At 45.7% G+C, this 144,179-nt stretch overlaps 1 protein-coding gene across 1 annotated transcript; it reads right to left on the bottom strand.

Annotated features, from left to right (window-relative positions):
• Nucleotides 1-46,704: 46,704 nt before the first annotated feature.
• Ccdc3 (coiled-coil domain containing 3) lies at nt 46,705-143,969 on the bottom strand. Its single transcript, XM_032884667.1, has 3 exons — nt 143,596-143,969; nt 140,633-140,807; nt 46,705-48,756 (listed from the first exon to the last, which is right to left on the bottom strand). The coding sequence occupies exons 1-3, from the start codon at nt 143,967-143,969 to the stop codon at nt 48,484-48,486; spliced, it is 822 nt and encodes a 273-aa protein (XP_032740558.1). The 3' UTR covers nt 46,705-48,483.
• Between the last annotated feature and the right edge of the window lie 210 nt (nt 143,970-144,179).

Below are 144,179 nucleotides of genomic sequence, written 5' to 3'. Positions count from 1 at the left end.
TCTAGCTCAACTCCTTGGCTGCCCACAAGCCCAGCACTGGCAGATTAGAAATGCGTTCTTTATTCATCTCTCCCCTTCTCTCGGGCTGTTCTCATTCATGGCATTTTCTGATAGGGTGTTTGCCTGGAAATGCCAGAGTCCAAGTATACAAATGTGCTATGAATGTGATAGCCATTCATGACTTATACAGCAGGCAAGTCTCATTCATGACTTATACAGCAGGTGCTGCTCCAAGTACTAAAGATACATACAGGCAAGAACAATGTACATGTGCACTCAGACACACATATGCACACACATGCACACACATACACATGTGCACACACATGCACACCCAAGCACACATACAAATGCACACACAGAGACTCATGCTCATGCACATGTGCACACAGACATACACTCATGCTGCCATGCACAAATACACTCACTTGTCATGCATGAGTACACACACACACACACACACACACACACACACACACACACACTTCCTGTGAGTTTACGGCATGCCCTACCCGCTCTCATTTCAGATCTTTTAGTCCTTCAGTATCTGTCAGCATGTTTGGTGCCATTAAAAAAGCTAGATTTTCAAGCCTGCCACCCAGTACAAAGACCTCAGTCTGGGAAAGCATTAAGCAAGCCTCCCAGTCTCCAGAGGCACGGCCGTATGAAGCAATTTTCCAGCATCGGTGATCCCATAAATCTTTCACGCTGCATCCCATACAGAAGCCCAAGTCAGTGTGCACTGGAGACTTCTGTTTAAATACTGTCTGGGATCAGTGGGTGGCCAGACATTATCTAGTCCTGCCTCATCAGCAGCCAAAATCTCCAAATTTCTCATGCTGCCTCCCTGCACCTCAGCCACTGAAAGAGGGTCTTGGAGCCCAAAGGACTGCATAGTCCTGGTCCCTGGTGTGCCACAAGCAAACCCCATGGTCCTGGATGATTTTTTTCCAATCCTTGTCTTTCTGTTTCCCACTTACATGAAGATGTGCTTGACAAGGAGACCCCTAGGGCATCTTTCGGTTCGGTTCTTTAAAGCTCTTCAGGTCTCACACACAGCTCAAGTGCCAGTCAGAGGCCATTGGGTCCCAATCAAGGATGTTTGCCTTTGCCTGGAGGAAAAAAGGGGGCGGGGGAAGTGGCGTTCCCAAGTCAGGTGTAAGCTGTTCAAATCCTGAGTAATATGGAAAATTTTCAGTTGAACCTGCGAATTTCAGGGTTTGGATCCCAGCCCAGAGCCCAGGAGCACAGGAGGGTAGATTGTTGGAGTCGCCGTGAAGTGCACATTTCCTGCTATTTCTTTCCAAGTCTGTGTTAAAGTAACAAGCTCAAATGTGAACATTAACAAACGTGACTCAGGCTCAGGGAATTTGGGAGAGCTCAACACTGGCTTTAAATTATAGCAAAACCGGGGCTTTTCTTGTCCACTTGTTGACAAAAGGCAGCAAGGGATCATTCATCTAGTCCACTGGTCTCTAAACAGTATTTTTTTTTTTTACTGCGTATGAGTGTTTTGCCTGGAGGTGTGTGCATGTAACACATGTATGTCTACACCCACGGAGACCCGAAGGGGGCACTGGATCCTATAGAACTGGAGTTTCTGATGGTTGTAAGCCACAATGAAGGTGCTAGGACCCAGACCCAGGGCCTCTGAAAGAGGAACAAGTGTCCAAACAAGTTTGATAATGAATCCTGATGATAGATTTTGACCATTCTCCAAATATACAGATAATTGAATATTATAGAGGTGCACTGCTCTACTGATTAGCAATAAAACATACACAATGTAAATTAAAATGATAAGATTGAGGGGAGAAAGTGTTTCCCAGAGACAAAACTTTCATTTTTTTTACAAATTGAAGGGCTCTATTTTTTTTTTAAATCCTTTTAGTTTTGGTTGTAAATTTTGTCACAAAGCAACTTGAAAGCATGACCCCAAGTCTAATTATCTAAATCCTTTGTTTTAACTGAAAGGGCTATAGTGTGAAAATATGCAGACCTAAATGGAGCGTGTTGTTGAGTGCTAATGATTGGGGATGCAACCCAGTGCTATCTGAACATTTGAAAGGCTGGAAGCAGAACCCATCACTGGTGTTTCCGTCCCTCCTGTGATGGTTTGATTGAGGGCAAGCCACCTCTTCAGACATAGGCTCATAGGCTTGGTCCCCAGTCGGTAGACCTGTTTGGGAAGGATATCTGAGTAGGCTTTGAAATGTTAAAATTTCTTCTCTGGGTTTGGGATGCAACGTCTCAACTGTTTCTGCTGGTGGACTATAACCCTCAGGGATTACAAACCCAATTACATGCTTTCTTTTCTCCCATCATCCTTTTCTGCATTTCTTTTTTTTTTTTTTTTTTTGTTTTTTTTTTTCGGAGCTGGGGACCGAACCCAGGGCCTTGTGCTTCCTAGGCATGCGCTCTACCACTGAGCTAAATCCCCAACCCCTTTTCTGCATTTCTTACCGTGGATATCTCTAAGTTATGTTACATAAATGTGCTGGTTAGTCTCACAAGCTAGAGTTATCTGAAAGGAAGAAACTTGGAGAGGATGCCTCATAAAATCCAGCTGTAAGGCATTTTCTTAGTTATTAATGTGGGATGGCCCAGTCCATTGTGGGTGGTGGGTGGGTGGGTGGTCCTGTGTTTTCTAAGAGGGCAGGCTGAGCAAGCCAGGGGAAGGAAGCCAGTAGGCAGCACCCCTCCATGGCCTCTGCATCAGCTCCTGCCTCCAGGATCCTGCCCTGGGTGAATTCTTGTCTCAATGTCCTTTAACGATGAACAGCGCTGTGGAAGTAACAGCCAAACAAATCCTTTTCTCCACAACTTGCTTTTGGGTCACAGCCTTTTCTCACAGCCATAGAAACCTTAACTAAGGTAATAAACATATGAACAATATGAACAATAATAGTAAACATATGAACAGTTCCCTCAGAAAGAACCTAGTCTCTGAATAGGTAAATATTGAGCCTAATGTTTCTATTTAAACTTTGAATAGAAACTTAAATTTCCTAAAATTCTCAATGGAATAGAAACCAGCACATACAGACTAAGGGATTTTCTCTTGGCTAAATTACTCCAAAGAGCTTGGAATTTCCTCGTTTTTTTTTTTCTTCTGTTGGCGTTCTTTTAATATTTAAATACAAAAAGCTAGCGCTGACTTTGTTTTACACACACACACACACACACACACACACACACACACACACACACCACGCAGGTCCACGAGCCAAAGTGTACAGAGGAAAAAGTCCTGGTCACTGATGCTTTCTTCTTTCCCACACTGGGCATGTAAGAATTCATTAAAGGAAGAGATAGAAGGCTGTACTCCTGCATGCGCGTGAGAACAGGAAGTGAGTGAGGGCCTTCATTATGAGGGGCACAGGTGCAACTGGGGTCTCTCCATGAGAAACGGAGAAAAGTTCCTGCTGGGGTCGAATTGAACAAAATGCCAAGGTTAAAAAAAGAAGAAGAAAAAGTTCAAACAATCAGCACTTCAAACACAAATGAATTTCAGAGTTCTCCGGTCAGGACAAACAATGCGGTAACGAGCTAGATCTTTCCAGGAAGTGGAGGTGGAGGCTCTGCCATTCCTCCTGACAGCCCTGGGTCAGGCCCTAAAAATGTCTGCTGTTGTTGCAGTTGCTGGTGTTGCTCCATTTGCAACTTTTCTGTCACAAAAGACAGCAGGATGAACCAGGGTCAGGAAGGAAGGGGTCCTGATTCACAAAGCTGCCCTGGGAAATCTGTTCATCTTCTGAGACACGAAGAGCGAAGAGCGAGAGATCAAAGGTGGCTCCAGCGGCTCACTAGACCCTCTCAGGAAACACCTCCGTCAGACCCCAGAGTCTCTCCAACAGGGTCTCATCTAGCTCTCTGTCCTCTTCCGGCTCCTCCTCGGTCGGTCGTCTGCACCGCGGCTTTCAGGGGTACAGAGGCTCCCCAGTGCAGGCTGCAGCCAAGGTATTGGCCATGCCTGTACCTGGTACCTGTAGCACCGAGCTTTGAATTCCTTTTTTTTTTTTTTGTTCCCCGAGCACTGCTTTAATTTCAATACTCCAGAGGTAGAAGCTGATAAAGATGTTTTACATAGTGAGTTACAATCCATCCCATATCACATGACGATTATTTTGAGGCTAGAGAGAGATGCCTAAAGAGTTAGGAGCACAGACCGCTCTTTCAGAGCACCCGTGTCAGGTGGCTTAAAGCCATCTCTAAGTAACTATAGATCCCATAATGTCCCAAAGATTCTAATACTTTGTCCTAACTCGACCTTCTCTTTTGGTACTATGCTCTTAAACAGAAGTGTATTGTATTTGATCTCGGACTGACCCACAGCTTAAAGTGATTATGGTAGCGGCAGCGGATGAGAGTTCCCCTCAGGAAGCCGTAGTCAGCGTGCACAATTATTGGATGGGATCTTCCTCCTGTGGTTGGGACTGTGAAACGCAGAGATGGCCCCGTGTTGGATTCATTATTACCAGGAAGTCATGCTTGACGTTCAACAAATAGAACTCTTTCCGTTTATACCCCCTAGGCCAAACCTTCTGGCCACTCAGCCAATCGGCTCCATCCAACCCAGTCTGGAAGTTATCTGCACCGAAGTAGCGCTTTTGGGGGGGGGGGTGTCAATACAGAGGTTGGGGTAGAGCCAAGCTGTCACCATGCTCGTCACAGTCTTTGTGCGTCGACCTTGAACAGTGGTGGGAAAAACACTGAGGGTTGGAACTCCAGAGCAGAGACAGCCAAGTCTTCATTACTCGCCAGCACCTGGACTGCCGGATGCTGGAGTGTGGGAACAGCCAGGAAGCTCATCCGTAGGGATTCAGGTAGAGAGGTCCAGTCACAGACACGGGTGACGCATCCCCTATTCTAGCAGGGTGAGGAGGTGTCTCCACGATTCCCAATTGATCTTTGAATTTCTTACTGCTAGAGGTCTGAATCTCCTGGAGAATGTGGTGTGTTCCCAGAGAACCCAGCCAGCCTTCTAATGAATAGAATTGATCAAGAACGCCGGATGTAAAATCTTTTCAAACACGTTCGCATTGTATTAAAGTGGAACCTATACAGAGTGTGGTAGTGTGAATGGCAAGCAAATGTTCTGTTAACCAAAAGGGCTTTATGGTGAAGCAAGCATTATAAAATCGCACGCTGTGGTGGTTTGAGTAAAAATGGTCCTCATCTATCTGAGTGCTTGGTCACCAGGGAGTAGTACGACTTGGAAGGATTCTAAGCATTAGGAGTTGCAGCCTTGGAGGAGGAAGAGTGTCCCTGAGGATGGGCTTTGAGGCTTCAAAAGTCAATACCTAAGCTCGCTTCCTCTGCTTGGGGATCAGGATGTGGCTCTCGGCTGCTTCTCCAGCAAGAAGCTTCCCTGACGCTATGGTTTCTACAGAGATGATGATAACTGTAAGCCAGCCCCAGCTAAATGCTTTCTTTTATAAGAGTTGCTGTGGCAACGGTGTCTCCTCACAGCCATAGATCACTGACTGAAATGGAGGCCTTTGACTAATGGCAACTTGTGTGCTGGCCGATGCTCGTGACCTTCTAGGAAAAAAAAGAGTAAATGCAGAGAGATGTGGACAAACCACTTACTGTATCTCAAGGAAACAGGCACGAGGACCTCCCTTCCTGAATTGCTTCCCAAAGTCAACAGGTTCAATGTTCCATCAATGTAGATTGAGTCTGCCTTTCTAGAAAGCACCCGGGCGTCATAGACACTGCTCTTATACTGCCACCATAGACCCAGGGTGGCATGTATACATCTCCCACAGGAACGAGAGTGTTCTTGAGCCCACAGAGGTTTGCCGATTGCCGACACAGCCATCGGGTATAGAATCTAGGTAGAGGCAGGTGGCGATGAGCTACAAAAAAAAGCACAGGAACTACTAGTTGTAGCCAATTGTCTGGAGCTCAGCCATTGAACCAACAACATTTTAATGTTAGTTCCAGCCAAATAAGAGCGTGTATCAATTCGCTCTGCGGAAGGGAGTTAGAGAATCAGGGATTGTGGGTACCACAGTGCCCCCTGCAGGCAGGAGGAAACTCCAGCGGTAGCAGGCTCTCTACTGAAAGACCATCAGGCAATCTGGCTCAAGGGTTGGTTAAATGCAGGTGGTGTGGGGCGGAGCCTGTCGTCTGCTGTGAGCTGTTGGCACACAGTGATACTCTTGTAGCTCTTTCTAGAAGGCAAATTTCTTCTGTGGCCTGGCCTTCTGCAGCTAACAAGCTGATCAAGAGTGTTGGGAAGGATTTGTTCCAACTTCATCCTGCAGAGACAATGTTAAGACCCAAGAGCCACAGGGGACAGCCATTGCTTTCTCTCTGGACTAGCGCTCCTCCCACTCAACTTGGTTGAGGAAGTCATCCTTCCGGGATTCCATGGTGATCTTTGGCCCCTATCACAAATGTGAAGAAGCTGAAAGAAAGTTATACATTTTGATGTTTCAAACTCGTGTGCGAGTGTGTGTTCATGAACGTGCGTGCCCGTGTGCGTGACAGACAGAGGCAGGGAGAAGAGATCAGCCTGCTCTCTATAGGGGTCTCCCTTTACCGAAATCCTCTACACCAGTGGTTTTCAACCTTCCTAATGCTGTGACCCTTTAATACCGGTGCACATGATACAGTGACCTCTAACCATAAAATTATCTGGTTACTACTTCATAACTAAGTTTGCTGCTGTTATGAGTCATGATGTAAATATTCGGAGATGGAGGTTTGCCCAAGAGTTGTAACCCACGGGCTGAGAACCACTGCCCCACATAGTAGTGGGAAAAGCTCAGGGTCAGAGAAGCTGCAGAGGTTAAGTCCGGTTAAAGCTCGGGGGGTTGCCCCAACACTTTCCATATAAATATGTACATGCCCTTTTATTGCCAGGAGGGATGAGATGGTTTTGAAACTGTTCCTAAGGTAACTGTGGATTCACTCCTGGTATCCTCAAAAACTACCTCCCAAGGACTCCCACTGGCACTGACCTGCCGGGATTGTTTTAGGAGGTGTCTAGGGGAATGTCTCCATTTAGGATAAGCAACGACTTCCCTTTGCTTCCTCATGAACCAAGATCCTAAGTTATCAGTCCGACCTGCGGAGAGTAGCTAGGAAGAGCATGGAAGCTAAGACTCCCAGCCTTGCATCCTTCTGTACCTGGTCAGTATTATGTTTTATAAAAGAGAAAGAACCAGGATATGTTTGATGTTTGGTAGACGCACGGTATGGTGAGGTGGGATGCAGGCCCATGCTAAGGTATCCCTTCTCCCAGAGGGACCAGCCTATAGTAAAGAATAGAGTTTATTTAGGGCATGGGGATGAGTCGAGAGGATAGTAGGGTCGGCCAGGAACATGTGGAGAGAGCGGGGAGAGGAATGGGGAGAGAAGGGGCACAGAGGGTAAGAGAGTAAGAGAGGAGGAGCCAAACAGCCCCCTTTATAGTGAGTCAGGCAAACCTGGCTGTTGCCAGGCAACTGTGGGTGGAACCTAGAAGGAGTTTCTTGAAGATTTTAGTTAATTTATTTATCAGGAGCAGCCCATGTTCCAGCACAAGTATAAAGTTCAGAGAACAACTTCCATCCATTCTCCTGCCCCATGTGGGTTCTGAGGATCAAACTCAGGCCATCAAGCTTCCAGTGAGCACCTTTCCCTGCTGAGCCGTCTCCCTGGGCCTTTACACATAGTAGTGTAAATTCAGAGGAGGTTATCCCAGTCTAACATTGAAGAGCTTCTGGGAACTGGGAAGTGAACCCACTTGGCACCTCTGGGAATGAAACCCACCAGATTGTCTATGTATCAGTAAAGCCCACGCACCCCCAAAACAGCAAGCCCCTCAGCCTTCAACATCAGACCCACCTGGGCCCCTGGCTGTCTTAGGTTAGCTTCAAAGGCCACAGAGTTTAAATTGGGTGACTCCGGGTGCTCCAGTCCTTTGTATCTGCTAAATCCTGGGCTCCCGGGAAAGGTCAGAAGTGTTACAGACTTACTTCTCAAGAAGAGTGTTACAGACTTACTTCTCAAGAAGAGTGTTACAGACTTACTTCTCAAGAAGAGTGTTACAGACTTACTTCTCAAGAAGAGTGTTACAGACTTACTTACCAAGAAGAATGTTACAGACTTACTTATCAAGAAGAGGTAACTTCCCCTCAAAGTGGAGGATGAGCTACAACAGAGGTTGTGGGGATACTAAGGCTGGGTGGGGGAGAAACTGCTACCTTACTGAGGGCCCCCAGAACCTCTGTGGGAATTTTGAGGTTCCCGGGAGAATCTAAAGGAAATGAAGTTCAGAGTAGGAATCACAGAGTTTAGAACATGGAGCCAACAGGACTGTGTTCTGCCAGCATCCACAGAGGTGGGGGATTGACTGTCTATGGAGGGTGATACAGGCTGCGTGCTGTTATCCTGGAAATCTGTCTGGTGCAGACTCATTCCCACATCCTGCTAAGTTTCTTCATGGGGATTCATCAGTGCTCTGGGAGCATGAACTGAGCTGAGCTGCAGGAAACTTGCTCTCTCTGCCAGCCGCTGCGTTCATCATGGCTCCTATCACTAAGAGACTGAGTGGCCTCTGTGTCTTCCCTGTGGCTGAGATACCTGCTCATCACATGGTCGTGTGGAAGCATGCCCGAAATTGAAGTCCAGAGGGAGCCAGCATGGTGACCCAGCAGTCAGCCTGTTTCTTGGCTAATCCACTTCAGGGATGATTTGCTTGTTCCTGGGAATTGAGGTTCTTTTAAAAAAAAAAAATCTTAACTTCATTGGTTTGACTGAAGTGTCTTAAGGGAATAGTTGCACAGTGAAATCTCCTGATTGGGTTACATGGATAAGGGAGAGAGATTTGAGCAAACTTTAGCCTACAGAGAGGAGATACGTTCCCTGCCCATTTCAAAGACATGCCCATGCACTGCCTAAGGAAGGAAAAACTCTAAATTTAATATTGTCTTCCAGTTAATGTGTGTGTGTGTGTGTGTGAGTGTAAGTGTGTGAGTATATGAGTGTGTGTGAGTGTGTGTGAGTGCATGTGAGTGTGTGTGTTGTGTGTATGCGTGTGTGTATATGTGTGTGTGCATGTGTGTGAGTGTGTGTGTGTGTGTGTGTGTGTGTGTGTGTGTGTGTAAGATCTTTCAGAGGATCTGCATAGGCTCTCAGGAGATCTCGAACGAAAGCATGGACTTCTCGCCTAGGCCCCATAGAAGGGATGGTAATCTTTTAGTGTGGGATGTGGGGCCTGTCTGTACAGCACACGTACTTCTTCCAGCCCTGTGCACCTCTCTGTGAGGGGCAACTCTGTATCAGCTATGGGTTGAGTATATCCATTCCTGACATCAGAGTGACTGACCTATGCTGCGTGTAGTTTTAAATGTTACCACCTTTGCCTGTGTCCCTCACCGATTCCTTTGGTTCTTCCCACCTTTGTCTCTGGGAGGTGACTGTGCTACCAGTCCACTCTCTAGACCCTTGAATCCAAGGATAGAAGACACACATACACAGTTTGTTACTTTACAACTTGCCTCCTGAGCACAATTGCTGAGTGTTACTATCTCCTGCCTGAAAAATTTGTTATCTCCATCTCCTCACCTGCTCTAAACTTAGTGGCTAGTCCCACCTAGCCCCTGCCAAACATACTGGGCCACCCATCTGTAACAGAGGCCACAGGTCCTAGCTACCCCTCCACCTCAGGTCTTATATGGTTGCCGTGTTCTTCTCGTTCCCAAGTGTGGTAAAACTCTACTCTCCTTCCCTGCCTCTCCTTTTCCTTCTGGGACCCAGAAGTCCCGCCTGTACTGTCTCCCCAGCAATTAGCTCCCAGCCTTCTTTACTGACAAACCAAGAACCAATTGGGGAACAGGACCTTTGCATCAGAACCTCCCCATACACCTCACCTTTTCTATCCATAAAAACAAAACAAAACCTCTTCTCCAAGATATATATTGAACAAAGCCATAACTATCATGTAAATTACACAATATGACATACACACGACATCTAGTCCATCAAATTTGCCGATTAAATCATTCCTAACTAAAAGAGTTACGATTCTAGATTATGTTTAGATTTTAGCTACCTGAAAACCATGTCATCTACTCTATAAATTCTCTCAATGTTAAACAATTTGAGTTTGATTATGACACTAAAACTAGTCGTAGACCCCCTAGCAACATTCTAGAACCATTGCTGGGGCATTGGGGTGGGACAGGGGATGGAAAACTGTTGCTGAGGAAATCTAGAAACTGCTGTTAACCCATTGGTTTTGCCTCAGGCCAAGTGGTGGGGTCTGGGCTTGGCTGGACTTCCCCAGTTCTTGGAAACAGAGGTTTAGGCCTAGCTTCCTTAACTACCAATTCAAAGCCTGTCATGGAGCAAGGCTGTCTCAAGGTGGCACCTGAGAATTCTGCCCTGTGAAAGAGTGCCCAATTGTGTTCCCAAGGACCAGAGAGATCTGTAGAACATGCCCCGTGCACTGAGAACTTTCTATCCCAATGTTTTTCCTTTGAGTTCTCAATTATGTATGCCTAGAGCATACACTCCTATAAAGAAGGGATTGTGTCTTCTATTTTTTTTAAATATTTTATTTATTTATTTATTATATATTATGATTACACTGTCACTATCTTCAGACACACCAGAAGAGGGCATCAGATCTCATTTCAGATGGTTGTGAGCCACCATGTGGTTGCTGGGATTTGAACTCAGGACCTCGGGAAGAGCAGTCAGTGCTCTTAACCACTGAGCCATCTCTCCAGCCCTGTGTCTTCTATTGTACAGAGTCCACCAGAGAACTTTGCTGGATATTTTGTTACTAGAAGGATGATAGAAGTTTTACCCAGTTACTGTTTACCAGCAATCTGTTCAACATAGCTCTCAAACAGAGGTGGAGGGGGTCTATATATCAAACTCAACCTTTGAATAACAAAATAACATGCTCCATTCTTCAAAAAATTCCAATTAAGAGAGTTAAAGTGAAAGCCTGGATTTGGGTATATTCTTTGGGTTTTAAGGAGCTCTGTGAGTCTGGTAAATTTTTCTTTGCTTCCCACTGACCTCCCTCCAACTGAAAGAGCTTCTAAATGACCTCCTATTGTTAGAATATCAAATATAATTCTGCATCAATACCTGTGGTTTGTTTTTTTAGCATATCCTTACACCACAATGCACCACAAATGTGTTAAAATAATGTAATGGAAATGTCAACCAGCCACAAGCTGCAGCATTTAGAAATACTCTAGGAAAGAACAAAAAGGAGACTGCCAGAAAGGGAGAATCTAAAGGGTGTGGTTCTCACTCTTACTGGGTCCCAACATCTGGGGATGAAACTGAAGTTGAGTTTATAAGCCTTTATCTTTGAGCATCTGGGAGCTTGACAATAGTCATTTCCACGATATCCTAGGTGGTGCAGCCTCTGAAGGCATGACATGCTGTCTTGTGAAGGATACTTATCTCATAATAACCAATGTTAAAAAGAACTGGAAGCATAAGGCCAAGAACAATGAGTGAGGTGAATTGATACATGATTGCTGGACTCAGGAAACAGAGTGAGCGTGAGAACCAGGGGAGGACATATGTCCACGGTGTGTGGCTTTCAACCCCCTGGAATGCAGATTCTCACTCATTGACTCTGAATCTGTTCAGAGTTCTGATAATCATCTACCCCATACTTGATGTTTTCCTGTCTCACTGGGAACTCAAAACAAGTCATGATTCTAAACAACCAAGGAACAAAGAACCAAGACTCAGGTCTGCCTTGTGTAGACCCTTGGATGTCCCAGTTCTCAGTCCTTGAAACAAACGAGTCAAACCATTCAAGGAGAGACCTCCTCTGAGCCTGCTGCTTGCCCACTATCATATAAAATCAATATTTTCCAGTCAAAGTTTCCATGTGGCATGTTTATGTGATATTAGTCTCTTACTAACCCATTTTTTCAGATTTATACTTTAAACGATACTGATTCACAATTTAAAATTTTTTAATGATCAAGTTACCTTTCTGTCAAAAGCAGCCCTAAAGACACAATAAAGTGTACCCAACTATGATAGGTTATTTCTCTGCCACCGGTGAAATGAGCCAATTCCAGACAGATTAGATTAGATTAAAGGCAGGTTTATTGGGAAACTGCACTGACACCAAAGAGAAGTTGCCATGGGAAAGGGGGTGGGGTAGGGGAGGGGACTAAGAGGGAAAGGGGCTCATGCACAGAGAGAGGAGTAGAAGAGTGCAAGAGAGACCAAAATGTCTGAATTATATAGGGAGAAACTCTAGAAGAAAAGTCAAACCCAGCCCCCGGGATGGAAAATTCAGGGTTGGGGGAGGGTATGCCAGGTGGTAACTGAGGGATGCTGGGAGAACCTAGAAGCCAGGTCTGCTTTAATAATGTAAAATATTCATGTCAGTCGCTAGTCCCAGGTCCAAAACAAAACATCCCAGTCTTGTTGATTATAAATGAATAAGAGACACTGTAATCATCCTGGTTGAAACCAAGCAATCTCATGGGCATTTTGCAGTCCTTCTTAGAAGGGGGAACAAAATACAGGAGAAAATACAGAGACAAAGAGTGCAGCAGAGACTGAAGGAAAGGCCATTCTGAGACTGCCCCACCTGGGGATCCATCCCATATGCAGCCACCAAATCCAGTCACTATTGTGGATGCCAAGAAGTGCATGCTGACAGGAGCCTGATATAGCTGTCTCCTGAGAGGCTCTGCCAAATACAGAGGTGAAAGCTAGCAGCCAACCACTGGACTGAGAACTGGGTCCCCAATGGAGGATTGAGAGAAAAGACTGAGGTAACTAAGGGGGTTTGCAATCCCATAAGAAGAACAACATCATCAACCAACCAGATCTCTCCCAGAGCTCCCAGGGAGTAAACCACCATCCAAAGAGTACACGTGGAGGGACCCATGGCTCCAGTCGCATGTGTAGCAGAGGATGGCCTTGTTGGGCATCAACAGGAGGAGAAGCCCTTGGTCCTTGGCCGTTTTATCCCCAGTGTAGGGGAATGCCAGGGTGTTGAGGTATGGGTGTGGGTGAGGAAGCATCCTCATAGAGGAAGGGGAAGGAGGATGGGAGGGGGGAACCAGGAAAGTCGATAACATTTGAAATGTAAATACATAAAATATCCAATTAAAAAAGTCTTGAATGTTTTGTTAGCCTGGAGGTTGGAGCTCTGACTCAAAGGTTTCAATATATCAGGGTCAGTCACTCTGCCCAAAGAAAGCAAAAAACCCAGTGATGAAAACTCAGGAAGAACTTCATCTTTAGTCACCATTCTACCGCTGTGAAGAGACACCATAACTGCAGTCCTCTTATGAGAGAAAACACTTAACTGAGGGGCTGGCTCACAGTTTCAGAGGCTTAGTCTATTATCCTCATGGTGGGGAGCTTGGGGCACGCAGGCAGACATGGTGCTCGAGATATAGTTGAGACCCAAATCCTGATCCACGGGCAGAGAGAGCCTGGAACTGGCATGGGCTTTTGAAACCTCAAAGGCCACACACCCTCACTCAGCCCTCACCTCAACGACACCCTTGCTCCAACAAGGCCACGCCTCCTAGTCCTTCTAATCCATCAAACCGGTCCACACCCTGGTAAGCATTCAAATACCTGAGCCTATGGGGTGGGGGCAGGGTGGTTCTTATTCAAACCACCGCGGGCTTTAATCAAAATGGGTGTTTGGGGAGGATGGAAACTAGGCCTTTTCGTCCATATTCAGGGTACTGACATAAGCATTAGGTTTCCACAGAGGAAAATTGGAGTTCCGGAGTCTGATACGGTTAAGCAACTCTGACCCAACCTTGAGATGGCTTCAGGAAAGGGCATTAGGCCCCCAAGAGAGAGTTTCATGCTCCAGGGACCAGGATGATTTCCCAGAAACGGCTCTGAAAGAACACTTCTCAGCTAAACCATAAAATGTACTGCCGAAGGCCACCTGCGCCCTCTGGAGAACGAAGACACCCTCCCAGGATGATTGCTGTTATTGTAATCTGTATAAAAAAATGTATAAAAGGTGCTTGTAAGTTCGAACCCAGATCGCCTCAGGTCTCTTGCTTGAGATTCTGCTGGAGGTCGATCCCGGTGGCATGCCGGGGGAAAAAATAAACCTCTTGCTTTTGCATCATCGATCCGAGTCTCATTGCCTCACTCGGGGTCCCCCTGCAGGTAGAGACCCTCTGGGGCTTTACATTTGGGAGCTCGTCTGGGATCTGAAACTCCAGAGTAGGCACTCGAGACCACCCGGATCGGATCGGAGGACCAGGCTGGAGCTCAAGTCTGAGTGTCTGAAGTGTGGAGAGAGTACTTCTCTGTTCTTTTACTTTCTCTTTGGCTGGCAAACAAGGGAGATAGCGGAGAGGCCTACTGAACAGAACCGTCCGTCTTCACTGAAGACCTAACAGGTGATGATGCCCTCCCCCAACTCCTTCTGAGTAACCTCACCAGTCAGGGCTTTCATTGAGGCTGGTGATGGTGTGGCGAGACATGATTGGCTGAGGATTTAGGAGCATGGGATTGGCTCAAACACTGTTTATAAGCTTATGCGCTGTGCAATAAACTCAGACCTGCCCTCTGGTGCTGGTCTTTGGAGTCTAATTCCCAGGATTTGTCACCTCTCACCCCCATTCCCCTGTCCTATTCCCACAGAAATTGAGGTGACATAGTCAAGTTGAATAGCAGACAAAGCTTCTGATCCTCTCCACCATTGCCTCCCGCAAAGGGTTCATTCAGTACTGTAAACGTGAGTGGCTGGATAGAGTCCTTAATTTTAGCATCAGTTTGATGATTTTTATTACATACGAATGGAGAATGTCAAACACCTCACATTTCTTACAACCAGGTGTCTCTCACAGCTAACATCCCATGTCCTTTATAGGTAAAGGAATCTTTATGTTTAGCTGTTGGCATTTTGTTTTGTTTTATTTAGTTTTGCCTGGAAGATTTTGAGGACATTTATCCTTGGGGAAAAAAGTTATCTTCTTCAATATGCCAGAGCTGTGAATCATAAGGATATTCCAAGCGTGTTGTCAGTGGCGGGATGAATTCATTTGTTAGGAGTGGGGGGAAATCCTCTTTTGTGTGTGCTTCTCAATTTCTGTGCTGTAAATGTTCCACATCTGGCTGGTGTCAGGCATTTAAGAACATCACCGATGCAGAGCTGAGAATAGAAGCACACAGGTGTCTCTCGGGGTTTGGTGTTAGCCATTTTGACAGAGTGCGACACACCACTGCTTTAATACATGTGAAAAGAAACATTCAAGAATACATAACAGACACCACAGAGTATCGCCAAGGTCAAGAAATAGAACATTACCTGCAGTGAGCCCACCACGCACCCTTTGCCATTTTGGATCCCTCTCCTCATTAGAGTTAGCCACTGGCCTCATATTTAAGGTAAACTTATCCTATCTGTGCTTTACCTTTGCAACATATAAGTATGCACCGGAAACGTTCTGGTTTAATTTGGCCCGTTTAGAACTCCAGACTGATGAAATCTCGCTCTGCTATTTGTTTATTTTATTCCACATAACATCCAGAAGACTTATCCGTGCTGTTGCCCGTAGCAATGGTTCATTCGCTTTCATTGCTGGATAGTACTATAACCTGGGGATATTCCCAGGAGTGCATTGGAGCCAGCTCGCCCCGATTGAGAACTAATTATTAAATGCTCATGGGTTCTGTAAGCTAATTGATGGAATACTAGGAGCTTGAAATTGGCCCTGGCAGGACTATTTCCACCATGGAAATTGGCAGGTGCTAAGAATTAGCGCTTTCCTCTCTGGTGTTACGCACCTGTCAGCTTGCCAGTGACTATATGATAGCATGTTTGTCTATTCGGCAGTACATAAACATTTGGTTTACTTCCAGTTTATCTCAGTAAATATTCTCTCATTCTCTTCCATGTGTGCTGGTAGAATGGGTTCCCATTTCCTAGGGGTGTGAGTGAGTGTGAGTGTGTGTGTGTGTGTATCCCTAGAGTGAAAATACTTAGACTGTGTGGTATATACATATCCACTTTTAATTGATAGTCTCAAATCATTTTTCTGATTACATAGAGCCTTGAAGATTTTTTTTTTTTTTGAAAATTGCAATTTACTCCTTAGAATTGACAGACTTAAACTTTTGCTGGACTACTGGTTGTACAGTGATATGCTATTGTTTGGTTTCAGACCCAGGAACAAACAGCTTGAGGTACATGTTTTTTTTTTGTCCCAAAGCAGACTTGGCCTCTCTCCAGGTTCTCCCAGCATCCCTCAGTCCCTATCTAGTACACCCCACCCCCAATCCTAAACTTTCCAGCCCAGGGCTGGGCTGCCCTTCCCCCAGGGGCTCTTTGCTATGCAATCCAGACATTTTGGCTTCCTCTTTGTTTCAGGCCCTTGCCCTTTTCCTTCTCTCTGCAGGCTCGCTCTCTTTCTCTCTCTCTCTCTCTCTCTCTCTCTCTCTCTCTCTCTCTCTCTCTCTCTCTCTCTCTCTCCCTTCCATGATGTCTTCCCTGGCCTCCTTCCTTGGGACCAATGAACACTCCCACCTGATGGTTGCTTCCCAATAAACCTGTGTTAATATATATTTTAATCTGGCTTGAATTGGCTCATTTTACTGGTGGAGAAATAACCCCAGTTGTTATGTATCCTATATCAAAGTTGTATTTTCCCAATCCCTAACATTTTTATTTGGGTTCTTTGGTTCATTTGATTTTTTTTGTCTTATGTAAAAATATTCTCATCTGTGGTGGTTTAGATATGCTTGGCCCAGGAAGTGGCATTATTAGGAGGTGTGGCCTTGTTTGGAGTGGGTGTGGCCATGTTGGAGGAAGTGTGTCACTGTGGGGGTGGGCGATGAGCCCCTTCTCCTAGCCACATGGGAACCAGTCTTCTCCTAGGGGCCCTCAGATGAGGATATAGAACTCTCAACTCCTCATGGATCGTGTCTGCCTGGATGCTGCCATTTTCCCACCTTGATGATGATACTAGACTGAACCTCTGAACCTGTAAGTCAGCCCCAACGAAATGTGGTCCTTATAAGAGTTGCCTTGGTCATGGTGTCTGCTCACAGCAGTAAACCCTAAGACAACATCTTTTCCTGACGTTTCTGCTTTCTCTTTCTTGCTGACCTTCAGAATCCAGTATATATTCTGGATGTTGTAGTAGACACATCTGATGCTACAAACTTTCCTCTCTTCTTTAAATCTCTTCCTTGGAGAATGGTTTTAGGTGCTGTGGTACTTTATATGAGAATGTCTGCCCCTGAAAGTTCATGAATTCCCAGCAACCACATGATGGCTCACAATCACCTGTAATGGGGTCCTATACCCTTTTCTGAGGTGTCTGAAGACAGCTACAGTGTACTCTTATAAATATAATAAATCTTTTGGGCTGGAGAAATGGCTCAGAGGTTAAGAGCACTGACTGCTCTTCCAGAGGTCCTGCGTTCAATTCCCAGCAACTACATGGTGGCTCACAGCCATCTGTAATGAGGTCTGATGCCTTCTTCTGGTGTGTTTGAAGACAGTACTCACATCCATTAAATAAATGAATGAACGAATTGTAGAACTAGAGTTTTAAAAAGGTTACTCATTGTCAGAGTCCGGATGTGCAGGGCCGGACGTGCCTGAAGGAGAGCCAGAGATAGGACTTGCCAAACCAGCTATCAGCCCCAAGGACATTGATCATCTGTAGCCACCCCCTCCCCTTCCTTCACCCCCCTGAGTGAGATGAGCCACCCTACCTGCCTGCCCAGCTGCTACAGAGCACGTACTCCTTGCTGATGTAATTTCGTGCCGAAAGTAACTGTGCACCATTTGAATTGACCAATCATGTGTAACCGCGAGAATGCCCCTAACCTCCCCTATATAAACCCCCGAGTTTGGAGGCTCGGGGTCGATTCCTCTGTCTCCTGTGTGAGATATGTATCGACCCAGGATCCCGCTAATAGGGATCTCGTTAATAAAAGCTACCTCTTGCTGTTACATCAAGACCGGCTACTCGTGATTCCTGGGGGCACCCCACCCTGCGATCGGAGCAAGAGACGCGGCTCCCCGTTTAGGGGTTTGCTCTTTCAGAATGAATGAATAAATAAATAATACATTGAAGCAAACAGGTTGACATACACCTATAATCCCAGCACACAGGAGGCAGATGTAAGGAGATGCTGAGTTCAAAGCCTGCTTGGGCTACACAGTGAGACCTTGCCTTAAAATCATCATCATCATCATCATCATCAACATCATCATCATCATCATCATCATCTCTGAGTTATTTATCAGCCTTCTGGCTATGATCTAGTATCCATTTGTATCAGTTTGATATCTCATGTTCCTCTATCTGAGAACAGTGTATTTGATGTTTTTTTCTGCTGGGAGAGAGAATAAGAGCTTGACTCACTGATTCCAGAAGTTCTAATACTTCAGTATTTCTGGAAATGTGCACCCCTCAGAGTATGTGCAAAAGAAAAAAAGGTCATTTACAAACCTTTTTTCACATATTATATTGGACACTGACACACACACACACACACACACACACACACACACACACACACACACATCTACCTTTGGTCCCAGGCTCTCTTGACCTCCTTCTATTTCCAGGAGGATACAACTGTAATGGACAGAGATGTACAGAAGTCTGACAAGATCACAGGTATGTTTACCCTTGACCTTGCAGGGCTGTGTGACTGCAGAGCATTCTTAAGCAACAGGGCTCATCCCCAGCATGTACAAAGTGAGAAAGAAATGCTACACAGTAATACGATCATTATGTTATCATTTCTATAATACAGGGAGAGAAACACAAACAGCTGTAGACATATGGCACGAAATAATAAACCAAAAGATACACATGCAAATAATAGCTATAGCATTATTCCATGTGTGTATAAAAATCATACTAAAACAAAGATGACTTGTGAATTTTATAATTTTAATAAATATTTAATATCTAAAAAATATCACCTATATAGGAAATATCTAAAAAAAAATTACCTATATATACAGAAGGATACTAGAGTGGGGAGGAAGTCAGTAACAAAAGCTTACCTTCTGATCTTATTTTATTGATTTGATATCACAAAATAAGAGAACATGTAGGACTGTTAGGAACAGTGCTTGCCTGCAAACCCAGTACTCAGGAGGACAAGACGGGAGGACTGAAAGCTCAAGGCCAGGTTGAGCTACAAAATGAGACCCTGTCTCAACAAGTATTTTTAAAAATTCTAATAATTAAAAAAAGAAACGGTGGAGGCTGGAGAGATGATTCAGTGTTGATTTGGTTATGTTCCCATGGCTGTGAAGAGACACCATGACCAAAGAAACTCATAACCTGAAATAAAGCACTTAACTGGGGACTGGTTTACAGTTTCAGAGGGTGAGTCCAAGATCATTGTGGTAGAGACCGTGACTGACAGCACTGGAGCAGTAGCTGAGAGCTTACATCTGATCCACAAGCTGCATATGGGGCTGGGGAGTAGACTGACATGGTGAAGTCAGGCATGGGGTTTTGAAACCATCAAGCCCACCCCAATGACAAGGCCATACACCCCGACTCCTTCCTTAACATCCCTCCAACCTACTAGGAGCCAAACATTCAAATATGTAAGTCTATGGGGTGCCATTCTCTTTCAAACCACCTTAATAACCACATTGTTGGCTGCAGACCTCTCAGTTAAGCCCTAAGAACAGCATATCCTGTCAAAAAATGAAGACAAGATATTTCCCAACAGAGTGGGATTTTTAATATTTCCCGGTGTCATTTCCTTTAGGCGGCTTTTTTTTTCCTGATTTTATTAGATCCTGCCAGGATCCAGCCTTGCCTTGAGAAAGGGTCCCTGGGAAGGAGTGAATGCCAGTGGCAAAAGAATGACTCAGAGTCAGGGATGGATGCAAGCTGAGGGCTCTGTCCTCTGCTCTCTCTCGCAGAGCAAAGCCCAGTCGTTTATTTGTATAAGCTACCTCCTTAGGAATTGGATATCAGTTTAATCATTTACCAGGTTCCATTTTGATTACTGCATGAATTAGCATTTTATGACCTTAGCCCCTTGACTCTAAAGACAGAACCTCATGGTGGAAGCTACCTGAGTTTTGCTGTTTGCTGGAGCTGGAACATGACCCCCCATTGTACCAACTTTCTGTCTTCCAACTCCTTCACTGTCTAAGATTAACTGTCCTGGACTCTGTAGACAGACTTAAAACCCAGAGATCATAATGGCTCTGTCTCCTAGATACTGGGATTAAAGGCATGTACCACCACACCTGGACATGAGCTTTTCTTCACCTAGAACTTGCTCTGTCCCAGGCTGGCCTTGAACTCAGAAATCTGATTGCCTTTGTTTCCTGGGATTAAAGGTATGTTCTACCATGTGTGGGCCTAAGCTTTGCATGGCCACTATTCCTCGAGATGTGGATCAAAAGCCTGTATCTTACATTTCTGGATTATAATTCTTTCCAGATTAAAAGTCCAAACTATTTCTCTCTCTTTCATGATCCAGGTTTTTGTCTCTATTGACTAAATCATGGCTTCTTCCTTAGTATTTTTCTGACAAAGCTGGCTCATCAGTGCAGCTGCCTCTGTTCTTTCAGGTCTACGAAGCCCTTCATACAATTCATATTGCATCCTTATATTTTACATAGCTGAGAAACCCTGTAAAGAATAGTTCTTGTACTTTTTATATATATATTCTTGAACTCGTATTTTCAGAGTTCTTTCCCACAGCCCTAAGGACTGTCCTGAAGGTCACAGCATTACCATTTTGCTGAGGAACACCAGAGATACATTCTTGCTTCTCAGAATCATGCTGTTTCTGATTATCATGAAATCATTGATCTTGGCAGGAAGAATGTTATTTCCCAATAATGTTGGCAGAAAAAATATTCCCTGAAGGAGGAACATAAAGTAAAATATGTATGTTATTATGCAAACAAGCCTTATGCAGAGCAACCATCAGCACTGGAGAAGACCCATGTCCTGCTGGCCCTGCTCCATGGTCAGGAATCCTGTCACATCATCCTTTCAGTGGCCATACTGGACCCAGCATGATTCTTATGTGCTAATTTTTTCTTTACTAGATACAAAAACAAGAGCTGCCCCAGAGGCATAGGCCTATAATCCCAGCAAATTAGGAGACAGAAGCAAAAGGCTGCAAGTTGAAGGCCTGCCTGGGATACAAGGTGAGTTTAAGGCCAGCCTGAGCAACTTAATTAAACCCTGTCTCAAAATGAAACTTAAAAAGGAACCAGGGACAGTTAGTTCAGTCGTACAACACGTGCTCAGCCTATGGTGGGCCCTACGTTCAATTCCCAATAAACTACAGTAACTGTCTTAAATAACAGACCAGGAGGATGAGGCATCTCTAGCCCATGATGCTTTCTGTGAACCTAGATCTGGTCATTCTCTTGCTCTACTGTTCCACTACTGAATTTTTCCACCAGCATGGTCAGGATGCTCTCACCCCCATCAGCATTGCCGTGAGCCATTGAGAAGGGAAAAGAAGCATTGGGAAACCTTATTCTCCTTTATGTGTTTACCCAAAATTGCCTGCAGCTCTTGGACCATCCCACAGGACAGAAGTTGTACACGTGTCCACATCTAGTTTTTGAAGGTCAAGGACAGTAATTTTAGCACAAGGACTCTAGAACTTGAAAGATTTCAGCCATGATAGGAAGTGGAGTGAAGGGGAGAGGGGTCTGTAGGTACCTACAATTTCGATGACCCATGAGGTGGCAGCATGCAGAAATCTCCATGAAAATGGGTAGTGATTTCTTCTTGATCCCCTTCTGGTCTCATTCTCTGGTTTTACTTTCTCCCTACAAGTTTTCCTGTCTCCTTACTGAATTGTCTCTTTTATTTTTTACATTTTATTTTACATTTATTTGTTTTGCAGATGACTGTGTGCATGTTTATATGTATGAGAGTGTGTGCTTGTATTTATATGTGTGTGTGTCTATATATGTCTATGTATGTACACATGTGTGCACTGTAGGAGTATTAGAGGACACCTTGAAGAAGCTGACTCTTTCCACCATGTGGATCCTTAAGCATTAAAGTTGAGTTTTTGGGTTCAATGGTAAAGCCTTTACCCACTGAGCCATCTTACTGGCTCCCTGAATCTCCTCTTCTCTCATTTTGGGATACTAGGTATTCAAAAGTACCCATAGACTCTGTAAACACACCCAGTTCTTATCTCTGCCCTCCATCTTAGATTGAAAACTAAAAAGTAAGAGGAAGGCTAAGGGAAAAGCAATGGATAGGTCGAGTTTATGAGCAAGCCCTCCAGCCTGGCGTTGAGTTGATAGGGATCATTTGGGGAAATAGCAGTATGTGCCTTTAACAACTAGACTGGAGAAGGAGGATCAGGAAGTCAAAGTCCTCCTCGGCTGCATGCAGAGTTTGAGGGCAGCCTGGGCTACCTGAGAGCCTGTGTCCAAATGACCAAAACAAAAGTTACGTAATGTAGTAAAACAGAAACTATAACGAGCCTAAAGCTTTGCCTGGCAGAGATTCTTACTCGATATGGTTTTGTTTTGTTTTTTTGTTTTTTTTTTTTTTGTTTTTTGTTTTTTTTGTTTTGTTTTGAGCTGGGGATCGAACCCAGGGCCTTGCGCTTGCTGGGCAAGCGCTCTACCGCTGAGCTAAATCCCCAACCCCTTACTCGATACGTTTTATGTCATTGGTCTTAGGTTTCGTGTGATTCATTAGAACGCTCGATTTTGTTTTCTTGATATGAATTTGTTGACTTGATATTGGGGTTATCGAGTAAGAAAACAAAGCAGGTTGGAGGGAGACAACTCATCTGCCTTCTAGAGACCGAGTACCGCAGACCCTAGTTTTCAACATCAGACTCCCCAGAGAGCTTCGCATTGCCATGTAGCCCAAGGATCATCATCAGAACCTCAGCTCAGATATATAACTCCTAGCTGGTGAAGCTCTGTGTGTGTGTGTGTGTGTGTGTGTGTGTGTGTGTGTGTGTGTGTGTGTGTGTGTGTGTGTGTGTGTATAAGAGAATTTGGGATACAGAATGGAAACCAGAATCCTGTAAGATTGTTCAGTCACCTAGGGGTAAAATACACAACAGCAAGTGTGATTCCTAGTTTAGTTGCTGTGTCTGACAAAGCTCCTCTTCCAAGGCCCATCTCTCATGTCTTAGTATTGCTGCCAGCAGGGAGGGAGAAGACATCTTGGGAAAGAGAGAGGGATCTGGGACCATCCTGTCGTGGTGCCTGTTTCTATGTCTCTCCTGTGCCTGTCTTGTTGCTTCAGATGTCCCTCCACTTACAAACTCAGTGGGTAGAAGGGGGAGTTGCTACTTCAGGGACCTCTCCAGTTGGAGCATGGTACTTTGATGGGGGAGCTGGATCTCAGTAGAAAGAAGGAAGCCTGATCATGGCTTTCTCTTGGTTAGCAGGGTTTCTGTGACTGATAAATGGTCAAAGCAGCTTAGGGAAGAAACGGTTTATTTCACTCTTACTGCCATTGTCCATCATCCTGGAAGTCAGGGCAGGAGCCAGAGGCAGGAGCTGACACAGAGATCATGGAGGATGATGCTTACTGGCTTGCTCAGCCTGTTTTCTGATACAACCTAGGACCCCCTGTTCTGTGGTGGCACCTCCCACAATGGGCTGGGCCTTTCACATCAATCACTAATTAAGGAAATGTACTGCAAGCAAATTTGCCTGCACCCAGATCCTACGGAGGCGTTGTCACAAGCGTGAATCCAGTTAAGGATAAACCAGAGACAAAGGACTTTGTCATCATTCCTTCTGCATTACTTTCCAATATGCACAGGGTCTAATAGCATGTGCGTGGGTACTAAGTCTGGCTCTTGACTCCCCTTGTTACTGGATACAAGTCTGGGAACCCATATTTGGCTCCATCATAGAAGACCTGTAACTGGCCCTCAGTCAAAAACACCCCAACAACCACACCTCCTCTCTATATAGTGTGGTTCTCTCTGAGGCCTCACTGTACTGGAAGAGGATTTCATACACAGCAGAGAAGGAAGGATGAGGAGGAGGAGGATGAAAATGAGAAAATGAAAGAGACATTGGATACCATCTGCTTTATCTCTGATCTTGTATGATAGAGGAGATCTATCTTTTGGGATGATGTAAAACAGAGCTGACCCAACACATCCAAGTCGTAACAGAAGGTGAGGGTTGCAACATAGTTATTAGGGAAATGGGTGTCAGTTTGTGGATTTTCATAGAGTTCTCCGTTCTGCAAGATTCCTGAAAGAAAACCATGTATCATTTTATCTCTATGAATGAACATCTCTGGGAAATCTAGAGGTATCTAAATCATAGATCGCTTCCTCAGAATAAAACTGCATTTTAATTATTTATACATTAGATGACACAGATCTTTAGGGGACTTAATTTTTCCCTCCGCCGAGGATTGCGTCCACAGCCTCTTGTGTACTCGGCTGACACTAAGCGGTATCCTCATCTCTTTTACCGTTTTTGTTTGTAGACAGAGTCTCACTAAGTTGTCCAGGACAGCCTTGAGTTTACTCCGTAGTCCAAACAGCCCTTGATCTTGTGATCCTCTTGCCTCAGCCTCCTGGGTAGCTGAATACCGCAGGCCTGTGCCTACAGCCCCAATGAAGAGAATGATTTTGTATATTGAGGGAGGTGAGGGTGGTCAGCTTCCAGGTAACAAAGCACGATGACAAAAGGAAATCTCTACAGATCCCTATCTACTAGACGCTGTGCTCCCAGCATGCAACTCTCCTCTCCTTGACTTTGAACGCTGCTGATGTTACTTTCAAGCCACTGATGTATCTCACACCACTGGTGTGACCAGTGGTGTCTTTCTCTCTCTGTAGCAGCCTCAAAGCGCCCCCTCTCTTCACTTGCAGTTACTTCCCCCACTCCGCCCCCGCCCCTGCCCCCGCCCCCAGTGGCTCTTCTCTCTCTTGTACTCTCTCCTAAGGACAGAGCAAACTCAGTTCTTCCCACAGCAGGGACTGTTGTGTGGACACGGTTGGGAGTTTCTGCCACAACCGAAATAAAGAAATTGAATAGGTCAGTAGAACTTGGTGAGAGCCAAGTACCTGGGGGGCGGGGGGACGAAGGAGTGGCATCTCTCTGTCCTGAGATCACCGTATATAATAGAATGCCATGCCAGGCAGGGTCCTCCTACTTTTCACATGAAGTCCAGAGTTAAAAGGTTCAATGTGTCTGGCCCCATCTTCTCTGGACCATTGCCAAGGAAGGGCCTTGCTATAGCTTGTGCGTGAAACGTCCTCCATGGTTCACGTGTTGAAAGACTAGAATGTCCAACCCGAAAGGCTGGTTGAGGAACTTCTAAACCCTTCAGATATGAGGGCATCGTTGGTGGGATCTGAAGGTTGACTTTGAAAGTTATACTGGGTCTCCGATCCCTTGTTCATTCTGTTTCCTGTCTAGCTTGAGGTGAGCAATGAAGAAAAAGAGGTGCTTCTCCTTTGTGGGGGCCAAGAAAGAAAGATCAGGTCACAGTGGGAAGTGGGGGAGGACGCATTAGGACCTTCACTGGTTCAGCTAGTGTGACCAGTGGAAAGCAGGAGACTGAGCAGAGAAGACCGTGTTTAGCAAAAGTAACCGAGAGTCTGGTGGGCCGTGGGGAGTAGAGCTAGTTCACAGCCAGCTTGGAGCTGAGAACAGACAGAAGAACCTCAAGCTTTAGCATCTGCCAGGCTTGGCAGGATCTCGGTGCTGCTGGCAGCCCGTGCTGGAAATCTGTTTACCCGAGAACGAAGCATCAGATAAGCTTTGCAGTGGAAGACAGCCATGAGTTTCCGTTTTAAATGCTGCAGCTGCAATTAGAGGAAGATGGGAGACGGGAGACAGAGACGGGAGACGGGGAGATGGGAGATGGGAGACGAGGACGGGAGACGCAGAGCTGATATGGCGGAACTTGAGGCTAGTGAGGAGCTTGGGGAACTTGTTTGGGTCTGGGGGTAAAACCTGTTTGATTTATTCCTGAATTTATTCCAGGGAAACACTATCTGCACTTAGAATTTTAGAGAAATAGTCACTGGCTTAATATTAGGTCCCAAAACTAGAAATTTGATCTTTCTTTGCTTTTTTTTTTTTAAACCTAGCTTCCTCTTTATTTAAGTAGCATAGTTTATGTAAAGAAACTTTTGAAGAGGGAAGTTATTTTTGTCATTGTCTTTTGTTCAAGTGATTTAACCTTGGACTTTGCATGGTGTGTAAATACTCCACCACTAAGCTTAACTGTCTCAACGTTTCACTTTGAGTCGGGAACCGAGCCCAGTCTGACTTCGAGCTTGCTCTGTAGCCCAGGAGTGTCTTGAACTTGTAATCCTCCTGCCTCAGTCTCCCAAGCAGCTTTACAGGATTGTGCCACCAGGTCCAGTCAAACGCACAAACATTCTCAATGTCTTTTTTAGAAATTGGCTGTTTCCATGAGATGCGGGAGGCCTGAATAAATGCATACCACAGGCTTTATCATGTATTTGGAAGCAAAGCCAATAGACCACATGCGGCATAATGTCTGTAGTGTCTGTATTAGTTACCCTTCTCATCTCTGTGAACAAATATTGGACTACTCGGATAGGAAGGATACTAAGGAAAGACTTATGCTGAGGTGTGGACTGGAGAACACAGCCTATCACGGTGGGGATGCTGTCACGGTGGGGCTGCTGTCATGGCTGGACCCTGTGGCCTGCTTTCCTCACCTCACTTTGAAACAGGAAGCAGAGTTCCAAGCCAGAACCAGGGCTCGACAGTAACCCTCCAGCCCTGCTTCTACAACACTAAGTCTGATCGCTAGGCCTCCTCCCCCAAATGTATACAACCTTCCAAAGCAGCCTGTGGATATTCAAACACGTGAGCCTCCCTCAGAGAGGCAAAGGGGAGGGGGAGGGGGAGGGGATGCAGGGTTTGTGGAGGGGAAACCGGGATGGGGTATGATGAAATGTAGGTGATGATGATGATGATGATGATGATGATGATGGTGATAATATACCACCACACATGATCCTCTGGCGGGGGCATTTAACTCTCAAAACCTGGCAATATAAAAGCCCAAAGGTGTTGACTCAGGCAGTTAAGAAGGCTCCAGCTGAGGCTGCAGGGCCAGAGGAATCCATGATGTGAGATAAAATCCTGAGCATTGACCGTGAGCATTCCAGATCTAAAAGTCCAAGGACCGGGAGCCCGGATGTCAGAAAACTGACATCCCAACTGAAGGCAGAGAGACAGACAGACAGACATAGAGTAAATGCCACCTTCCTTCTGTTCTAGTCAGGCCCCGGATGACCTGAATGATTCCTGTTCACACTGAGAATCACATGCTTCCCACACCAAGTCAAATGCTACTCTTCTATAAACATTCCCAGACATTCCCAGAAACTACATCATGGGTACCCGATACCTACGTGGTCCGGTCCAGTTGACACGTAACGTTTTAACAGACTGTATGGAACCACAGTATGCTGGTAAACTAACAGTCCACGGGTGTTGGGGGCATGGGGATAAGCCATGGTTTGCCACATTTGCTGGCTTCTGTGGTGTAAGTGTCCTCACCATGACTACTTTCAAACTCTGAGGTCCCACAGGAAGTCCCAATGCAGTGTTAGGAGTAGAAGACCATGATTATATCTCGCATACCAATATGGTCCGAAATATAATGGGATAACATCAAACATCTGAGACCAAACAGAAAAAAGTGTGTGCATAGGGGAGGGGGACGTCCAAGTAATTCAGGCTAGTCTCAAACTTGCTATGAAGCTGAGGATGGTCTTGAACACTTAACCCTCCTGTCTTCACCTCCTAAGGGCTGAGAATCCACACATGTGTCATTACTTCCAGATCCCCAAGCAGGAAAAAATAATCAAAGTGTTATTTATTTGGGGATGGTTTGCACCTGCGGAAGCCAAGCGGCCTTGTGAGGGTGAGTTCTTTCCTTCTCCCACGTGGGTGATAGGGACTGAGCTCACGGCATCAAATTTGTTCCTGGTCTGCATCTCCACACGAAGCCAAGGGGTGCTATGGTCGATTTCAAATGTCTAATTGATCCTGAAGTGTTTTAGGACAGGGTCTCACTGGACAACCCTGAACCCAGGCTTGCCTCAAACTCACGACCTTCCTGCCTCATCCTCGGAGTGGTATCTTAGACATGTGCTACTCAAACCAGCTATGAGGCGAAGTGGTTGTAATTAGGAGTCTCCATATCGCCTCCCAACCCACCTTTGCTCCTCTTTATAGTAACTTTACATTTTAAATTCTATTTTATTATGTGTGCGTGCGTGCGCGGGCCCCCATCTGAAGGTCAGAGGACAACCTATAGAAATCAGTTCTCTCCTTCCATTTTGTTGGTTCAAGCATCAAGTTCAGATCCCCAAGCTTGGTGGCAGTCGCCTTGACCAGCTGACTCAAATAAGCCCGTGCTTTTGGTTTTGAAACCTCCAATAATGTTCTTATTTTTCGTTGAAGGCCTTTCCTGGGAAATCAACTCTTCCCTGCCCCCATATTCAGCTCAGCAGCTGTACTCAATCCTGAGGGCTTCACTTTGTGTTTGTGAGACCGTGTGTCCTTAGGACAGCGGCCCGTGGCCTGGCTTGTGCGGGCGCGCTGACTCCTACGGGAGCTGTAGTGGAGCAACCTTGCTTTGCTACCATAGAAAGCACTTTGGCTTAGACACTCAAGCTAAGAATACAAAGTCAGTAACACTAGCTCTCACGTCATATCTAAGACGAGGCTGGAGTCTCATTTTTTAAAACATAATTTTATTAGTTTTTCTGTCACTTGGAACCAAGGTATGATGATTGAAGTAGTTTCGTGTGTGTGCGCGCGCGTGTGCGCACGCGCGTGTATATATATATATATATATATATATATATATACACACGTACATATTCTATTGCTATTAACCTGGCAAATGTCTATTTGTCACCTATAAAATGCTCAGTATTCTTTCCCTGATGCCACCAGCAGCTCACCGGTATTCTTTACAAAAGGCTGGACTTGTAAGAGAAACAGCACAGCGGCCTCTGCATAAACACTGGGGCTGCGCAGCCGCAAAGGAATCTCCCTCAGGAGGACCTAATCGAGGACTGCCTGAGAGACCAAGGATTGCTGGCGCACACAATGCGAGCCAATCGGGAACTGCTGCTTAGAAGAGCCGCTTTCTTGGGACCAATGGGGCGCTGGTGGAGGGTATTAAAGGAACTTGTAGCACTGTTCAGAGGCGCTTGCTGCTAGCCTCTCAGCTGCTCGCGGAGTCTCTGCTGTTGATTCTGCACCACCACCCCTCCAACCCCCAAGAGCAGGTAGGGTCTAGACAGTCCAGGGCACAGGCGACATGGAGTAACTGAGTGAAATGTTTGTGTTTGGGCGGGAGGCACCTCATTGCTGTATGCTAAGTATGCCTGTCCTCAGAGACCAAGAAAAAGCAGCTGGGAGTGAACTTTGCCAGGAGGTCTTTTCAACCGCACACCTCAGTTCCTGCTCTTTTCTCCACATTTCTGCTACATCTCTACATTGTTGTGATGTGTGATGGGGGAGGGGGTTCTACCCACCTGGCTCGTGTATTACAGTGTCTAGTGAAGTCACCTAGTGAAAGCGCCCCACACAGCCACTGCTTTTAGTAATCTAATAAACTTGGTGGCTGAGACAATCCTTCTGAATCAGACTACTAGCTCAGTAATCTACTGGCTATGGGGTTGGGGTCAAGTTAGTCTTTCTGACCTCGATTTTCCTCTTCTGTAAAATGGGATTCTATTTTGTTTTTGTACAATAGGTGCTCCCGGCAAATTGGAAAAGTTCAAGACGATGACACTAGGAAAATAAGTCAGAGCCCAGGGCTTCATCTTGGTGGGACCTCCTCCAGATGGTCTCTGATGCTTCAGAGCCATTGGAAGTAACTTTATATTCCTGTGATATGTATCTTCCAACCGGAGCAGTACCCATCTTTAACGGTCCTGGGCATCTTTGAAATAACACTGGAATTATAGCCATGATTATTCTGCCTTATTCCTTTGCCACCCACAGTTCCCTTTTCAGGAAAGATCTCCTTGGGGACATCAACAAGGCCAGCTGCCCTAGATTCAGATTGTTAAACTTTTAATTTAGTTCTGCTGTGAGAAGGACCAAATGTCTCCCGAAGCTCTCTGATGTCTGAGCAAGTGTTAATCTTTGGAAAGGCATATTTTTTTCCTTCCTCTTAATGCCTTGATGCTAGCTCCTCATGAAATATTGCACTTTTAAATTAAGTAATTGCAGTCTGGCTTCTATTCCAGTGACCGAAAGGGCTTCTGAGAAAAGGACTGTCCTATACCTTCCCTTCACTACTGGGCTTCCCTGTATGATGTAAAGTCCAGTTCTGCTGAGGGCAATGGCTCCTGAAAGGAGAACTTGGATTTTAGGGGTCTGCTCCTCCAATCTGCTATGTCACCTTTCGAGAACAGCTAACCAAACAGAAGATCCGGCTTCCTGTTGTTAGCTGAGCTTTCCGGTGTGGGCTGGTTGAAATTGCCTTACAGAAGCAGGAGCGACCATAAAGACAGCCAACAAGAGGCTAAGCATGATTCCTGACGGATCTGACATCAGTACATTTGACACAAGCCATGTGAAGACCCTCCCTGGGATAGAGCCCATGTAAGAGCAATCCCACACCTTATCGGCCAAGCACCGACAGCAGGCATGCATCTGAGAGGCTCTTTGTATGTGTGGTCTCACAGCTCCTGATACAGTGCTGAGAAATGCTATGGTTATTTCCCCCTCACAGATTCCATTCTCGGGCTGGTATGACTTGGATAGATATCCCCCAGAGGTCCACATGTTCAAGGTTCCAGGATGGTGCCGTGGGGAGGTAAGAGCTGATGGGAGGTCCTTAGGTGAGCAGAGGTGTATTTCAGTTGGCATGGGAGATCGTAGTCTGTTTGACTTCGCTACTTTGCTGTGGTGGTGCTATGTCACCAGGACCGAGGCAACTTATAGAAGAAAGTGTTTATTGGGCTTACAATTTCAGAGGGTGAGCCTATGACTATCATGGTAGAAAGCATGGTGGCAGGCAGGCAGGCAGGCATGGCCCTGGAGCAGTAACAGAGCTAACACTTGATCCATAAACACAAGGTAAAGAGAAAACTAACTGGGAGTGGTTTAGGCTACTGGAATCTTGAGGCCTGCTCCCAGTGACACACCTCCTACATAACAAGACCACACCCCCTAATCCTTCCCAAACAGTTCTACCAGCTTGGGACCAAGCATTCAAATATGGGGGCCATCCTCACTCAAATGACCACCACTTTCTTCCTTGCTTTGATTGCCGCCTTATGCCGTGGACGACTTTCAAACTTTGTCACATGGCTTCTGTCATAATGGACTGCCTCAATGGAAGCCAGAGCTATTAGGGCCACAGGATCTTAGACCAGGAGCTCCAACACAGTAAGTGCAGTGGTTTAAATAAGAATGGCTCCAGGGGGGCTGGAGAGATGGCTCAGTGGTTAAGAGCACTCGACTACTCTTCCAGAGGTCCTGAGTTCAATTCCCAGCAACCACATGGTGGCTCACAACCATCTGTAATGGGATCTGATGCCCGCTTCTGGTGTGTCTGAAGACAGCTACAGTGTACTCATATATAATAAATGAATAAATCTTAAAAAAAAAAAAAGAATGGCTCCAGAGACTCATAAATTTAGAGAATATAGAGGAAATTAGAAGGTTGAGGAGGTGTGGCCTTGTGGGAGGAAGTGTATCACTGCGGGTGGGCTTTGAGGTTTCAGAAACCGCTACCAGGCCAATTCTTTCTGTCTGTCTGTCTCTGTCTCTTTTTATCTCCGTCTCTGTCTCTCTCCTCCCCTCCCTCTTCTCTCCCCCTCCCTGCTTCCTTCTCCCCTCTCCTCTCTCCCTACCTTCCTGCAGATCAGAACGCAGTCCTTAGCCTCTGCTCCAGTGCCATTCATGCCCACCATGATGATAATGGACTAAACCTCTGAAACTGTAAGCAAGGCCCTAGTTTAACGCTTTATAAGAGTTGATTTGGTCGTGGTGTCTCTTCACAGCAACAGAACAGTGACTAAGACACCGTTCTCTCAGTGACTAAGACTAAGTTCTCTCTCTATATATAAATTAATTATCTCAGGATTCTGTCATAGTGACAGAAGGTTGACTTGCACGGAGGCTGCTGACCCCCAGACCTTGCTTTTTTTTGTACGGCCTTTGCTGACCTCTCTCCTAGAGCTGAGATTACAGCTTGAAGGCTGGGATGCTGGGGAAGCCATCGTCTCTACAAGTAAAAGGCACACATCTTCCCATTTACCATTTTTATTACTTGATGGCTTAGGTACAGTCACAGGAGGGTCATGGCATAAGCAACTCTCAGCTCTGAGGCATCCTGGCATTTGATCTCGTGATGACAGTAAAGGCTTCACATAGTAAATCGTTGCCTCCTTTCAGATCTACATTGAGTTGAAGCTCTGCCCTTAATATGGCAGTGCCGTGAGGAAGAGACTCGGGCAGAGAATTAGTGTTCAGTGGGTGAGCTGTGAATGTCTTTATAAATAGAAAGAGGAGACAGCAGGCCTCTCTCTCTCTGCACGTGCCCGTAGGAAACGCCATGGCTGGACTCAGTGAGAAGCTGGCTTTTTGTAAGCCAGCAAGAATACTTTCCCAGAAAACAAGCTTCCAGAGCCTTGACCTGGGGTTCCCGGCATCCCAAACTCTGGAGAAATCAGTATCTTATCGTTCAAGCCTGTGCTCTTTTGTTATGGTAGCCCAAGTAACCCAGCACCACAACGAGTGCCATTCTCAACACTACACCATCAACTGTTCAGTGCAAGTCTATGGAAAAGATGGTTTGTTATGTGCATTACAAATGAGAGGTCTGACATGTGGAAAAGCCATGTGTCTCAATAGTGAGAGGTTGCACATGCCTTGCATGCACACAGACAGACAGACAGACATAGGGTGATGCAATACTGACAATCAGAAAGATGCTCTCCGAGGTGATAGGGTTGATCATTCTATATCTTGTCTTATATCTTAGTGGTGTCTCTATGGGTGTACAGATTTGTCAAAACTCATCAATCTATGCACTAACACGTATGCTATATAACTTGTTGCTCAAAATGATCACAAAATTAAAATACTTTCCTAAATGAGTAAAAAGACATAAATTGAGTCATAGTTCTGACTTCTGTCTTCACCACGTATCAATTATGTGGTATGTGGTCACATAGCCTGTGACTTCATGCCTTTGGATCTTTTGAATTCCAGTTTCCCATCTTGTTCTTACTCCTTCTCCCTCTCCCTCCTCCCCCTCCAGATTCACATGGCTCAGGCTAGCCTCAAACTTGCTCTGTATCTTCTGAGGATAACCTTGAACTCCTGATCCTCCTACTTTCACCTCCAAAGTGCTGAGAAAACAGGCTGCTATCTTCTTAAGATGTATGTTAAGAGTGTTGTAAAGATCATTCATTTATACATTCATGCATTGAGCATGTGATGACCACCTGCTATATGTCCACGTCTAATCAGGTAGACAGCAAGGAACTACCATCTGGAAAATATAGTCAAAAAAACCAAAGCCCACCAGGGCCCCTGAAAGGACCACAGAAGCTGACTGCCTGGGGAGGGAGGAGGAAGCTGTGAACGAGAGTGATGTCGTCAGCTGCGTGATAAAGGAAGGTCCCAGAGGGAAGCTCCCAAGTTTCAAAACGGGAAGAAAGAGAAGGTGTGCAAAGAGCAGAAGGAGAAAGGTTCTGTGTGCAAAGGTCTTGAGGTCTAGGAGGAGTGTTTGCCTGGTCTGCATGGGATCATGGCCTCTAACTCCTATACCACCAAAAAAGAAGTTAATAAAAAGGTGAACTTAGTTAGCACCAAGCAAACTCAACAGATGGCATGGTAAACTTGGTAAATTTCCATCACCACGGGATGCTAGGTACCATTTACATCAGTCCCTGAGTACCCCGGGTCTGTGTAACAGTACCACAGTCTGTGTAACGTTTACAGGCTCATGCACCAGGGACAGATGGAACCAATCCAGCTTCCCACTGCGCTCTTGAAACGGAAGACTTCTGTAAGCATTTTTAAGTTGTTCTCATGAGACGTCATGGCTAGCAGGCTGAAAAAAACTGTGTGGCGATTTGCCAGCTGCCTGATTTTAAATCTAGTCCCTTCGGTGGAAAACGAAATTGAGAACAAATTTCAGAATTCTAATTGGAATCTGTCCCCTGCAGGGAGAAGTCTATTTTTATGTTTCAATGCATTACCCTGGAGAATTCTGGGAACCCAGCCTGTGTTCACATTTCATGCCAGGGAAGAAAGTGAGGGGGAGGCACCAGCTTGCCTCCTAAGGAGGAAGCCCACGCTATCCCACAGGTCTCCATTTCTCTGTGAGTTTGAGCCTCAAAATCTACTGGACGTACAAAGAGCAGATGCCCTGCGTCCAGCCGAGGAAGAGGAGGAGGAATGAAAGAAAAACTTCAGAGAGAAGTAGAAATAGTGAACTTTTGTTCTGTTGACATTAAGAGGCTCTGTCTATTCTGAAGAGAATTGATTTGTGTGTGAAACTTAGCCGGGGTGGGGGTGGGGGGACAACAGGAAGGTAAGGGGAGCCCTAGCACAGTGTTTCTCTCTGTGTGACAACTCAGAGTCTCTGGGAGGAGAGAAATGATGTATTCAGGGAAATACAAGTGGGTCACGTTCAATGTTTATGACTCTTGGGGAGATGAAAAACTGGACTAAACGGTTTGATAAAGTGCTGGAAACATCTGGATGCATTTATCATGTTTCAGAAGAAAAAGCCAACAGAAGGTGGGCTAGACAAGTCCAGCTCGAGATTTTAAGGAAAATGGACTTGGCGTCTCCCCTAGCCCAAAGCCTCCATTATTTGAGTCACAAAGTGAATGTCCAACTCACTGGTACCAACCTGATGTCTGACACTGAAATTATTTAAGTTAGTTGACTTCAGAGCGTTCCTCTGAGGTCCAGAATGGCTCTTTGTGAAAGACGCACCAGTTCTCCTGTGTGCTCTCACTTTTACCGCCACTCCCACCTCAGAAATAAAGGGCAGGCAATCCAGGCCCTGAGAGTTCCAGAAAAGAGGGAAAGTGATGGGTGGTATGTGTGGTTGGAAACAGTACAGCTGCAGCCAACACAGGATTTTCTAACAGAAGTGGGCTCTGTGCAACAGGAGTATTGGTATCGGTAGGATTTTCCCACGCCTGTGTACTCTTCCTGAGATGAAATCCAGTCCTGGCTTCTCAGTGCCCCCACTGCTCCATGTCACCAAGGGGCCATTGGTCGTGATCAATCATTCTATGGCTAAGAGCAGGTGCTTCTGGGTTCTCTGTCTCCTGCTGTTAATTGAGATGAAGGATAAATGACAAGAAAATTCCTGCTTGCCTTGAAAGGGTGAAGACACCGGTTGATCCATAGATCTCCCCTAGAACCCATGGGACGAGGGGAGGGAAACCAGGCGTCATGGTACACACTAATAATTCAAGAGCCAGGGAGGAGGGATGGGCAGATCCCCAGGGCTCACTAGCTATCCTGCTACCTTATTTGGCAAGTTCCATGCCATTGGGGGACACAGTGGCAGGGGGGTTGGGGAGGAGAAGGAAGAGAGGTAAATGGTTGACCTGAGGTTGTTTTATGACCTCCACACAGTGACCCCTCATTTGCACATGCCCCTGCACACAAGTGTGCACACCTACACATGAACACACAAAAGAAAATTCTATAGTGATAGCAGGATGAATGTTCTCTCCAATCACTAATGTTCTTGAGCAAAACAAAGAAAAAAGAAAAAAGCGTTTCTCTCTAACTGATGTGCTGCGTTCCTCTCTGAAGTCCCCTGTGATATACAGTTCTTGGCAAACAGGCAGAAGGAGCGGTTCTGGAAGATTTCCGCCTCAGGGACGTTGAATGAGTTACCTGAATGGGAGATTTGGAAGAATCAGGCTGGTACCTCCCTCCAACTGTTATAAAAACTTTCCACATAGCCAAGGGCTAGTTAGCAACAGCCTACCTCTTCCACGATAAACACTAGGGTCTGAGTTATTAACTCCAACTAAAGCAACTGCCTCAAGGAATCCAAGACAAAATGAACCACATAAAGGAAAACACTTAAATACAGCATGCAAAGGACTGGGATTTAGGGAAAACTCCCATTTGGAAGAGATCTATACATATGAGAAAGTTTTTACCAAATACGTCCCCTTGTTATGTCTTAAGGGGCCATGTTGAAGGTAATATAGATATGAAAATGTTTGCTTGATTGGTTGGTTTTAAATTTACAAGCGACATTAAAAAGTGTCACAGAAAAAAAAAAGGATGAAGGGACATCTGGAGTCTCAGTTTCATGCTGCTCGCTGATACAGAGAAGAGATGACAAGAATATAAATTCCAGACTGTGTTGTGGTATGTCGCAAGGACAGCCCTTTGCGTATAAAGCATGCTTTCTACTGCTGGAAACTTCATGAAACTTAGGAAACCAGCAGAGAGAAGGTGGTGTTACAGACCACCTGTTTATGTTCCACACGATACCATAGATGGACAACCCCATTCATTCTGTAGCGAGCCAACGAAGAGATAGGTATAGGGCCGAAGACTTGATTCAGCCATTAAGAGCACTAGCTTCTCTTGCACAAGACCTGGGTTCGATTCCCAGCACCCACACCGCAGCTCACAGCCATCTCTAACTCCAGATCCAGGGGATTGGACATCCTCTTCTGACCTCCGTAGGTACCAAGCGTGAATGTGGTGCAGGCAAAGACATATACACATAAAAGAAATATGCAAAAGAAAGGAAGGGAGGAGTGGGGAGGGGGTGGTCAGCCAACCAGGAAGTATTTTTCAAACCAGTATTGTGTGAATTCGGCTCGAGCTTCCCAATCAACCAGTGCCTTGATCTAAGACATCTGTGCTCCAGAACTGTGATGACGAAATGCTGTTTGTGGCTGGTGCTTTGTGTGACAGCTCGCCCTCCAAGCTAAGACCGGACTATTTAACAGAAAGGGTGAGAATCTTGAGAGTTACTTTATACCCTGAATCTCGATAAGCTTGCTTTTTAAAAAAAAAAAAAATTTTATCCCCCCCCCATTTTTAACTTTTATCCCCCTTCCCCCTGCTATGCTTTCTACCGAGTCTTATCAATTACCGTTTGGATGCTAGACCTCATTGTAGGTTGATGTCTATATACAGGTGAGGGCTGGCACCAGTTAGGTCAAGGCCATGATTGGACAGTAAAATAGTAAGGCGGGGACAAAGCTTTTGTAAGGTGGGAGAGAAGGGGAAGGAGGAGAATCAAGATGGAGACGGAGAAGGGTGACCCAGATCCAGGTGGTCTTGAATTGCCAAGGTAGCTGGGAAGGATTTCTGTAGACAAATTTATCTCATCTAGGTGGGTGGGTGTTTTATATCTTTATCAACTGTGAGTTCATTGTGAGGTCATGTGGTGGATTGAGAATTTAACATATAAATCTGACTGATAAATTACAGTTTGTTGAGTCATGATTTCACTGGGCTGTGGGGAGTGTGAGCAGAGTCCGTGGCAGGGAGCCGTGATAGGCCAGCCCATGCTGGACTTCTAGAGCCCTGATTTTACTGGGTAGCTGGAACCAGAGAGTTTGAGGATATCAGAGAGCCACCCGGAGAGATACTAACTAGAGATGAATTATGGTTAGTTCCATATGGCCCCATGGGTGCCAGAACTAACTCCAGGGACCAAAGTGGCAAGGTGCCACTCTGGAACAGTCTGTGGACTACCCTGCTCACAGAGTACCTTGGAGACATTGAGGTAAATGAGTGCTACTTCCTATGAATTCCTATGGCCTGCCAGAGCCGGAAGTATTGAGAAAGTGACTGCCCAGGTCAGAGAGAGCCCAAGAGAGAAGCTCAGAGCTGTACTCTCAGGAACCCATCACGCCCTTTTCTTACTGCAACACCTCATCTAGAAAACAGTGAGGGACTTGGTGTTCCTGTGGCTTTTGATCATCTCCAGGGTTGGCGGTGGTCCTTCATAAAAGTGACCAAGCTAGTTATGGTGGTACAGACATGGTCGAGATGTGATATCTGCGTGTCTGGGGACACATCACCCTTCCTGTAGGGCAAGCTTTTGCACTAATGAGTTATTAGAGCACAGTAATGGAACGGGCTAATAAGATAGCTCCCACGCAGTCTCGACTCCTGGCACACATGCCCAAGTGTGCTGCCGTCCCTTTGTGTTAAGTGCGTGTGGGTGCATGTGGGGGTTGGGGAGGTGGGTAGGACTTGCTTCCAGTCTGAAGTGTTGCAAGTTCGATGTGTGGTCACTTCCTCTTTAGATGTAAATTGTGTCTTGTTTGTCTCTAGGGCCCCGTAAGCTTGCATGTTGGACGCTTGAGAAGCCCATCTGGCAAGAGCATGAGGGCAGCTATTTAATCAATGAGGCTTTGGCTTAACACACTTCAAGAAACTAAACTGTGTGTGTTTGTTCCTTTCATGTCCCTGTGATCAAATTCTCCAGCATAAACAACAAAGAAGGAGAAGATGGCTCTGGCTCGCACTTTGAGGGCTCAGGCTGACTCTCTGGGGGTCGGGGAGAGGCTTGAGGCAGCATCTGAGTTCATTCTGTGGCAGAGGAGGAAGCAGAGGTAATCTTTCTCCAAGGACCTGCCTCCAAGGGACCAACTTTTCCAGCAAGGCTCTACCTCCCAAAGATTCCAGAACCTTCTACCAGCTGGAGACCAACTGTTCAAAATATGAACCTGTAGGGAATTGGGAGTATTTCAGACTCAAATGATAAGATCTGCCAACAGTCCCACAAACTCGGGAAGGGAAGCGTCCCCCGCAGGCTTTCAGCAATATCTTGACTCTGACTGTAGCCAATGACAGACCTGTGCAGGGAGCACCACGAAGCTGCCCCTTAGACACTGAAGTGTAGCTATAAAGCAGTAGCTATAAGACTATCTTCCTATATAAGACACAGTTTCTGGTGATTTGCTGTATAGGCATGGGTCGCTAATATGTCAGTCTGAGGTACTTAGGTCATTTTAGAAAGCCTCAGAGCTAGTTCAAATACCCAGATAATTTCTTACCCAGAGGACTAAATTACTATATCCAGGAATGAAGTGTTTGCTCTAAAAACAAATAGCCTAGGTTACTCTCAGCACAGTGACTTCTCGGTCCCGGCTGCTTATCATCCCCTTGCAGAAGGAACTATGTTACTCTCCATGTGGAAGCCAGGCCAGTAGGAAGGCACCTCTAGTTACAGCTCTTGGTGTCCCCGGTGGGCAGCCATGGCAGAGATCCCCTCCTTAGGGTTGTACTGCATCATTCACTGTCTGGCGTTTTCCCTGGTGGCAATTTTGTCCTCTTCTGTGCTCAACGGGTCTGCCAATGCTGACATCCACTCCCAGGGCGCCCAGCTCCACGATTAAGATGCGTTTTTAATAAAAGAAAAGTTCTGTTTCTGGTTTAGATTTTTTCCCCCATTTTATTGAACAGGAAGACACAAAATGCCAGGCCATGTGGCTCATGTCCAGCCATCTGGCAACTAGAGATTCACCTCACAGGGACAGAGGATACGGCCAACTCATGGACTCTTAATGGGAAACAGGATTCATTGAAAAACTGATAATTGAAAAGCGTCGTTTCCCTTTCCTTTTAGGGGCCTCTTTCCAGATCCTTAATAAAAGCTAAAGAAACCCCCAGATAAACCAATCAGGCCTTAACCCCTCCTCTGCCTCGTGAAGCTGCCTCTGGTGGCAAAGCCAACCAGTCTTACAGACAAGGGAGCCCATGAAGACAAGCAGGAGAAGGAAAGGGAGATTTTGAAGCCCCACCCCTCCTCGGAGAGAACTAGTGTCAAGGCCGCCAAGAGGTGACTTATAGACCTTCTAGACGTCGGTTATACAAGATGGGGGCTGATGGTGTGGATTTGCGGATGTTTGTATGATCCTTGCCTTTGGGCAAGCTGGGAGCTAGGAGGATGGATCCTTCCGTACAGAACAAAGCATCTTCGGGAGGTTGGTGGCACCCAGCTGCTGTGTGTGTAGGGTTCTTAGGATGTGAATTTAAAATGTCCCCCCAGGTGAATGTGTTCCATGTTCAGTCCCAGATGCTAAGACTATGCTAGGAAGAGATAGTGGGCTCTTTAGGAAGTAAGGGTTGGCTGGAGGAAGGAGGCCCCCCAGGGTGTGCCTTTGAAGGTTATACTCAACGCCTAGTCCCTTCTCTCCCTCTGATTCCTGCCTGGTCTGCGATGAAGAAGATGGAGGCATCTTCTGCTGTCATCATGATGCTCTGCTCAAGGGAATGGGGCCAGAATTTTTCTTGATGTTGGCAGCCAAGGGGACCCAGATTCCATGCAATGACCCCCATGACCTTTGCATCTGGCTGGGAATAAGATAGAAACAAGAAAGAGGAGGCAATTTGAGTGACGCGTGGATATTTAGACAGAAGGAAGAGTCAGGGTGGGGTACCAAATTGAATCATCCGTAAGAGATTTATCAACATCAGCAATGGGCAGGCAGTAAGGCCTAGTGGGTAGGGAATGGACCGAAGGAGAGTTTTAGCTCTTCAGGACAAGATGACGTTTCTAGTCGTAAAGGTTTCTGTGAGAAGGGTCTTGCATATAAAGAAGCAGGTTTAGTTAACATGTAACCTATGCTACATGGCTAAGGCAGGGTAGTAGGTCATATATGACTCATGCTATGTAATAGCTGTCACTCTTTCCATGGATAAAGAGAGCAGGACCCGCTTAACGTGTAACCCATGAAATATTACAATAATCAGGACCCTTCTGACTCCTAGGCAGCAAGAGGTTATGCTGGGTGTGTTCTCGCCCTGCCTGCAATTTTCTGTGCTTAGATCCCAGTTACTCAGAAGATCTGAGTTCTCTAGAGGTGAAGAGAGCCATTTTCTGTCTCCTCTGAGTATCTCCAGTTCATCTAAGGTGCAGCGAGTGGCGCTAGCTTCTTTGCCTCGTTTTTCTTCTCCTCGGGTATTTAGTCAATGTTGTGTCGTGTTGAATTAGCCACACGTCCTCCTCAGGGAATTCAGAAATCAATGAAGTAAAATCTAGTCGATGCTAGAGATTGGGACTGTCCCCCCAAATGTCATAAGACCATGGAGGAAGCAGTAACAGATTCCACTGGTGGAGGGAAGGTTAAAAATGGCTTCTCTCATTCACCTTTCTGTTGCAGTTATTTCTTTCACAGTGATATAAATATGTTCCCCACTACGGATCTTATCATCTTAGCCGTTTGTATTGTTATCTTTTACCCCATTTTTTTTTTAAAAAAAAATGACATTTGACAAAACTTTCCAAGTGGCTTAGACTATTCCAAGACGTCTCAATCACTACAAAACTGTAAAAATTTAAAGAACTGTAACTGTCACTGTGGGGGTGAAGAATCATGTTCTTCAGTGTGAAACACAAATGGGAATTAATCGAAGAGAGGGGAGAGGAAACGGGAGAGGAAAATATATGATCTAATCAAAGATGCTGGCTTCTGGGGGCTTGCACAGGATATGGGTAAAATGGGACGCATATTGACAGTGTGGTGGCTAGGCTTTGGTCGTCAGCTGATGTAGATTTAGAACTAGGATAGAAACACACCTCCGGTTGTGTCTATAAGGGAGTTTTTACATTAGATTAGTCCCACACCTGTGGGCGGCAGCGTTCTATGGGTTGGTGGTCTGGACTAACTAAAAGGGAGAAAGTGTGTCAAGCACCAGCATTCATAACTGTGCTTCCCAGAGAGGATTCAGTGTGACCTGCTGCTGCCTCCGCCTCCTGCTGCTGTGCCTTCCCTGGCATGACGGGCTGTACCCTCAAACTATAAGCCAGAATGAGCTCGCTGCCCCTCAGGCTGCTTATGTAAGGGATGTTATAACAGCAAGAAGGAAAACAACAAAAACAGAGGGAGAGAAGGCAGGAGGAACTGGGTGGATTATTTTTATTGAAGATCTCTCTATATTTAATATTATTTTAACCATTTTAAATTATATAATTAAGTGAGTTTTGGTTCACTTCCATGATGGTGTCCAAACATCATTATTGATTCTAAAACTTTTTTGTGGCATTTAGGATAATCCTAGAACTCCATACACACTACCTACCAGGGGCCACACCACAGCTTCCAGAACATGGTTATCTTTCAAAAGGAAAGCTGGACCCATCCTCCATTCATTCTAGCACCTGGCAATCATCAATCTACTCACCATCTGTTTCCTTCCCCTTTCCTTCTGGAACCCGTGTGTGTGTGTGTGTGTGTGTGTGTGTGTGTGTGTGTGTGTGTGTGTGTGTGTGTGTGTGTGTGTGTGTGTGTGCGTGAGTATGTGTGTGTGTGTGTGTGTGTATGTGTGTTCATGTGTATGTGTATGTGTGTGTGTGTGTGTGTGTGAGTGGGTGTGAGTGTGTGTGTGATAGTGTGTGTGTGGTGTGTGTGTGTGTGTGTGTGTGTGTGTGGTGTGTGTGTGGGGTGTGTGGGTGGGTGTGTTTGGTGTGTGTTGTGTGTGTGTGTGTGTGGTGTGTTTGTGTGGGTGTGTGTTTGTGTTTTTGTGTGTGTTTGGGTGGGTGTGTGTGTTTGTGGGTGTTTGTGTGAGTGTGTGTGAGGTGTGAGGTGTGTGTGTAAAAGCTGGTGTGGGTGTGTGTGTGTGTGGGGACATGAGGTATGTGTAAGTGTGGTGAGTGTGTGTGTGTGTGTGTGTGTGTGTGTGTTGATGGTACCTATAAATCTCTTAGGCTCTATTTACTTTGCCCATGATTTTTAATTTCTTTGATTGAGCCTGGATAATTATTCACTTATCTTCATTTCCTCCATTCAGACTTGTCACTAAATTCCTCTTGTGAATTTTTCACTTCAGTTTGCTGTACCTTTCAACCCTTGGGTCGGTCTCAAATGCTTCCTAACTCATTGTCTCTGTTCTCTTTGGTAGGATATTGACTTCCTGGTTTGTCTTATTGTTAGTCTACTTTAGTATTTCTAAATAATTGAAAACTCAGATTTTCCTCTTAACATTCCTGACATTACAGCAACAGCCTTAGCTCTAAGGCTTGGAAAATCAATGTGGACATTTTGGCAATGTAGAGCATGTATTTTAGCTCCCTACTTAAGAGTTAGGAAAAGTAAACTCAGAATAGGTTCACAGACTAGTGAGGCACACCAAGAGATGGACTTGTACTGCGACACTAGGAACTATCTGATCCCCTTATCCATGAGCATCCCTTGACTTCTGTCCCAGATAGAGTTCAGCATCAGGACCATAACCCCACGCAGCCTGAGGGTTTCTCTTGCTCTGTACACACTGAGTAAGAACTCGCAGCTCCCTTTGTGCAAGTCTAGGAAAACTGAGAGCACATTCTAGTGTTATCACAGGACTTTGCTTCAACAGGGGTCCTGACCTCTGTTTATTCAAGGGTCTCTCTGAACTGCCATTGATCATTCTGAGAATCAGCTGAAGTGCTAGGATTTCCTGCAAATGGAGACTAAAATCTGACTTTTGCCAGATCAGATGGACTGATGCTAGTTCTGGGGTTAGTTCTAGTCTGGTGTTTATTAGTCAGGTCATTGTTTTCATGCAATCCCATGACCGCTTATTTGGGTAACTTTTTGCCGGTCCCTTTTACAGCTAACGCGCCCATTCTGTCTCCAGACGTTCAATATGCTATGTGTTTTCTGTGCCGGAGAGAGTATTTCCCTCAGGGGTCTCTGATCTTTACGTCAGAGGTTGCCTACCTCTGTGCTTCCCAGGGAGTGGTGTTCAGCGCTTCAAAAGGAAATGTGTTCCAGAGCATGTATAAAAAGTAAAATAAAACAAAAGTTTTTAATTAATGACTCAAGTGAAAACTTTGGGGTTTAGTAACACCAGTCACGTTGTTTTTATTTTTATTTTTATCTTATCGGTATTAATGGAGCTTTTTCTTGCATGTAAATCTGTAGATCACATGTATGCAGTGCCCACAGAAGCCAAAGGAGGGCACCAGATCCCCTGGAATTGGAGTTACAGATGGTTTAAGCTGCTGTGTGGGTGCTGGGAATCGAACCCAGATCTTCTCAAAGAGCAGCCAGTGCTTTACCTGCTGAACCACCTCTCCAGCCCATGGCAGCAGCCACATTCTAAAGCTAGAAGCAGCGACTAATTACGTTACAGAAGAAGGTCCTATTGGGGACCACTGGTCTAGACTTGGACAACTACATATATAGACACTTTATTAAGGGCAGCTTTGTTACTAGAGTTTGTAAGTATTGGTTGGTGAAAGCTAGTGTAGTCTTTTAGCAGTGGTCAGGGAGATGGGGGGGGTGAGACAGGAAGAAGAATGTCTTCGTGATACATTGTAAACCCTGTCAAGTGCTTCTTTGTGAGAGTTTGAGAAAATGTGTGAGAAGGCAGCTTTGGCATCTGCTGCCTGAGAGCAGCAGCCTGAAGAGGCCCGAGAGGTAGAAGCCGCAAGTCAGCGCTCACAGAGATCCAGAGTGTTCACTGGGGATTAAAGGGCAGAAGCAGGATAAAGACTTCAGGGAGGACTGCTCCATCCTGGGCCACTCTAGTGCTTGGGGATGGTATGTTTCCTTCTCGGTTTGTCATGGTGTGCAGGGGTCTGGAAATGTCTGGAAGAAAACGACAGGCGCCCCCAGTAATAAAGATTAGGTTAAAGAGAAGAATGTTGGAATTAGATTTTCATTATTTTTTTCTGTCATTATAACAAAATACCCAAGATGGTGATTCATTAATACAAGATTATTTATCCCAGGGTTCTGGAGACTAGAAAGCCTAGGGACATGGTACTGATTATCTGGTGGCCACAAAAGCATGGTAGAGGGCATCATATATTGAGCAATGTAAGCAATGTAATGGTACCAGCTCAGCTCACTCTGTCTCTGTCTCTGTCTCTGTCTCTGTCTCTGTCTCTCTGTCTCTCTGTCTCTCTCTCTCTCTCTCTCTCTCTCTCTCTCTCTCTCTCTCTCTCTCTCTCTCTCTCTCTCTGTGTGTGTGTGTGTGTGTGTGTGTGTGTGTGTGTGTGTGTCTTCCTGCTTGTATAGCTGTTAATACCATAACAGGGAGGCACTCTCATTTAAATCAGCTCCTAATTTCCTTCAACATATGAATCTGAGCTTGTTTATAACACACTGATGGCATCACCAGGGAAAGGGGAATCTTACTGACCCTGCAGAAACAGGCCTCCCCTTGATGGTGGGAGACAAGGAAGACAGCCATCCTGGACGGTGTGAATGAAGGAGCTGAGAGGGTTGAGGGAGCACACTGAGGATGGGTTACAGTTTCTTTGTAAATTTGGAGGAACAGCTGATTCCTCTGTGTGGAAGAAAGGTAGATGCTTAGACACATTTTTTTTTTTTAAAGTAAAAGATTTATGGCATATAGAAAAAGAGCCAAAAACTCGTATGGGGGTGAGTGGGAAAATTAAATGTGGACCTACCAAATTGTCTCTTTCCAACAAGCTTGATTATGTCACATTTATGTACAAAATCATTGGCTCGTGACTTCTATATGCATGTGTAGCATGTGCTGTGATTGACTGTAGTCACCCTCGCTCATTCCCCTTGTCTGATAAACTTCCTTACTGCGACACACATTGGACCTTGCTGGTAGACATCGATAATAAAAGATGTAAGGCATAACCAAGACATAAAAGAATATCAGAGCTGTGTGGTACACCTGAGTGACAGCCCAGTCCTCCAGCCAATCTCAGGGCAAGGAGACCAGGTTGTCCCTCTTCTGCATGTGAGCGGGGGCAGAGAGGGGTGAAGGCAGAGCTGAGTGTTGGTTCATTGTCTGTACAGTTTGCACTGTAGACCTTTTATGTCTCAAAACCTCAATTCCTGTTGGAGAATAGGAATTGCTCCTTCATATAAATTGAAATGTCCTGTTTGAACAAATCTAATACGAACTGGGTTGCTCTACTGTTTTTAGAGAGAGCTGTGAGGTCAGGGTCTTGCTACACAGCTCAGACTGACATCAAACTTAGGCTCCTCCTGCTTCTGCCTCCCAACTGTAGGATTATAGGTATTCACTGCCAAGCCAGGTAGGGTGCTTGATTTTGGAAAAACAAAACAAAACAAAAAAACCTCACAGACTATAATACGTTGATTCAGCCATGTGATCAGAAGTCATTGTGATTTGAATTTTAGTCTGTCTCTTCCAACGAGATAAGTCTTGTGCTCCTGATGCAAGGATTCCAGTAACTTCTACCAGGCCAGAGTCCTACCGTGCATTATAGCCCGGTGTTTATATTGGAGTAAAGAGCACAGCAGAGACAGTGTCCTGAGTGGGAATCCACCAAAGACGTTGAAATTCTACAGACTGTGAGCTCCATCCACACACTCACCGTGGTCCACACCACATTCCTGGGGACTCTCATTTAAAAATTCTATGAGGCTTTAAAGAGGAAACGAGTCTACCTGTTCCTTGCTTACTATGCGATTTGGGAAAATTCATTTTGCCTTCTGGTACCTTGAAGGGAAATAAAGCAATAACCTGCATTTCACAGAAGGTGCTAGGACAGACTGGAGAAAATGTGTCACATGTTCTGAGCGATGCTTGGAGTCAGCCCTTTACGGAACATTAAACATTTCACTGGTATGATTAACGGGTGACAAGGGCTGTGGGGAGATGACAAGGCAGAAGATTATAGGACCCAGGGAAGTCTCCTTAGCAAGACTCCGGTGCACTCTGAAGACATTGATTAATGATACCGCTTGTCCCCGGGGGAGCAGCATAGCAGGAGCCCAGGTGCGCTGAGAGATGTGAACCTGGGGGGGGAGGGGACAGAGACTCAGGCCACATCCATCAGGGGAGGGCAGAAGATCAGGCTTGAACAGTTTCCTCAGTGTTCCAGGGTCACTCCAGCTATCTCCCCAAAGGCTCTAAATGACTTTTCCAGGCTGAAGCTGGAAATCCCGAAGCCTCCCCGATCCAAAGACACACTCATTTTTTTTTTTTACAGCCGTTGGAACCACCGCTCATGTTTATTGGAAAAGCAGACCATAAGACCTCCGTGGCTTCCACAGTTCTCTGAGTCATGGCTCTATCATCTCTAAGCTTACCATTCCCTTGGGAGGTAACAAAACGGCTTTAATTTAATGTTCCCAGGGAGAATTAATGAGAGGGCACACCTATGTAGTGTATTATGAGTAGCACTGCTTAAAGGCTGAGTGGGGGAGGGGATGGCGATTGGTCCCACAAGAGAAGTTCTTTCCCATCAGACCCTGTCCAGCCAAGGGCACAGATTTATCCCCACCCTCACCAATATTCAGTCAGTACAAGGCACTTCTCACAGAGGTGCCTGGTTTCCTACAAGCAGAAAGATAAGGGTGTGACAGCAATGACCACTTCTATCAGCTTCGTGTGTCCCGAGTGGGTTCTGGGTGCTTGACCGTGTGGAGCCGAAGGATTCTTTCTATTGGTGGGACAGTGCGGAAGGGCATTAGATCGGGAGAGCCATCCTCAGACAGGATGAACCGGAAGCCGCTCAGGTGGCTTCCTGATAACACAGCTGGGATGTGATCTGACACGGCCGCCCGCGGTAAGAACAGTGACTGTACCCTTATTGATGAAAAGAAAGTGTCTGTATCGGGTATGCGTAGCCCTTTTATGGGGAACCTGGGCCCAGAGCGCGCGCATGCGTGTTTACAGGCAGAGGCTTGAGGGTTGCATAGAAGCTTGGGTTAGAATACCTGGGCAAAGCCCTTTGGGAGCCTAGAACATAGAGCTTACTGAATCCCTCCAGACAGGGAGACATTATTTGCAGAGTAGAAAATCTCAGTGTGTTGGGGTCAGCGACCTTGAACTCAAAGACATGGCAGGCTGAGCAAACACAAAGTTAAGACTCCACAGTGGCTGAGCTAGATTCCAATTTGGGAATATGGGGTGATGAAATATGGTGTGTCCATAGAAGCAATTACTCTATAGATGAAAACATCCTGTAGGTAATCATGTCAGCTCTGGGGAGCTGGGGCGGGGAAACAGATATAATTTATCTTTACCAATTACTAGCTGCCTCAGCTCCTTGCCGGGTTCCCTTACTGTAATGAACTCGTTAAGTCTTAACATGCTTCGGCGATGGGAGAAATACTGACTGAAGTATGGGTGTCCTGCACATTTACATGTAGACACCATTTCTAAAAACATGGGGCAGAGCAGAACATTCCAGAATGTTTTAGAACAGTATGTGTTTACCAGCTCTGGTGGCTGAAACTCAACACTGACTCTCTTCTGAAATAAAAGCCTAGTCCCGTGATAGCTTCCTGTATACCGAGGTTCTAGAATGTTCTCTCCCCAATGAAGGGACTCTCTAGAGGCTGAGAGCCTCAAGATCCTATTGCCTTCTGGTTTTAAGGCTCTTGTGTGGCACCATGGCAGAAAGAGGGCATGCTCCAAGTGGCCATTAAGGTTAGCACCCAAGGGGAAAGAAAGCAAGACTTGCCACTTTACCCAGTTAGACTCTACCAAATGCCTAACTGATATCTCCTATAGTTTGAAATAAGTGTGTATATAGAGCCTGCATCTGTCTGTCCTCTCAGTCAGCGGCACAGCCGAGGCAGGCCTGCATCCACCTGCACCTGCTACCCACGCCGATAGGGGGCGCGCGCGGGCTCCCGGCCCAGAGCATTCACATGCTGCTGAGCACCTGGGCCCCCCAGCTTCTCATTGAGTTTTTGGTTCACCAGCTCCAAGTGGCGGCTGTTCTTCCGTGCCTGCCTCAGAGACCTCTTGACCTTCTTGACTCGCTCTCGGAGCTGCCTGTTCCGCTTCTCCAGGGTGGCCACCTTCTGCTGCAGCTTCTTGACATGGTCCTCTTCCTCAAACAGGGCCTTCTGCACCGAGGAGCACATGAGCTGAGGGGAGATACAGAACAAAGGGAGGGGCAGGTGAGTCTCAGAAGGTAAGACGCCGGCAATGGCCTTCAGCCAGGAGTCCTGCCTGGCCTCAGATAAAAACAGAACCCCCACTTGGCTCTTCTTTGTAGGAATTTTCATTTAAAATATATTCTAAGTATTTGTCACTGGCAACAGGAAGGAATGAGCTCCTTATAAATCCGTAAGCATAGGCACAAGGATATGGGGTAGTTCACAGGGAGGGGCCATGATTGTCTCTTGAACATGCTAACAGATGCTTAACCTTGCTTGCAAAGGTAAAAGCAGTTTAAAGCCATGGTAAGTTATTGGTAGCGGGTGGTAAGGATTAGACCTAGGGCCCCGGGGATATAAGCAAGTGTTCTGCTCCAAGCTGCATCCCCGGTCCTCTTTGGATGTATAGACTGCCAGAGTCAGGATGTGGGCAGCAGAACTCTACTGGACGATGTGTAGGCCCCCATAAGGAGCAGATGTACTCTGTCCACATAAAACTGGGTATCCTTTGACCTAGTAATTCTGAGGCTTCATCTCACAGAAATACACTCACATGTGCAAACCATCAGCCATACAAACATTTCATGCTGTTTGTTACTGACCTCCTTGTGGGGTGGGTGTTGAAGATTAAACCCGATGGCCTCGGATCTTGCTACGAATGCACTTGGCCACCGAGCTACTTCCTATCATTTGTTATTCAAAAGGTGATTTAAACAGTGACACAAGCCTATGATCCCAGACCTTCCATTTGGGATAAGACCGGGCTAAACCAGACTGTCTCCAATATGTATGTTTTTAAAATGTAAAGCCAAACACAAGGTTTTTGTTTTGTTTTAAAGGGTTGGAAATATCTTTAAAATGTTCATCAAGAGAGACCTGACTCAAAAATCACACACAGGGCCCGAGTGCAGCTCAACCGTAAAGACTCATTTAGCAGGCACAAGGTTAGAGGAAAGTAAGTCATTACACGATTGAAGAGCTTCACGTCTTGTGTCTTTAAGGGAATAATGGGGCCCCATAGGAGCGTCACTGAAACAAGGCGTGAGTCGTTGGTGTTCCTATAGAAAGCCCAGTACAGGATGATGTGGACATTTTGATCTGAGGACGATAGCATCTGATCCCAAGTACCTATCTATGTTTATCGGATGCTCTGAGGGAATGTACGAGCAGTCGATGATAGTGCCGTGTCCCGGGAGCAGAAGGGGCAGGAGTACGGAGAGACGGAGAATTTTCTTTCTGGCTACTCCTTGAGTCTTGTGCTATAAGCTAGATCCCACCCTCATAAGGAAGTAAGAGGTCTTCTCACCACTCACATTATCTGCCCCCGCCAGCTACCTATCATCAAGAGCTGTACTACCAAAGATCTGAGCGTCACTGTCCTCTGCTTGAAATAGTCTTCTGTATCTGCCGGATCTGTGTATGTGGGGTCCTCCTCGTCAGATTCAACCAGCCATGTAGCAGTGAAGAGGACAGAGGGGGGGGGAGGAGGGGGGAGGGGAGGACAGGGGAGGAGCCAGAAACCAATGCAGTCCAGCAACTGCTTGTGCATGTTGTGTTAGGTCTTCAGCATAATCCAGAGGTGCTTGTGGTGCTTGTGTACAAATTCCGCCGACGCTATACATGCTACATAAGGAGCTTGAGCATCTGCAGGCTTTGGTATCAAAGGAAGGATACCAGGACCAGTGTCCCTCACATGCTGAGGGAAGAGTGTGTTCATTGAGCCTTAGCCACCTGCACTGCAGTACAGCAATATGGTTAAGTGGGTCCCCTTTTGTGGTGGTTTGAATACGCTTGGCGAGAGAGTGGCACTGTTTGGAGATGTGGCCTTGTTGAGGGAAGTACGTCCCTGTGGGCATGCAATTTAAGACACTAGCTGCCCTTAAAGCTCCTAGCTGCCCGGAATCTAGTCTTCTCGCTGCCTTAGGAATTCTCAGCTCCATGTCTGCCTGGATCTCACCTTGATGATGAGGGACTGAACCTCTGAACCTGTAAGCCAGCCCCAATGTTGTCCTTTTTAGGAGTTGCCTTGGTCATGGTATCTGTTCACAGCAGTAAAACCTTAACTAAGACACCCTCAGGCCAGTTGTCCTAGTCTCTCACCTGCCCTTCTCAGCTTCTACACACTCTAACACCTAATGACAGGACGATTCTCTAAACATACTCTTGCTGGCTTCTCTCCCCTCAGAGTCTCTCCTTCAGCAAGCCTGACTGGCCAGCCACACACTGTTTTCTCACATGTAGCATAAGATTAAACACTGAGGTTGGAAGATTTAATGAGGTTTTTTTTCTATAAAGTTTTTGGACTCATGTCCTAACACGTATTAAAGTCATTGTCAGCCAATAGTTGAGAAGACAGGGAGGTGGTTTAAAACCGGACCTGTGAGGTCAGACCCACCTATACATCTCCAGTCTTGCTAACAGTTTGTGTACCACAAGCTTAACTACAAAGTATGCTGTCTCCTGGTTCCACCACATCCTTCCCATCCCCAAGTCTATGCCTTGGCCTCTCTTCCTAGAGCACCATTCTCCCTTAGCTCTCTCTCTCTGAACCTTTTTTAAATGACCAGTCTCATGTAATCCAAGCTGGTTTCAAATTTATTATGTAGCCCAGGCTAGCTGTGACTTCCTGATCTTCCTACCTCAGGGTCTGAGTGCTGGGATTCGAAGCATATGCCACTATATCTAGCTATCTGGCCATCTGTAGGCCTCCTTTCATGGTGCTGCCTATACTATGCTCTCTCTCTCTCTCTCTCTCTCTCTCTCTCTCTCTCTCTCTCTCTCTCTCTCTCTCTCTCCTGCGGTTATTCATACTAGGGATAATGAGTCTACGTGCCCTTGGCAGATCACGAATTCTTTGAGACCTAACTCAACACTGACCTTTAGGTTCTTGTTGCCTAGAAATTGTGGATATATGAAGGAAAAAAATAAGCCAGTGTTCCAAAATTGTCATTTATTAGTTTCAAGCTCCTGGAATACCAATGCTTCAGGGAGACCACATATGCAATACCACCCTCTTCTGGCCAAAATGACATACCACACACACACACACACACACACACACACACACACACACACACACACAGGGAGGGAGGGAGGGAGGAGGGAGGGGAGGGAGGGAGGAGAGAGAGAGAGAGAGAGAGAGAGAGAGAGAGAGAGAGAAGAAAAGGGGTACAGGAAACTTGAGCAACTTATATCATTTCTATCATATATGTATGAGTAAGTACGACCTATATATGTTAACATTCCATATGTCTAAGTAGCTAGGATAAACACTTTGTATCCATTCTCCTTATATTGAGGTCTGTGTACTGGCTAAGTAGCTAGGATAAACACTTAGTAACCATTCTCCTTATATTCAGGTCTGTGTACTGGCTAAATAGCTAGGATAAACACTTAGTAACCATTCTCCCTATATTGAGGTCTGTGTACTGGCTAAGTAGCTAGGATAAACACTTAGTATCCATTCTCCTTATATTGAGGTCCGTGTACTGGTTAAGTAGCTAGGATAAACACTTAGTATCCATTCTCCTTATATTGAGGTCTGTGTAGGATTTCAGGTAGATTCTTCAGGAACAGGATAAGAGGTCAGCAAGGTCTACCAGATCAAGAGAGCCAGGTCTTTCCATTTGAACAGGATCCATTAGTATGTGCTAGACTAACACATCACAGAGAACTGAGTTGGAGGGATCACGAGACATGGGCAATCACCATGGACAAAACTTGTCCCCAGTCCCCAACATTCCTAGACCCAAGGGCAATGAAGTTCCTATTCTAGGGACTCCAGGGCAAGAAAAGCACAAGTAACACAGCCAGCTAAGAATGCCTTAATAATGGCCCGAAGAAGCCAAGATGAATCTGAGAGGCACTGAGCTGTGTTGGGGGTTGGGGTGGGCGTAGTGAAGATAGAAATAAGTTCTAAAGCAAGGTTAAATGTGTTTCTTGGTGCATCATCCTGTGGTCCTCATGGCTTCTCCCTCCTGGCAGAGGAGCAAAGCAAGACATCAAAGGACTCACAGAACTTGTCCCACACCATCAGTAGCAAAGTCATAATCCAAGACTACTGTCACAGAAGTCTTTCCTCTTCAGCAAAGGTGCCGTGGGCATTGATACAATACCATGACACACCAAAACTGTTGCCCATAAAAGCTAACGTGGGCCCCCTGGGCTCTAGCCACCACCGCTCCCCCAAACGTGAGAGTTCCTAAGCGGAGAGCTATGCTTTCCAAACACATGTTTCAGAAATTCCTGTTTTCTGATTGGGCGGGACCCCCTGGGTTCTTGAATGTGGGAAGGATGATGGGAAGGGGTGACCGAGTGAGCAGGATCTAAAGTGAATAAGTAAAAAATTAAAAATTAGAAAGAGACACCTAAAAAAAAAGAAAAGGAAAGGAAAAAGAAACTACTGTTTGTGGAATCCTTCCAAATGAACTCAATCTCTTAACATTTACTGGGAGAAAAAAAAAAAAACAAGATATGCTTTTTGCTCATTTAGCTCTGAGGTATTTTCTTTTCTTTTCAGTAATTTGAGTTGCAGAGGGGGGAAAGCCGGGCTGGGCTGGAGCAGGTATTACATATTCTCTTTGAAGAAGAACCAACAAGAAGGATTCTGGGAGGAGCCTGGAAGCCTCAGTTCACCCTTGCAGAACCCTTACACTTTCCCCAGGCAAAACTGGGGAGATGCCTCTCACGCTGGATGCCTTTCATGTTAGCTGCCTAAGCACCTCCCCTGGCCTGTGGCACAGTTTTCTCTAGAAGTTTCCATGAGGCTGAGAGAATGCCTGACTTTTGGGGCAGATGGGCAGACTGCCATGAGGTGGAGACTGCTCGACTCTTAACATGTGACGCTGAGGCACCATGCTTCCTTATCTTCTAAAGCCGTGTCTTTCTAAAGCTGAAGAAGTCAGGAGCCAATGATAGACCAACTCGTTAAAAGGTAAACAAGGAATCAAGACTGGGCTGGTGTTGAGTTGGCACCGCTCAAACACAAGGACCTGAGCTCAGCTCCCTAGATGCTAAGTAAATACCTAGGTGCAGAGATGCACACTTATAACCTTGTTGGGAGAGAGAGAGGGAGAGAGAGAGAGAGAGAGAGAGAGAGAGAGAGAGAGAGAGAGAGAGAGAGAAATATTTGAGTTTGACTAGCCAGCTAGCCTAGTCTGATTGGCAAGCCCTGGGTCCCAGGTCCCACTTAGAGATCCTGTCTCAAAAGAAAAAATAAAGTGTGGGGCCAGCTAGGTGATCAGCGGGCGAAGGTGCCTAACATGGATTTTGTCCTCGAGAGCCACATGGTGGAAGGAGAGAAGCGTCTCCTGCAAGTTGCTTCGGCCTCCATGCAATACACACATGACACGAATGTTCAAGATACATAAGGACTACTGTAGTTAATAGATAGAGAATAACTTAAAAAGGCACCCAATGTTGGCCTCTGACTTCCACATGCATGTGCACCATGCACATGGCTCCCTCACACAAGCAGGTATACACACACACACACACACACACAGAGAGAGAGAGAGAGAGAGAGAGAGAGAGAGAGAGAGAGAGAGAGAGAGAAATCCAAAATTGGACAGTGTAAATCATCTCCAATTGCATGTAGAGAAAGCCATTGTTGACATTTTACTGTCTGTATTTCCTACGGTTGGGTTTCTGGTCTAGGCGAGACATAAAGATTTCAAACAGAATTGGAATCATGCTGTTATTAGACTGCCTATTGTAAATTTTCCCTGGAATTTAATTGCGAGTATTTTGCTATAAAAGTATCTTTTATTTGCCTGATGTTAATAATTTTCTCTGAGCCTTACTGCCTCACTCTGATAACCTAGGCCTAGTCCTGGAGGCCTCTAGCCTCCATACAATATATCTAGGCCTAGAACATTTGCAGCCTCTGAGACTTACTGATGAATAAACTCACCATTTCTGGCTCTTTCGGAACTCTGGCTGACTGGTCAATCCACCTATCCTGGCTCAAACTCCCCTCCAAGCTGACTGATTCAGTCTGGCTTCTCTCTGTTTCTCCTGAATTGCTCTGCCTGGCCTCATACTAACTTTGGCAATCTGTTCTAATCTTCTGGCCCCCCCTCATTCTCTGCTCATGTGCCTTCACTGTGACTAGCTTGTTCTCTCTGCAACCTGTCTCTGTAAAACTGCCCCCTCCTTCTTCGTGCCCTACCTCCCTTTCCTTTCTCATGAGAGTTGGGCATATCCTATTCTGTGAAGTCTTTCTCTGATTTGTGACTTCGTCTGCCACTCAATGAGACATCACTTTTAAACACAGGTGCTTCCTTCTACAAACTAACCTTTACCTTCATCATTTTGGGATTAAAGGTGAGTGCTAAGGGTGTGTCTGTATTCCAGCCAGAGGGACTAAAGGTGGTTGTTAAGGCAGAGCCACACCACAACTAGCAACAGGATTTTTTTTTTCCAGTAACCAACACAATCTCAAGGTTCACAGTGTGATCAAGTATCCTGCTACATTTTCCAGACGCTGGTCTGCATATTTCTTTCATTGAGTATCTCAATAAAAACACGTGTAGGAAGCGTTGCAAGGTCCCCAGTAACTAGTCAGAAAGCCTTTCTCCTGTTAACCATAGGCTGAAGAGAGCGAGGATGATGGGATTGGTTGCTGATACATCCTTGAGGCCGAATGATCTTAGTGCAGCCATTTTGGTCACCACCTCCATTGACAGGACACACTTATGCAGTGTTCCTTGGCTGAACCTCTGTAGGGTATATTCCTATCTGGTTTTCATTTCTCCAGAAGCTCAGGTTCTGTGAGAAGGTTTCACAGTCAAGACCTGGAGAGGCTAAGGAAATGTAGCTATGTCACAGTCTGGGATCACCTACCATTTCCAAATGAGTTCAGCTTTCTTAGATTCCTTCCTTTCCTCCCTTTCTTCCCTCTCTCCTTCCCCCTCCCTCTCTCTTTCTTTTTCTCTCTTCAGCAAACAAAACTAAACAAAATACTTGCCATTATATGCCAAGGCAATGTGAGGGGTAGAAGGGTTTCCCGGGTTACTTTGTAACACACCAGTAAGCATTGTATCTAACCAAAATAAAATAAAATAAAATAAAATAAAATAAAAATAAAAAAGCGCAGTGCATCTAAAAATCACTATTTCATAGTAGTGGGCTTAACAAATGTGTTCCATGAGCGCCTTTCTCACAGCTGCTTTCAATTTAAATACCCACCTACAAGGACAAGACAACGTGTACTTTCTGAAGTATAAAAAAACAAAAGGACTGTCCAAAAGTAACAAGACAGACAAATAACTTGCCTTTTAAACACCTCATTCCCGTTCTTGGGATTCAAAATGAGAAGGAAGTGGGGGAGGATTTTTTAAAAAATGGAAAGCAGTGGTAATCTAACTATGACCGAACACAGACTCTGGCCCCACATGAATAAAGTTTTATGAGAATACAGTTACAATCATATGTTTTCATAGTATCTGTGGTGTTTATTGTGCTACAGTGACAGATGAGTAGTTGCCACAAAGACCTCATCGTCCTTGGGCTTAAGATATTTTCTATCCAGTTCTTCATAAGGCTAGGGAGCAGAGTGCATCTGAAACCAGACCTCAGGAGGAACCGATGGAGGTGAAAATGTGATAATTAACCACTGGAGGGATTGGGAGGGAAGCTGGTCTACACCCGAGGAATGAAGGAAAGACAAGGAACAGACGAACATTTTCATCAGAGCTTTCAGGGACCTTGTGTGTCTACCCCTCACCCCCACAATCATGTTCATACCACTCTAGAACACTGACATGTGGTTTCTGTGGTTCACAGCCCAAGGTACCAGTAATCTTTGTCCAAAGGTCATTGCACTCCAGCCCAATGAACTGTGGCCAATTTCAAAAGTCCAGATGGAGAAGTAAACTTTACACAACTCTGAACTGTAGAAGGTCTAGAAACAGCAGACAGTAGAGGCCAGGATTGCTCCACCCGTGCTTCAGGGGCTCAGCTGGCCTTGGCTCAGGTACCCACAGTTCTCTTTGGCCCTTCTGCAAATCGGTGGAAAAGTTAGCCTTGCTGCATCATCGTTTAATGCCAGAGAGGGGAGGAGTGTGGAAGGAGAAGGAGAAGAAGAGAGGAGAGAAGAGGAGATATGGGTGTGGAAGCAGGCAGTCTTCAAGCTGGGCCAAACCTACAACTACTGGGGAAACACCCAAACCTTGGAAGTGACAAACAGGGCAGTTCTTCTGAGGACTCTCTGGAGGGACAGCCTGAGATGCCAGTGACGACATTTGACTTGTCAGTGGGTCCTTTGCTCTACCCAAAGTCAAAAGTATTGCCTTCTCTGTGCCAGGCACCCAACAGAAGCAAAGACTGTGTGGCCTGAAGGTGAGGTGTGTGGGGAAGAGGAAGGTGGCCATGGGGTTGGATAGAAAGTCGAGAGAGAGTTGGGGTGAGAGCTATCCCCCTTTGGACAGCACTGAGTAAGGAGCTCCAGGCTCCCCATTTGGCCTGTCAGAGCCCATCCACAGGCCCTACCCCCATTTCACTTAGCCAGGGAAGGGACTATCAAGCACCCCTGATAAAAGGGGGCTTCAGAGTTAGGCAAAACTGGGATTGGACCCTAGTTCATAGGATTTGACACCCCACATACTTGATATTTGTTACTCTGTGGGACCTGCCCCATCATCTGACACTGGGGCCTTAGTCAAAGACTCTGCCTTGGCAAAGTTTTCTCACATATAGAATAGTGTATAGCACCTGTGTGGTGGTTTGAATAGGAATGCCCACCCCCAACCCCATAGGCTCATATATTTAATGCGTGGTTATTAGGGAGTGGCACTACTTGAGAGCATCCTATTAGGAGGTGTGGCCTTGGTGGAAGAAATATGTCACTGGAAGTGGGCTCTGGGGTTTCAAAAGCTCAAGCCAAGCCCAGTGTCTGTCTGTCTGTCTGTCTGTCTGTCTCTCTCTCTCTCTCTCCTTGCTGCCTGTGGATCCAGATATAGAACACGTTAGCCTACATACCACCATGCTCACTGCCATGATGATAATGGACTACATGCCTGAAACTATAAGCAAGCCCCAATTAAATGTTGTTTCAAATAAGAGTTGCCATGGTCATGGTGTCTCCTCACAACCATAGAACTTTGACTAAGCCTGTTTCCTAGAGGATTAAATTGGCTAATATATTAGGTTTTGACAGAGTATCTGACCAACAGTAAACGTGACCCTCACTGATTGAAAGCTCTTCTCGACCATAGTAGGGCTTCTCAAACATGCAGATCTTTGCACAGATATTTCTGCTTAGAAAATCTCTATTGACCCTTCCTCACATCTTTGTATAATTGATAACATTCTTTGAATTCTACAAGTCTTTTTTTCAGTCACCTCCTCCATGAGGCCTTCCTGATTCCTCCAGGCAGAGCCCAGTAATCCCTCTTGAATCCACTTAAATGCATCACATTGTTCTCTTCTGGTTCATCTGACTCTGTCCTGGGCCTTGAACCCTTTGAGTTAAGATCTTTGTATCCAGTGCTAAGCACATGTTAAGTCTTTAGTGAATAACGGAAGGAAAAGTAAGTTGAAACAGAAACAAGTCAATGGTTTGAGCATGAGTGAGCAAGAAAATGATCTTTTGAGTGTTATTAGGGATCCACCATCACCCCTGTGAGTCTCTGATACCCCAGAATAAGTTTAATTTTTGACTCGTTCTGACTATATTTGGAATTGACTTTTAGGATTCCTGAAATTAGTAAATTTTCTTTTCCTGATCCTGCCTTGTCTTACTTGGCTAGGTTATTTTATACATCCTCATGTCAAATCCTGCAGAAGCAGAGCATGTTGGAAATGAGAAGAGAGCGTTTGAGGGGGTGAAATGCTGGATTTCATAAGAAATCAGTGGTATAGTTAGCTTCGGCAAGCAACTTGACATAGCATATGGTCTTCTGAAGAAACCTTCTATTGAGGAACAAGGCCTCTGGCCACGTCTGTGAAGAGTCATCTAGAATGACGATTGACATGGGAGGGTCCAGGCCACCGTGGGAGGCAGCATCCCTAGGCTTCACTAGGGCTTGGTCTTATAAGAAAGCTAGCTGAGGGGTTGGGGATTTAGCTCAGCAGTAGAGCGCTTGCCTAGTGAGCACGAGGCCCTGGGTTCGGTCCCCAGCTCCGAAAAAAAGAAAAAGAAAAAAAAAAAAAAAAGAAAGCTAGCTGAGCATGAGTGAACCAGCTAGCAGTATTCCTCCATGGTTTCTGCTTGAACCCTGATTTCCCTCAATGATGGACCATGACTAGAAAGTGAGCTGAAATAAGTCCTTTCCTCCATTAAGTTGCTTTTGGGCATGGTGCTTATCACAGCCACAGAAATCAGACCATTCTGGATCATCATGTGAAAGATAACGCCCTTGAAATGGGCAGCCCGGGTGCCTTGGGATGAAGAGGATGGGAATGAATTCTTAGATGACCAGGGTTTGAATGCTAAGAACGGGAGAGGCTGGGCTGCTGTGAGTGAAATCTCTGTCAGAGTAGGCTGGGTCTTCCTAGCTATGGTTGTTACAGGGACGATAGAACAGTGTCTTTGTTACTATAAATCTACTGCAAAGTGTTTCCCAAAATGGGTTCCACAGAAGACTCGCCTCACTGGGTGTCTGCGTGGTCAAATATAGTTCAGAAATGATGTAACGCACGCCTTCTTCTTTGATATAATAGTTATTCACTATCTGAAATTTCCATCTAATGTCGAGAGTAAGCAACCTTCCATGTGTTCTCAAGGGAGGTGTGCATGCATTTTCTCCCATCTGTGAGAGGACTGGGAAGCACTGGGCTGTGGAATACTCTTCTGACCCCAGCTGGTCCTGACCCCAGCTGCTTCTCTAAATTGGTTAGGGGAAGGAAATGCTGAAATCACAGATTCTTGGGAGGGAAGGCTGCTTAGCAATTGGTACAGACACCCTCCCCTTTCACTGTGAGTGGAGAGGAGGCTCCCACCTGGCCTGAAAAGGGAGGTTGTTTTCCATTTTTAGTGGCTCTCCTGGAATTCACTCCAAAAATTCAGCATTAGAGTAGATGGGACGTGAATCTGGTCTCGGGGAGCCATTTAGATGATGGTCTTTGGCATTTGCAGTCTTCTTGGTGACAGTGTCAGAAAAATCTCTATTTTCCACTTCTTGTTGCCTCCTGAAATAGAACCCTCCCTTAGCCAGCCATGCTAGCCAATGCTTCTTTCTACAACAGCAACAGGGGTTGCTCTACACCACAGACTGGGTGATGTGGTTCATCCGTGGGAGGGATGGCGTCACCCGTGGTCCTGGAATCTCAGGTGTGTAAAGATCTGATGGTTGAGTCTGCGTGTGTGCGTGCCTGCATGAGTGAGTGTGTGCATGAGCGTGCATGTGTTTCAATAATACCTCCCACTGCATGGGGGAGGGGGCGGCAGGTAGCTTCTTTAAACCCAGAAGATGACCTTGCTGGGGTACGAGAATCTTTGTTCACTCCCGTGCTGGTCCTTGGTGTACTGGCCCTGGATGAATAGCTACAACTGAGCCACCAACGGGCTCTTTAAGCTCCACCCTTTCCACTACAGCTGATTCCTAAATGATGCTCATGCTTTGGCCTCAGTGCAGGAAACATTCATGACGAATCCTTCTGATGTCAGGGTGTAGCAACGAGGCAATGGAGAGTGTCAGGCCGGACTGCAGACCAAGTGACTGTGGCACCAGCTCCACCGAGAAGAGGAATCGAACAGCAGAAATTCTTTGTTCCTACTCCACCCCACTGGCGCTCCAACCCACTGGTGCAAATGACACCAGTGATACTCAGTTACTGCTGGAGAATTCAGTGGGAACTTAGCAGCTGAGAGACCGCTTGTGTTTTCTTCTTAGAGAATGGTGACTTTGCTCAAGTGGCCATGTCCAGGGCCAGACTCAGCAAAGACAGTTTATCTGGGGGAATTTATCAAACGTAGGCATGTTTTATGCTCCTGAAAAGACAGGTGGCCCTGGAACTGAAAGGGGCAAAGAACTATGTTGGAAAGAGCTGGGGGTGGAATTTCTAAGACTGCTTCAAATGTGGCTTGGGTACTTGGTCACTCTCTAAATGTTCCCCTTCTTTTCTCCCTCTCCTCCCCTCCCCTCCCTTCCTGTCCCATCTCTTCCTTTCTCTTTCCCTCCCCCACCCCACCCCGTTCTCCCTCCCTTGCCTCTCTCCCTCCCCTCCCTTCTCTCTGTCTCCTTCCCTCCCACTCCCTCTACCATGCATATGCGTTTTTTGAGGGATGGGCGTGTAGACATCAGAGGTCAATATGGCTCCCCACCTTATATTTGTTCTAGGCTCTCTCACTGACTGGAGCTCACTGATCCATCTAGACTGGCTGCCAGCAAGCCTCCTGCATCAGCTCCCCAGAGCTGGGATTAGAGTGTGAGCCTGCACACCTGGTTTTTAGAGTGCTAGGGTTCAATGTGGGTCCTCGTACTGTGCCTGTCATGCAGGCACCTTACCGATGGAGCCTTTCTTACCAAATCTGATTGCTGAGGGGAAAGCAGGGCAGCATTGGGGAAGCCTTGAGGTCACTGTGTGTTGGCTGTGGTTATTTTAACGCACTGCCGGATTTGGTCAATAATTTTATGTCCCAGAATGAAATCCCAGTTGATAATTCATTTGGTAAAAATGTGATTGGAAAACTTATAAAGAACAGAGGACAAACTCTAAGGGACGGTGATAAATGCTGCTGCCAATCCAAGGGTTGTGTTTCCTGGCATGGGTTGGCGTCAGTCTTTGTAAACTGGGAAGCTTTAATAACAGGGCAAACTTTCCACATGGAAAGCATTAGATTAAAGGACTTTACCCAGAGCACTTTACCAGGAGCTTTGGCAAGATCCTGGGATGTATGAAAGGGGTAACTGCCTGTCAGAGAAAAGTTACAATGTAAATAAGGTGTAAAATGCCTTAATTGACCTTTCCTCACATATAAACTTCCAAGTTATTCCTGCATCCCTCTCTAACCGTCCGCCATTCTCACTTCCTTACTGAATAAAAATACCAATTATCAACGAATTGGAAACTACTGGAAAACAGGGGGGAAAGTAATCTCACTTTTCTTTTTGTGTGATTGTTTTTTTTTTAAAAAAATTGGCTATGAATCAATTAGCATTCATTTTTATTTTTTAAATGATATCGGAGTATAGCTCAGTAATAAATGATTTGTCCAGCATTATGCAAGGCCCTGGGTTTGACTTCCCCCAGTATTACCAAAAATATGAACTTTCATTACAAACCATATTTATTATTCTTTAATATATAGATGTAGAGATAGATAGATAGATGATAGATAGATAGATAGATAGATAGATAGATAGATAGATAGATAGATAATAGATGGATGGATGGACAGACGGACAGATAGAATGGCTAAACTGAGTGAGTTAAGTAATTGCATGATCTCTCATACTTAACTTCACAGCCTTTTTTTCTTTATAAAAGATTTCTTCAGGTTGTTTTTAACCATGTGTACATGTCTGGGTAGCGGTCATGAGAGTGGGTGCTGTGGAGGCCAGAGGCATCAGGGTGCCCTGGAGTCAGTTAGAGGTGATTGTGAGACACCCAGTGTGGGTGCTGGAAACCAAGCTGAGGCCTTCCGGAAGAGCAGTAACAGTTCCCACTCTTAACTTTGATCCCAGCTCCTCTTTTAGCAAGTTTCAAATATATAACATGCATTTAATATACTATTTATATTTATAGCTTACTAGGCATACAATATAATGTTCAATAACCATTGAATGTATTCTTCCTATGTAGCTGAAATTTGTATCCCTCCTTCCTCCCCCTCAGCCTGTAGTACACACCCTCTATCCTCTGCTTCCATAAGATCATACTTTTTACATTCTTATTTCATTTTATTTTTGTTTTGAGACAGGGTCCCTGCATAACCTGGCTGTCCTGAAACTCACTCTGTAGACCAGGATGGCCTTGAACTCAGAGATCTGCCTGCCTCTGCCTCCCAAGAGCTGGAATTAAAGGCATGCACCACCAAACCCAGAAAGATCATTCTTTTTAGATTTTGCAAGTGGGTAAGACCACGTGCTATTCTATTTCACTTATATACCATCCTTGGGCACCTTGGTTGGTGATTATAAGTAATGAAGCATTGAACATGGGGTACAGATCCTCCTGATACAACCACCCCATATCCTTCATACTCACATGTCCCCCTCCCCACAACGTTTTCCACAACCACAGTACTGATCAATAGCTATTCAACAGGGGCTCCTTTCGCCCACCAACACTTACTACAGTAGTTAATCTTCATTGTCAACTTTGACTGGGTTTAGAATTCTCTAGGAGACACTCTTTTCTCTGTGAGGTCATGTCCAGAGAGTATTAATGGAGCAAAGAAGATGCCCTGCACCCTGAACAAGAGTAGCACCACCCCAGGAGATAGAGGCCCAGCCTAAAGCCAAGGAGCAAGCCAGATATATGAGAGCATCCCCAGGTCCCTGCTTCCTGATGGGTTCAGATGTGAGCAAGCAGGACCCCACTATTCCTAACCACCACTCCCTCACCACCATGGTGGACTGTACCCCCAAACTATAAGCCCAAATAAACTCTTCCTCCCTTAATTTGCTTCCTGTTGGGTATTTGTTCATAGCAATAAGAAAGTGACTAATCTTAACTTTTACCTCTTTAAAGTTATAGCCATTCCGTGAGGTACGAAGTGATACAGCCACGGTGGTTTCAATTAGCATCTCTCTGATGACTAGTGGTGATGAGAATATTTTTTTGAGAATGAGAGAGGTGCCCTGGCTTTTACCACTCTCTTCCTCATTCCCTTGGGATGAAATCTCCATTCCTGTGGAAACCATTACTGGACCTTTGCTAAGGATTGGCTTGGCTCTGCAGGTCATCTCAGGTCGTGGGGACGTTTTAACAGTGTTCTTTCTTCTACTCCATGAGCAGGGATCTCTCTCCTTGACATCTCTAATTGCTTTAGTCAGTGCTGCATGTAGTTTTCATTGTAAAGAGCTTTCATGTTTTTGGTTAAATGTATTCCTAAGAAGTTTATTATTTCCTGTAGCTCCTGTAAATGGGATTATTTTCTTCCCAGCTTAGGTATACTGTTGGTGTGTAGAGACACTGGTGATTTACGCATAACCTCCAGGCCCACTGGATTCATTTATTAGTTCAAATAGACTTTTTGTGGTGTCTCCTGGGCTTTGTATATCTGAGATGTCATTGCAAACACAGACAATTCCACATTTTCCTTTCCAACGCCTTTTATTTCTTTTGCCCGACTGTTCTAACTGTGACTTCAGTTCTGTGCTGGATAGAAGTGGCCAAAACGATTTGTGTTCACCTTTACAGATATTGAATGAAAAGCTTTGACCATTCCATCAATGAGTGTTTGGTGTTACTTGTGTGTATGTTACACACACACACACACACACACACACACACACACACACACACACACAAATTAGAAGCTATGCTGTAATATGAGAGAAGGACATGCAGTGTTTGACTTTGAGAGCCTTTGTTAACTCACTGGATATAATTTCTAGTTTCATCCATTTCTCTGAGAATTGCAGTTTCATTTTTTATGACTAAATCAAACTCCATTGTATCTATATACCATATTTTCACATCCATTTATCTCTCAATGGACATCTAGGCTGATCCCATTTCCTTGCTATAGTATGTGGCCTTTTTTTGTGTTGGAGTATGTTCTTCGACTGATTTTTTGAAAATTTTTATTATAAAAAGACAGTAGATCTTGCCAAAGTCCTTTTTCTACATACTGAGATGACCACGTGAGTTTTGTTTGCCCCTGGATTTGTCTGTGTTAAGCCACACTTGCATCCCTGGGATAAATCCTTGACCATGGTCAATTTCTTCCTGGACATGTTGTATTTTGAAGAGTATGATTTGATTCTACCTAGTTAGAATTGGTTGGAAATTACTCTTGATCCATACCATTGTGGCCAGAAACAAAATGCTTGATATTATTTCAGTCTTCCAGAACAGTTCAACTTTTTGCCTAGCTTATCAGTCCTGCAGAATATGCCATGGATACTTGAGAAGAAGATGGGTATATTCAGCTGATCTTAGAATGGTCTATATACATATAAATCTTTTTAGTCTGTAAGTTTAAGTCTGTTTCATTATTGACTTTCTGTGTGTGGGAAATTCAAGTTTCATTTCTGTCGATGTGATAAAATACCCTGACAGAAATCATCTTAGGAGAAAGGGCAACTTGTTTGCCTTATAGTCCCAGGTGACAGTCTATCAGAGCAGAGGAATTACAGTAGCAGCTCAGCGTGGAGCTCAGAGAGACTAGTCACACCCTGCCCATAGTCAAGAGCAATGAGAAACAAATGTATCCAGGCCTGTTTTCTTGCTTTCTTTCTCCTCTCTTATCCAGTTCAGGATGTTGTGTCTAGGGAATGGTGCCACCCACAGTAGTCTGGGTCCTTCCCATAGCAATTCACAACCAATCCATACTGTAGATCCTCTCAATTAATTGACCCTTTTCATTCTATCGTGGCTGACTTTGTCTTATTCTGCTTTTGTTTACATAATGTATTTAAGTGTAATAACCCTCGTCATTTTTCAATTTCTGTTTTCATGGAATGTCTACCTCTATCACTCTACTTTAAATTCATGTATTCTTGAAGGTAAAGCACATCTATTATAGATGGCATACAGTTTTGGGTCTTTCTGGGTCTTTTTTTTTTTAATCCATATTGTCACAGTATGTCTCTTGATTACAGAATTTAATCTCGTTACATTCCTACCATTTGTTATTTCCTGGATGTGTGGCCCCTTCCTTTCTCCCTTGCTGCCTGCCTTCTGATCAGGTTTGGCCAGTGTTTTTTGCTGTTGTTTTGTTTTAAAAATCACCTACTAAAGGTTTGGGCTTTGTGTTACCTAGACTTACAAAAAAACATCTTATAGTTCCAATAAGCTATTTAAAACCAATCATTAATCATTTTCCTAAAACTACAGTTTCTAGAGCAAGCATGGTGGTACACACCTTTAACTCCAGCACTTGGGAGGCAGAAGAAAGCAGATCATTGTGAGCTGGAGGCCAGGCTGGATATGAGTTCCAGGACAGCTAGAGCTATAGAGAGAAAAATCTATCTCAAAAAACAAAACCTACAGTTTGGTAATTGGGAGACAATTCAGTCAATAAAGTGCTTGCCTACAAAGTAGAAGGACCAGATTTTGATCCCTAGACCAAACCACCATGCTGGGCACAGACAGAAGGATCCCAGAGACTCACTGGCCAGCCAGTTGGTTTAACCTAATTGGTGAGCTCCAAGTTAGTAAAAGACACTGAATCAAAATACAGGTAAATAGTGTTCCTGAGGATGACACCAGAGATATCCCTTGGCCTACATATTCATGCACACACAAATGCACCTCCATACACAACACATACACACACACACACACACACACACACACACATATTTACATACATTTTAAAAACTACAGTTTGACTACTCCCCACTCACATTTTATATTTGTTTTGTTTTTTCATTTTGAGACAGAGTCGGCTCACTATAGGCCCAAGGTGGCCTCAAACAGGCTAACCCTGAAACTTCTGATCCTCCTGCTTCTACTTACTGACATTGCACTGGCATATGCCACCATACCAAGCTCTCATGTTCTAATGTTACAATTTACATCTTTTTATTGACTTATTTAATATATTATCTTAGCAATTAATATTAAGTGTTTTGTTTCTAGCATGCTAAAGATAAGTTTTGCATACATTTACATATCATTAAGTCATTAGACATTTCTCAATTTGACTGTGTAGTTGCCTAACATTAATGTGTTTTTATGCTTTGTTGGTTTGCTCCTTTAGCTTGATGAAATGCCTTGAACAGTTTTTCCAAGGCAGGGGTGGGGATGACCTCCCTAGCTTTGTATGTGCTGAAGTGCCTTCACCTACCTTCATTTCTGAAGGATAGTTATGCTGGGTATCATAGCCCATGTTTGTAGCTCCTTTTGTCTCTACTTAGCGCATGTCATTTTATCCTCTTACCCTGCAAAGCTCCTATTGAGAAAGCTTGCTGATCTCTCCCTGTAACTTCCTCGAGGGAATGGCTTTATTCTCCTGCTGCTTTTGTAATTTCACCTTTGACTTTGATTCTCGACAGTTACCTTGATGCAGTCTCCTTGGACTGGCACGATTGGGATGTAGATGAAGAACACTCACAATTCAAGCCCACTTCATAGACTCAAGTGCCAGACACTCCAGCGGCCCCACTGACCTTATGACTGAACATATATTGTGTCTAGATTTGAAAGTTTTTATTTTCCTAAAGTACATTTTATGATCTTTTCTGCCTTCTCTTCTTTGAGTTACTACTGTAACGGACATTTTTCCTTTGGAATGCTGTGCCAGAAGTTCCAAAGCTTTCTCCGTTTCTTATCACGGTATTTTCTCATCTGATTGTATACTTTTAAATATCCTATCTATGAGTCTATAGGTTATCTCTTCTACTCGATCAATTCTGCCATGGTTTGTTCTCTTGCAGTACTCATTTCTTTTATACTTCTGAGTTCTAGGATTTTTTAATTGATTTTTTTTGGCTTTGGTCATTAATTGTTTTCCTGACTCACTGAAGAGTTTACTGAGCTTCCTTAAGATAATTATGTGGAAAACTCTGTCAGGGAGTTCACATGTCTCCCTCTCATTATAACCAATTGGGTTTTCTATTGTTCGTTGGTATTTTCGTGTTTCTTGATCCTTTTTGAGCCTTGTATTCATATGTGGTATGTACACAGGTGTGGAAGTAGAAGCATATTCCAATCTTTGAAGACTGGTTTTACCTGGCAAAGCCCTTCGTCAGTATCCAGTCCAGAGGTTTGGGGGAAGCTGATCATGTCTGAATCTACTAGTGTCTTAGTCAGGGTTTCTATTCCTGCACAAACATCATGACCAAGAAGTAAGTTGGGGAGGAAAAGATTTATTCAGCTTTCACTTCCACATTGCTGTTCATCACCAAAGGAAGTCAGGATTGGAACTCACACAGATCAAGAAGCAGGAGCAGATGGATGCAAAGGCCATGGAGGGATGTTTCTTACTGACTTGCTTCCCCTGGCTTGCTCAGCTTGCTTTCTTATAGAACCCAAGACCACCAGCCCAGGGGTAGCACCACCCACAGTGAGATAGGTCCTCTCCCTTTGATCACTAGTTGAGAAAATGCCTTACAGCTGGATCTCATGAAGGCATTTCCACAACTGAGGCTCCTTTCCCTGTGATAACTCCAGCTTGTGTCAAGTTGACACACAAAACTAAACAGTAGTTTTGGAGATTGACCTGAAGCCTAAGTCTCTACGAATTAAAATACCATTATGGGGCCATTAAGTCTTGGTCTTCAGAGGCCATTATTATGATGGAGATAGAGGCCTGGTTCCTAGATGTGCTGGACATAGCTGGAACCCAAGTCCACAGAGGTGGATCTGTGTCCTTTAACCATTGAAACTGTCATGGAGCATGAGTCTTCAGAGATAAACTTGGAGCTTTCATCCATAAGAACCAACCAGTGGGGCCTGATGGAGTATCTGGTACTTAAATCTATATCATCAGCTTGGACCATGGGTGTACTGCAACTCTATCCATAAAGGTTGGCTTTGTACCTAGAGCCTGAGTCTTTAAGAGCTGGCGCAGCAATGGGTGTACGAGTATGTTAGCTATTTTACTTCTTGCTATAATACTTGGTGGAAGCAACTCAGGGAACAGTTTAGAGAACACAGTCCACCATGGCACAAAAAAATGGAAGCAACTATCTTATGACTGAAGTGACAGAAGTTTGGGGGTAGCTAGTATATCTCAACAGCAGACAGGAGACAAGTATGGTCCACCAAGTAGGCCCCACATTCAAAATGTTCTTAAAACAATGCCACTAGCTAGGACCAAACATAAACCTGTGGGAGACATTTCACATTTTGAATCATAACAACTTGGATGAGCCTAGGTATGCTGTGTACAGCAATGAGCAGGTCCTTCCCAGTGTTTTCAAGCATCAGATTAGACTAGGGAAGGCCTGAAACCTGGGATTCTGTGGGCTAAACTTCATGTCTGAAGTGAAACTCAAGGCAAGGTCACAAGGACTAGCCTGAGAGAGGGCAAAGCCTGTGGCTGAATTTAGACCCTCATCCTAGCTGCCTAAAAGTCAGTCTTCTCCTGGCTGCCTTCCAAACAAAAGATGGAACTCTCAGCTCCTCCAACTCCTGTCTGCCTGAATACTGCCATGCTCCTGCCTTGATGATGATGGATTAAACCTCTGAACCTGTAAGCCAGTCCCAATTAAATGTTGCCCTTTATAAGACTTGCATTGGTCATGGTGTCTGCTCATATCAGTAAAACCCTAACTAAGACAGACGTTAGTACCAGAGGCTGGGGTATTGCTGTGATAGGCCTGACCATGCTTTTGTTTGGAGGACCGTGGTTTGGGGATTTGGGATTTGGACAGCAATGAAATGCTTTAAGTGGAGCTTAATGGGCCATCCTAGTAAAATATGGAAGACTTTGTTGCTCAGAGTGATTTGAACTGTGCAGACCTGGCCAAGAAGTTTTAGTGAGGAAGAATTTCAGTATGTGGCCTAGAGACTGTTTCTGTGGTGTTTTTGGTGAAGAATGTGGCTGCTTTTTGCCCCTTGTCTGAACAGTCTGCCTGAGGCTGAGGTAAAGAGATTTATATTAATTGCATTGACAAAGGAAGTCTCAAAAGAGCCCAGCAGAGACTTTGTTCTCTGGTCAAGTCTAATGAAAAGCATTTTTGAACAAGCATAACAAGCTTACAAAAGAAAAATATAAAATATATTATTCGAGTATTAAAGGAGCACCAGGAAATGAAGGGAACTTGAATCCTGTGTTCAAGGATATTAAATTGAACTAAGCCAATGGTGAGCTTAGGGCAAGATTCCACCCAGATAAATTCAGGTCCAGGCATGGTAGTACAAGTCTTTAATCCCAGGAGGCAAAGGCAAGCAGATCTCTGAGTTCGAGGCCAGCCTGGTACAGAGCAAGTTCCAAGTAGAGAAAGACTTAAATCCAGATGTGGTGGACCATACCTTTTATCCCAGCTCTTGGGAGACAGGTATGCAGATCTCTGAGTACAAAGTCAGTCTAAAGACCAAGTTCCAGGACAGCCAAGCTTAGGTGATGAAGGAGTTGGAAAACAGAAAGTAGGTGATAATTTAATAGAACAGGGGGCCATGTTCTAGCCCCAGCAAGCAGCAGAACTCGGCAGTTTCGGCCATGAGGCTCTGGCTTTACAGTCAAGAGGAGAAGGACACTACTGGGACAATTGATGATGGTCAGCTGGAGCTAAGAAATTAGTGGCGATTAAGAAGGGACCAGCATCACTGAGGTGAAATCTTCTGGGAAGTGTTTTCTGAGAGCACAAAGAAGCACACAGTTCCAGAGACAGACAGCAGTAAAACCCTAACTAAGACAGTACTGTTACTTCTCAATCCATTCCCTTAGCTCTTGTGAAGTTACATTTTATATGTGGAGAACTGTTCAAATTGATGTTTCTATGAGAGAGGTGCATGCCAGAAAGTCATACCGTTCTGTCTTATTTTTAAAATACTCACTTTCCTCCCTCAACTTTTCTCCTTCTCTTCCCCTCCCTTCTCTATACGTGGGTATGGGGTGCCTACCGCGGCTCTGTGTCTGGATCTCCCTTTGTACCTTGTTTGAGGCACAGTCTCTCCTCTCTGTTTCAGCACTGTGTACTTTGCCTATGAGCATTTATATGTGTGCTTGAGTTGTCAGGCTTGGAGGGCAAGCACTTCCACACACTGGGTCATCTCCAGTTATATTCCTAAAGAGGCAGTGGTGTCTTATTTGGGGGTGGCAATTTCACTCTTTTTAAGTTTTTTACATGAAAACATCATAACCCAATAGCTGAGTAGCCAAATGACCACAGTCATTTTATTCAAGATGAACCCTTCATTTGTTTAACTATATACTCTATATTAGATTCTCAGGTTGCTTTCACATTCCTTATTGATTTAAGTGGTGTTAAGAAATTTAACCTGCTACATTTTCCATTATGGGAATTATCCTTTAAAATGGATACTTGCGGTTAGACTTGGTGGTACAGGTCTTTAATCCCAGCATTGGGGAGGCAGAGGCAGGTGGATCTCTGTGAGTTCCAGGCAAGTCTGAATTATATAATGAGACCTTTATCCAGCAATCCAGAGGTGGATCAATCAATTAAAAAGTAAAATTAGTATCGAAAGTGAAATTACTAGAGATAAAGGACATTTCTTCGGGTTTTGCTTTATGTTACCAAGGTGTTTCCAGCAAGCATCCGTCTGGTAAAAGGTTTGCTTCTTTATGTTTCTTTAACCTGCCTGTTGTTTACCTGGGTACCTGGTGTGAAATGTATGAATAAGTAAACAGCAAACCAGAGATTTGCTTTTATTTTCTCCAGCACTCATCCCTTCTCTGCCCTCCCTCATTGTCGCCTCCTTCTCTAGGATTCTCACTTTATTATTCCTACTAAGGTCTGATTGGACCTACTCTGTCCCATTTAGCTATGGGTCCATCTGCCAACACCATGTGGCTTTTATTAGTTATATAATATAACACGTGATAGGAAATTCCCCCCCAAAAAAAAAAAACTGTCTTGGCCAAAAATCTTTAAATGCAGAAGGATTCTATAAAGATCTTAAAATATAATATGAAACTTATACAGTGCCACACATACTTTGAGCGTACGAAAAGCCGCAGACTAATATTTGACGAGTGCAAAGTTATGCTTGAAAATTTAACTCAAAGTCTGTGTTCCCTCCGGTCAGTCCACTGATCAAGATCTTTTTCCTAAATATGCTATTGATTTGACCATTCTCTTAGCACCAGTTGGGGACCAAAGACGTGATATCTTATGTTCCATTGTGGACTTAACCTCTGGATGGTGTGTTTTCCCTCCTCGCATGATCTATATAGAAAATATATATGCACAGATGTTTATAAACCAGGGATGAGCCCTGCACATTGGAAAAGTAAAAGCTTTAAGAACTTTAATTCTCGCCAGTGTGGGGGCAGATACATCGTATGCACCCAACTGAATAATGCCATGCACAGATTAAAGGACGAGAGAGGAGATTCCTCCAATAGGTTCTACCAAGTGAAGAGAGCCCCCACCTTCAGAATCACCCATGTGATATGCCACTCATAAAAAATACACACATAACTGTATTGGGGTGGGGGGGTTATAAGGTTTTTCCTCTTAACGTGGCTCTCTCTGGGGAGGGGGTCGAGGACTTCAGAAGGAACCATTGAGAAGGGTCTTCTGACCCACGGTTCATGTCATGGTGATTTTAGGAAAGCTTGTATCTCTGTAGACATAGTACATTCACACTGGCTTCACCTATGTACATGGAGATGAGTGTTGTGTTCAGAGCTGTGGCCTAAGGAGGGGTGATGCCCCTTGGGTTGCATTCACTCAGGTGCCTCTTGGTTCCTGAGTCGAATGCACGGGAAAAACACGCCACCCCCGCACTGTGCCAGCGCACTAGCACGAGCTAGCCTTCAGCTCACAGGGACAAGTGCTGTGACTAAGTCCTCACCCAGCAGAGAGAACGGATTTTTGCAGTCGCTGTTGTTGTTGTTGTTGTTGTTGTTGTTGTTGTTGTTGTTGTTGTTGTTGTTAAAAAGCCGTGCTTCAGTGAGAAAGGAGGCACAAGAATGGACAGCGAGTGGCTGGGTACCTGATCACGAATGACGCTGAGGCTTCCTAACCACGACTTACAAATCCTATCCGGCAGGTTAGGGTGGGTCCTGAGCAGTACGCCCTGTCAAGGGATAAGCATTTGCTAAGCGGTCTGAGGCTTCCGGACCACACATAGCCCAAAGCCAGCTGTACGGGGAGGAGGGCGCACTCAGAGTTATTGAACTGCCCAGCAAGAACCGGTGCTTGGGAGTCTGTTCAGTTCTTGCAAATGATCCAAGTTCAGTTGCTAGCATCGTATTGGGAGCTCACGACTCCCTGTAACTCCAGCTCTAGGATTTCTGATCACTTCTTGTGGACTTTGTGGGCACTTACACACACACACACACACACACACACACACACACACACACACACACACTGGAAAATTATCTTTAAAAACAAACAATAAAAATGGTTTTGGCCTGGGGCAGGAAGCTGCCCCAAACTTGGGGCTTTCTTCTGGTGTTGGGGATGGAATTTATTGAAAATAATTATGCCCCAGGCACTGTGCAAGGACTTTGGATAATATTTTTTATTAAGTTTTGACATCCAACCCATATCATGGTTTGGGCCCTTTTCCCTTATTTTATAGGTTAGACAGATAAACGTCTGAGAGCTGGTAGCACTTACAGAGCAGGGTACGGTGATGGGAGATGGAACTCAGCCCTGCAGACCATCTGTCGTTAAAGGTCGCAGGACTCATGCTTGTAAACTCCACGGTAGGTTGACTGTCTGAGAGCCCTCGGGATCATAAAATAAGCCGAATTCTCCCTCTGTGCGGACACAAAGCCAGTGGCCTCAGCACTCCCTGGCTCTCACCGACGTACACAAACACTCTCCTTGGGAACCACCTCCCCTCCCTACTACTCGCAAGAAAAACACTCGCAAGAAAAACACTCGCAAGCAAACTACGTCGGGATCTTGGCTGGGGACGTGGTGGTTTTGCTCTCCCGACATAAAAACCGAAAACCGCCATTCCAGATGACTGGCTTCTCATCTACTTGTATAATCCCACTTGCAAGTAGTCTGGGCATTCACTATAAAGTGAATTAAGGAGGCAGCTTAAGTGTGGGAAGATGTCAGTCAGAGCTTTTAAAAACTCAGAGTTAATGAACATCAAATTCCACTGTGGTCTGACAGAGGGTGACCTTTTGACTCGAAATGTTGTATGTCCTCTGGACTGGAGCTGCCTCTGTGTCGGGCTTCTGCCTCCAAGGCTGCCTGAGCCTGTCTGCTGGAAGGGGTCAGTCAGCTGCAGCCCCGGATCCTTCTGAACTTGAGTGAGGAATCCTTGCCCACCGCCAGGCTCCACTGACTAAGGGGAAACAAGTTTATCTTTTGGGTGTTGTTATGGTTTTCTTTAAAGATGTATTTATGTTATTTATATGAGTACACACTGTAGCTGTCTTCAGACACACCAGAAGAGGGCATCAGATCCCACTGCAGATGGTTGTGAGCCACCGTGGGTTGCTGGGATTTGAACTCAGGACCTCTGGAAGACCTGTCAGTGCTCTTACCACTGAGCCAGCTCGTTGTTGTGGATTTTTATGATGGTAAAACTGTGTGACGAAGTTTATCTTCCATTCACACTGCTTGTACAACCAGTCACTCCCTTCCTCTTGCAACCCCACACTGGCTTTGTTTGTTGTGGTAAATAATCAAGCCAGGAAGTATGGTGTCTTACCCATGCTTAAGTGTACAACTGAATGGCAGGCACACAGGACATCAACCACCTCCCGCACATTAACTTTTACCTCCTGGGTATTCCCACACTGCCCTAATGCACCTGCTTGGCTTCCCCTTCCTTAAAAAGTAACTTTCTCTTCCAGATACTATGTTGCTTTCTTACAAAAGTGCTGCGCTATCCTTTGGAGTTCATTTTGGCCTCTGCCCACCAAGCAAGCAAAAAGGAGTCGAGATAATTGTTAGTCTGATCATGAACCGAACAAGTCTATAGGCTGTGGAGGTGGCTTGGTCAGTAAAGCATTTACCCCACAAGCATGGAGAATCTGAGCTCCGAGCCCCAGAACCCATGTAAAACGCCAGGCAGGTTAGGCAGATAAGTGGATCGTTGTAGTTCACAGGCCAGTCAGCAAAGTTTGGAGCCAGTGAGAGACCCTGATTCAAACCAAAGGTGGAAGGCGCCTGAGAACCAACAGAGGACATTGCTCTGTGGCCTCTACGTTAACTGACACCCATGTGTATACACACACACATGAACATTACACGCACATACGGATAGACACATAGGCACACATATATGGTTTGCAAAACCATTGTTCTGCATTCCAGAAGCTGTCTTTTCCTGAGACTCTCCCTGCCAGGTCCTCTTTCTCGATTCCTTTTCTCTCCAACCCTCTCACTCCCTGGAAGCCTTGCCTTCGGTGGGAAACCGGAATATTTAAGTTATTCCAGGATGTGGTGCAGAGCCCGAGCCAGACTGGCTGCTGTCTGAATCCTAATGGGCTTCAGTGTGTAACCTCTTCCCTGTGGCTGAATCTGGCCTGTCATGGCTCGAAGTTCGGAATGTGCAGAAGATGCTTCCCCCAAATACCAATTTACAGACCAGAAGGGGAGCCTGGGGCCTTCAGAACTCGGGAAAACAGTGTCTCGTTCCAAGAATTGACAAGCAGTCCGGTTTACAAACTTACAACAACATCCCCTCTCTTCCCTCTCCACTTTCTGAGTAAGATATATTATTTAAAAAAAAATAATAAAAAACCTTGATAAAACTGATGAATAAATCCCTTATTTTTAAAAGTTGGTCAGGGAGAAGAGAAGAAGCCCATCTGTACTCTCCGAAAGCCTCAGAGCACAGGAAAACAACCGGGGAGACAAAACCAAACTGGGATAACCTTCCCCAGACTCCCCGTGGAGTCACCGTCTGTAAGTTTAATTTTCTGGAAGGAAAAAGTGTCTAGATGACGTCCCCTACTTGGGGACACATGCCAGCTCACTGGAGTTATGTCATGTCTCTCCGATTCCTTCAAAGAGAACTGGACATACTCCTGTTCCTCCTCTTCGGCGTCAGCCCTCTGTCCCGGGAACCTAAACTCCAGCCTCCCTGGACCCGTCTCACACTGTCAAACACATTTCTGCATCTTTACTTAGATGTTCCTTCCCAGAACATCTTCCCACTAGCCCAATGGTCCCCTCTCCAAGGCTAGTGTGATACCACCTCCACATAGCCATTCCTAGATTCCTCGGTGGCATGGAATGTGTGACCTCTAGCCTCCCCCGATATCCTGGGTCACATAACTTCCTTTCTTGCATCCATCCAGGAGGAGAAAACTATTACATTTTGCTCTAGGCAGCAGATGGGTTTCTCTGGGGATATGCGCTGTGGCCATTGGCATCTTGTTTTCACGTCCACGTACTGTGAAGAGTTCTATGAAGGAAGGCAGTGTGTGTGATGCCTCCCGTTAGAACCTTGCCTCTGGGTCTAAACCTTTCCAGGTACTCAACGGACTTAGTCAGTAATGCTACTCCAAGCACACAGCCTTTGGACGAACATCACCTCCCCCGTGTGTATCTCCACAAAAGTCGGTGAACTTACCTCAATTCAGCAGCGCCCCAAAGTCCCTGTTCCGTGCAGTGGAACACTTGGCAAGCAAGAATTAACATGCCAGGTTTCAGCATTTGTACACTCAGTTTTGCGCATCGAAAGACACCGACTTTTAATGCTTAGAATCACCATGACCTCCATTTCTGCGTTAAGCCCTTGGCCTCATTAGCATAATAGATGCACACTTCTAGGTGAGGCAGGCCCTGCGTTCTTAAAGCTTTGCATTTCCTAGAAAGTTGCTAGGTAGATAAAGAACGGCACGTTTCACACTCCCGAGTTTGTCTTTTACCCTGGTTTAAGATCCATAGTGGGAGACCTTCCCCACCTCTGACCAGCGACGAGTTTGCCACAGTCTTCCTTTACGTTTCGGAACATGCTAGGCCCGTGGGTTGAGGGAGAAATCCTAGAAAGCTTTCTGAGGTGACAGCCCATCGCCAAAACAGAATTTATAACCGTGTTGCCACGGCAACCAATCTGTCACACTTCGCTTAGCCTAAGAATATTGAAATGCTGGTGATTCTGAGAACAGCCCAAGGAGAGCAGCCAGGTGCAGAGTGTAGGGGCCGCCTGGGGTCACATCCATTTGTCAGCCTCCCATCCACTGCCTGTCTCCCCGTCCCTCTAAATCCCCCGACTTCTTCTCACCATTGTTGTAGTATCATGGGGCTTTCATCCTGCAGCACCCACATGACAGCTCCCTCCCAGGCAAGAATATGTATGTAGTTACTGGGTGTCTGAGAGCTGTGGGGATGCTGGGAGAAGACTTTGAGAGACTAGCATGAGAGTAACTGGCGGTTTTCAGTCACGGCTTATAGTTCTTCAGTGGTAACAGCCCTAGGGTCATGGCCACCAGAGGTCTGAATGGTGGGGTTTGCCTAAAGTTCTAGAAATATCTCTTGCCGAGGGAAAGTGAGCACAAGTGTTATAATACAGCTTTGTAAGACAGAGGCACTCTAAGGCAAGCACAAGGGGCCAGAAGACTCCAAGTGGAGAGAGAAAAGCTAGGTATTTTAGAGAGGACTATGCAGCAAAGAACCTTAAAGAAAAAGAATCTAACCAGTAAGTCTCTGATTTGCTTGTACTTGTCCATGCTAGTCCAAAAAAATAAAAAGTAGTGAAGGGCTAGGGAGGTGGCTCAGTTTGTAAAAGTGCCACACAAGCATGTGGTCCGATTCAGATCCCCCACACTCATGTCCACAGCTGGGCATGGTAGCACAATTGCTTGTAATCCCAGTGCTGGGAGGTAGAGACAAGATGGTCTCTGGGATTCGCTGACCAGCCAGCATAGCTAAAACGGGGAACCTTGGGTCAGTAAGAGACCATGACTCAAAAGGAAAGGTTGGCTGCAGGCTTCCACACACATGTGAACCCACATGTGTGCACAGATGTGCAGCTACACAAAAGACATGCAAAACGTAACGCAGATCCCACTTCCCCTCTTCCCAACTGTTATCATTAAGAACCTTTAATTAATTATAAGAACAGTTTCAAGCTCAGAGCCCACGGACTTCACTCATCCCCAATGGGAATCAGCATAAGAAACAAAGTAGTCGACACACCCAAAAAATACCTACCTTGTTTAAAAAAAAAGGGTACTTTAAGGTTTTTAGAAGCAAAGAAACGACCAGGTTCCATGTTTCCTATTAGCAGAAAGGAATTTTTCTCAGTCCTGTTTTTTACTTTGACCAAGAGCATTCGTTTCTTGTTTATTTGAGTGCTTAGCGTAGGTACATGTGCAGGGGGTGCACATGTGGAGACCAAAAGACAAATGCTAAGCTGGGTCTGTCTTTCTAGCTCGTGGGCCCCAGGGAGCACACTCAGGTTACCAGGCAGGTTCCCTAATCCCTCAAGCCTTCTTGCTGGCCCCTGTAGACTCTTTATAGACACCCAACAACTAGTAAAATGAACTTCCGGCCCTGCTCTGTATCCTCAAGAACTCTCAGCAGGTTGCTTTCTTGCTTTGTCTAACCAGTGGTATATATTTCACTTTGGTATTTCCAAACTATCGTCTGTAAATACTGCATATCTCTAGGTGACACATTTTAAGGCATGACCACCGTACTGCCATCACATTCAAACTGGTAATCACTCAGTGTTAGCTAATACCCCTATGGTTGTCCCACAGATACATCAATGCACTTAGCCTTTGGTATCCCATGGCCCTGCACCAATTCCCTACAGATGCCTAAGTCTGCAGATGTTCAAATCCCTTACGTAAAATGCTGGAGCATACGCGTACAACCTCCGTGCAGTCTCGTGGGTCCAGTCTACATACAGTGTAATGGCACAATGTCAGTGCTATGTAAATACTGGTATTGTTTAGGGAACCATAAACATCATCCAAAAGGCCTGCCCATGTTCCGTGTAGAGGCAGCTTTGTGAGTATTTCTGACCTGTGATGAACGGCTCCATAGATGTGTGTGGAGTTCTGTCATCCTGGCACAGGTCCTGCACACAGTTTATTGAAATCATGAGTGATGCCAGGCCACCACTTGAAGTCATGCCTCAGCTCCCGGGTCTCCCTTTTCCTTTTTTTTTAAAGAAGCAACTGACTGCTTAAGAGAAACTGGGTCTTTCATGTTACAAGATGGCCAAAAGCCCACCTATGACTCAGAAAGGATCTCTCCACAAATGATTATAACCTCCACATAAGTAAAGAACAATGAACTGGAAGCTTAGGAGTTAATTCTCTAATATACACCCTTTGTTCCAGAAATACCCCCAAAGGGATTCAAAATTACTTTGAAGGGCTTGCATCTCATTTTCAAATGAATCCGTGTGACCTGTTTGGGCCAATTTCAACCACACAGAACCCATGGGGCCTGTTAGAATCATCTGGAGCAGAAAAAAAATTTTTTTTCCAATTCAGTTTCAAGTGAAATTCAATCTACATTTAAAAAGCACAAACAAGATAAACAGGTTTTATCCATCTCAGGCCGCAGGGCACATCCATAAAAGTAACCACGATGGGGAAGGGACTTCAGAGCCCTCCTGGGTCTCCAGAGATGATCGCTGCCAAGTCATAAGTAACTTACCTAACTTTCTTCTGACCTGCAGGCATGTTAGGGCGTATGAGAGATGTCAGGGAATTCAGGTGTGTACACATAGGGCTTCCGTGCATTGAGACGCAGCCAAGGAGGTGGAATATCTACGCTGTCCAAACATAACCGAATGTAGACACGCCACAGGTTTGAGAAGGTGACTCAGGACTGCTGTGGCTGAGGACCCAGGAGCTAGTCCGGTGGCAGCACAGGGAACTCTTGATAACACATCCAGACTCTGATCTCTCGGAGAGCTCAGCAAGCCAAGGCTGTGGGATAGAAGAGTTCCCCAGGGCCCAGCACCGGAGAGAAGGCCATAGAGAATTTGCAGCAGGCAGCAGCAATTATGACGAGCTTTTTCTCAGTCGTTTTCTATTAAGTCCTTCTTCCCAGCACCTCTTCTGAACCCTAATTCTCGATACCCCTGACGCATCCATTAGAGAGCTGTTCTAGTTTGCTTTCTGTTGCTGTGATAAATGCTATGACCGCAAGCAACTTGGGGTAGCAGGGATTTAATTGACTTACAGGTTACTCCCCGGGGAAGTCGGGGCAGGAACCTGGAGACCAGAATTGATGCAGAGACTGGAAAGGGATGCTGCATAGTGGCTTGTCCCCAGACTGACATCCAGCTACCTTTCTTGAATAGTCCAGGCCAATCTGATGGAGGCAGCTCTTCCCAGTCTGATGGAGGCAGCTCTTCCCAGTCTGATGGAGGCAGCTCTTCCCAGTCTGATGGAGGCAGCTCTTCATCGGAAGTTGACCTGTCCACACATTCAAGCTGACAACTAAGGTCACACTTCATACAAACTGAAGAAACAAGCACAGACCAGTTCATCACCAGTGAGCCATCATGTTCCACAGCAGGGCTGAACTCAGCCACCAAATTCATGATCTCAGGAACCTTCTTCCTGTGGCTTTCTGTAGAGGTGACTATTTAATACCAGCATCTGAGTTGTCCTCTTCACCCCAGGTCCAACCTTGACTGCGAGACCCTGCAGAGAAGGGTTTTGTTTTTGCCCAGGGCCTCTTTTGAAGTAGGATATGAAGTGCCCAGATTTCCTGTTCTCATTACTCCATTCCTCCGCAAGATGTGAAGTCCTGGGGCCCTCACAGGATCCCTCTGTCACCACAGAGTCTCTTGCTCCATGAAAAACACTCATAGACTTCCAGAATCCACAGTGAGGGGACAAGCATCTTTCCATCCATGACCATCATTATGGAAGGGTGCTTATGACCCCAGAGAAGTAGTCCCGGGAGGCAAACATCAAAGCCATTGGGACTGGCTGGTGGAAAGGTTCTTCTGAGGGGCAATGTTAGATTCGGCTTTCTGCTGCTGAGTTTTACTTTTTGCCTCTGACATGTTAGTGCCTGTGCTCTGACAATCTATCTCTGCCTTCTCCTCAAGATGGGAATGACCTTAAAGGGCCAAGGACTGCTGTCTCTGTGGAGCTGTGGGAGTTCTGTAACACTCCTGGGGAAGCCTCCTTGTATTGATGGATGACAACATTCACACGGACACCAGCTACGACCCGTGGGGAACAGAGCCCACTCTGCCCCCACTCTACCATAGATTTTCTGTTACTCCCAGCCACACGCTATTGATCAGCATAGATTTTCTGTTACTCTCAGCCACATGTATTGATCCCAGGAGGGACCCCCTTCCCCCTCAAGTGGCTCCTTAGAGCATATTTTATGCCTTCTACAGTGGTCCATCATGGTCCAAACTGACTTGAGGTTAAGTCTACAGAAAATAACCTAACACTGCTGGATCCTGAGGGATCTGTAACTTCTTGGTCACGTTTCTTATATTTAAATGTACACAGTCATATGGGGTGGAGGGCGGAGAATATCCTAAGTGGAAATGTAAAAGGTGGGCCTTAGAGGCCTGTAAAATGTCATAAAAGCAAATTAAGGTGCTTGGACAATGGCGGCTGTTAAAAGCACTTGCAACTCCTAGAATCGGTGGTAGCAGCAGTGTCAGGGATCTGACCCCGCCTTCTGCCTTCTTCAGGCATGCACATACGTGTGGCATACACTCACATAGACACTCCCGTGTACACATAAATAAAACTAGCTAAAGTAGAAACTGGGACATTGATGTGACTGCAGGGAGAGGTAGGATTCTTGGGGACACAATGAGAAAATGAGAAAGAGGTTTTGGGTTTTGAAGTGGACAGCGGGAAAAAACATGGAATCAGGGTCTCCTGTACCCCGGACCAAACCTCAAGTTCTCTACGTAGCAGATGACCTTGAACTTCTGATCCTCCTGCCTCCACCTCCCCAGTTGTTAGTGAACATGAGTCATAATGCCCAGGGCTAAGAATGGAACCCAGGGCTTCCACATGCTACGCAAGCACTCTTCCAAGTGAGCCACGTTCCCAACTCTGACGTTCCCATGGCTAGACAGATGTGCATCAGAAAGCAGTTTACAAGCCGAATGCGAGAAATGACATTACTGATGGGCACCTTGCATATTAAAACCATAGCTCCTAAATGCACATAATAGAAGATAATTTCAGATTTCCCCAGTTTTCCATTGTAGCAGAAATAGAATGTGAGGTCAGCCAGTCCACAGACGGCTGGTCCATTTCTACCATGTTGGGCTCCAATTATTTCAGAGAGCAGCTCAGGGCGAGAAAGTGGAAGGCTTGTCTGTGGGACAGCAGGCAGAACATCTTTCAGTTTCTTTTCTATTTGGTGATAAGATGTCATCAGATTTCACTGGGCGTCCCTCAGAAATCACACACGCCCCTCATAAGAGGGATTTAACAGAGTGATGCATAGTACACCATCTCATAGTGTTCTTAAGGAGTGTTCCTTTATGTTCAGTCTTTCTACGGTGGCACTGTAGCAGAGGTGAAGGTTCCTTTAATAGCATGTGTCTGTCGAGTCCTGAGAGTCATTTCCCCTCCTGTCCCTCTAACAGTTTTGTGAGACTGAACTTTCATATTTTAAACTGTTTTCTGCTGAAAATTCTTAGAGTAAACTACCATTTCTCGTAACAGAACTGTGATGGACCCAACCAGGAGAGCCACAAATCCACTCAATCCTATACTGGGTTTTCTCTGTGCAGGAATCCTTAACCTGGAACCCTTACCACCCAAGAGACCTGCAGACCTTCCGGGCTATGTATGTTATTGGCTACTATATTTTTGGAAAAGTCAGTAAGCTTCGTTTTCTACAGCAGTTTTGGGTTTATAGCAAAACTGAAAGGGAAAAGTGGAGACAGTTCTCATAGGTCCCCTGTCTGCATGTACACACGAAGTTCCCCCTAATAGAGGTCCCACACCACATCCATTAAGTTGCTGGTCCTGCCCGAGCATATCCCTACAAGCCAACATCTGTAGTTTGTGCTTGGGCTCACTCTTGGTTTTGTATGTCGTCCCAGTTTCAGCAAATATATAGGCATGGCTTCCAACCCCGAGGACCGTGCTACGTATTTTTACTGACCTCAAACCCCTCCACACTCTAGCAATTCCTTCCCCCTCCCCACTAACCCTGGAAGCTAACAACATCTGGCTTTTCTAGAATGTCAAATAGCACGGGTCAGGTTTTAACAGTTATGAATCTGCTATATGTACCCAAATGGATGTTTTCAATTTATTAGATACCAAGGAGCGTGCTGACGGGCCATCTGGCAAGAGTGTGCTTGTTTTCATAACTAAACGGCTGGCAAAGCAGTTGTACCTTTGTGCATCCCTACCAGCAATGACTTAGCGCATGTGTGGGTCACTGTCTTTACCGGCACTTGTGGGCCAATGCAGTCGATGTGTGGTAACAGCTTATTATTGTTACAGCCTTGAATCCATGACAACATGATGGTGACCATCTTGGTACAGGTTTATTTGCCTCTGGTATGTTTTCTTAATAACTTGTATTTTCAGACCTTCTGTCCATTTTTAAACCAAGCCATTCATTGTTTTCTTATTAATAGGTTTTAAAGGTTGTGTCTTCTAGCTAATTCTTTGAGGGTATGTAGATCACAATTATTTCCTCCAGGTTTGTGTCTTGCCTTGTTTTCCTTCGCATTTTTTGCAAAGAACTTATTTTGATTTTGTTTAAATTTAAATGTAAAGAATAGTTTGTCTGGGGTTGGGGATTTAGCTCAGTGGTAGAGCGCTTGCCTAGCAAGCACAAGGCCCTGGGTTCGGTCCCCAGCTCCGAAAAACAGAAAAAAGAAAAAAAAAAAGAAGGAAAAGAAAAAAAAAGAATAGTTTGTCACCTAGTTTCGCAAATCACACATCTGTGCATCTTTTATTTCCTTTTCTTACTTCATCAGCCCTTCAATGCTTTTTAGGCTATATTCATGGTGCAAAATAATGGATTTCATTTTAATCTGATACCATGCACTTTTCTCCTGCCTCCTGTTAACTCAACCACTTCCCCTGACTTTTAAGTCTTATCTTTTTAAAGGGCAAAGCCACATATGAGATGAAACATATTGTTTGCAGTTATGAGCCTGACTTAATTCATTTAACGTGGTGATCTGCTATTCCGTTTATTTTCCTGGAAATGATGCAATGCCTGAAGGATACTATGTTGCACATATGTACAACAGCCTGTGAGTGGATGTGCGTGCTCATGCATGTGTGTGCATGCACACATGCATATGCACACACATGCATGTGCAAAACATGCACTTAGTACATATAACCAGATTCACAACTGTTAAAACCTGAGCCATTCTATTTGACATTTTAGAAAATCCAATGGTTATTAGGGGTGTGTGTGTGTGTGTGTGTGTGTGTGTGTGTGTGTGTACGTTTTAAAGGTTGTGCGTATACACACACACACACACACTACACACACACACACACAAACCATCATAGATACACACACATATAATACCTATGATGGTTTATATATGTTCCACCCAGGGAATGGCATGATTAGAAGGTATGGCCCTGTTGGAGTAGTTTTGGCCTTGTTGGAATAGGTGTGTCACTGTGGGCATAGGCTTTAAAACACTCCTCCTAGTTGCCTGGAAGTCACTATTCTGCTAGCAGCTTTCAGATGAAGATGTAGAACTCTCAGCTCCCCCTGCACCATTCTGCCTGGATTCTGCCATGTTCCTTCCTGATGATAATGGACTGAACCTCTGAACCTGTAAGCCAGCTCCATTTAAATGTCCTTATAAGAGTTGCCTTGGTCAAGGTGTCTGTTCCCAGCAGTAAGACCCTAACTAAGACAATATCTCATACCATATTTTCTTTATTCATCTTTTGATGGTATCCATCATCTAATCCCTTGGCTGCCTTGGGAAACTGCTATAGTAAATATGGATGTCAAATACCTGTTGCATTGCTACCTGGGTTCTTTCTGATATATAGGAATGTCATAGCTGGATCATAGGGTAGCTACACCAGTTTGCATTTTCACTAGCAGCGTGTAAAGGTTCTTCCCTCTCACGCAGCACTCTCACATCCTTGTGAACACTTGCTGCTCCTTTCTTGGTGATTTCTTCATGGTCCTCATTCATTGCAACTGGAATAAAGTGAAACTTCAATGTCATTTTGATTTACATTTATTTCCTTTGATGGATAAGGACATTGAACATTTTCACGCATTTATTGGTGAGATGTGTAGTCTTTGATAACTGCCTATTTACTCATTGGATTACTTGGGACTGTGGTGGTTTGGATAGGAATGGCTCCCATAGATTCATATGTTTGAATGCTTGCTCACTAGGGGAGTGGTGCTATGTGACAGGAGTTAGCAGGTGTGGCCTTGTTAGAGGGAGTGTGGGGGTGGGCTTTGAGGTTCTGCCTGCTCACTGCAATTCCAGATACAGAATTCTCAGCTTCTTCTCCACACCATGTCTGCTTACATGCCACAATCCTCAAGTCTGAACTTTACAAGGTGTGGTGGTCTGAATGAAAATGACCGCCATAGGCTTTTGGGAGTGACACTAATAGGAGGTGTGGCATTGTTGGAGAGTGTGTGTCACTGGGGGTGAGCTTTGAAGTTTCAAATGTTCAAATCAGGCCCACCCAGAGTTGCTCTCTTCCTGTTGCCTGTCAATCCAGATGTAGAACTGCTTCTCCAGCACCAGGTCTGCCTGACGCTGCCATGCTTCCTGCTATGATAAAAATAGACCTAACCTCTGAAATTGTAGGCAAACCCAGGGAAAATGTTTTCCTTTTTAAGAGTTGCTTTAGTCATGGTATCTTTTCACAGCATTAGAAACCCTAACTAAGACACAAGATTAAAGGCATACACCAGGTCAGGTCCTATGTGTTAACTTCCATTCTTTCTTCTAATTTGTCTGCTAATCCATACTTTCTGTGATCTTAGTCTAAGCAAGTCATGTGATTCCATTTTCTTTCTTTGCACATAAATTACAAGTTGCAGTTTCTAATAACATTATAATGGTTCACAGGTATGAGGGCATCAGAACAAAATAGTCCTCATGCCCATCTCTTGTATTACTACCATTATTAATTTCACTGTACCAAACACACACACATACACATACGTGCACACATAAGTGCACACACACATGTGCACATACATGTGTCTACACACTCACACATATGCACACTCACACACATGCATGAACACACAAACGTGTGCACACACATGCACTCATGCACATGTGTGTGTGCACACATACTCATATGCATACTCATACACATGCACATACACACCTATGTGCACACTTACATGCACACACATGCACACACATTTATGTGTACATTTACATGCACTCTTGTACATGCATGTGTGCATGCACATGCACATACACAGCACACACACACACACACACACACACACACACACACACCCTGAGGACATGAACAGGACCAAAGCCTTCACCTCCACTAACTCCTCTGTGTCCTTCCTTCAAGTTACAAGTTTCTTTCCTATGTATTCTGAGCAATTTATTTTCCCTTCATTTTGAAGGATAATCCCACAAGTTAGAGAATCCTAATTTGTTGCTTCTCTCCTGTGTTAAATGTGCCCACCCACTCTCTCCTTCCTGTCTCCTGTTTTGAGAAGGTGACATTCTTTTGCGGGGAGAGTAAGCCTGGCTAAGATACTTTGATTTTCTGAAATTTGACTATAATACTCCCAGGTGTGGTGTTTTGGCATTCATCCCGTCTGATGCTGCCCGCACTTCCTGGGTCTGTGGCTTGGTGATTAACGGGAAATATTCTGGGGTAATTGCTTTCAATATTTTTCTGTATTCCTGCTCTTATTATTTTCCTTCTGGTGTCCTCTTGCTTACATTTTATAGTTATTCATGGGTCCTGTGCTTGCTCCACCATCTCCAGTCATTTTCCCCCTTGCTTTTAGTTTTGGCAGCATCCACTGCCTTCTTTCCTTACAACCAATGTACCAGTGACTGCATGGAAGGCATCCCTTTATCTCCATTAGTTCTCTTCACCTCTATCATTGGGAGGCAGGCTTCACGCTATACCTCTAGCTGGCCTGGAGCTCACAAAACCCTCCTCCTCATCCCTCATCCCCCTCACCCCCCTCATCCCTCATCCCCCCCTCATCCTCCATCATCCTGGGACACCTGCCCTGGTCTCTACTATTTATTTCAGATTCTTTGTTTCTGCCTATTTATTCCATCCACCTCTTCTTAAATATCATCTGATTTTTTCACTACAGCATATTAATTATGGTTATTAAAAATTCCTGTTCAAAAGCCAACATTCTTGCCATATCAGATTCTCATTGTGATGTGTGTTGACATTTTTCTAGCTGTATTTTTCTTCAACTTTTGTTGTGCTGGGCAGGTTTTTGTTGAAATGCTGTCATAGGTAAAAGAAACCGTGGTACCACACAGGCCATAGTGATGAATAGTGATCAGGCAACACTTTATGAGAAGCAATATTGGGCCTCAGTCTTTTAGAGAGCTTGTGACCTTCACACACACACACACACACACACACACACACACACACACACATGCATACATACACACACACGCACACACATATGCATACATACACACACACAAACACTCACACACATGCATACACACACACATGCATGCACACACACACACACTTTCCAGCAAAACGGAGCAAGAGAGAACATGTTTGATCTACAGTATATGCCTATAAGAACATAAATAATAATTTTCTTTATTCCCCATGTCAGAACCACAGGGATCTTTATTTCAGTATTCATTCTGATGACCTGAAAGTAAACTAACAAAATCACTGTGGAAAAGTGCCCTGCGACTGGCCCCTGGGATTTTTGACCCTTAAACATGTGTGTTCTTTCCGATTGGCACTTTGCCAACTAGAGTGCAGCCATTCTGACCCTAATGCTGGCTTTCGTCCATGTGTTCACTCTAGTGAGTTATGTCTCTTGTATCCCACTTATCTCTTTTCTCCAATTTGGGCTGCGATTGTTTGGCCTGTGACCTCTGGTAGATTCCAGAAGAGTTCTTGAATTTAAGGCATTTTCCCCTCAGTCCTTTATTTGTTGTTTGAGTAAAATAATAACTTCTAATCTACATGATGGACTAAGAAAATGGCATTTCTGTGTAAAGATGTGGTATCTATGAATGGGCCACATCCAAATTAGACTCACTGGTTAGATGCATTTAATGTGTTTGGTGGACATGCAGAGCACTCGCTCACACAGACTTCGGAGGCATTTTTCTCAGATGTCTTTAGATTGTGTCAAGTTGACCTAAAACTAGCCAGCACATAACCTATAATTATTCTGAAAAGGGGTGTATAGTTTCAACAGAGTCTGAAAGAGCTCCAGGGTAGAGACAATGTTAAAAAGCCAGTAGGATGGGAGTAGAGTATGGTACCCATCTGATGGGTGTCTGCCCTGCTATGGGAGGACATGTTTATTAACCATATCCAAATGAAAGACCAACCTCCCCTGTCCCCTTGGATTGGGTGCTCTTCTGATGGCCTTGCAAATTTGCCTGCAGGATTTCAGGTAGGCTGAGGCATCAAGAGTCCATTATCCTTGGTCATTGCCCATACATTCTCTCCTTCCCACATGTTGCCCATCCTTTTTCTTCCCTCCCTGTGGTGGTTTAAATATGCTTGACACCCCAGTCAAATGTTCTCTTACATTGTTATGTTTTTACTCCATGTCTTAGTTAGGGGTTTTTGCTGTGAAGAGAGACCATGACCAAGACAACTCTTATAAAGGCAGCCATTTAATTGGGGCTGGCTTATAGTTTCAGAGGTTTAGTCCATTGTCATCATGGCAGGATGCATAGGAACATGTAGGCAGGCATGGTGCTGGAGATGCTGAGTTCTGCATCTTGATCCAAAGGCACACAGGAGCAGACTGACTCCAATGTGGCTAGGAAGAGGGTCTCAAAGTACACAGTGACACACTTCCTCCAACAAGGCCACACCTACTGCAGCAAGGCCACACCTACTGCAGCAAGGCCACACCTCCTCCAGCAAGGCCACACCTCCTCCAGCAAGGCCACATATCCTCATACTGCTACTCCTTGTTGGCCAAGCATTCAAACACATGGTCTATGGAGGCCAAACTTATTCAAACCACCACACTCAGTCTCCCCAAATTCCTGGGACTTGCAGTACACAAGGTGAGTCTCCATGCGTCTTCAACCTGCCTGAAGCACGCGTCTTCCATCTACCTCCTTAAGAAATGCCTGGCTCTTTTCAACGCAGGGCTGGGAGGAAGAGTTAACATTTTCCTTCTCCAACAACAGCATTTTTTATTTAATTCCTCCACCCACATAAGTATGAGCTCTGGGACCCAGTCCATCTGTTTGTATGACCAGCTACACCTCTTCATTTTGTCCTGTGATGGCCTTCTGATCAGCAGCCCACACTTGTGAACGTTCTTATCATCCGGGCTCCATATTTTTCTCTCCCACCTTTGCATCCTGGTGATACTGACACAGCAACCATATGGATGGTGTACCAAGATCTCATCTCCAGTGACCTTCAATGGCACCAATGCTGTTTGTGTGTTAATTCCTGCAGGCAATTAATCACTTCACACATTCTTGATGTGCCTTTCTAGAGGCAGTGTGGTGTAGAAAGAAGAGGGTGGGGTTTGACGTTAGCACACCTAGGTACATAAGTCCAAGAAGTCAAGGACTAGCTGGGGAACCATGCACAGGTTTACTTGGTTGTTCTAGGCCCCTAAGTTGTAAGTCTTATCTTAATATTATTGTGAGAGTTGGCTGAACCATACATGCAAAGCATCCAGCATAGTGTTTGAACACAAAGGAGTAAAATACTCCATCTTTCCAGATCACCTATCCATCACTTTCACTGATGTGTTAACCTGAGGGTTCTAGACTCCTGACAGGTTCTGTGTCCAGCCAAAATGTCTTTTATTGTGTTTGTTTGCAGAACAAATCAATGATGTGTTTTCCCTCCCTTTCAGTTCCACCAATACACTAGTACACACCTAACTAGAGATCTATCTTCCATCCTACCACTCCAGTGTCCCCTTTGCTTATCTCTGTCAATTCCCTGTCCCGTTCCTTGCCACAATCTTGTCTGTCCTTTAACTTATCCCTTTTCCTGCTACCATTTTTCTACAGTCTTGCAAAGAGACCTTTGATTCTTATTGTGTACAAAAATAAAGAGGCTCCCAGGTAAAAAACCTCAACTTTTCTCCCTACTCCATAGATGTATCTGCAGCCTGTACTCTTCATTCGATGGAGAAGAAGCTCCCCTCTTTTGAGTTAGGCAAGTTCTTGCCCCTGTCCAACTTCAGTCCAGCTTGAAGCATAACGAAAAAGGAAGAACCATGTTCTGTCAAAGGTGTTGTTCGTGCGTAAGGGTTGGTAGAGGTGGCTTGAGTTTGCCTCAATGCCAGCTGACCTGCATGAATCAGCTAGAACCTCTGAAGAGAGCAGCCTCACTCCCATTGGGAACCAAATAGAAAAATGGAACCATGGTTCTAATAAAGTCATCATGATGCCTTACAGAGTAATGGAGTCAAAGCCTTGTCAATCCCCTCAAGAAAAACCAAACCAGCCTTTAATCCCAGCTCTAGAGTAGCCAGTGCAGAACGCCTGCAAAGAGTTCAAAGGAGACTTAGTCATGTAGCAAGAATCTGACTTTTTTTTAAATCCTTTTTATAATCATAATGTATTTATTACAAGTAATGGTTTCTTACCAGTTCTACAATTTTCCTAGACATAGTTGTTAAGTATTTATTCATCAAAGGGATTAGAGGACTTAAAGGAAGCAGAGATGGGCAGATAGATGGGTGAAATGCCCACTCCAGGGCCTTTTCCCTTTCTAACTGGAGTCCTGTGTTTCCGTAGATCCGAATGTCTGAAACAGGTTCATTTTCCAACAAAGCACGGAACTCTGACGGTGGACATTTTACTTAAAAAAGAAAATGACTCTTAAGTTTGTCAGACTATTTCAGGTATGGAGTCTTATCCCCAACACACACACACACACACACACACACACACACACACACACACACACACACACACACATACATCCTCAAAGAGAAAGGGCATCTGGGAAAAGGAAAGTCGAAAGGTCTTCTTTCCCCATATGCTGAGTTTTCCTTTTCTCCTGGGAATGTGACTTCATCATTGGAAAATGCAACGTGGGGACGGCTGCTGACTAGACTACAACAGAAGGATCTGGAAGGATGCCAGTCACAATCCTGTGAGAGCTACCCTGAGCAAAGCTCATACCGTGGAAAAGCTCAGATGTTGCACCAGTGAAATCCAGGGGCGGTTTCTATAGAAATGGCCTTGGGGGTTACAATGGTCTCCTCGTCAAATGAGGGGAATCAGGCTGGAGATTTACTAGAAAGAAAAGGTAAATTAGATGCAACATCTGGTGCATCCGAACCCAGACCTCAACTTGATCTAGTTCAGTTGCACGACTGCCTGGTGTTTAGTCTCATGTGCCTTGCCTCTGAATGTAGCCAAGTTCACTTTCTGTATTCGTTGTAAGGAATACACTAAGTGATAGATAAGCCTACAAGGTGAGCTGTTTGCTTCTCCTCCTTCTCTTCTGTCTGTAAGACTTTCAAACAAGTAACGGGTTCTCTCGTTGAAGTAATTGGCCAAAGAAACAGACTATGGCTTTATCAAAATTATTGTGTCTTTTATTGTTTAAGGAAACAGATCCCTCTCTACAACTAAATAGCGAGTGTATTTGCCTATGAACTTTATCAGATTAAGTATTGTCTCACAGTAACCTCTGAACCTATTTTAATCAAATGTCTTAAAGCATTCAGCACTTTGACCACTTCCCCAAATCAAACTCTAAATTAAAACCATTTGACCTCATTATTAGCTTTGAGAGTTTCCCAATGGTCCTCTAGAATATCTTGAAAAGTGGTGCACTCTCTGTCTGTCTGTCTCTCTGTCTCCACCTCTCTGTCCCCACCTCTCCATCCCTATTCCTGTCCCCATCCCCGTCTCCCTCTCCCTCTAAGTGGCACATGCCTATAATCTTACCAGCTGGGAGGTTGTAGCAGGAAAATCAGGAACTCAAATTTATTCTTTGCTAAACAGAGTTAGAGGCTAGGCTGGGGTACATCAAACCTTGTCTTAATTAAGTTTATCAATTATTTGAAAGAAATATTAAGAGTAAGTTTATTGAATGTTAAGTCACTATATGAGCATGTCATAAATGTCTCCTGTAAAGTGCACAGCATTCTTAGAATGATGTTAACATCCGTGGTTTAGTTATTTTCTTAATTAGGGTTATCAATTGCTGTGGTAAAACATCGTGACCAAAGCAACTGGGGAAGGAAAGTGCTGGCTGCAGCTTACAGCTTGGAGTCTGTCACCTAAGGAAGCCAGGGCAGGAACTGACAGAGCAGGGGAACGCTGTTTTCTAGCTTATTCAGCCTCCCTTTTTCTAATACCCTCAACCACCAGCCCAGAGATAGCACTGTGAACCGTGAGCTGGTCCTTCCTGCACCAATCAAAAAAAATATACCACTGGCTTGCCCATAAGCTAATCTGGTGGAGACATTTTCTCAGTTGAGGTCCCCTCTTCCCAAGTTTTACATCGATTTGCGTCGTCAAATCGATGTAAAACTATCCAGGACAGTCATTATCTTAGAATATTATCATGCAAATAGTGAGATTTCCATTTCACTTGGTATAATGGGTTTGCAACCAACATAATTTTAAGTGCTTTTTGTTATGCCTGTGCTTTTCTGACAGATACCGCAGCAACGACACAGCACACATGTGATATCCATGGGCAGGAACAAGTTACTTATATTTCTTGAAACGTGAAGATCAGTTTCCAGAACTCTAATGAAGAATACCACTGCAATAAATGTCATCATGTATTATCTTAAGCGGATGATAAACCCATTTTATAATTAACACTGTGCACCTCCTGATGTAGAGCGGCAAATTTGCACTTAGTGTGGCATAAGTCAGCATTGAGCCTAGATTTACAAAGGGTCAAGGTCTTAGGGCTTCTATTGTTGTGACCAAGCACCAGGACCAAAAAGCAAGTTGGGGAGGAAAAGGGTTTATTTGGCTTACACTTGTACATAGCTGTTCATTTTTAAAGGAAGTCAGGACAGGAACACACAGGGCAGGAACCTGGAGGCAGGTACTGATGCAGAGGCCATGGAGGAGTGCTGCCTACTGGCTTGCCTCCCCTGGCTTGCTCAGCCTGATTTCTAATAGAACCCAGGATCACCAGCCCAGGGATGGCACCACTCACTATGGGCTGGGCCCTTCCTCATTGATCAGTTATTGATAAAATACCCTACAGCTGGATCTCATGGAGGCATTTCCTTAAATGAGACTCCTTCTTCTCTGTTAACTCTAGCTTGTGTCAAGATGACACACAAAACCAGCCAGTACGACCATCCACTGAAGACAACCAGCCTTTTCATGACATTGAACCTGGAGGTTGGATCTCTTAGAAACCAGAGAAAGATGGCCCTTCCACCATCTTTAAAAAGAACTCAGACCCAATTCTTCTCACCATTTAGACTGTGACTGCTACAAAGCTTGAGAAAGTCTTCAAATCATTGACCAGCTTCGTCTCTCAAGAAAGTCCAGATTCTCTGAAGTGTGCTCCATTAAGAGCCTCGAGGTAAAGCTGAGGAGGAGGGAGATTTCCCAGAAAGCCAACATCATCCCACATCGCCAGCATCATAACTTCTCACACACGAAACACTTGGTCTGGTCCTCTCCCTTTGTGCTGTATTGTTTCGTTTTTATTGTGTGGCAAGATAATGGCAAGCAGTTGGGTTTCCTTAGATGTTATGTTAAGCTCAAATCTTACCTATGGTCAGGAGCACATATTTTGCCCCATAAGAAAGGGAATGCGAAAACTGGTGAGAGGTTTCTGAAGACACAGTGAGCTGAGGGGTTTCCGACAGTATTGGTCCATGTTGCATTGATTAACTGTGCTGCACCATGCAACAGAGCCCTGTGCATTCTGTCACACCAGCAATGAACACTCCTGCAGCCATGCACACAAGGCCTTGTGCATGCTGTCATAGCAGCAATGAACACTTCTAAAACACATTGGCTCAGATTTAAGACTGCTACACAATTTTAGGAACCATTTAATTTTTCTTTTTCCCACTAATTTACATCCTGACTGCAGCTCCCTCCCCTCAACTTTTCTATTCTTATACAATCATTATGATTTGTTACAGGAAATAAAGACTAATATTTTCCTGTGGCTGTTCCTTAGTATGTAAGGATCAAAGTAGTTTATCTGTAGTTTGTATTATTTTAGGATGTATACGTTTAAATACTTGAGTTTCACAAACAAAAAAAATGTTAACTGAAATTTGGCTGGTCTCGTGTGTCAACTTGACACCAGCTGGAGTTATTACAGAGAAAGGAGCCTCCCTTGAGGAAATGCCTCCATGAGATCCAGCTGTAAGACGTTTTCTCAATTAGTGATCAGTGTGGGAGAACCTAACCCATTGTGAGTGGTGCCGTCCCTGGGCTGGTAGTGCTGGGTTCTATAAGAAGCAAGCTGAGCAAGCCAGGGGAAGCAATTCAGTAAGTTACATCCCCCCATGTCCTCTACATCAGCTCCTGCCTCCAAGTTCTTGCCCTGTGTGAGTTCCTGTCCTGGCTTCCTTCAGAAAATGAACAGCAATATGGAAGTGTAAGCTGAATAAACCCTTTCCTCCCCAACTTGCTTTTTGGTCACGATGTCCTTGTGCAGGAATAGAAACCCTGACTAAGACAGCTCGGGGTTAGGAAAAAATTCCCAGTGATTTCTGAAATGGCCTTGAACATAGCTCTGTCATTTCATACTGTTGGTTTTATATAAAGTGCCATTCTTGGCACTGATGACTATAAAATCAAAATTATGATCAACCCTGATAAATCTACATGTGTGTCAAAGAGTTGGGGGTTGCTGGATTTTTCGTTTTGGGACAGGGTCTTACTATAATACAGTGCCCTTTTTCCCAGAACTCATAAAGATCTGCCTGCCTACAACTCTCCTAAGGGTTGGAATTAAATACTTTAATAATTTATTTATTTACATATAATTTAAATAATTAAACCTGTCTGTAGGTATAAGGAGACATTTGATTTGTGCTCATCTTTATATATCTATATTCCCAGGGTCATAATAAAAATGCAGGAAAGCCTACTGCTCATGTCACCGATAATCCAAGCGTGACTCAGATTCCTCAACTGGGTCTCTTTACAGAGTTAGTCTTCTAGATTTACATGCTGATTCCTTGTTGAAATTTAACAGTAGCAAAACCTATACCGAAGGCTTGATAATTGTGCTCCAAACTGATGAAGAAAACCAGCAGAGAAAGTAACCCAACCATCTACAGACAAGTGCATTAGCCTCAGTCTTTGCTGTTAATGGCCTCTAGCCATGCAGTAATTTGCTAGTGAATGCTGGGTAGACACTAGTCTGGCTGCCTTACTGGTGACCCCTAACATAGAAAGCATTTCAAAGAGATTGTTGTTAGTGTCCATCTAGGAGGTATTTTTATCTATGCAAGATTTATCAGCCAACACTTGTTCTGGCAACTCCTCAGTGAATGAGGGAGAGGAGAGGTCAATGTAGATGGGGGAATTTCATGTCATTGCCCTCCTAAAAGCCCTTGAAATAATCTCCCTGCTGCACCCTATCTCCCCTAGTGTCTGGAGAGCTTGTACACAGACAGTCCCTGTGCACCAAATGTTAGAAAACACAAGAGGAGGCCGTCCGATCATTCAGCTGACTTTGCATCCCAACTTGCAGAATCTGTACAGAAATCAAACAGGTCCATTAGGATGGGGATGGAGAAGCCCTGGTGACCAACATCTCAGTCAACCTCTCAAGACTGAGAGACAAACCAAAGGAACTTAAAATGCAGTGACTGATAAAATTCTTAAATAACAAATGATAGACTTTGATAACAAATAGGCTAGTGTCAGCCAATCACAGAGAGCCAACCAATCACAGACAAATGCCTACCAGAAGCCAATCAGGTGACTTCTCTTCTTTGCTTCCTGTTCTATTAAGGCTCACTGCTAACACTGCTGGGTGGTGGACCGTTGACCTCCTCAGGTCCCCAGTGCTGCCCTAACCACGAATCATTCATTGCTCAAATCAAGTTGTTCAATTTGTGAACAAATACTACATACACATCGCCATGGTTCCAAGACTCAAACTCCCTCTGTAATGGTTTCATGGTAGGATTTTCCCTTTTCCATTCTGCCAGCTTCTTGTTTCCCCTCAGCATATGCACTGCTTGGGCTGGATCAACTTACTCCGTCTTCCACTACCACAAAGCTCCACTTTCCAGTAGGCTATGTATTGACATCACCCACCACACACTAACATCCACCCACTGCCACCCTCCTCCCCTATTAGGATAAGAAAGGACAGAAGCCATATGAAAGAAGGCAAATGGCACAGAAATCTCAACAGAACACCAAAGACAGAGGCCACATCTCTTATGTGGAATCTCTCTGATTTCTACTTTCAAATCTTACTTTCTGTCAGCCAGAAATTCTGCCTCTTGACCCCCAGTTTCCAAAAGAACAGCAAGTCCTGCCTCCTGTCCAGTTTCTCATGCGCCTGGCGTACGGTTAAAGACATGCCGAGTTCCAGGTGTTGGGAGGGATTGTTTAGCTTGTGAAGGGAGCTTTGTCAAGTGTTTGGTAAATAGGATTTAGAATCGAGTCTCCAACAAGCAGAATGTATAATGTGTTTCCTCAAGCTTATGCTTGTGCTGGTAACACTCTTCGTCATCTGCCTGTATCTCCACAACAAACTTTCTATGGACATCTGCCACTGGATGCTAGAAGTCCATGGGGTCTGGCATTAGTATCCCACTCTATAATGAAACTTAGCCTTACCATCTATGGCATCATATGCTTAAATAACCTATAATTCCCATGTGATCAAGAGCCCCAATCTGTGACTTGTTTTGTTTGGAGATTGACAAAGAACTCAGAACGTGCCTGAGTAGATTAAGACAGGTTCATGAGTCTGTGGATTGTAGCGTGGTTATTCTGTACTTTAGGACTAACATCCATTTAAAAGTGAGTACAACCCACAGACCCCAAGAGGCTGAGTAACAAGGAGGGCCCAGGTCTGGATGCTTGAATCTCATCGAGAAGGGGAAATAGATTAGACATCAGGGGTGGGTGGAAGCGAGGGGACTGAGTGGTAGAGGGGGATAGGAACAGTAGGGATGAGGTGGGGTGAGGGTGGAAAGAGAGAGTACTGGAAGAGACAACTGAATTAGGGAGAGAGGCATCTCTGGGACTAGCTAAAAACTGAGGACAATGGAAACAGGAATCTATAAGGGTGACCCTGGCTAAGACTCCTAGCAATGGGGTATATGGGACCTGAACTGGCCATCTCTTGTAACCAGGCTTCCAATGGAGGGAGTGGGACACCAACACAGCCACAAAACCCACAATTTGTCCTGACTAAAAGATATGCCAGGGTAAAAGATGGAGCATAATTTGAGGGAAGAGCCAACCAATGCCTGGCCCATGAGACCCATGCCATGAGCTAGAGCCTACCCCTGACACTATTAATGATATTCTGTTATATTTGCAGACAGGTAGGAGCCTAGCATAACTGCCATCACAGAGGCTTCATTCAGCAACTGATGGAAACAGATGCAGAGAGCCCAGCCCTTAAGTTCCTGCTTTTAAGCTATAGGGGTATCTGGGAAGCATCTAGCCCATGAGTGGATCTCCTAAGGAGGGCTACTGTTTAGCTAAATTACTAAAAAAGCCCAGCATCACTGCTGGTGGTTCGTGATGAGCCCTCCCGCTCTTCATGGCAATCCGAAGAGAGCTACGTAGTAAGTGCATGGTTACCAAGAATACAGACCTGCCTTGAGCTAGGTGGCCATGGGTGTTACGGCCAGGGGACGTAAAGTAGAAGTGTCATGGACAGTTTTGGGAACTGCAGACCTTGGTCATGCCTATAGTGGAGCATGAGGCCCTGGGTTCAACACCAGTGTGGCAAAATTGAAATGCAAACAAATGCCCGTGCCAGAACAAAATAAGGCCAAAGTCATACAGGCTGGAATGATTCTCATTGAGCATTCTGTGTTACCTTAGCAACTGAACTGCCCTAAGTAGCTAGAGGCAACCGATGGAATGTACGCTCATAGGAAGGAAGCGTTGACCCAGTGTTCACCTTTCAACTTCTAGAATATTCTCTGTCAAAAAGTAGGTCCTCATAAAGATTAAAGGAATGAATCATGGCAACCCTAATATTCAATATTATTATTGAAATATTATTTCTCACACTGTTTAACAAAAGAATGGTACGTTCTGAAAAATGAATTGATAGGCAATTTCACTGTGGTATCAGCATTGTAGAGGAAGCTTACACAAGGCTAGAGGAGCTAGCCTTCTCTACAACAGGCTACATGGCACGTGACATTACACGTATGGTCCATCGTGAACCAAAGTATCATTGTGTAGCATGCGGCCTTATTTACAGACATAGACAAGATATCTAACACTACAAAGAAATCACATTTCACTATGGTGTAGCCCATGTGTTCACCAAACTTGCAGAGCTAGTTACAAACCAGATTGAGATCACATGCATAAAAACACCAAAACAATACATCTACCTCTAAGCAGGAAATGTTTTGATAATATGTCACCTAGAAATAATATATTATCCTAGACAGGTCTAGGATGTCTTTCCTATCACAGTTTGCCCATTCCTTTCTCCCAACACCTTCCTCTTCATTCTCACCATATTTCCAGTTTCCTTTATCTTTGCTAGTTTGAGACAGGGTCTGTCTTATTTCAAACCATGACATTCTACTCCCTGGCCCCCACAGGCTTGTTCAAACACATGAGCCTATGGGGGCCATACCTAGACATAGCATAATAAAAAAGCACATTTAGTCCAACACTCAAAGTCCCCATAGTCTAGAGAAGTCTCAACAATGTTAAAAACCCAAAGTTCAAAGTCTCTTTGAACTTGTGAGATTCTTCCAATCAATTAACTGTAATCCCCAGAGCAAGACAGGAAACCAACTGGGCAAACTCCAAACTCTGCATCTCCATGTCTAATGTCAAAGAGGTCTTCAGATCTCCAACCCCTTTTTTGTCTTTGTTGACTACAACAACCTTAGTTCTCCTGGTCAGATTCCACTCCCTGTTAGCAGCTTTCCTCAGCAGATATCACACAGCTCTGGCATCTTGGAGTCTTCAAGGCAACTTCAGCAGTTACAGGTTCTTGTTCCAATGTCTGGGATCCACACATGATCTTCTGGGCTCCTCCAAAGGGCTGGCATCACTTCTCCAGCTCTGCCCTCTGTAGCACTCTAGGCTTTTGTTGACTCCATTCCACTGTTGCTGCTGTTCTTAGGGGTCATCCCATGGTGCTAGCATCTCCAATATGCCGGGGTCTTCTGCTGCAAGTAGAATTCACCAATAGCCTCTCATAAGCTCTCTTCATGGTGCCAAGCTGACCCCTGCCATCCTGGGCCCTTCAGTCCTGGGCTGTCGACTGCAACTGAGGCTGCACCATCACCCATGACCTTCCATGGCCTCTCACAGTGTTGAGCCTCAGCTTCTCTCCATGACCCCTTCATACCTTCAAAACCAGTACCACCTGGGTGACTCTTACACATTACCAAGTACAGCTGCAGCACGAGGTACAACCTTGGCTATCTCTGAAACACAGCTGCTTTGTACTCTCAGAAAACAGTTCTAAGAAAATTTCACCTCAGACATGCTGGTCTCTTCTTAATCACTACCAATTTCTTAGCTCCAGCTGACCAGCATCAATTGTCCAAGTAGTGTCCTTCTCCTCTTGACTGTAAAGCCAGAGCTAAGTGGCCAACGTTGCTGAGTTCTGCTCCTGCTGGGGTTGAAACTTGGCCCCTTGTTCTACTACATCATCACCAGCTTTCTGCTTTCCAACTCCTCCACTGCCTAAGCTTGGCTGTCCTGGAACTTGCTCTTTAGACTGACTTTAAACTCAGAGATCTGCATACCTGTCTCCCAAATGGTCCACCACATCTGGATTTAAGTCTTTCTCTACTTGGAACTTACTCTGTACCAGGCTGACCTTGAACTCAGAGATCTGCTTGCCTTTGCCTCCTGAGATTAAAGACTTGAACTACCATGCCTGGACCTGGATTTATCTAGGTGAGATCTTGCCCCAAGGTCACTACTCACTTAATTCAATTTAATATCCTCGAACACAAGATTCAGCTCCATTTCACTTCTTAGTGCTCCTTTAATACTTGAGCCATATAATTTATATTTTTCCTTTCTCAACTTGCTACACTTGTTCAAAATTCTCTTCATTAGACTTGACCAGAGAACAAAGTCTCTGCCAGGCTCTTTTGAGACTTCCTTTGTCAGTGCAATTAATATAAATCTCTTTACCTCAGCCTCAGGTAGACTCTTCTGAAGAGGGCAAAAAGCAGCCACATTCTTTACCAAAACACCACAGAAACAGTCTCTAGTCCACAAACTGAAATTCTTCTCCTCTGAAACCTCCTGGGCCAGGTCTGCACAGTTCAAATCACTCTGAGCAACAAAGTCTTCCATATTCCCACTAGGATGACCCATTAAGCTCGACTTAAATGCATTCCACTGCGGTACAAATCCAAAACCCCAAATCCACATTCTTCACAGCAATACCCCAGAGTCCCTGGTACCAATTTCTGTCTTAGCCATGCTTTTACTGCTGTGAACAGATACCATGACCAAGACAACTCTTATAAAGGATGACATTTAATTTGGGCTAGCTTACAGGTTCAGAGGTTCAGTCAGTTATCATCAAAGAAGGCATAGCACAGGAAATGCTGAGAGTCCTACATCTTCATCCAAAAGAGACTATTAGAGAAGACTGGCTTCTAGGCAGCTAGGACGAGCAAGAGTCTTAAAGTCCATGCCCACGGTGACACACCTACTCCAACAAGGCCACACCTCCAACAGTGCCACTCCCTAGGCAAAGCATATTCAAACCAAGACAGGGTCTGACATGGCCCAGTCTGGCCTCAGACTCACTAAGTAGCTGAAACTGGCCTTGAACTCCTGATGCTTTTGACTCTACCTGCTAAGTAATGGAATACAACTTAGGTTCCTATCTGTTGGGTTTTAATATGAAATGTCCTGCTTGGCCTCCTTTTTTAAATGCTTCACGTGAGATCAATGGAGGTTCTGGAAATGGAGGTTCTGGAAACTTTAGTATGCAGGACCAACTTGAAGGAGGAAGGCCATGGGGTGGGTGCAGGAGGATCTCTTGACCCTGACTCTTTCCAGTTGCCCTCTGCCTCCTGTCCTCCATGAAGTGAATAGCTCCTCTTGGCTATTTGCTCTCACAGCTGTCATAGATTAGGATTGGGGCCAAGGGAGTCAGGGCTCAACCCTGAAACCATAAGCCAAAGTAATTGATTCAGCCCCCTTAAGATATGTCAGGTGTTTTGCCACAAACCCAGGCAGAGAAACTAACACACTTTCTACTCTCGGAGGATGTACCTTCCCAAGGCAAAGATAGGCTACTTCCTACCTTCTCACCAGTAGGATAGGACGGGTTGTTGGATGTAAGGAGTAGGCAAGTTCAAAGTGAGCTCTCACATTTGTGAGTTTATAACCACATCCCAGATGTGTTCGCTTCATCCATGATTCAGGGACTGGGGATAACTGTTTTGCATTTTTGCCAAACTACCAACCCTACAGTGAAGGAAGGAAGGAAGGAAGGAGGAAGGGGGAGGGAGGAGGAGGGAGAGAGAGAGAGAGAGAGAGAGAGAGAGAGAGAGAGAGAGAGAGAGAGAGGAAAAGAAAAGAAAACCTTTTCATGGCTTATCACTGATACCTTTTAAAATATACCTGATTTCCTATGGCAACTAAACATACATTCTTTCCACCACTTCTGCAGACCAGGAATATGGCTTTGATGAACATTAAAGTCCCTCTCCCCAACTCCATGTGAGAAGGTGGCACACAGGGCCCAGTTGTTAGGCACAGTGGCCACTTCACACAAACACAACTTTGTTTTCCAAGATAGAAATGGGGTAGGGTAAGGTCATCTGAGGGACTTGTCTTTGTGATACTAGAAGGTATGTTAGACACACAGAGAGAGAGAGAGAGAGAGAGAGAGAGAGAGAGAGAGAGAGAGAGAGAGAGAGGAGTCTTGTGCTCTTAAAGGCAGCCCTTCCCTGCCTCTAAGAGAATGTGGCCCATCTAAGGTTAAACTGCATACTAAAATAAAATTGATCCTTCTTTTGCCTAGAGCAACCCCCATGGGACCAGAGCTGCTCTTTCCCTTGGTTCCAGCAAAGACTTACTGGCCTGCCTCAGGTCTCTACCACTTTAGAGCCCCACACACCATAGCCAGGAAGTATAAGTTCTAATTGACCAGGCCTGGATTCCATGGGTGCAATTAAACCAGAGAGAATGGATGAAAGTCAGGGTACCATTTGAGAAAGGGTGATCTTCGAAAGGTCAGAGCACCATTACAAAAGCACAAGGTGGACAAAAAGAAAAATGGGTGGGGGGAGCCAGTATTCCTAAGTAAGGTCAAGAACTTAGAATTAAATCATGGACCCCAGTATCATTGAATAGCATATGACTTATTAACCAAAGTATATAACCCTATAAAGGAGTCATATTTCACCAAGGAGCAGCCCATGTATGCACCAAAACTTACAGAGCTGGTTACAAACCAGATTAAGAATACATCGATCTCTAGACTGAGACCATAACCACTGGTTACTGTGCAGCTGCCATCATCACTCAGTTAGAGGAAGGCACCCCTCCTGCCTCACCCTCCATTCTTTGTTTATATATTTCATGTATATGAGTGTTCTGCCTGTAATATGCCCAGAAGAGGGCATTGGATTCCATTGCAGATGGTTATAACCCATCATTTGGTTGCTGGGAACTGAACTCAGGGCCTCTGAGAAGATCAGAGCAGTCAGTGCTCTTAACCACTGAGCCACCTCTCCAGACCTGCCCTCCACTCTTTTACAAGACAGCAGAGTTGAATATAGGCTGGGCAGGTGAACGTGCCCACCAGGCAAGACTGGAAACTGAGTTCAATCCCAAGAAGCCACAGTGGAAGGAGAGAATCAACTCCCGAAGGTTGTCTTCCAACCTTCACTCAGCTGCCATCGTACATGCAAAATATACAAAGTAAAAATGTAAACAGTAGGAATGCTGTGAATAGTAAGTAAAAAGAAACTTATTATTCCTCAGCACAGTCCCTGACTTATAGTTGACCTGTTGCTAATTACCAAATGTTCCACCATTCCTGTGGACAGGGCTGCGGCCAGATAATAGATGGGAAAGAATCCAGAGATCATAAAGAGCTCTGTAGGCTCAAGGGCATCACAGTGACCTTGGGCTTCCCTTCCTGTGCGGCGTGGGCTGATATTCTTAATGTATAGGGCAGTTGGGTGAGAAAGAAGGTACGGGGTAATACAAGTGCGCCTAACGATGGGCAAGATGCCTGCAAAGACTCCTTTAGCAGACCGAGCATCTTGGAAGGGGCTCGCCCGACATCCAGAAATAGCTCCAAACTGCATGCACAGCGTTAGAGCCTACCGGATACCAACCCTGACTCAGCCTCATCATCGGGGTGTGTACAAGTCACTTAATCCCTTAATCCCTGGCAAAAACCTGCTTCATTATCTGTGAGGGGAGAATGCATACTACAGGGTTCTTGAGAAAAATCTCACACCCCAAGGCACCATTCATTGCCTGATACCAAACGGGCACTTCCCAAGTCTGTGTCTGGAAAGGAAAAAGCAGGCGGACTAGCTCAGTGCCCCTGGACTTTTCTCAAAAACCAAATAAAAGGGCTGGCGAGAGATGGCTCAATGGTTAAGAGATTGACTGCTATTCCAGAGGTCCTGAGTTCAAATCCCAGCACCCACATGGTGGCTCACAACCACCTGTAATGGGATCCGATGCCCTCTTCTGGTGTGTCTCATACCTACAGTGTACTCATAAATAAAATGAATAATTCTTTTAAAAAAATGGAATCCAAAGAGCCTAAAAGTAGAAAAGACAGTGACTCCATCAGTATTAATGTATTGATACTGTATTAATACAGTATTAATGTGTTGATCTAGTTTGCAGTGCAGTGTTGCTTGAGTATTTACATAAGTGCTCATCCCACATCTTGAGAAGATCTTACGTAAATGCCTTGGAGTATTTTTTTTTTCATTCTGTGCTTTATTCCCCAGGGCCATGGACCCACTGCACAAACAGATCCTGCCTCTGTGCTTCTTAAGCCTGGAGAGGTAGAGACAGTGAGATCTGTTAGATTGGTTTCCAAAGGAAGGCGTGGCAAGCAAGAGAAAGGACAGAGCTCAGGCTCATCTGAGGATCAGAAAAAGCTACCCATGTCCCCAGTAAGCAGATAGGGACACCACCCACCCCAACCCTCCCCTTGCTGGTTTGGGTTTGTGATAACTGCTTCATGGAACTTCCAAATAGCCTGCTGCAACCTGAACTTCAAAGAAACGTCTGCAAACATCAGGAAACCCCCTTTGAACCTTTTCCCAGAGGGTAGGTGTGGCAGAAAACACAAGCCTCAGCTAAAGAGATCAGAATTTAGATATGCGTACGCCAGGTGCCAAACCAAACGGGTGGACACAGTGAGTTTTATAAGGGTGACTGATGAGGGTGACTGTAAATAACACAAACACGCTCGATAAGAAGACACAAAGTCAAACCTGAGCCAAGAGGCCCGAGCGCTGGCCTAGAGGCTAAGAGCACTTGCTGCTCTTGCAAAGGACCCCAGGTTCAGTCCCCAGCACCTGGTGGTCCTTCTTTAGTTTCCCGCAACTAGTATATTTGATATAAAAAAAATTCCACCTCCAATGTGCAGTCTGCCATTTTAAAAAATACACAGAAATTGGGAATCCCCAAAGTTTCTTTGGCTAATGCATTCCTGAGAAATGGCCTTGAGCTTAGAACTTCCTTTCTCTTTTCTTCCTAGGACCTGAATGCTACTGTTAGATTTTACAAAGCAACATGAAGTGACCAGAACAAAGAAAATTGAAGTCCCAACCTACACACACACACACACACACACACACACACACACACACACACACACACACACACACACACAATCAGATACAACAAAGGCTCACAGACACCATGGAGGGGGCACTTCAAATTTTATTCAGGATTTACAGTTTTTCTTGAGTATCAGGCACAGGGAGGATTATTTTTAGTTTGAGCTTACAACTTTATAAAAGACAATTTTCCTCTCTTCCTTTCATGGCTGGGACCACAATCACTCCTGTGTGCTTTCTGACAAGTGCTATGTTGTGTACATGAAGACACACGGGAAATGGAGTGGCTGTCCACATCATGCTCTCTCCCACCCTCTCCTCCCCTTGCCCTAAGTCGTAGACTTTAAACTTTGCATTAAAGACCCTGGGTGCTTTAAAAATGACCTCTACAACCACCCACTTGTAGGTTGATGTCAATATGCAGGGAGAGCTGGCACCAGTTAGGTCAGGGCCATGATTAAAAGATAAAGGCAGGGACAAAATTTTTGTAAGGTGGGAGAGAAGGAGGAGGAGAATCAAGATGGAGACGGAGAAGGACGACCCAGATCTGGGTGGTCTTGAATTGCCAAGATACCTGGGATGGATTTCTGTAGGCAAATTTATCTTATCTAGGTGGACAGTTTATATCCTTATCAATTCGTTGTGAGCTCATTGTGTGGATGTATTGTGAATTGAGAATTCAACTTACAAATCTGATTGTTGGGTTACAGTTTGTTGAGTCTTGATTTTAACAGGTTGTTGGGAGCTTATACTGTAACTACTGGGGGGAGGGGTAGATGCTGAGAATGTAAGCAGAGTCCACAGTAAGAGAGCCACGAGATAGGTGGTCCCTGTATGAAACTGGCATGGCAGCAACCCACCTGGGTCAGGGAGTACTTGGAGGAAGCGTGGAGCTGCTGTGATAAATTAGAGCTAATTCCATTGGCCCGCTAGAGCTGGAACTAGTGGGAACCAGACCACAAGGGTACACCCGAGAACCGGTTCCCATGATTTTTTTTATTTTTACCTCAACACCTACTCCCTTTAGCTAGGGGAAGAGAATGATCAGGGGAAGCAGAGGCCCTGTGGAGCTGTCCCTTCTCTTTCCTCTCTGTGTATGTAGGTACACATATGTGCACACATGCTTATGGAAACCAGAGGACAACTCTAGGTGTCATTCATATGTCACTCACCTCTTAGAGCCTTTCTGTGCCTGGGTCTTTCACAAGCCTGGAACTTGCCTCGTAGGCTAGGATGGCTGGCGGGCAGCCACCTGCCCTCCATCTTTTCCAGGGCTGGGACTGTAGATGCAGCTTGCTTGCATGCTTGGCATGGGTTCTAGGGATCCAGTTCCAGTTCTTTCTTGTGCTTTATCAAATGAGTCATCTTTACCGCCTTTCTTTTAACATGTCTAGGAACTTGAACATGCTAGGCAAAAGCCACACCCCCGGACTTCACTGGGCGGTCCCATTTCCCCTCTATTTAGGAGGCTGCTAAGAGTACCTCTCAAGTAAGTAGGATGCCCAAACACAGGCCAACTGTCCACTCCATCCTCCCTGCCTGAGTACCGGGTACCAACCAGATTTTCTTCTTTGTTTACCTTTAACACCCATCTTTCTTGCTCTTGTGTCCAATCAAGTAGCTACTGAGACTTACGGTATCCATCCTTTAACTCCATCATCACCACCACCACCATCACCACCATCATCACCATCATCATCACCACCACCATCATCACCATCATCATCACCATCACCATCATCATCACCATCATCACCATCATCACCATCACCATCATCACCACCATCATCATCATCACCATCACCATCATCATGAGTAACACAAGTGCACCTAACATAGCACTTCCCAAGTCTTAAGTACTGTTTAGGGGTTATGCAAGCTAACTCATTAACTTACGCTTTATGACATCTACCCATCACATAGTCCCATGAGGCTTATTAAGTTGGTAACTTACATCCATCTCCTCCCTAGACTGACCGTCCAACTCAGTCCCACCCTGTTTCTCAAGGCTATGACTTGTGAAAGAACTATCCTTGCAATTAGTCTGGGAAAAACAAGGGTTTTTCGGTTCAAAGGTCCTTCAACTGTGAACAACCAGTCACAGCCCAAAGGGACGTGAACCAAATGTTCAGACCAAATGCATGTGAGAGACTCACGCAGAACATTCTTTCTGACAACATCATTAAATAACAGTGTATTTCAAGTTGGGGGGTGGGGTTGTTACCACAGAAGCAGGAGGGCCTAGAACCCACATGAAGCCAGTCATCCATGGTAGTATGTATCCCATCGGCCAGGATAGGAGGCAGAGATAGAATCACACTCAGAAGCTCACAGGCCAACCAACATGGCTGCACAAGGAGCAAGTACCAAGAGATCCAGTACAAACACAGAAGTCAAGGGCCAACAGCTGAGGCTGTCCCATGACCTTCCCACACGCTGTATCACAAATATACCTATGTTCATACACACACACACACACACACACACACACACACACACACACACACACACACACACACTAATAAAAGCCTTGTCCCCATGAAGAAAAGTAAAACTGGATCATCACACCATTTTCAAATTAAATGCAGCTCAAAATACTCACAATGAGTTACAGCCTTAAACATGAGACCTGAGATGGTGGACTCTGGGTGTAGCTCAGTAGTACAGTGCCCACCTACTATGTGCCAGGCTGAACACCGCGAAAATAAAAGGTGCAAAGATTGGAAAACAAGCAAAAACCAAGTAACAGGAAACACATCAGAACTTTTCAACACCGGCCCAGGCAATGGTTGGGGACTAACTGGTTGGGGGAATCTCTGACAGCAGAGGTAACAGAAGAAAGAGATACGGGGACTCCAGCTCACCGCAGGGCTCCCACAGAGCAAAGGGAGACAGTCGACACAAGGAGCAACTCGCAGAGGGGAGAATTCCGAGCGATACCCTTGAAACAGTGTTAATAGGCAAACTATGTAATGTGCCCGAGCATCTGGGTGAGGAAATAAGTGGGTTCACTTGGAAAATGAGCAAGAACTAAACAGCCATTTCTCAGTGGAGGACACAGACGTGGGGCACATCTAAGAAAGACGCTCACCATCACTAATCATGAAGGGACGGAATTAACTCAGTAAGAGAGGCCTCCTCGAACTTGGCTATTACCAAAAAAAGAGGAGAGGTACGTGTTTCAGTGGGGAAAAGGAGCCTGTGTATACTGTTAGGACAATAACCCTAACTAGGACAGTCACTCGTGACATGATGTACTTAAAGGACATGTGATCATTAAGATAAGCCATCAGAAAAGACAAATGCCACCCGATCCCAGTTATACATAGAGTATCAAAAAGTAGAAGTCATTGAAACAGTCAAGAATGGCACCTCACAAAGGCGGGAGATTACAGAGGCATGCTCATCAAACATGAAATTCAGTTAGAAAAGAATTCATTTAAATATCTTATATTTAATATTTAATATATACATAGTTATATATTTATATTATTTGTATATAAAATAATTTAAAGAGTCTGCAGTACATCACAGTGAATGTAGTTCATCACAATATACTATGCATTTGAAAATTTCAGAAAGAGGCCGGGCATCGTGGCATACACCCTTAATCCTGGGATGCAGGAGAAAGAAGCCAGCAGACCTCTGAGTCTGAGGCCAGTGTGGTCTACAGATCTCCTTCCAATGGGAGAAGGTCTGAGCAACAGGAAAAGGCTGGAGACCAAACAATGTACTGACATTATCCCTGAACAGCTACTTTAGGAATGTCGCTGGTGCGGGTCCTGTGTCAGAGACATGTGAGAGTCCACTGTGTTCTTCCAATATGGAGACCTCCAATATAACTAAGGCAGGGCCAGTTCCCAGAATCACGGGGCTGGGGAGAAGGAGGTATTTTCTCCATACTAATGACAAGCAGTATTAAAAACAATGACTTCATGAAATTCATAGACAAATGGATGGAACTAGAAAATATCATCCTGAGATAACCCAATCACAAAAGAACACACATGGTTTGCACTCACTGATAAGTAGATATTAGCCCAAAAGTTCAGAATACCCAAGATACAATTCACAGACCACATGAAGCTCAAGAAGAAGGATGACCAAAGTGCAGGTGCTTCAGTTCTCCTTAGAAGGGGGAACAAAATATTCATTGAAGGAAATACAGAGACAAAGTTTGGAGCAGAGACTGAAGGAATGGCCATTCAGAGCCTGCCCCCACCTGGGAATCCAGCCCATATACAGCCACCAAACCCAGACATTATTGCTGATGCCAAGAAGTGCATGCTGACAGGAACCTGATATAGCTGTCTCCTGAGAGGCTCTCCCAGAGCATGACAAATACAGAGGTGGATGCTCGCAGCCAACCATTGAACTGAGAACAGGGTCCCCATTGGAGGAGTTAGAGAAAGGATTGAAGGAGCTAAAGGGCCCTTCAACCCCATAAGAACAACAATACCAACCAACCAGAGCTTCCAGGGACTAAACCACCATGCAAAGAGTACACATGGACAGACCCACGGCTCCAGCTACATATGTAGAAGAGGATGGCCTTGTTGGGCACCAATGGGAGAGAAGCCCTTGGTCCTGCCAAAGCTGGACCCCGCCCCCAGTGTAGGAGAATGTCAGGTGGCTCCCCTGAAGGGGAGGGGTAGGTGGTTGGGGAGGGGGAATGGGATTTGGGATTTATGGACAGGAAACCAGGAAAGGGGATAACATTTGAAATGTAAGTAAATAAAAAATCCAATAAAATAAATGACAAGTAGTAAGTTCCCCTTTACTCGCTCTGCGTGTTCCCCAATTTCTAGTTGGCTCGGGCTTTCAGGGGACCCTGACCAAGGCCTCATATCCCAAGGCCTCTTACTGCACTCTTGCTCCAACCTCCAAGCTGTGTGATATGGCGCAAAAAGGCATTACGGCACAGAATCTGTGTGACCTCGTCTGTGGGTTATGGCCTCTGTGGTAGGACAAGCTAAGAGAAGAAAAATCAAAGAACCCCAGAAACTAGGTAGCATTTTAGAAAGGTGACCAAGTGTGATCAATAGCTTCTCTACTGGTGGTGGACACAACATCCCCCAGAATAGCCAAGCCACTACAGTGAAGAGTTTATCCCAGGCCAACAATACAGCTCAGGTAAAAGTGCTTACCACCAAGCCTGAAGAGCCAAGCTTAGGCCCCAGGATCCACAGGGTAGACTGACCGCCACCTGTATACCACATGACCCCATCCCCCTCCTAGATAAATAAGTAATATGTAAAAAAAATTATATATAATTTTTTACATATTTTTAAAGCTCATCCCACTAGGAACACAGGTCCAAAGTCACCACCTTCCTGTCTGGAGTTTCCATTTATAAGACGGGGCTCTTTCTGAGCTCGGTCCAGCTGGTTGGCGTGTCCCGAGTGAGGCATAACTCAGAGAACAGAACGCAGGTCAGCTCAATACAGGCCAGAGGTTTCCACTGCCCTGCTGCTGGCAGGTGTTGCCCACATTCCTCTCCTCCTGTTTTTCCTCTTAGAATGTGTTTTTAGTGTCCTTATCTCCAGGAGCAGAGGGGGACAGAGCCAGCTGAAGGTGGGCTGACCTAGGTGGAATTTGGAAACCATACACATGACTGTTTTCTCCACCTAAATTCAGCCTCACGCCCCCCATCTAAGAGCGGAGGCTGGGTGATGAGGTGGAATGGAAAGAGAGCTATTCCCCAGTGGGAACATGGAGTCCTGGGAAGCTGAGGGTGTGGCTCAGAGGACTGACGGAGTTCAAGTTGTGAGTCACAGTGGAGACAAGAGCTGAGCTCGCATCCAGAAAGACTAGGCTGTGTACCCCTAGGTCAGAAGGACACCCCATCCTTCAACAGAGAGAGGAGGGATGGGAGAGCAAGCTCTTCCCAGAGGTGAGGATATCCCCTGATTCTAGAGCAAGAAACGAGGGAAATAATTGGCAAATGTTCCTCCATGGCAGCCCAGAAAAGCCATGCATACGTCAGATATAATGCATTGCTCCTACCTTCCTCGTGCCAGATGTCCACCCTTAAGGTCCAATGAGGACACTCTCTCTCCTGCTCCTGAACAGGTAGCACTACTTCTTAGGGAGAGTGAGCTCTGATTTCTGCCAGCATGTGCCCCACAAGGGGGGAGGGACAGAGGAGGGAAAGGGGATGAGGGTCCAGAGAGAGGGGAACCTGATCTGGTATTGGGTGGGGGGAAAGGACTGAAGCCCTGAAGGCCAGCAGAAATAATGGAAACAGGTGATCTCTGGAGGAAGGAGGTTGGGAGGACCTGGGAGGTGAGAGACTCTCGGGACTCAAAGGTGTGGGGGACCCTAGATGAAATGCCCTACAGTGGAGAGGGGGAACTTATTGAGCCCACCTCCAGCAGAAAGACGGGGCGTCAAGTGAGGGATGGGGTTGCTATCCCACAGTCAAAGCTCTGACCCATAATTCTTCCTGTCTGAAAGAAGTGCAGGGACGGAAATGGAGAAAAGCATGAGGGAAAGAAGGTCCAGCGTTAGGTGCAAAATGGGATCCAGCTCAAGGGGAGGCCCCAAGACCTGACACCATTATTGAAACTATGGGGCATTCACAAAAAGGGACCTATCATGGCTGCCCTCCAAATGGCACAGCTGAAAGAGTCAGATGCAGATGTGCACCAACCAATGGACAGAAGCTGCTGACCCTTCTGGTTGAATTAGGGAAAGCTGGAAGAAGCTGAGGAGGAGGGTGACCCTGTAGGGGGACCAGCAGTCTCAATTAACCTGGACTCCTGAGATCTCTCAGACACTGGATCACCAACCAGGCAGCACACACCAGCTGAGATGAAGCATCCAACCAACACACATACAGCAGAGGACTCCCAGGTCTAGGTTCAGTCAGAGAAGATGCACCTAACCCTCAAGAGACTGGAGGCCCCAGGGAGTTTAGAGGTCCAGTGGGGTGGGTGGGGTGGGGACATCCTTGTGGAAACACGGGGGTGAGGGGAGGTATGGGATGTGGAACTGTCTGGGGTAGGTGGGGTAAGGGAGTGGGGGAGTGGAGGGGTGGAAAGGAAAGGGAATAAAATCTGGAGTGTAAAAGTAAATAAATTTTTTAAAACATTTTTAAAAAATATATTGGTATGGAGGTGGGTAGGTGAGCAAGGGTTGGTGAATACCATCGCATCTCCTCCTCTTCTTGAGGGTAAGGAAGCTTCTTGTAGAACTGATACAAGGTGAGGAACGGCAGAAGCAGATGGCCTACTAAAGTAGACAGTAGCGTAATCACTAATGCCCACCAGTGGGAGATAAAGACACTGTGGTCTGTATATACCTTTACAAGAGGAAGTCTTGTCACCTCTTCTACACAGGTGGATCTTGCAAATGTTAAACGATGTAAGCCAATCACAAAAGACAAACACTGGACTGCTAAGCTGACTCTGTGGGGAAAGGCACTTGCTGGCAAGCCTGTCGACCCAAATCCCCCCAAACTCCCCACAAACCCACACACCACCCCATGGAGTTACAACGTCTTAGAAGCGCTGTTACTTCCTTGTATGTCAGGAAACAAAGGAGTCTGAGGTGCCTGAGATGGGGGAATTTCTAAATCTCAAATATCTAGCAAGGCCAGACGTATCAGTTAGCAGATTGAAGATGAGCCCAGAGCGGGTGCCCCAAAATGTGCTGATGTCACCTTAAGGGATGAAAACAAAGCAACTGGCCTGTCTATATCTATCTCTTATACCTGTCTGATCTGTCTGTCCCTGCTACCTGTGTCTTGTGCTGTGTGTCTGTTCTCTGTGCCTGATGCCTCTGTGTGTGTGTGTGTGTGTGTGTGTGTGTGTGTGTGTGTGTGTGTGCTACACCTCTACCCTAACAACACAGGTTTTCTTGAACAACACAGAAAACATGGGATGGGAAAGAAGTAAGGAATTCTTTCAGAAATCTTCAACAGAGTTTTATGAGGGAAAAAGTTACTTTATGGACTTAGAACAGCAAGCAAAACCACATTCTATCAACCTATGCCCATACGCTGCTTCTTCCATGTTTGGCATCTTTGCTAACCCGTTGACAGTTTTCAGAAGACACCACAACACACACACACACACACACACACACACACACACACACACACACACACAAACCCTGTTCTGGGTAAGGGCATGAGAGACTACATAATTCAGGTTAAAGCTGTGAATTTAGCATAGGTTGTAAAGCCTGACCACATGTGAAAACTATGGCATAGCAAATTTGATACACTGTTCTCTTAAAGGCAGGCTGAACTTAAACTTAAGGAGTCCACAGTCTTAGGTTACCTCAAGGCATACTGTTAACTTAGTTACAAAGTCTGGGAAAAGTTGTCTCTTTGGAAACTCTTACCACAGCCAAGAACTCCTTGTAGGCTCTTCTTTCATTGTTCTTCTCTCTCTCTCTCTCTCTCTCTCTCTCTCTCTCTCTCTCTCTCTCTCTCTCTGTGTGTGTGTGTGTGTGTGTGTGTGTGTGTGTGTCTGTGTGTGTGTGTGTGTCTGTGTGTGTGTGCATGTGTATTTCTCTGGTCAGGTTCCTTTCCTAAGTCCCCCTCTTCTCAAGCCCCTGATCCAAGCAAAGGCCATGCCCTCTAATAAACATCCCCCCATCAGGGTTTCTCAACCTCTTTCCAACTCAGAAGACTTAAGGGAGGTGCCCTTACCATGCATGGCACCCCACACCTCACCCTCCCCAAAAGAACACTTCAGGCCCACACACTATTCACCCATGAAAACAAACCCAGGTTTCTTTTTCAGGTTTGCCCCAAGCCCAAGCTCAGAATGGGCAGGAGCGTTCTGGAGTGCTAGGCAATCCTACCTCTACCTGGCAGGCATTAGGCGTTTCAGAAGCCTTCGAGGAAAGGTTTTCAAAAGTGGAAATAAACCCACTAGCTCAATCCAGCCCTGCTGATTTCCCAACTAGAGGAGGTGTAGATGAATCAACTCAGAGATAATCCGTATGGTCTCAGAACTTGAAAACCCTCCCTCCCACAGATGGGAAAGCTTGCAGAACTGAGTCTCAATAGCCTAGTGTCTGGTAGCCAGAGATCAAGTGGGCAAAGTCCTGCTAGCAATTTTCCTCACATATTACCATGGAAGCTTGCCACAGAAGCATATACGGTGTGTAGTTAACTAGTGACTTTTACAGAAGACACAATGCATAGAGCTTCCCCATCCCTCAGCCACGTTAGCGAGAATAAGTTAGCCCACTCGCGATTTCCTAGGTTCAATGGGTTGGAACTAGCCAGGTCACGGCTCAGGTCCCAGAGGTATCCTCCTCCACAGAGCATCACACTGTCTTCAGGACAGGAGCAGCCAACCCCAGCCCAGTTACATTTTCGTGGTTTGCCTCTAACTTTTGCGACTCCCTGTATCAGAACGAGCTACATGGGCAATGTCAGTTTGTCCTGCTAGCAGCTGGAGTGCAGAACAACAGCCCAGGTGAAGCTCAGAAGCAGCCTCAGGGAATCTGACTTGCAGTCTTTGCCCTGGAGTAGCTGGATAGGGAGAGGGCAGGGGTCGGCGGCAGACACAGGGAAGGCCTGCCTGTGGGCAGATAACCACAGAGCAGCTGGGCAGGGATTGAGTATTCACTCACACACTCACGGAGCGTTTACTGAGCACTTACTGTGTGCAAGGCTCATGGGGAACAAGGCACGGGGGTTGCGCCTGACAAGATGTAACTTGCCACCAAGCCCAATGGCCTGACTTTGATCCAGAACCCACATACATGCTATGGCTTGTGCATGTGCACACACACGTATACACACACACACGTATACATACGCACACACATACACACAGGTGTACACACACACAGGTGTACACACAGGTGTACAAACAACACAGGTGTACACACACACAGGTGTACATACACACAGGTGTACACACACAGGTGTACATACACAGGTGTACACACACATAGGTGTGTATATACACACACATACACACAGGTGTACACACACACACACACACTAAATCTAAGAACTCACACGGTAGGAGGGGAGAACTGAATCACACAAGCTGTCCTAATTTCCACATATATGCTATGACTTGCTCATGTGCACACACACGTGTATACACACACACACACACACACACACACACACTAAATGTAATAAAATCTTTTACAAAGAGCACTGGAGTCCTAGAAGAGGGAGTAGGCTGGCAAAGGAAGATGCTGTTATGGGGAATGGGGTGGTCCAGAATTCTCAGACACCGACTACAATCAGAGGAGATTTATCAAAGCAAAATTCCCCAGTCACCGGGGCCAGCAGCTTGTGAAGTGTGCTTTCTACATCTAGCCCCCGGGCTTGCATTTGTTCACAGCATTACAACACAAACAGATGAAAACAGACACGTGGGCCTGTACGTAGTACTGTCTATATGCAAATAATTCAGTCCTTGCTGAAATATGACCAGAGAGGAGGGGAATGAATCCTGAATTGGCAAGGCATGGGAGACACTTGGGCACAGACAGACTGTTCTGAAAGACACATTGATGGTAGATACATGCTATTCTGTATTTGCTCCACACAAACGAAACAGCATACATGAACCCTAGTGTAGGCCATGGAGCCTGAGTGATAACAATATCTATAACTGGAGGCTGACAGATCTTTAGAGCTGTGTCCCACTGCGGTGGGGGTGTTGACAGTCAGGGAGGCTGCGCATATGTGAAGGCAGGAGGTATGTGGGAGTTTCCTGTGTCTCTATCCCACTTTGCCGTGCTATAATAAACAAAATCTATTTTCTCTCCTAGTGTGGTATGTGTGTGTGTACAGGGGTGCTGGTGAGTGTGCACAGGTGCACGCAGAGAGTCAAGGTCAAGGTCTGATCTAATCCCTGCTTGTTCTTCGGTCTTGTTAGAGAGAGCGAGAGTCCGTCTCTCTCTCCCTGAACCTGAAGCTCACTGGTTTGTCTACACTGGCTGCAGTGAGCTTCAGAAATCCTCCTATCTCCACCTCCTCAGCTAGGGGATTACAAGTGCACACAGCCACATCTGGCTTTTTACACGGGTTGCAGGGTCTCTCTCAGGTTCCACGGTCAGCACTTTCCTGGGCTCCTGACTGAGTCCCAAATCTCCGCAGTCCCAAATCTGATTTTTTCTTTGTGACATTGTCTCATATAGCCCAGGCTGGCCTCCGATTGCTACGTAGCCAAGGATGGCCTTGAACATCTGGATCTCCCACGTGGCTGGTCGTGGACCACACTGTCCCTACACCACACTGCCCCTATACCAGCGCTTCTCCATCACCCCCATGCTCCAACCTGGACAAAGAGTCTCACACACCAGCACATTGTGACACAGCATGGCAGGCGTTTGTGTCCCCACCCCCATGCCTACCACTGTCAGGGGTCCAGCCTCTGAAGAAGCATCCAATTAGAAGTCCAAATTCTGCTACTACAGGTTCAACCCCATTCTGCCGTGACAGGCAAATGGCCCATAAGGTCACAAGGCAGACGACCCTTTGGTACTCACAAAACCTGAGAGCCCCCCTTTCTCCCGTGGGCCACTTCCTCTTCTGTGTGCCAATGTCTGTGCTGAACCCTGTGTGGACATCTCACTTAGGCCTCAAAACTCAGAAAGGGGACCGTTCTTGTAGCCTATAGGTGAAGCTAAGGCTCTGTGGAGCGGAAGGGCATAAACCCACTCAAGAAGTTCATAAGGGACAGAGCTAAGATGCTACCCCAGCTCTGTCCCAGTCTAAACCTTGAGATGTCATTCACTTGAGTGAGCACGGGGCCGTCATTTCGGAATGTTGCCGTGATGTACCTGATGCTCACTGGCAATGGCATACATAAAGTTCCTCATTATTTTTATTTGGTGTGTGTGTGCGTGCATGTGTGTGTGTGTGTGTGTGTGTGCGTGCATGGGTGGGGGAGGGTAAGAGAGGGGACTCACGCACCACAGCATACATGGGGAGGTCAGACAACAACTGGCCCAAGTCTGTTCTCTCCTCCAGCTCAGTTCGCCAGCCCATTGAGCCAGACGTCCACACAGATCGTAAAGGAAGAGGGAAAACCCCCACCCTCAGAGCGGGCGCTGGCTGCTAGCATTGCAACCAGAGCATCTAAAAGCCACTGTCGTCAGCAGCTCCCTCCAGAAAGTGCTGCACCCCCGGCCAGAGAGAAATCCATCTGCTACAGAGATTGTCTGGAGGTTCAAGAAGTGACCTCCGTGGAGGGTTTCAATTAATTAGCGTTTCTTATAACTGGATCCAGGCTCCCCTGGGACCTCTCCAGTGAGATTTCCCAAAGCAGTTTTTTAAACACTGGACAATGTGCTGCGGCCTCTGTTGGCAGTCGCAATATTTCATCCTAAACAGACAAGCATTAAGTGCCTATTGTTCATCCACAGAATTGGATGTAGAAAGACCAAAGTCTTGCTTGTTAGCCGCTTCGGATAAACACTCATTGGGGTCACGCCTGGATAAATATGGGGTCTGTCTTCATCTGGAGCAACAGTGCATGTGAAGGAGCTCGGCCCTGCACTTGTGCATAGTGGGACCTGGATGGTATCAACTCCGTGGTTTATGGAACCCAATACATCATCTGGGCAACAGCCATTCCTCGGCTCTAAAATGCGCATCTCACTCTCATTTCGGGATGAAGGGTTCAAGGCTTTGAAATGTAAGTATTTGGAAGGAAGGAACGAATTCTTACTGCCGCCCTCTAACACATACCTTGAATTACTCTATACCACTAGCAGAAAGAAACTATAGGGCCTTTCAGAGTAGGGGTGACTTAGTCAATGTTCTACCGCTGTGCAGAGACACCGTGACCACAGCAACTCTTACAAAGGAAAGCATGAGGCTGGGACTGGCTTACAGTTTCAGAGGCTTTGTCCATTGTTGTCATGGTAGGAAGCCTGGCAGCAAGTGGGTGAACAGGGTGCTGGAGAAGTAGAGTTTTACACCCAGATCCACGGGAGGCAGGCAGAGAGTGACCCTGGGCCCTGCGAGCATTTGGAAGCCTCAAAGCTCATCTCCACTGACCCACTTTCTCTAAAGAGGCCACACCCACTCCAACAAGGCCACGCCTCCTGATCCCTGTCAAGTAGCACTGCTCCCCAATGAGCAAGCATTCAAATCTCTGAACCTCTGGGGGCCACTCCTATTCAACCTGCCACAGCCCCCAAATAGAGCAGGGAGCAAAGGATACTCGTGAGGAAAGAAAGAGGAAGCCAGGGTGGGCACAAAGGAAGGGAACTGAGAGCTGGGGCAAGCAACCTGGGGTTTGTATGGAGGGAATGAATGATGGAGGGATGGGGAGAGGACAAGAAGAGGAAGGGAGGAAGAGAAGGGAGGAGGGAGAAGAGAGGAAGGGAGGAGGGAGAGAAGAGGAAGGGAAGAGGAAGGGAGGAGGGAGAGAAGAGGAAGGGAGGAGGGAGAGAAGAGGAAGGGAGGAGGGAGAGAAGAGGAAGGGAGGAGGGAGAGAAGAGGAAGGGAGGAGGGGAGAGAAGAGGAAGGGAGGAGGGAGAGAAGAGGAAGGGAGGAGGGAGAAGAGGAAGGGAGGAGGGAGAGAAGAGAAGGAAGGGAGGAGGGAGAGAAGAGGAAGGGAGGAGGGAGAGAAGAGGAAAGGACAAGGGAGAGAAGGGAAAGGAAGAAAGGGAGGGAGAGAAGGAGGAAGAGAAAAAGGGAGAGGAGGGGAGATGGAGGGAGGGATCAAGGAAGGGAAGGAGAAGGAGAAAAAGGGAAGAAAAGGGAAGGAGGGAAAGAAGTGGGAGGGAATCCAGAAATCACGTGGAACTTGATCTCTGGGCTAAATACAACCATTTCCCTGAAAATTAGAAAGCCACCTTCTCTTGGATCCTCTTTCCAGCCTGAGGGCCAGGACACAAAAGGCCTTTTCCCAGAGCAGACAGGACCAACTGGGAGCACATCTACGGCCCCATCTCATCTTTAAAATATTCAGGTATATTTTGGATCAGAGCAATTTCAGTTTCACTTCTCTTTGTTATCTGCATATAGATATGCACATGTGTGTGCATGTTCATATATATGCAGGTGTGTGTGTGTGCGCGTGTGTGCATGTGTGTGTATGTGTGTATATGTGTGTGTATGTGTGTGTGTGTGTGTGTGTGTGTGTGTAGCCATTTTCACAATCTACAGCTCACAGAGTAGGCTGGGCTATGCACGTGCATGTGCATGTTCATGTATGTGCAGGTGTGAGTGTACGTGTGTGTGTGTGTGTGTGTGTGTGTGCATGCATGTGTGTAGGCCATTTTCACAATCTACAGCTCACAGAGTAGGCTGGGACTCACCTGTCCGGCCTCGGCACTTGGCTTACAAGTGCGTATCACCATTACTGCCCTTCTCTTATGTGGTTCCTGAGTCCGAACTCTGACGTGGCAGCTTGAGTCATCTCTCAGCCATCTCCCCAGGAACTTTCAGTAGGACTCTTTGCTTGACTACAACACTATGTCCAAAACCAACCAACTAAACAACAACTCTACTGTACGGTTTTGAAACCCCATGTCAGTCTCTGGATATTGCATACAGTTCATACAGACAGGCCCCATGCTAACAGGTATCACTTTGGGGTCAGTCATTGTCTTCTGCCCTACTTTCTGACTTCCCTGACCCCCTCTGTGTCTGTTCACAGCATCCGTCTGTGATGTTGCATTGCAGGGTAGGACCAGACAGCTTCCTGTCCCCGGCAGTCAGTCTTCATCCCATATCTGTGCAAAATCAACAGACTGGACTCGAGTCGCAGGTCACTTCTGGGGCCCTGAGTCCATGGAACGTGTAGGCCAACAGCATCTAGGCTTGGCTTAGCCCCCCAGAAGGGGGGGGAGGGGGATGCATGACTCTGCCAGGTGTCACGGCTGATTTAACTAAAAGCAAGATTAGATACAGCCAGGGCCTCTGAGGCCAGGCAGCATCCCAGAGAGTCTGGGCCGCAGCAGCCCCAGAAATGTCCCTGCAGGCCTATGTTAAAGACAGTGCATGCTGAGAACGCTGAAGGGCACTCTGGAAGAAGAAAGAATAAAATCAAGACCTCGGGCTGGAACGGTGGCTCAGGGGCTAAAACCCACAGTGCCAGCCGAGGATAGAAGCCTGGAGGCCCTAATTTGATCCCTGAAACCTATAAGGCAGGAGGAAGGAAGTGGCTTCACAGAGTGACCTCTGACCTCCGCTTGCACAGAGTGGCAATAAAGTTCTTTTTTAAAGCCCTGAAGAAGGTCCCTGGGGCTGGAGGAATGACTCTGCTTACAGTTAAAACTGAGTTCTACTCCTCGGAAGGACCAGAGTTAGCTTCCAGACTAGGGTGGCATCAGCACACCAGCCCCAAGCAATGTGATTCCCTCTTCTGACCTCACTGGACACTTGCACTCCTGGGTACATACACACAGAGAAGCATCCACAGATACATGTACTTGTTGGGTTTTGTACTTGACACAAACCTAGACATATGTGGGGAGAGGGAACCTTAATTAAGGAATGGGCTCCACTGGATGGACCTGTACGCAAGGCCGTTGGGCACTTTCTTCATTGATGATTGACGAGGGTCTGGCTCACTGTAAGTGATACCACCGTTGGGCAAGGGAACTGCGTTGAATAAAATAGGCTGGGCGAGTCGCCGAGAGCAATCCAGTAAGCACCATGCCTCGTGGTCTGTACCTCAGTTCCTGCCTCCAGGTTCCTGCCTTGACTAAAAACCCTTTCCTCCCCATGTTTCTTCTGGTCATGACATTTTTATCATAGCTACAGAAAGCAAACCAAGGTAACATATTAAAAAAAATATTTAAAAATAAATAAATAAAAAGATCCTTGTCCCCAGAGAAACCAGCTGAGAGGAGACATCCCCAGGAGGGCTCAGACTGTGACCTACTTTCTGCTCTCCAGACAGAGCAGAGGCCAAGGGTCACTTCTTACTTAAAAACATAGCTTAGAGTTTCCTTCTGGACCCTGCATTCTCCCTGTACAGCCCCAAAGAAGACTACCAACACAGCCAGTGCTGGTGTCCATGCAGGGATGATAAACACTAAGGGGGAACTGCACAGTCAGACACTGCAGGAGACTTGGGGACGAGAGTAGAACTTCTATTCCAAGCCTGCAAGACCTCTGGGGATGGGGTGTTCCTCTCGATCCACCTTTGCTTCTACTGCCTGAGCACATTTCCACAGAACGACTTCAAGGGAGTGTGTCTGGAGCTGGGAGTACAGGGACCCTGGCTAGAGGGCCTGTCCTCTGGAAGAGCCTCCAAGGAGGAATACACTCCTTCCTGATTCTTTCTCCTTTCGTTCAAGCCTGCTATGCATAGAGGAACTCACACAGCCTCAGGAGACTGGAGAGTCAACTCCACCATTCAACAACAGAAAGAAAACCAAAGGAAGACATGAGGTCATCTCCAGCCGCAAATGTCATAACTGAGGTAATCTCCAGGCCGAGTTGGGGATAGATGAGTTTTTTGTTTGTTTGTTTGTTTGTTTTTGTTTTTGTTTTTTTAACAAAGTTCAGTTTCCTAAGTATATGACCTATTTTGCCGATGGAAAAACTGAGTCAGGGGGCTGGAGTAAGGGCTCAGTGGTTAAGAGCACTGAGTTCAAATCCCAGCAACCGCATGGTGGCTCAAAAACCATCTGTAGTGGGATCTGATGCCCTCTTCTGGTGTGTCTGAAGTCAGCTACAGTGTGTACTCATAAATAAAAATTAATAAAAAATTTTAAAAAACTGAGACAGGCAGGAATGCCAAATGACCCATAGATACACATAAATAAAAATTTTAAATAAATCTTGCTAGGCGTGGTGCCATGTGCCTTGAATTCCAGCGATCAGGAGGCTGAGGTGGGCAGGGCTTTATGAGTTGGAGACCAGGTCTACATAGTGAGCTCCGGACCAGCCAATGCTACACAGTGAGACCCCGTGACAAAACGTACTAATAATTCCTTTAAAGACTGTTCGACTATTCATAGTGGCTGTATTCACAGAAGCTGACACTAACAACTGTACGAATGTCCTCTAGTGTCACAGGTTAAACAACGGGGGCACATCTATACCACAGGCTGTGAGTTAGCAATGAGAAGACGCATAACTCGGATAATCCTCTAGGTTATTGAGAAGCCGAGTAAGGAAGAGAGTCTCCCAAAGTGTACACTGCTTGGTCATAGTTGTGCACCACCGGAAAGAAACCTGAAGCATGAGGGCTGGAGAGGTGGCTCAGTGGGTCAGAGTGCCTGGTGTGCGGGTATAAGGACCAGAGTTCAAATCTCCATGTCCAAATCTGGACATGGTGCTGGGTGGAGGAGGAGGTGTGGGTAGCTTGCAGTCATGATATACTTCCATACTCTGTGGTGGTGGTGGTCCAGTGGGAGCTATACATGTGACAGGATTACACACACACACACACACACACACACACACACACACACACACAGCTGTATAACTAGGAACATCTGGATAAGCTCTGTGGATGTGATTACTAGGTTTGTATTACCACAACACTGATACTTACAGGAGGACGTGTGTGAGTGAGGGGTACCCAGAACCTGCCTTTGCAACTGCATGGGAATCTATACTTTAAAGTGTTTTTCACAGTAACTACCAAAGGCATTAGTCAGTACTTAGAAGTCATAGCCATATTTCAATAAAACCCTGAAGGCAAGGGGAGGGACTGAGCAGGGGATAAGTGGGCTAGGGGTGAGCTCAGTGGTAGAGCACTTCCCTAATATGTGTGAGGCTCTTGGATCCATCATCAATACCACGGAGGAGGTGGGGTTAAGGGAAGAAGAAAAGAGCCTACTCAGTGCAGTGACCTAGCCTCACCTCTGCATGGCAGAGGCCACTCCCTACCCAGCATGCCACTCTCCTGTCCTCCCATGTGCATCCAGGCTCTCTGCCTTCATTCATGCCCCTCTCTGTTCAAATCTATCTTCCCTTTACCAAAGACTTCCCATCTCACAAGGCTCTGCAGGCCTAGCCCTCTGTCCACGTGGAATGATCGTACCCATCTGAGTTCAGAGACCAGGATCTAACTCTTCTACTCGTTTTCTCCACACCTGACGCGGTGGCAAATGTTGTCCAGGGAGTCCTTGAAATCCCTGTGAGTAGAATACAGTCTTGGCTGCCTTGTTCTCCATCTCCCCAGCAGTTCTGTCAGAACTGTGACCCAGTGTTTCGCATGTGACCAGTAAAGTCAGCAACTCCATTTATGACTTTTGGCTCGCTGTAATGGCATACAGGTGATAGGAATTTAGTAGAAGCTGTGCTTTGAATTCTGCTCCATTCCCAGGCTAATGCTACACCGTCTGGTCAGCTCTTCTTACAATGCCAGCACAGGGCTGGAGAGATGGCCCAGTGGTTAAGAGCACTGGCTGCTCTTCCAGAGGTCCTGAGTTCAAATCCCAGCAACCACATGGTGGCTCACAACCATCTGTGATGAGATGAGATGCCCTCTTCTGGTGTGTCTGAAGACAGCAACAGTGTACTTATATATAATAAATAAATCTTTAAAAAAAAAATCATGCCAGCCACAGCTGACAGCCACTTGCAGGTCCAGCCAATCACACGATCACACAGGACACAACCTACACCCCAAAGCATGTTATGATTCAGATACGATGTTGGGCTGTTGCCCTGGATTGTTTTCATGTCAACCTGACATAACTTAGGGTCTTCTGAGAAAAAAGAAATCTTCAGAAAATGCCTCCACAGGACTGAACTGTAGACAAGCCTGCAGGGCATTTTCTCAATTGTCCAGCGATGGGAGGATGGCAGCTCACTATGGCTAGTACCATCCCTGGGCAGGGGGACCTGGAGGAGGTAAGAAAGCAGGCTGAGCAAGTGATAAGGAGCAAGACAGAAAGCAGCATTCATCAAGGGCTTCTGCTTCAGTTCCTGCCTCTAGGTTCCCGCTCTGACTTCCTCCAGTGACAAACTGTTGTATGAAACTCTAAGCAGGAAAAGCTGCTTTAGTTTATAGGGTCTTATCACGACACTAGGAACCCAGACAAGGACTGTTGGTTAGGTATTTTTAAAGATTTATTTGTGCCCTGGTGCCCACAGATGTCCGAGGGATCAGATTCTCTGGGAACTGTTAACAGATAGTTGTGAACCACCAGTGTGGGTAGCCAGGACCCAAAACTCAGTCCTCCACAGAGGCATCCTGTGCTTGTAACCACCGAGCTATCTTTCCAGCCCCTAGATGCATGGTGATTTAAGATATTTTCAGTTTTATTGGTTAATTATAATATAAGCACAGAGACAGCACATCCTGTTGTAAGTAGCTTTAATTAACTATGTATTTGACATAGCCTGGTTACCCGAGAAGGGAGTGCAAACTCAGGAATTGCCCAGATCAGACTGTGGGCATGTCTAGGCGGGGAATCTTCTTTGCTGTTCATTGATGTGGGAAGACCCGAACAGTATTGATGGCACCATCCCCTGGCAAGTGGTCCTAAGCTAGGAAAGCTACTTGGGCAGGAGCCTGTGAGTGAGCAAGTCGCCAAGTTGTGTCCCCTCACGGTTCCTGCTTCAAGTGAATGACAAACCGTGACCTGGAAGTCTAAGTCACATAAACCCTTTGCTGCCCAGAGTTTAGGTCAGGGTGTTTTATCACAACCAAAGGAAGGGAGAACAATCCCAGGATCGAGAAGGCCATCCCAGTCTCTGTCTACCCACATTCCCCTTCACCCACCCAGGCCTCGGATGACTCAGCTGCGAATGGAGAATGCAGTCAATGTTCAGTATGCATAGAGCCACCAGAGAACAGCGACTGGACTTTTTATCTTCCAGCATTGAGAATTACCTAATTCCTTTTTTCTTAAATTGGATATTTTTCATTTACATTTCAAATGTTATCCCCTTTCCAGGTTTCCTATCCATAAGTCCCCTATCCCTTCCCCCCTCCCCCTGCTTCTATGAGGGTGTTCCCTCACCCACCCATCCACCCTGACATTCCCCTATACTGGGGCATTGAGCCTTGGCAGGACCAAGGGCTTCTCCTCCCATTGATGCCCAACAAGGCCATCCTCTGCTACCTACGCAGCTGGAGCCATGGGTCTGTCCGTGTGTAAATTTACATTGACTTTGTGCTGGGCATAGATGATCTACTGAGGTGACTGGACTTGCAGAAGCACTGTGCTATTTAGTGGTGGGATCGGGTCTTACAATCTTACCCCTCCACCTCCACGCTCAGCCTGACTTCTCATTTCCTCTGTTCTGAGAGTTAAAAGACCAGCCGCTGAAGCCATTTCAGGTCCACTGTTTACCCCAGGTCTTGTGAATTCTGAGACCCACACGGAAGCCACACCTGCCTGTCTGCTACCAGTGGTTCTCAACCTGTAGGTCAAAACCCCCAACCTTTTTACAGGGGTCACATATCTGAGATCTTATATATCAGACCTTTACATTAGGATTCATAACAGTAGCCAAATCACAGTTATGAAGTAGCAACGAAAATAATTTTATGGTTGGGGGAGGGTCACCACAACATGCACAGCCTTAGGAAGGTTGAGGACCACTTAGACCATCAAAAGCTGCTGACTCCTGGGTATGCAGATTGAGCCGCTACCCCACTGCCTTCTCTTTTGCAGCTCTCCACTACCTGGTCCAGGCAGCAGATCTAAAAGTGTGCAGAGTCCCGGGGACCCATGAGATTAAAACACATGGTTTCTCAGTAACCTGTGTGTGAGAGCAAAACTATTATTTTTGAGTTTGGCGTGGTGCTCATTTCTGTAAAATCAGCAGTTTGGGGCCACCCTGGGCTACATAGTGAGTTCCAACCCAGGTTGGGTTACAGAGTGTGAGACCCTGTCTCCAATTAAAAAATCCAAAAAAAACATGTGTCAGGTTAAAAACAAAAATAAGGAAAATAAAAACATCCTAAGTGCAACCTAAGATAAGCGGATGAATTTTGACATAAATATAGTAGGAGCTTTGGAAAGTATCTCAGAGTTCACACTGAATCAAAGCTATGTATTTTAGGGGGAAAAATGTGTGTGTGTGTGTGTGTGTGTGTGTGTGTGTGTGTGTGTGTGTTTGTATTCTAAGTGATATCAATATATCATTTGTCTTTTTTACCATGTTGGCTTTTGAAAGATGTATTTCTATTGCTTGAGTGTGTGTGTGTGAATGTGTCTGTCTGTCTGTGTCTGTGTTCCATCCTACAAGGACAGGTGCCCAAGAACCCCAGAAGAGGGCATCAAGTTCCCTGCAGCCAGCACTACGAGCGATTGTGAGCCAGGCACAGGTGCTGGGAACCAAACTTTGGTCCGGAAGAGCGATTCACTACTGAGCCCCTCTCCAGTCCCTACAGTCTCGGCTTCTGAACTCTTGCAAGAGCATGGGCAAGTCAAACTACCCCCACCTCATCCAAGTCAAAGCAGCCACGCCAAATTCTACTCTCGAACTTTGTATTCTTCACCACACTGGGATTGTAAGAAAACAAACTCCTTTCTTTTCAAGTCCTTGATGAAAGGGTAAAAAAGTATTCATTTTTTTAAAAGACCCGAATACACCATTTTTAGCATTCTGTGTGAAGTGGCAGGGCATGCAGGCCCGAGGCTTGTCAATACAGTGGTCTCTCAAGGTCAAGTGTTCACGGGATGAAGCTTTAAGTAGAGGGATTTTTAAGTTTGGTTGGGGCTGGTTCGTTTTATTCACGAAAACACTATTTTTACCTGAAAGAATGGGTGGCAAACTGTGCTTGCACAAGTGAATCTATATTGGCTCGATTTCCTTAATGAATGAATAAAGCAAGTCTGTCACAGAAAATAAGTCCATGGCTGCCTTTGCTCCTGCTGCCACCAGTCACAACCGTTGAGCTGTCACCAAAAGTCAGAGTTTTAAGAACACTGCCACTGTAAGTCTGGGTTTTCCCAATACTTCAGACTTCCCAGATGAAAGAGGTATTGATATTAAATGATTTCCTAAGAGAGGTAGCCAAGTACCAGTGGATCTATGCAATCTGACCTAACACGTTTTGAGCGTGCCGTTTTGCAAATCCACACACGGTTTTTAAAAGGCTAGAGCTGGAGAACTTACTCGGTGCGTCAGGGTGTTTGCTATACAAGTGTGAGAACCCAACTTTGAATCTGTAACACTCGCTCACAGGAAAACCTGTGTATGGCTGCACAGCACCTGTAACCCCAGCGCTGGGATCACTGGGGCTTGCCGGCTGCCAACCTGGATTCAGGTTCAATGAGAGGCCTTGTCACAAGGGAATGATGTAGGGTGTGGTAGAAGACAGCAGACACTCAGTATCCTCCTCTGACCCTGTAAAGAATGCTGTAAAGAATGATCATGTCCAGGGACTGAGCCACTACCCAAAGACTATACATGGACTGACCCTGGGCTCCAACCTCATAGGTAGCAATGAGTAGCCTAGTAAGAGCACCGGTGGAAGGGGAAGCCCTTGGTCCTGCCACGACTGAACCCCCAGTGAACGTGATTGTTGTGGGGAGGGCAGTAATTGGGGGAGGATGGGGAGGGGAACACCCAGAGAGAAGGGGAGGGGGAGGGGTTAGAGGGATGTTGGCCCGGAAACCGGGAAAGGGAATAACAATCGAAATATAAATAAGAAACCCAAGTTAATAAAGATGAAAAAAAATGATCGTGTACTCTCTCTCTCTCTCTCTCTCTCTCTCTCTCTCTCTCTCTCTCTCTCTCTCACACACACACACACACACACACACACACGAAATACCAAAAAATTAGAGGGAAAGTATGTGGAGAGAGAACAAAAAGAAACCTCAAACACATGATATAGTGATGGATTTTCGTACAGGGATTGTAAAAGTTCATTCAAGAGACCTCAGGTTTCTCATGGAGTTTGCTGGGAGACGCCCCCTCTGCTCTAGCATTTACTTTGCTACCAAGCTAAAAGGGGTGACTCTCATGGCCTCCCAGTAGATGCTGAAAGAACTTCTGACAAAATTCACTACATCGTTACGACTCTCACTAGCTATATATGCGTTGTGGAATCCTTTTAGCCATAATGAAGAATAAAATTATGTCACTCGCAGGAAAAATGGACGCTACTAGAGATCATCCTGTTAGATGAATTAGGCCATTCTTGGGAAGATAAATGCATTTTCTCTTATTTGTGGTTCCTAGATTTTTATAGCACTGCATGCAAGCGTGTGTGCGTGTGTGTGTGTGTGTGTGTGTGTGTGTGTGTGTGTGTGTGTGTATGACAGGAAAGCAGAAATGAAACTCTAGGGGAGGGGAGAGAAGACAAACAGCAAAGTGTGGAGAGACAGGAGACAGACAACCGAGTGTACAAATGTGCTCACCAATGTGTGCTTGCAAGAGTCCTTATATAACCCAGAGCCATGCACCGTGCACATATGCACAGTGAAAATGTTTTAAGGGTATTTTTAAAACTGTCCACGAGCTACTAGAAGCTAACGTCTCTAATCTGATTAAAGAAACCTAAAAAGAAATGCAGTCAACATATTTAAAATATGCTGTCTGTACTCACCATTCCCACGCATGCTCACACTAAAGATCTTAGCCAGTGCAGTAAGATTTTTTAAAAAGAGAAATAAAAGACGTACCATTTGAAGGGAGAGTTAGAAGTGTACCCTATTGGCAACATGATTATTTACTTTAAAAAAAGGCAAGGAATCTACAAAATCGTTTAGAGTTCGGAGTGTTCCAATAGGTTGTCAGTAATAAGATTAATACAAAAAACTGAGTTGTGTTCCTGTACGTTAGCAGTAAAAGTTTAAAACGGTGCCTCTTGGGCTGATCAGATGGCACAGCGGGTAAAGCACTTGCTATACACACACAGGACCTGAATTACAATCCTCGGAACTCATTCCAAGCCGGACGCGGTAACATGCACTTGGAATGAATCTCCTCACCCCTGCTCTGAGATGGAAGGTGGATGAAAGCTCGTGAGCTCGCATGGTGGACACAGTGGGAAACCACGAAGAGACCCTGTCTCAGACAAGGTGGAAGATGAGGGCTGACACCGCAGGTTGTGCACGTGTGAGCCACACACATGATCTTGTGCACATGCATGTATCACACACACACACATGACCATGTGTATCGTTCACTGAACAAGCACACACACGTGTGTATTTTTTAAGGCACTGTTCTTGGTGTGGTGGCACACCTGTAATCTTAGGACACCGGAGGAAGCAGCAGCAGGATTGTGGGTTTAAGGCCAGCCTGAACTACATGGCAAAGCTGTCTGAAAACAAAATAAAAATGGTCCGTATTTTGGTTTGTGTGTGAAGTGTGATTGAATGTTTGTCTGCCAGATGGGGATGTATTTGGGGAGATTGTAAGACTTTTGAGAGGGCTAACTGAAAGGAAGTGGGTCTTGGGAGACAGGCCTTGAGATGTATACTCCAGTGGGCATCCTGCCCTGTGTCAGCTGACTGCCAGCATACTGTTACCAGCTACCACAACCACACACACACACACACACACACACACACACACACACCACACCACACCACACACCACATACACACACCATACACACAACCATCACACACATACACCACCATGCAAACACCACACACACACATCACCACTACACATATCACACATACACCACCACCATCACACACACATCACCACACACCACACACACACACACAGACACACACACACACACATCACCACACACCACACACGCACACCAAAAACCCCAAACCCATACCACACACACACACACACACCACACCACACACCACACACACACACTACCACCATACATACAACCATCACACACACACCACACCACATACACACACATACAACCATCACACACACACCACACAAACACCACACACACACCTACCACCACCACCACACACAACATACACACTCACCACCACCATCACATACACCATCACCACACACACACACACACCACACCACACCACATACACACCATATACACAACCATCACACACACACCACCACACAAATACCACCACACACACACACACACCACCACCACCATCACAAACAGCACACACATACCACACACATACCACACATACACACCACACACCACTACCATCATCCCTTCTCTGCCACAACGGACTAAATCCTGTCAAATTTTGGGCTGAATTAAATCTCACGCACACCTCCGGTTGCTTTTGGTCAGATGTCTGCTCACAGCATTGAGGAAGTAACTCATGCAGTATCTGAGACAATAGCACCAAATACAAAATGGAGAAGTACAAATCAAATGCTATCAAATACATATGTCGAACACGACAGAGCATTAATTAAAGAAATCAAACTCTCTAGAAACAAAGATAACATATGTGGTTTGCGGAGTGGGAGATTTAGTACTGTTAATTTGTTAATTACTTCCAAATTGATCTGTAAATTCGATGCATTGGTGTGAAGTACAAATTTATTTTTAAAGATTTATTATTTATTTATTTATTATACTATTATTTATTATTTGCTTATCTCTCTGTGTCTGCCCCCAACTTATTCTCTGTGTGTCTGTCTGTCTCTCTGTCTGTGTCTGTCATTATATATAACGATGTGTCCTAACTCTCTCATGTGTGAGGGGGGTGTGAGTGCGGGTTTGTGTATGCAAGCATTCAGGTGCTTAAAGGCTCAAGAACAGAATTTGGAGCCCCTGGAACTGGAGCTGGGGGCGTTGGGAGCTGTCCAATGTGGGTGCTCTGATCCTCTGGAAGAGCCAAGATAGTTCCAACTGGGAAGACATTTGCGCAGCCCCTGGATTCCCTTTGTATATCGTCAAGATGTTTCCAAAATGTGTGTGAAGATGTTAAAAAAAAAAAAAGACAAGCCTAAATTACTTTGAGAGAGAGAGAGAGAGAGAGAGAGAGAGAGAGAGAGAAAGAGAGAGCAAGAGAGAACTGACAAAGTTTTACGTCCTGCAGTGTCTCTCTCTCAGTGACACGTGACTCCATGGAGCTCAGTCCTGCCTACATGCTTTACATTTCACCAATCAGAATGGCCTGAGAGAAACCACGATGGTTTGAATAAGAATCATCCCCCTACAGGCTAATATATATTTGAATATTTGATCCCTGGATGGTGGAACTCTGGGGGAAGAATTAGGAGGCATGGCCTTGTTGGAGGTTTCCAAATCCTATGGCATTCTCAATAACTCTTGGGAAGCAGAGGCAGGTGGATCTCTGAGTTGAAAACCAGCCTGGTCTACAGAGCAAGTTTCTAGACAACCAGGACTATGCATAGAAACCCTGCTTGGGAGGGGGAAAGGAACCAGACGCATATCAGACAAGAGCTACAGGGACATCTACCATAATACGTGTTTCCCATGAGTGGCCCACGTAGTCACAGCTCAGACGCTTAGCATCTGAGTCATCCTCCAGAGGAAGACATATCCCAGAAAAGGCACATTGTAACTACCCACAGCCGGTCGTGGAGCCCTGTCAGGACATGGTGAGAATTTGCCGCCACTCTTCTGAGACAGAGATAAAGACTAATTTTTTAATCCTAAGTATCTCTCACATTGGATCATTGCCGCTGTTTCTAGCCTAGCCCAACATTGGCCCAGAACCTCCATAGCTCCTCACTTATGCTCTGTGCACCAGGGAATTGATCTGACCCCAGCAGCCCCAGGTCCCACTCCTGTCTGCTTGACCTCCCACTACACCTTTCAAGGGGTCAAAGATTTACCATCACTATTGGAACAAAGCTTGGGTCCTCTTAAAATCTATCAAACTGGCATGGTCTGGCTCCTGCTGTACCTCAAATCTCATACCCTTTGCACCACAAGGCTCTTCTTCACCTCACGTGCCCAGCCACCACAGGGCTGCTGTCCTTTTTCTTCTATCTCTGAACCGCTGGCACCCACGTTGACCTGAATTCCTCTTTACACTCGAGGTCTTTTTTTTTCTTTTCTTTTTTTTTTTTCCGGAGCTGGGGACCGAACCCAGGGCCTTGCACTTGCTAGGCAAGAGCTCTACCACTGAACTAAATCCCCAACCCCTACACTCTAGGTCTTATCTCAGTTTGTATCCATTCATCTGAGGTTTTCTTCCCCTTCATGTCCAAGAAAGGACCCTCGGTTGCTTAATTTCTTAAGTTGGGATGATTATTTCCCTTTAACATTATGCAATCATCCTTTGGTTATGATACTTTGATCCATACGGTCTTTTCATTGCGTCTGTTGTTAATCAAGACTATAAGACTACATGACATCAGGGCCTTTGGGTTTTGCTAAGTGTTGAAACTGTAGCATCTCACACAGTAGCTGCATCGCGGGGGGTCCCCAAATATTTACTAACAATTAGACGCAGTAGTGTTTTATGCAAATTAGCTGTGTGTAATGATGTCAGCACTATTTGTAATGCTGTTGTATTCAAAACAACTCAAAAACGGCACAGCAGTAGGCTCCATTACATATGACATATCATGTTGCATCCATACAGTGGAATATTGCACAGCCATTTAAGTCTTCTTCGGATACAGAAAGATCCCTGAAATCTATATGTGAATACAGCAGTGCACAGGTGAGCATGCTCAGTAATTTAGCAGCCTATCAAAGACGACAGTAAATAATACATGGTGAACTGTTTTCACAACATCAAAACACGGATCGAATGTTTGCACAAGAAACTCATCACCATGGCTGGCTGGCTGTGGGGCGGGTGACAACTGGGGAGCAAATGTCAGAGAGGGAGATCCTCTGCTGATGCCGCACGAATGTGTTGTCTCTTTGCAATTCAATTAACATACTTTTTCAAAGTGCTCCTGCCCAGAAGTTATTAAATGCTGCTGAACAGAAGAAAACATAAACGGTTACTTATCCATTCCCATCCCTCCAGTGTTCTGTGGTGGTTTGTACACACTTGGCCCAGCGAGCGGCACTATTAGGAGGTGTGGCCTTGTCGGAGTAGGTGTGTCACTGTGGGCGTGGGCTTTAAAACCTTCATCCCAGCTGCCTGGAAGCCAGTCTTCTCTTAACAGCCTTCAGATGAAGATGTAGAACTCTCAGTTCCCCCTGCACCTTGCGTGCCTAGATGCTGCCATGTTCCTTCCTTGATGATAACAGACAGAACCTCTGAACCTGTAAGTCAGCCACAATTAAATGTTGTCCTTATAAGAGTTGCCTTGGTTGTGGTGTCTGTTCGCAGCAGTGAAAGCTTGACTGATATATATATATTCTTATCAATCAAGAAAAGTTGGGATTAGCAGTCACCAGTCCCGGCAGGCCTTAGGAGTTACCTGGTGGGTGGGGGTGGGGTAACAGGAAGCTTTATTGAGGTGTGTGTGTGTGTGTGTGTGTGAGAGAGAGAGAGAGAGAGAGAGAGAGAGAGAGAGAGAGAGAGAGGAGGAGAGAGAGAGAGAATGTGTGTGAATTTGAGCATGAAGGCACTCAGTTCCCTGGAGTTGGGGTTGCAGGTGCCTTCCAAGCCTCACATGGATGCTGGATGCTGGGAACTGAGCTCTGGTCCTCTGCAGGAAGAGTATGTGCTCTTAACCACTGAGCCATCTTCTCCAGCCCCAGACAGGTATTTTTTGTAATTTGTAAAAACGCACTGTTGAAAGACTTTGAAACAACTACAGTCATGATAGACCCCAGACTGCTTCTCATGGTTTAAAGTGCATCGGACATACACTCCAGCACAGCAGTCTTTGCTTCTGTGGGTCTCACATTCTAGCTGAGCAAACTTCAGCTCCAAGAAATGGAAGGACCTGCCCAAGGTCATCCTTCCTGACACAGAGCCGTCCAGATTTGATGAAGAGTTTACATTCCTTCTGAAGCAGCCTAGGGTGAGACGGCTCCTTCCCCACGCCAAACAAGGATAGGAGACCGACCGTGGGGGCAGCCTGACCTTCACAGGTTTTATTTTAAACCCATGACATTTTATGACAGACTGATGTAAGTCGGGCCAGGCTAGGTCTTGGTCCTAGGGGATGGTACTGGCAGAAAAGGGAAAATGTCCAACTTCTGTTTTGACTGTTGCACTCACCCAAGCAGGGGGGGGAAAGAGAAAGGAAAAATGTTCTTGGCTGGAGTGCAGAGAATCCTGCCAGTAGAGTCTGATTGCCAGAGACGTCCCCTCAAGCCCCATTAACACCATGACACCAGTGGAGAGGAGCTGAACACTTAGTGACACTCCGGATGTCTTGGCAACTTTTGAAAGCAAGATTGTGTCTCTAGGAACTAAGGAGTGGATGTGGTATTTAAAAATCTAAGTACTTGGAAGAAACCAGAGGGAGGGAAGGTTTTGCTCCTTCAGATGGAGTTGAACGGCACCCTGGGTGTGCTGCACAAAAGCATCCCCATGCAAGGTTTCCCGACTGTCCCTTCCCTTAATGTCCAGATCACCTTGGTCCTTCATGACTGGAGTCTAGGTCACCCGAACAGGCTGCAAGGAAGCTTGGAGAGCAAGAGCATCAACAGCAAGATGCTTGCTACACATCTATGCTACACATAAGACACTGAGAATGACAAAGGCCAGGGCCACTCACTCTCCGAACATGGGAGGGATTAGTGGGTTCTCATTCACAAAAGCCTCCCCAGTCCAGCATTAATTCCTACTTGGAGGACAGGTGACCTAGACAACAATTCTGAACTGCCAGGAGGTTGTGGGAAAACAGGTACCATGTCTGAGATCATAGGCAAGCTCATCCCAGGAAGACAAGACAACTAGAGGCTTGCCTGCCCATGGAAAAGGTGCCTGTTGTGCTAGCCTTCTTTTCAGTTTGTGTTTGTTGTTTGCTCTGTGGTTTGTTTAGGAAGGAAGGAAGAAAGTGCCAGTTCCTGAAACTCTTCGTCCACACAACCATTTGAATCACTCCACAGTACAGAGAAAGACTCAAGGTTCACAGTAGAATTTTTAAAAGTAAATATATTGATTCTAAGTTAAATATTGTGTGTGTTTATTCCTCTCTCTCTCTCCCTGCCTCTGTTTGTGTGTGTGTGTGTGTGTGTGTGTGTGTGTGTGTGTGTGTGTGTGTGTGTGTGTGTGCGTGCACTCCCATGTATGGTTTTCTTGTGAAGGTCTAAAGATGGCCTTCAGGTATTAGGTCTTACCTAACCTCATTTGTAAACCCCATTTGAGACAGGGTTTATCTTCACTGACTATGCCAGACAAACTGACTGAAGAGTTTGTAAAATTTACCCTGTCTCTGCCTCCTGTCTCCCAGTAGGAGTGTGCTGGGATTAGATAGCTACACTGCTGTGTCTGGCTTTTGTGTGGGTTCTGAGGGTCCTGACTCAGGCCGTTAGGTTTGTATGATATTGAGATGAATTACCCCATGTGGTATAAAGCAGAGATTTATCAACCTATGTGTTGCCCTAAGATTTTTTTTATGCCTCTTTGAGAAAGGATGACTGCAACCCCTATGTAGACACACAAACTGAGCGTCTTCCAGGCACCCCCCCATCCAACACAGACTGATAAATGACCAGAAGTAAAGGGAGTCACCCTATATATTTGTTTGGGGTGAATTCAGACTGTGGAAGCATATGAATATATTAAAATCCTATCAGGGGAACCAGACCTAAGAACTCATTAAACACACCAGACAAAAGCAAAAGGTTTTACCAGAGTATAACCTACTTGTACATCGAGGATCAACAACCAGAGAACTCCCCAATCTCCCTGGAGCTTCAGCTCCACTGGGGACCCCTCTGTTAACTCAGCCAACACAACTGCCTGCCTGTCCACCCATTCACCCATGTGAACCTGGACCTGAAACAGCCCATGCTGGGTTTTGTCTCCTTCCACAAATCAGAGTCATTTAGGTCGAGGGAACCTTTGTTGAGAAGATGCCACCAACAGACAAGTCTGTGAGGTATTCCCTTGGCTTGTGATTGATGAAGGAGGGCCAGCCCACTGTGGCGGGGGGCGGGAGGGGGTGCCATCCCTGGCTGAGCAGGTGGTTGTGATGGTAAAAGAAATGAGGCTGAGGAAAACATAGGAAACACAACGATGAACACTGTTCTGCCACTGTGGCCTCTGCTGCAGTCCCTGCCCCGAGGTTCCTGCCCGACTTCTCTTCGTGATGGCCTGTAAGTTGTAAGATGAAATAAACGCTTTCTCCTCCAAGTTGTGTTGGGTCCTGGTCTTTACTAAAGCAATGGAAACTAAATCAGGATACTGCAGCTTCCTGCGCTCAGACCCAGACTTTCACCAAACAGCTCAACTCTACAGTCCTGCTCTCAAATCTGACTTCAGCTGTTCTGGCTTATAGCTTTATCAGCCTAGACTCTCGCAGCCGACTTCTGATGCTTTCCACGCTCTTTAACCCGTGTTCCTTCTATAAACAACATGTATGCATGTATACCTACTGTGTGTGGTGTTTATTATCTGATCATCCGTCAAGTTGCTATCGTTGAAACCTCTGGATGGTGAGAATTTATTCCTATGCAACAAACTGTTGATGTTGTAGAAAGAAACAAACGTTCCTTTAGGCCTCCCACTAGCAGGCACACAATATGCAGCAGTGCTTTTACCCACTCAGCCAGCTTCCCCAGTCCTTAGGTCAAAATGTTAAAAGAATTAACAGCTAGGGACCATGGCACATGCCTTTGACTCTAGCACTTAGGATGCTGACCTGGGAGGACTGGGAATTTGAGACTAGCTTGACCTAGTCCAAGACCAGCCTTGGAATCCACATCATGAGACTCTGATACATGCGTGCACACACACACACACACACACACACACACACACACACACATACACACACACATATGTATGTACACAGACACACTAGACAGACAGACAGACAGAAAGAAAGACAAATGGGTGAGTGGGTGAATGGATGAATAGATAAATGGATGGATGATGGATGTGATGGATGGGTAGACAGACAGATGGACAGACACTTTCATTGAGGTCAAAGAGGGCAGAGAATAATAATGGAATGAAGAAAAGGCTCTTGGGATTGTGAGTGCTCCGAATCAAACCTTAAAATTTACTAAATATCAGGTAGCATTCTGGAATGATTAACACACACACACACACACACACACACACACACACACACACACACACACCTCAGATTTACTCTTCCTCCATATGTCCAGCACCACCCTCCCACTCCATTATCTAAGAGGCCAGGGTCACTAAAGGGGAAAAGCACTCTCCCAAGAGCAGCATCTGACCAGCAGAAATAGAGCTGCCTTCACACTGAAGCTATTCTGTGTGGCCTTGTGGTTCTATCCTCTCCCGTTTTCAATGCTGGAAAGTCTAATTCCAAACAAATGTTAATAGCTTCATCATGTGAGCAAAAGGCTCATAAGTTATGCAGCTGAAGAGTTTTAAGGCTGAGCCCCTTAAGCTTTTGTGGAGTAATATCTGATCTCTTAACACAAATCCATTGCTGTTGTGGATCACAAACATATGCAAAGCTCCCACAAAGTAAACCAAAACTAAACTAATCACGTTCCTGAGAGAGTAGGTGACTGGAGTTTGGGATTCTGAGGCTTGAGTGCATCTTATGTAACATCTGTGAAGTAGGGAACAATAAAAAATATGAAGGGAGAATCAGGAACTGGGAGGTGGCTCCATGGGTAAAAGAGCTTGCTGCATAAACACAAGGACCTGAGTTCAAATCTCCACTACCCATGTAAGAAGTGTGAGAAGCATACTCATCCCTAACTCCCAGTGCAGGGGGTGTGGGGGAAGAGATAGGAAGATATTTCAGGCTTGATGACTGCCAGTCTGTAGGTTGATGTCACTATGCAGGTGAAGGCAGACAAGATAAAATGAGACCTGTCATTGGATGAGGAGGAAGGGAGGTGGGAACAGAGATTTTAGAAGGGAGGGATAAGACAAGAGAGGAGCTGAGAGAACATGGCGGCAGATATTAAGATTCTTTTCTGCACATAGATACAGGTTGTTGTGACTGGTTTTAAGGGATGGGTGTGCACAGGATTTTGTGCTGTCTGGATGGGCAAATTATATCTTATCAGTTGGATCAGAGGTTACTGTGTGATGTGTTCTTTCATGCGGCAACTTAATTGAGTTCAAGAAAAATGTATGGTGGTGGGATGCACTGGGCCCACCACAGAATTGGGATGTGTATACCGGGTATGGTAGCAACCCACCAAGGGAGCTGTGAGTGAGGGCGGGTGGCTTGGCAGGGTGCCTCACTGGACCAGCTTGAGGACTGCTCAGGTCAGAAAGTACTTGGGGTCAGCGTAGAGCAGATGAGATAAATTATCGCTAGTTTCAACGGCCTACCAGAGCTGGAATTAGTGAGGGAGCGACCGCAGGGTCTGTGCAAAAACTGAATTACATGCCCCTTTTTATTATTTACTGCAACTCCAGTCTACTTCCAGGTTCAATAAAAGATACTGCCCAAGAGTGTATGTGCACTCACATGTGCGCACGCACGCATACATACACACACACACACACACACACACACACACACACACAGGAAACCAGGACTAGAGACAGCTCAGTTGGTAAAAGCTAGGCATTATGGCACACCCCTCTAATTCCAGCATGGTAGAAGCAAAGCTGGCAGGGACACCTGGGCCTTCATGACCAGTCAGCCTGGCCTGCTAGGTGAGTTCCACATCGGTAAAAGACCCATGTCTCAAAATACAAAAGAGCGGAGTGGGTGGCCTGAATGAGCATGGCCCCCACAAGCTCATGTTCCCAGCGGGTAGAACTGTCTAAGAAGGATTGAGAGGTGTGGCTTTGTTGGAGAAAGTATATCAAGAGGGGTGTGCTTTGAGATTCCAAAAGCCTGGTACCATTTCCAGTTCTCTCCGTCTCCTGCTTTGGGATCAAGATACCTCTCAGCTCTTCCTACCACCATGCCTTTGCCTTGCCCATTATGAACGCTATCTCTCTAGAACCATAAGCTTAATTAAACACTGTCCTGGTCACAGTGTTTTAGCACAGCGATAGGAAAGTAACTAATATCGGGCCAGTAATCTTCTAGCCTCCTTGTATCCCCGCCCACACAGGCAAGTGCACCAGCACATACCTACGTCTGTACTCACAGAGAGGAGGGGAAGAGGAGAAAACAGAGCAGTTTCTCAGGACTGTGCTGCAACAAAACACGGGTTGATGAGCCTAAGGAGACTCTCAGAAAGCATGGGGGGAAAGCAAGACGACGCTAGACTGCTGTCCACAAGGCAGAACTATGGCAGGAAGCTCACAGTGTGGAAAGTCTGATGAGTAACTTCGTTTGTCTGGATAGCCTTGCCCATCACAGGCGCAGCTTCTCTGTGAGAGTAAGAGAATGGCTCTTGAGGCCAGGGATCCCCGAGCTGAAGATGATAAAGTTTATAGGAACAAGACACTTCCCTAGGCTAAGCCACCAGACAAGACGGCATGCCTCCACGCATGGGCAGAAAGAATGGAGCCACAGGGTACATGCAAGGCAACTCTTTAAACCATAAATGAGGCCACTGTTTGATCTGATATCCGTATTGATATCTGATATCTGTCTTCAGATATTGGTCACTTCACTTCAAATCTACTTTGTATAGACGACAGGGAGTGATGGGCCGGCAGCCCACAGTCCTGTCTTGACTGAATCTCATCAGGGTCATCATGGTACCGCCAATGTTTGAAAAAAACGACAATTCCTAAAAGTTCCCCTTCACTGGCATTTGGCTCAGATTGGGAGATCCCTTTATATTTCCATACTCAGAGTAATCTTAACCCTTTCTTACTACAGCCACTTGAGGTACCCCGTGAGCTTTAAAGGGAGTATCACTTTAAAAATCATGGAGTAGGGGTGGAGTGGAGGCCCAGCAGTTGAGAGCACTTTCTGCTCTTCCAGAGGAAGAGGTTTGATTGCCAGGACGTAATGATGGCCCAAAAACATCCAAAAACTCCAGTTCCAGGGAATCAAACACCCTCTTTGTGATGGTTTGTAAATGCTTGGCCAGGGAGTGGCACTATTAGGAGGTGTGGCCTTGTTGGAGTAGGTGTGTCACTGTGGGCGTGGTCTTAGGACCCTCATGCTAGCTGCCTGGAAGTCAGTCTTCCACTAGCAGCCTTCAGATGAAGATGTAGAACTCTCGGCTCCTCCTGCACCATGCCTGCCTGCATGTTGCCATGATCCCACCTTGATGATACTGGACCAAACCTCTGAACCTGTAAGCCAGCCCCAATTAAATGTTGTCCTTTATAAGACTTGCATTAATCATGCTGTCTGTTCACAGCAGTAAAACCCTTACTAAGACATCTTCTAACCTCCTCAGTATGTATTGCGTACATACATACATCCAAGAAAAATCCTCACACATACAAAACAAATCTAAAAATCAAATTTTTTAAAGCATGGAATATTAGCTCTGAGAGTTCTTTTATTCATTTCCTTTACTTCCAAGAAAATTCCTTAAATGAGTGGTTCTCAACCTCCCTACGGCTGTGACCCTTTGACACAGTTCCTCATGTTACGGTAACCCCAACCATAAAATTATGTTGTTGCTACCTCATTACTGTAATTTTGCTACTGTTATGAATCATAACGTAAACATCTGACATATAAGATATCTGATATGCAACCCCTGTGAAATGGTCGTTAGACACCCCCACACGTAGGTTGAGAACTACTGCCTTACAGCTTCAGACTGTCAGTCACAAGAATAGTCATAATGGCTTACAGACATTGAAAACTCTTAAGCACTATGCCAAGAGTTTAAATCAAATACAATATGGCTTTGACTTTTGTCTCTGTTTTGAAGAAGGGGAACCTGAAACGTGTGTGCCTTCTTCCCATCTCATTCCTGCTTTGTGAAGAACTCCATATTAAGCACTAACTCTTGGGCATCCAAAGCCTGTGAGCAGATTGGCTTGTGGCTAACAGGAAGCAGACAAGGAGTATAGGAACAAGTCACAGCAGGATACAGTCCCAAAGGCACACCCCAAGTGATTTATTTCCTCTAGGTAGATGGATCTTCCGAAACTTCCATAGCCTCCCACCCTGGTTGGGTACCAAGGTTGAAACAGAGAGGAAGGAGAACATATCAAATTCTAACTGGAACACTTAGGTTATGACACTCGCCTTTTTCCAACTTCTATTTCTAACAAGCACTTTACCCTTGAGCATGCAATAATGTCCACCAGTATTTGCACTGCACTTGCTCTGTGCCAAGTTGGGAGAGAGACAGGAGGACACCTAATTTGGAAGTGCATTCTTGACGCCTTCGATCATGCTACGGTATCTTCATAGACAATATGACTACACTATTGTTTTCACCAAGTCGCAGACTGTAGCCAGTTCTTACCCTGTTGTCTTCCTGGATCTCCCAGTCACTGGAGAATGTAGTCAGCTGCTGCCCTTGGGAACAGTTAGCGAACTGGAAGAGGCTGGAAAACATCCTTCTGTTCTCCTGCGTGTCTGGAAAGATGGCGTCTTGGAAATTGACTCCGTGTGGCAAGAGATTGTAGTTTTCATCCATCCTAAGGGGGAAGGGTCAAAGCAGAAATGTAGGTGAGCCCACGGGAGATGGGCCAGCTTCAGTTTGGTTTACAAAGGACAGAGATGGTCTCATTAATGTCACCATGAATTCCGGCGTGGTCCTCAGGAAGGGACCTCTACCATTAACATTTCTCATTGCTTTCCACTTTGCACTGCTTGAATCTAGCTTAAGGTTTTCTAAAGAAAGGAGTCTAGACAAGAGGGAAGGGAGATGTGTGCATGCCTGTCTACTTCCCATGTGTCATAGTGCCCCTTGCTTCCTGGTGAGCAGGCAGCAGTTGTAATGTGGCCTGGATTCAAGTCTCACTGCTACACCATGGTCAGGACATGGAACAAATTTCTTCTTTAAGCACCATCATCTCCCCGTCTGCTATGAGAAGACTGTGGTGGAATATACGGTCTTGCTAATATCACGGGGATTACATTGGAAAACTGTAAATGGGACCCAGAGGGTAAGAGCACTTCCTGATCAAGGGTGAGGACCCAAGGTCAAATCTATAGCACCCCCGTAAAAAGCCAGCCATGGATGTGCATGCCAGTAACACCAACACGGGGACAGGAACAGGCAGGTCGCAAGAGCCTGCTAGCCCAGGCTAGCCCAAACAGCAAGTTTCCAAGTGAATGAAAAACCCTGTCTCAAGGCAAGAAGATGGAGATCGATAGAGGACGATTCCAGTGTATTCCTCTGGCCTCTGCATGTGCACATACTCCAGTGCATGACCACATACACACATAACACACATCCAACACACACAAGGATAATGAAGAACTTGGCACAGAGCGAATGCAGTCCAAATATTGGCAAACATTTTGATATGCTCAAGTGTAAAATGCCGATTAGAAATAGAAAGGAAAAAAAAGAGGTGAGAATTAGAACCTAAGGGTTGCAGTTTGAATTTGAGATGTTCCCCTTCCTCTCTGTTTCAACCTTGATACCCAACTAGGGTGGGACATTTCAGGAGGTTGGATCTACCCGGAGGAAATAAATCACATGGTGTATGCTTTGGGGGCTAGATCCTGCTCTGGCCCCTTCCTCTATTCCTTCTCTACTTCCTGTTTGCCACGAGGTGAAGAGCCACTGCCTCAGTGCACAGGGCCACACAGCCATGGAACGAGGCAAAATAACCCCTCCCTCCTTTCCACTGAGCAGTCACAGGTCGTGAACAGGAGGCAGAGCAAGGCCAGTCCAGAGGAGGAATGCTTTGTGTGCAGTTATTAGCCCACTTCAAGGCAAGACAGTCAGCTCTGTGAAAAGGCAGTCTGTCACAGCATTGTGTGACTTTCTGCCAACAGATCATCGCAAAAGAAGAAAACATTGGCTGGCCGCTGCACGCACGGTCACTGGACCATGCTGTGATTAAAGAATTAAATAATAAGCAAAAGCCCAACGCTGTCTGCTCTTTTCTTGAGCTTCCATTCAGCGGTGTCAGTTGTTTTATAGCTGGGCTTTCAGTGTTTCCCCTAAATAAAAACACGAGAAGGCCGCCCAACTCAGACTTCTCCGTTTCAAGCAAAGGCACGCGCACAGTTCTGGCTGACTTTATTTAGAAACTATAGTTTCCAGACAATTACAGAAAAGAAGAAGAGAAGAGAAATCAACCTAATCTGGCTAAGAAGCTCAAGCCAACAGAAAGCAGAGCGCGCGCTCTAAACTTAGCCTTCAATGGAAAACACATGTGGTCTTGAGCCTACGGGTCCCCTCCAGCGTCGCTTACCATTCCGTTCTCAAGAGACTTCAAAAATGAACCTGCAGCCCGCGGTCAGAATCATTCCCAAGAACCTTGGTGCTGTTCTACAACTGGTAAGACTGAGACTCTTACCCATCATCATAAAACTTTGGGTTGAATCACTGACCGTCTTAAAACTTGGCTAAAACCCCATGCCCGCCCCTCTCTTTCCGCTGTTCCAGACCCATCTTGATTGCATTAGAAGCAACCCACAAGCTTGGGTATCCACCTGCTGTTTTCTACCTGTGGTCTAGGTCGAATGCAGTAGGCAATAAAAATGAACTGAATTTGGGAGGGACAGATGGGTTTGCTGTTGATCATAGGCCAACCTCAGTGGAACGCGTCACAAGATTGGTGGTGTCTACATAGCCTGTTGCCCCTCTGCACTCTTCAACGCATTGTGACCCGGGGTCTGTACCTTTCGCGTTAGCAGGCTCCCTGTAAAGCTCTGCTGAGTTGAATCACGGGGCAGCAGGTACAAGAGAGACAAGACAGCGCGTGGAGGGGGAGTGGGAGGGGCGTGGGGGCAGGGCTGCTTTCTGCCATTGAGGTGGGTAAGAAAGGAGAGCGTGAGTACATTTAACCACAGGACTTCCCCAGCTGCTTTCCGCGAGCTTCTCTCACCATTTCCTTCTCACTTTTATGCAGATGAGAAATAGTGGAGGGGAGGAGCGTGAGAGTGGACTCTGAGAGAACTGGCTCGAAAACTTACACTCCAGAAGTTCAAAGCCAGAAAGGATCCCAACAGCTGTTTGCAAAGGGCATCTTTCTCAAAACGTCAAATGGGTGATTGGAAAGCAATTTGATAGGTGCGTGTGGGTAGCATGAGCGTGTGATCCCAGCGTTGCCTTTAACCCCCATCTGTGCATATAACTCCAAAAGCATCGCTGTATCTTAAACATTTTTAATCAGGGGTGGTCAGGATCTTCATAAAGGACAGAACAAGGAGAAAATTAAAAAAGCCTAAGGCATGTTTTAGTTTGGGGGGGGGGGGAGCGGGCCCCCAGGAGCGCTCATGACCCGCCGATGGTGACAGGCTCACCTTACAAAGAAGAAATAGGAGTAGTCCTGGACCACGGTGTGGGAGTGGCAGGAGAAGTAGCCCAGACCTGTCAGGTTGAGCCGGGAGCCGGCGGGCACCTCCAGCATACTGCCCCACGCCTGGTCACACAGCATCTCCACCTCCGCGGAGTAGAAGAGCCCTCCCTCTCCAGCTTGGTACTGCCACGGCAGGTAGTTGTAGAGGCCGGGCACCTCGGGGTGCAGCGCCAGCACCTTGGCATACACGATGGTCTCGGCCAGCTCGGCGCGGCAGCCTTCGCTCAGGGGTCTCCACTCCGACGGCAGCTGGCAGGCGCGCGCGGGCGCCGGGGAGGCGGCGAGGCAGAGCGCGGCGAGCAGCAGCGGGAGCGGCATGCCGGCTGCTACGCTCTAGCCGGGGCGCATGGCCCGCCGGGTGCCGGGGGCAGCGAGGAGCCGGGAGCCCGCAGCGCCTGTCCGGGAACCGCGGCCTGGGCGCTCGGCTGCACGCGCTCGGGAGAGCTGGGTGCGCGGCTAGCTCTACCGCCGGGATCACCATGCCCCCGGTCTTCGCCCCGCCACGCTTAAAAGGGTCGAGAGGACGCG

The sequence above is a fragment of the Rattus rattus genome, chromosome 14 (genome assembly GCF_011064425.1).
Source record: "Rattus rattus isolate New Zealand chromosome 14, Rrattus_CSIRO_v1, whole genome shotgun sequence".
Classification (NCBI taxonomy): Eukaryota; Metazoa; Chordata; class Mammalia; order Rodentia; family Muridae; genus Rattus; species Rattus rattus.
The sequence above is the reverse complement of the archived record's forward strand: the minus strand, read 5'-3'. Positions and strand labels throughout refer to the sequence as shown.

What these genes read in the sequence shown, in the direction of transcription:
- Ccdc3 (XM_032884667.1), bottom strand. Translation starts at nt 143,969, where the DNA reads ATGCCGCTCCCGCTGCTGCTCGCCGCGCTCTGCCTCGCCGCCTCCCCG. An exon ending in TCCTATTTCTTCTTTGTAAG is followed by an intron (nt 140,808 to 143,595) that starts GTGAGCCTGTCA and finishes CTTCCCCCTTAG; the next exon opens with GATGGATGAAAACTACAATC. An exon ending in AGATCCAGGAAGACAACAGG is followed by an intron (nt 48,757 to 140,632) that starts GTAAGAACTGGC and finishes ATCTCCCCTCAG; the next exon opens with CTCATGTGCTCCTCGGTGCA.